At 52.5% G+C, this 144,179-nt stretch overlaps 1 protein-coding gene across 8 annotated transcripts; it reads left to right on the forward strand.

Moving 5' to 3' along the window:
* The first annotated feature begins 13,242 nt into the window (after positions 1–13,242).
* Positions 13,243–116,512, forward strand: LOC122924278 (microtubule-associated serine/threonine-protein kinase 2-like). Of its 8 annotated transcripts, none has more exons than XM_044275223.1 (30): positions 13,243–13,473; positions 22,679–22,826; positions 25,373–25,515; positions 51,144–51,175; positions 85,843–85,934; positions 88,244–88,319; positions 89,177–89,255; positions 89,780–89,934; positions 91,437–91,512; positions 91,641–91,850; positions 100,222–100,323; positions 105,962–106,094; positions 106,224–106,288; positions 106,356–106,444; positions 106,520–106,728; positions 106,839–106,977; positions 107,175–107,307; positions 107,385–107,550; positions 108,141–108,242; positions 108,317–108,439; positions 108,784–108,893; positions 109,079–109,230; positions 109,371–109,672; positions 109,766–109,963; positions 110,043–110,269; positions 110,348–110,470; positions 110,877–111,013; positions 111,108–111,295; positions 113,321–114,823; positions 114,857–116,512. In XM_044275223.1, exons 1-30 carry the CDS (start codon positions 13,354–13,356, stop codon positions 115,459–115,461), a joined length of 5,937 nt encoding a protein of 1,978 aa, XP_044131158.1. In that variant the 5' UTR covers positions 13,243–13,353; the 3' UTR covers positions 115,462–116,512. The 8 variants fall into 8 exon arrangements, with proteins under 8 accessions (XP_044131158.1, XP_044131159.1, XP_044131157.1 ...); XM_044275224.1 differs by having other exon boundaries at positions 114,956–116,512; XM_044275222.1 differs by having other exon boundaries at positions 113,321–116,512.
* The last annotated feature ends 27,667 nt before the right edge of the window (positions 116,513–144,179 follow it).

Genomic DNA, 144,179 nt, shown 5'->3' on the forward strand with positions numbered 1-144,179 from the left:
TTACTGCATAACGAGCCAGGAGCACTTCTTTAACCCTGGCGTAGCTATGGATCTCCTGCTCTGGCACGGTCCGGAAAGCATCAGAAGCTTTGCCTGACAGTTTGCCTGACAATATTGCGACCCACTCTCCTCTATCTATTCGGTGCAGGTTACATTGTCGCTCAAAATCTGCCAGGTAATTATCAATTTCACAGTCTTTTTCATCAAAAGCTTTAAAAGCGCTAAACGGAATCTTCCTTGTGTCTGCTGTGCTGTACTCACTGTTTGGAGAATGTGCGGCTGCTTGTTGGACTGCTGCCAGTTTTAACTGTAGCTCTGCGTCTCTTATTTGTTTAGCCTCCTCCGCTAACAGGTTCATCACTTTCAGCACCACATCCGCCGTTGGGTTCGGACCGAACCATGCTAGCTTCTCTCTCATTGCCTTGTTGGCTGGCGATTCCTCCTCCGGAATCACTGGTGTCCCCATCTCTTGTACTGCTGGCGTTGCTGCAACCAAGTTCTCCTGGTCTAGCTCCATTAATTCTGCTATAATGACCCGCTTGGTTTTGTTGCTAGCAATCCTTCCACGGACTTCCAGTAGTTCTTTCAGTGCATTTCTTTCAAGCAGGGTGTACCAGCCTTCCATTCACTGTTCCCAGTGTCTGCTTGGAATCCTGGTGTAAAGGAAAGTAGAAGGGAAAATCCCGCTGCTGCCAACCAGTTGTGACGGTAGTAGAAAATATCCCCGTCAAGCATTCCCTTCTTCCCATGAAAGAAAGTCACCCAATATTCCACGAGTAGGAATATCCCTGGAATCGCCGAGTAATCCACACATGAGTCAAAACTTATTGCTGGAAACACGAGACTAACTTTACTGGCGCCCAGAACTCACAATTTATGCAGCATAAAACTCCTCCTCTGGGCCCGGCTAGATAATTGAGTTTTAACAATACACACAGCTCAATTGTCTGCTGGCCAGAACATTTACAACTTTTAACACTTTCAGAATACACACAGCTCAATTGTCTGCTGGCCAGAACATTTACAACTTTTAACACTTTCAGAAAAGTACTTTCCATCCCACATACAAACATAATTTCAGCCTCCCTGTTCGGTACACGAATACATTCATTCTTGACATTTGGAACCGAACAATATAGACCTTAAAATAGCAGGGAGAGAATTAAACTGAAGCATATAGGCAATTGCATCAAAGTCCTTCACACCTGTACACTGATATACCTCCATGTGCCAGAGCCAATCTGTGATACCTGTACACTGATATACCTCCATGTGCCAGAGCTCATCTGTGATACCGGTACACTGATATACCTCCATGTGCCAGAGCTCATCTGTGATACCTGTACACTGATATACCTCCATGTGCCAGAGCCAATCTGTGATATCTGTACACTGATATACCTCCATGTGCCAGAGCTAATCTGTGATACCTGTACACTGATATACCTCCATGTGCCAGAGCCAATCTGTGATATCTGTACACTGATATACCTCCATGTGCCAGAGCTCATCTGTGATACCGGTACACTGATATACCTCCATGTGCCAGAGCTCATCTGTGATACCTGTACACTGATATACCTCCATGTGCCAGAGCTAATCTGTGATACCTGTACACTGATATACCTCCATGTGCCAGAGCTCATCTGTGATACCTGTACACTGATATACCTCCATGTGCCAGAGCCAATCTGTGATACCTGTACACTGATATACCTCCATGTGCCAAAGCTAATCTGTGATACCGGTACACTGATATACCTCCATGTGCCAGAGCCAATCTGTGATACCGGTACACTGATATACCTCCATGTGCCAAAGCTAATCTGTGATACCTGTACACTGATATACCTCCATGTGCCAGAGCTAATCTGTGATACCTGTACACTGATATACCTCCATGTGCCAGTGCTCATCTGTGATACCTGTACACTGATATACCTCCATGTGCCAGAGCCAATCTGTGATACCTGTACACTGATATACCTCCATGTGCCAGAGCTCATCTGTGATACCGGTACACTGATATACCTCCATGTGCCAGAGCCAATCTGTGATACCTGCACACTGATATACCTCCATGTGCCAGAGCTCATCTGTGATACCTGTACACTGATATACCTCCATGTGCCAGAGCCAATCTGTGATACCGGTACACTGATATACCTCCATGTGCCAGAGCCAATCTGTGATACCTGTACACTGATATACCTCCATGTGCCAGAGCCAATCTGTGATACCTGTACACTGATATACCTCCATGTGCCAGAGCTAATCTGTGATACCTGTACACTGATATACCTCCATGTGCCAGAGCCAATCTGTGATACCTGTACACTGATATACCTCCATGTGCCAAAGCTAATCTGTGATACCTGTACACTGATATACCTCCATGTGCCAGAGCCAATCTGTGATACCGGTACACTGATATACCTCCATGTGCCAGAGCTCATCTGTGATACCTGTACACTGATATACCTCCATGTGCCAGAGCCAATCTGTGATACCTGTACACTGATATACCTCCATGTGCCAGAGCCAATCTGTGATACCTGCACACTGATATACCTCCATGTGCCAGAGCTCATCTGTGATACCTGTACACTGATATACCTCCATGTGCCAGAGCTAATCTGTGATACCTGTACACTGATATACCTCCATGTGCCAGAGCCAATCTGTGATACCGGTACACTGATATACCTCCATGTGCCAGAGCCAATCTGTGATACCTGTACACTGATATACCTCCATGTGCCAGAGCCAATCTGTGATACCTGTACACTGATATACCTCCATGTGCCAGAGCCAATCTGTGATACCTGTACACTGATATACCTCCATGTGCCAGAGCCAATCTGTGATACCGGTACACTGATATACCTCCATGTGCCAGAGCTCATCTGTGATACCTGTACACTGATATACCTCCATGTGCCAGAGCTAATCTGTGATACCTGTACACTGATATACCTCCATGTGCCAGAGCTCATCTGTGATACCGGTACACTGATATACCTCCATGTGCCAGAGCCAATCTGTGATACCGGTACACTGATATACCTCCATGTGCCAGAGCCAATCTGTGATACCTGTACACTGATATACCTCCATGTGCCAGAGCCAATCTGTGATACCTGTACACTGATATACCTCCATGTGCCAGAGCCAATCTGTGATACCTGTACACTGATATACCTCCATGTGCCAGAGCCAATCTGTGATACCTGTACACTGATATACCTCCATGTGCCAGAGCTCATCTGTGATACCTGTACAGTGATATACCTCCATGTGCCAGAGCTCATCTGTGATACCGGTACACTGATATACCTCCATGTGCCAGAGCCAATCTGTGATACCTGTACACTGATATACCTCCATGTGCCAGAGCCAATCTGTGATACCTGTACACTGATATACCTCCATGTGCCAGAGCCAATCTGTGATACCGGTACACTGATATACCTCCATGTGCCAGAGCTAATCTGTAATACCTGTACACTGATATACCTCCATGTGCCAGAGCTCATCTGTGATACCGGTACACTGATATACCTCCATGTGCCAGAGCTCATCTGTGATACCTGTACACTGATATACCTCCATGTGCCAGAGCTAATCTGTGATACCTGTACACTGATATACCTCCATGTGCCAGAGCTCATCTGTGATACCGGTACACTGATATACCTCCATGTGCCAGAGGTAATCTGTGATACCTGTACACTGATATACCTCCATGTGCCAGAGCTCATCTGTGATACCGGTACACTGGTATACCTCCATGTGCCAGAGCTCATCTGTGATACCTGTACACTGATATACCTCCATGTGCCAGAGCTAATCTGTGATACCTGTACACTGATATACCTCCATGTGCCAGAGCTCATCTGTGATACCTGTACACTGATATACCTCCATGTGCCAGAGCTCATCTGTGATACCGGTACACTGATATACCTCCATGTGCCAGAGCTCATCTGTGATACCTGTACACTGATATACCTCCATGTGCCAGAGCCAATCTGTGATACCTGTACACTGATATACCTCCATGTGCCAGAGCCAATCTGTGATACCTGTACACTGATATACCTCCATGTGCCAGAGCCAATCTGTGATACCGGTACACTGATATACCTCCATGTGCCAGAGCTAATCTGTAATACCTGTACACTGATATACCTCCATGTGCCAGAGCTCATCTGTGATACCGGTACACTGATATACCTCCATGTGCCAGAGCTCATCTGTGATACCTGTACACTGATATACCTCCATGTGCCAGAGCCAATCTGTGATACCTGTACACTGGTATACCTCCATGTGCCAGAGCCAATCTGTGATACCTGTACACTGATATACCTCCATGTGCCAGAGCTCATCTGTGATACCGGTACACTGATATACCTCCATGTGCCAGAGCCAATCTGTGATACCTGTACACTGATATACCTCCATGTGCCAGATAGAGCTAATCTGTGATACCGGTACACTGATATACCTCCATGTGCCAGAGCTAATCTGTGATACCTGTACACTGATATACCTCCATGTGCCAGATAGAGCCAATCTGTGATACCGGTACACTGATATACCTCCATGTGCCAGAGCTCATCTGTGATACCTGTACACTGATATACCTCCATGTGCCAGAGCTCATCTGTGATACCGGTACACTGATATACCTCCATGTGCCAGAGCTCATCTGTGATACCGGTACACTGATATACCTCCATGTGCCAGAGCTAATCTGTGATACCTGTACACTGATATACCTCCATGTGCCAGAGCCAATCTGTGATACCTGTACACTGATATACCTCCATGTGCCAGATAGAGCTAATCTGTGATACCTGTACACTAACATTAATCGTAATATGTCCTAAAGCGCAGTATCATAGTATCTAAATACATTACATTGCCGCTCTTGTGGTTTGGCCGCGATACCGCTGCTGTTAGACATAGTACCCACTGAGCGCCTCTGTAGCAATCCCTCCTTTCTCTTCGGTTTTGTACCAGCGACTTGTCAGTCTGACGGCTATTGCTCACTCACATACAATATTGGCACAATGAGGTAAAGAGCACACAAGCCTGTCAGTGCTCGGGGAAGCAGGGCTCCCGGTGTGGACTTGTAATTGCTACAGGTGACTGAAGTGCTTCATATTGTACTGGGTGTTGCCCCTGGCAACCAGCATACACGGAGACACCCGCAGCCAGTACGCCAGAGCACAAACAACCCGTGACACAAACAGAAATGCATCCATAGTCAGACCCTTTTCACACACAAGGCTGCAGCCAGCACGCATCGCAGAACTAGCATATCTGGGAACACCTATAGCAAGTACACAAAGTGCATGCAGCCAGTATGCACAGCACCGGTGACAGGAACCACAGAGATATGGCCACAGGAGCCACAAACACAGGCCACAGTTCACACAAAACTGCAGCCAGCACGGAGTCACAAGCAACCAGCATACACAGGTGACAGCCTGCAGCCAGTACCCGAGGGAGCCCGCAGCCAGCCTGCACGGCCACAGCTGTCACAGTGAACCGCACCGCGACACAGTCTCCCATGGGGCATCAGGCCTGGTGGTTACAGTCTACCATTGAGCATCAGGCTTGGTGGTTACAGTCTACCATTAGGCATCAGGCTTGGTGGTTACAGTCTCCCATTGAGCATCAGGCTTGGTGGTTACAGTCTCCCATTGAGCATCAGGCTTGGTGGTTACAGTCTCCCATGGGCTATGAGGCTTGGTGGTTACAGTTTCTTATGAGGCATCTGTCACGAATGATGTTGCAGATAGCTTGAAGTTAAGAATAAACGTCTGGCTTGATCCCAAACTAAGGAGCATATAGGTGACCCCTATAAAATCCCTAGAGCTCTCCCTGACTGCTAAGCACATACAAGGGTCTCAAAGGTAGACGATTGTATGCCCACATACCTAAGACTGTGTGACACCTGAAAACCCTATAATAGTGAGGGGGCACGACCACCGGCTCCCTGCACTTAATACAGAGGGAGTCAGGGTCACCTAGAATCAAGCCAGCAAGGAAACACAATACATGAAAGGACTTATCTGAACAAACAGCAGCAGAAGCCTCCAGCAGTGAACACTTAAATCCAGGAAGTAATATAAACCGCAAAGTGAGGCAGTATGGGAGGGAATATAAAGGAAGAGGATTAGTCTAAATAGGTGACACCTGAGAGTAGGAAAAGAGATGAGAAAGTGAAACCAAAACAAAGAACATTATGCAAGAGGTAGAGAAGGATGTCTGCCAGACCTTCTGACCTCTACGGGTGGACCCACCTTCTCAGGATGAGGCCTATGGAAAGCCTTGATGAGACGAGTGGCCTTAATGTCCGCCACTGGGACCCACATCCTCTCCTCAGGACCATAACCCTCCCAATGAACAAGGTACTGGAGAGAACCGCGGATAATGCGAGAATCCACAATCCTAGAGACCTGGAATTCAAGATTACCATCAACAAAAATCAGAGGAGGAGGCAAAGAGGAGGGTACTGTGGGTTGGACATAAGGTTTTAATAGGGACCTGTGAAAAACATTATGGATCTTCCAAGTCTGAGGAAGATCAAGACAGAAGGCAACGGGATTGATGACGGACAAGATCTTGTAAGGCCCAATAAACCTAGGACCCAACTTCCAGGCGGGAAACTTCAGTTTGATATTCTTTGTAGACAACCACACCAGATCACCCACATTCAGGTCCGGACCAGGCACACGTCTCTTATCCACCACACGCTTATATATCTCACCCATCCTCTTCAGATTACCCTGAATCTTTTGCCAAATAAATGACAAAGACAAGGAAAAGCTCTTCTAAACCAGAAGACCCCTCTCCAGAGAATGTCCCAAACTGTGGATGAAACCCATATGCACCAAAAAATGGTGACTTATCAGAGGACTCCTGACGACGGTTATTTAAAGCAAACTCAGCAAGGGACAAAAAAGAACACCAATCCTCCTGATTCTCCGCCACAAAACAGCGCAGATATGTCTCCATATTCTGATTGACGCTTTCGGTCTGACCATTCTACTGCGGGTGAAAAGCAGAAGAAAATGACAACCGAATCCCCAAGCGAGAACAGAAGGCCTTCCAGAATCTGGAAACAAATTGCGTTCCCCTATCAGAAACGATGTCTGAAGGAATGCCATGCAATTTAACAATGTGATCAACAAACGCTTGTGTCAACGTCTTAGCATTGGGTAACCCAGGAAAGGAAATGAAATGCGCCAATTTGCTAAAACGGTCCACTACCACCAGAATTACAGTCTTCCCCGAGGAACGAGGCAGGTCCGTAATGAAGTCCATGGACAGATGCGTCCAAGGACGGGAAGGAATGGGTAACTGGAGGAGAGAACCCGATGGCCGTAAATGAGGGACCTTGGCACGAGCGCAGGCTGCCACAAAACCCTCAACCGTCTTACGAAGAGCTGGCCACCAGAATCTCCGAGCAATGAGATCTAATGTGGCTCTACTCCCCAGGTGCCCAGCAAGGACAGTATCGTGGTGCTCCTTAAAAACCTTGTGTCATAAAGCGAGAGGCACAAACAACCTCCCAGGAGCACAAAGATCAGGAGCCTCTGCCTGGGCTGCCTGAACCTCTGCCTCCAAATCAGGATAAAGAACAGAGATGGCCACCCCTTCAGCCAAAATGGGACCCGGGTCTTCAAAGTTCCCCCCTCCCGGAAAACAATGTGACAGGGCATCCGCCTTCACATTTTTTACCCCAGGGCGGAACGTGACAACAAAATTAAACCTAGAAAAGAACAAAGACCATCTGGCCTGTCTCGGGTTCAGACGCTTGGCTGATTCCAAGTAGGCCAGATTCTTATGGTCGGTAAACACGGTAATAGGGTTTCTGGCTCCCTCTAACCAATGACGCCATTCCTCAAAAAGCTAATTTGATGGCCAACAACTCCCTATCTCCCACATTGTAATTTCTCTCTGCAGAGGAGAGTTTTCTTGAGAAAAAGGCACACGGTCGCCATTTGGCAGGAGAGGGCCCCTGAGATAAGACCGCACCCACACCCACCTCAGAAGCATCCACCTCAACAATAAAAGGTAGAGAGACATCAGGTTGTACTAAAATGGGAGCAGAAGCAAAACTCTCTTTGATACTAGAGAAGGCCTTAAGCGCATCTACAGAAAAGGAGGAAAAATCTACCCCCTTTCTAGTCATATCAGTGAGTGGCTTAACAACAGAGGAATAATTCAAAATGAACTTTCTGTAATAATTGGCAAAACCTCAAAAATGCATCAGCGCCTTCTGATTCTGAGGAAGCTCCCAATCAAGCACAGCGCGGACCTTCTCGGGGTCCATGCGAAAACCAGAAGCGGAGAGAAGAAAACCAAGAAATTGAATCTCCGGAACCGCAAACACATTTTTCTAGTTTAGCGTATAATTTATTCTCCCGCAGAATGAGCAAGACCTGACGTAGGTGGTCCTTATACGTTTTGAAATCAGGAGAAAAAAATCAAAATGTCATCTAGATACACCAGTACAAATTTCCCCATTAAATGATAAAAAATGCTGTTCACAAAATGTTGGAAGACGGCTGGAGCATTCATCAAACCAAAAGGCATAACCAAATTCTCAAAATGACCCTGAGGGGTATTGAAGGCCGTCTTCCATTCGTCTCCTTCTCTGACCCTGACCAGGTTGTATGCCCCTCTTAAATCCAACTTATAAAAAACTTTAGCCCCCAACAATCTGGTTAAACAGGTCTGGGATCAGAGGAAGCGGATATGGGTCACGAATTGTGACACTGTTCAGCTCCCTGAAATCCAGACAAGGTCTTAAAGAAGCCTCTTTTTTCTTTAAAAAAAACAAAACTGCGACAACAGGTGACTTTGAGGGTCGGATGTGTCCCTTTCTCAGACTCTCAGAGATATAAGCACGCATAGCGACCCTTTCAGGTTGGGAGAGATTGTATAAATGAGATTTAGGCAGCTTGGCGCCTGGGGTGAGATTAATAGGGCAATCATACTCCCGGAGAGAGGGAAACTTCTGGACACCACTCTCGGAAAACACATCCGAAAATTCTGAGAGAAAAGATGGTACAGTCTTAGTAGAAACCTCTGAAAGAGACGTTGTGAGGCAATTCTCTCTGCAAAAGTCACTCCAACCATTTATTTGCCTTGCTTGCCAATCAATGGTGGGGTTATGTTTAGTGAGCCAGGGTAGCCCCAACACTAGAGGAGTAGGCAAACTGCTAAGGACGAAACATGACACATCCTGAACATAAGTATCACTCACAATGAAACTGATATTGTGAACTATGCCCTTTAATGGATTCTGAGAAAGTGGAACGGAATCAATAGCAAAAACAGGAATATCCTTTTCCAAAGTGCGCACCTGGAAACCATGAGTTATCGCAAATTGATTATCAATGAGATTGATAGCTGCTCCACTATCTACAAAAATCTCACAAAAAATGTTCTTGCTGTCTAGCGCCACCCTGGCAGGTAGGATAAAAACGGGAACTACAAGCAACGGAAAAGCTTCAATTTCCACATCAACCTTGCCAATAGTAGCAAATGGAAAGTTTTTAGAGGGTTTTTTTCTTTTTTTTATTACCCTCAGAAAACTCCATGAATCTCCTAGAAGGGCAAACATTTGCCAAATGATTTATACCTCCACAACAGAAACAAACCCTCCTCTGAGAGCTGAATCATCTACTATCAGAGGCAAGCAAACCCAGCTGCATGGCCTCCTGCTCAGAGGGGATTGAGAGACTGAGACCCCTGTGCACTGAATGAGACCGCCGCACTGTCCTTGGGCTGAATATGACAGGAAGGAGTGATCTCTCCTCTCTCTCTAAGACGCCTGTCAATACGAACGGCCCGAGACATGGCAGAGTCCAAGGAGGTAGGTCTCTCATGAAAAGCAAATGCATCTTTCAATCCCTCTGAAAGACCATGGCAAAATTGACTTCGGAGTGCAGCATCGTTCCATCCAGTATCAGCTGCCCATCTCCGAAATTCAGAACAATATATCTCTGCGGACTGTTTACCCTGGCATAAAATATGAAATTTAGATTCAGCCAGAGCAATACGATCCGGGTCATCATATATCTGCACCCGTGCTACAAAAAATGCATCCACCGATCGGAGGGGCCGTGCCCCCACCGGCAGCGAAAAGGCCCAAGACTGAGCGTTATCCCTGAGCAGCGAGATGATGATCCCCACCCTCTGCTCCTCATCACCAGAGGAAGGGGGAAGTAGGCGAAAATGGAGTTTGCAAGCCTCTCTAAAGCAGACAAACTTCTCAGGCTCGGAGCAAACTCCATGAACGCAAGCAGAACTGGTCACCTGAAACTGAGACACAGTTTTACAGAGATCTGCTACCTCCAGTGAAAGACCTTGCATGCGGTCAATCAAGGCTGAAACCGGATCCATGCTTAAGACGGTAAAGGCGGTTTATGTCACGGATGATGTTGCAGATAGCTTGAAGTTAAGAATAAACGTCCGACTGGCTTGATCCCAAACTAAGGAGCATATAGGTGAACCCTATAAAACCCCTAGAGCTCTCCCTGACTGCTAAGCACATACAAGGGTCTCAAAGGTAGACAATTGTATGCCCACGTACGTAAGATTGTGTGACACCAGAAAACCCTATAATAGTGAGGGGACACGACCACCAGCTCCCTGCACTTAATACGGAGGGAGTCAGGGTCACCTAGAATCAAATCAGCAAGGAAACACAATACATGAAAGGACTTGTCTTACTAACCCTAACAAACAGCAGAAGCAGCCTCCAGCAGTGAACACTAAATCCAGGAAGTAATATAAACCGCAAAGTGAGGCAGTATGGGAGGGAATATAAAGGAAGAGGATTAGTCTAAATAGTTGACACCTGGGAGAAGGAAAAGAGATGAGAAAGTGAAACCAAAACAAAGAACATTATGCAAGAGGTAGCGAAGGACGTCTGCCAGACCTTCTGACAGAACTGGCAGTGACAGCAGACTTGGTGGCTACAGTGCCATGTTTGGCATAAGGCTTTATGGTTACAGTGTTATGTAGGTCATAAAGTTTGGTGGTTACAGTCTCTCATTCGGCATGAGACTTGGTGTTTACAGTCTCCCATGTGGCATCAAGGGCTGTGGTTACAGTCTCCCTTGGGGAATCGGGCTTTGGGGTTACTGTGGCCCATAGGGTATTACGCTTGGTGGTTACGGTTTCCCAAGAGGCATCAGGCTTGGTGGTTACAGTCTTCCATGGGGCATCAAGCTTGGTGGTTACGGTCGCCTATTAAGTCATCAGATATGTTTGTTAAAGTCTCCCATTGGGCATCAGGCTTGCTTGTTACACTCTCCCATGGGCTATCAGGCTTGATGTTCACAGTCTCCCATTGGCATCAGGTTTGGTGGTTACAGTCTCCGATAGGGCATTTGTCTTTGTGGTTACAGTCTACAATTAGACATCAGGCTTGGTGGTTACAGTCTCCCATGGGGCATCAGGCTTCGTTGTTAAAGTCCACCATAGGCCATGAGGCTTGTGGTTACAGTCTTCAATAGGCCATCTGGCAAGGCTGGTTACACCCTCCCATTGGGCATTATGCTTGATGGTTACTATCTCCTTAGGTAGATCAGGCTTGTTGGTTACTTTCTCCCATTGGGATTTACGCTTAGTGGTTAGACACCAATGGGGCATGACTCGTGATGGTTACAGTCTCCTATAGGGCTTTATGCTTCATGTTTACAGTCTACCATTGGGCATCAGGCTTGGTGGTTCTAGTTTCCCATGGGGCGTTAGGCTTGGTGGTTCCAGTCTCCCATTGGGCATGAGGCTTGGCGGTTAGTCTCCCATGCGGCATTACGCTTAAAGTTTACAGTCTCCCATGGGGCAATAGGCTTGATGGTTCTAGTCCCCCTGGAGCATAAGGCGACTGGCACCAGTCTCCTATTGGGCATGTGGCCTGGTGGTGCCAGTCTCCTATTGGGCATGTGGCTTGGTGGTTCCAGTCTCCTATTGGGCATGTGGCTTGGTGGTGCCAGTCTCCTATTGGGCATGTGGCTTGGTGGTTCCAGTCTCCTATTGGGCATGTGGCTTGCTGGTGCCAGTCTCCTATTGGCATGTGGCTTGGTGGTGCCAGTCTCTTATTGGCATGTGACTTGGTGGTTCCAGTCTCCTATTGGGCATGTGGCTTGGTGGTTCCAGTCTCCTATTGGGCATGTGGCTTGGTGGCTCCAGTCTCCTATTGGGGATGTGGCTTGGTGGTGCCAGTCTCTTATTGGCATGTGGCTTGGTGGTTCCAGTCTCCTATTGGGCATGTGGCTTGGTGGTTCCAGTCTCCTATTGGGCATGTGGCTTGGTGGTTCCAGTCTCCTATTGGGGATGTGGCTTGGTGGTGCCAGTCTCTTATTGGCATGTGGCTTGGTGGTTCCAGTCTCCTATTGGGCATGTGGCTTGGTGGTTCCAGTCTCCTATTGGGCATGTGGCTTGGTGGTTCCAGTCTCCTATTGGGCATGTGGCTTGGTGGTTCCAGTCTCCTATTGGGGATGTGGCTTGGTGGTTCCAGTCTCCTATTGGGCATGTGGCTTGGTGGTTCCAGTCTCCTATTGGGCATGTGGCTTGGTGGTTCCAGTCTCCTATTGGGCATGTGGCTTGGTGGTTCCAGTCTCCTATTGGGCATGTGGCTTGGTGGTGCCAGTCTCTTATTGGCATGTGGCTTGGTGGTTCCAGTCTCCTATTGGGCATGTGGCTTGGTGGTTCCAGTCTCCTATTGGGCATGTGGCTTGGTGGTTCCAGTCTCCTATTGGGCATGTGGCTTGGTGGTTCCAGTCTCCTATTGGGCATGTGGCTTGGTGGTTCCAGTCTCCTATTGGGCATGTGGCTTGGTGGATCCAGTCTCCTATTGGGCATGTGGCTTGGTGGAGCAACAGGCACAGGACATGAGGTAAAGGCACACCTGCCATCTATACGGGTACATGAGCACCATAAGGGGGTCAACAGTAGCCCATGGCAACGGGGTCAACCATAGCCCATAGCAACAACGCTAACAGTGACAGACTTTCCAGGTCGGGCCCAGCAGCTGCCCACAGGGAAGCTTGAGGGAAGACGAGTCACGTGACACCGCTTTGCCCATTAATAATACGTGACATGGGCGGGGTCGACATCGATGTGATTGACAAGACAAACCAGCCAATACGTGCCAGTATCTGCCGACTTAGTCTTGTTGCTAGGCTGTGAGGCTCCGCCCCTGCAGCAGTCTGACAGGAGCTGTATGTAGTTCCGGCTGGCGGGCGGCGGATTGATTGCTCAGAATCCTGGCACAGAAATGGTGGCCCCCGGCTGAGAAGCGCGCACCCGTTACTAGCCATGAATAGAGCCCGGGGGAGCCAAGAGAAGCCCCGCGCCGGGCCTGGCACCGTGGAGGAGAACCGAACACTGCGGCGGAGGACCGTGGGATCGGAGGAAAGAGCGGGCGCCAGAGAGCAGGTAACTCCCAGCGTGTACCCCGAGTCTGACAGGAGTTGTCCTCCCCTCCCGCCTTTATCCTCCTCAGGGTCCTCATTGCCAGAGTGCAGTGACCCCAGGAGCTGACACTCACCTGTATTATTATACCCATAGACCCAGGAGCTGACACTCACCTGTATTATTATACCCAGGACCCCAGGAGCTGACACTCACCTGTATTATTATACCCAGGACCCCAGGAGCTGACACTCACCTGTATTATTATACCCGTAGACCCAGGAGCTGACACTCACCTGTATTATTATACCCATAGACCCAGGAGCTGACACTCACCTGTATTATTATACCCATAGACCCAGAAGCTGACACTCACCTGTATTATTATACCCATAGACCCAGGAGCTGACACTCACCTGTATTATTATACCCGTAGACCCAGGAGCTGACACTCACCTGTATTATTATACCCATAGACCCAGGAGCTGACACTCACCTGTATTATTATACCCATAGACCCAGGAGCTGACACTCACCTGTATTATTATACCCATAGACCCAGGAGCTGACACTCACCTGTATTATTATACCCATAGACCCAGGAGCTGACACTCACCTGTATTATTATACCCAGGACCCCAGGAGCTGACACTCACCTGTATTATTATACCCATAGACCCAGGAGCTGACACTCACCTGTATTATTATACCCATAGACCCAGGAGCTGACACTCACCTGTATTATTATACCCATAGACCCAGGAGCTGACACTCACCTGTATTATTATACCCGTAGACCCAGGAGCTGACACTCACCTGTATTATTATACCCATAGACCCAGGAGCTGACACTCACCTGTATTATTATACCCAGGACCCCAGGAGCTGACACTCACCTGTATTATTATACCCAGGACCCCAGGAGCTGACACTCACCTGTATTATTATACCCAGGACCCCAGGAGCTGACACTCACCTGTATTATTATACCTATAGACCCAGGAGCTGACACTCACCTGTATTATTATACCCATAGACCCAGGAGCTGACACTCACCTGTATTATTATACCCAGGACCCCAGGAGCTGACACTCACCTGTATTATTATACCCAGGACCCCAGGAGCTGACACTCACCTGTATTATTATACCTATAGACCCAGGAGCTGACACTCACCTGTATTATTATACCCATAGACCCAGGAGCTGACACTCACCTGTATTATTATACCCATAGACCCAGGAGCTGACACTCACCTGTATTATTATACCCATAGACCCAGGAGCTGACACTCACCTGTATTATTATACCCATAGACCCAGGAGCTGACACTCACCTGTATTATTATACCCATAGACCCAGGAGCTGACACTCACCTGTATTATTATACCCATAGACCCAGGAGCTGACACTCGCCTGTATTATTATACCCATAGACCCAGGAGCTGACACTCGCCTGTATTATTATACCCATAGACCCAGGAGCTGACACTCACCTGTATTATTATACCCATAGACCCAGGAGCTGACACTCACCTGTATTATTATACCCATAGACCCAGGAGCTGACACTCGCCTGTATTATTATACCCATAGACCCAGGAGCTGACACTCACCTGTATTATTATACCCAGGACCCCAGGAGCTGACACTCACCTGTATTATTATACCCAGGACCCAGGAGCTGACACTCACCTGTATTATTATACCTATAGACCCAGGAGCTGACACTCACCTGTATTATTATACCCATAGACCCAGGAGCTGACACTCACCTGTATTATTATACCCATAGACCCAGGAGCTGACACTCACCTGTATTATTATACCCATAGACCCAGGAGCTGACACTCACCTGTATTATTATACCCATAGACCCAGGAGCTGACACTCACCTGTATTATTATACCCATAGACCCAGGAGCTGACACTCACCTGTATTATTATACCCATAGACCCAGGAGCTGACACTCGCCTGTATTATTATACCCATAGACCCAGGAGCTGACACTCGCCTGTATTATTATACCCATAGACCCAGGAGCTGACACTCACCTGTATTATTATACCCATAGACCCAGGAGCTGACACTCACCTGTATTATTATACCCATAGACCCAGGAGCTGACACTCGCCTGTATTATTATACCCATAGACCCAGGAGCTGACACTCACCTGTATTATTATACCCATAGACCCAGGACCTGACACTCACCTGTATTATTATACCCAGGACCCCAGGAGCTGACACTCACCTGTATTATTATACCCAGGACCCCAGGAGCTGACACTCACCTGTATTATTATACCCAGGACCCCAGGAGCTGACACTCACCTGTATTATTATACCCAGGACCCCAGGAGCTGACACTCACCTGTATTATTATACCCATAGACCCAGGAGCTGACACTCGCCTGTATTATTATACCCAGGACCCCAGGAGCTGACACTCACCTGTATTATACCCATAGACCCAGGAGCTGACACTCACCTGTATTATTATACCCAGGACCCCAGGAGCTGACACTCACCTGTATTATTATACCCAGGACCCCAGGAGCTGACACTCACCTGTATTATTATACCCCTAGACCCAGGAGCTGACACTCGCCTGTATTATTATACCTATAGACCCAGGAGCTGACACTCACCTGTATTATTATACCCATAGACCCAGGAGCTGACACTCACCTGTATTATTATACCCATAGACCCAGGAGCTGACACTCACCTGTATTATTATACCCATAGACCCAGGAGCTGACACTCACCTGTATTATTATACCCGTAGACACAGGAGCTGACACTCACCTGTATTATTATACCCATAGACCCAGGAGCTGACACTCATCTGTATTATTATACCCATAGACCCAGGAGCTGACACTCACCTGTATTATTATACCCATAGACCCAGGAGCTGACACTCATCTGTATTATTATACCCATAGACACAGCCCCCCCCCCCCCCCCCCCCTCTCCCTCCAGTCACTGTGCAGGGTTGGTATTTCGTACTTTGTGCGGTTTATAAAATCTCGGAGAATCTTTGACGTTTTCTCTGGCGCTGCTAGTCATTGTTAAAGTGCTGGATTTGGATGAGAGCGGCCATATTGTTGCCCATGTGTTACTGGCAGCCACCATACTCTTCATCGTTATAGCGCCACCTCAGACAGAGCAATGAAATGCTTCTGTGTAACGACCAATAAAAAAAACAAGATTGCAGATTGGTCACGGCTGCGCCATTATGAGACGTGGCGTCTGTGGCCAACCTTCTGATCACTGCAGGTTTATTCACCATCGTAGTGGGGTGCGCGGGGGTCGCAGGGGGGAGTAGTGGGGGGTCGCTGAGGGGAGTAGTGGGGTGCGCGCGGATGTCCGGGCCCCCTGCTCCGGGTGGCAGGCTTCTCCATCACAGGACGGTCCGCGGCTGGTTGTAGTCTTCATCTGTGTATGACGGGAAGTGGTGCCGGCGGTATAGGTCACACTGTTCAGATTCGCGCCTGGTCGGTGATTCCGCCGCCTGTGTCCGGATCTTTTTAGTAGGCACGTTTTTCGATAATAATCCATTATTGCTGTTTGCGGGAGGCCGCTGTAGGCCGCCATGTTTGCCTGCGCCTCGTGGCCAGGACTCCGCCTGCATTTTTCTGATATAGGGCCGTGTCACATGTCCTTCAAGGGGCATGCGGCCTAGAACTGCATCTGTCAGTGAATGGTCATGCTCTGGGGTCGGTGCCGCTCTGTCCTGTGCGACCAGCTCCCTGTCGGAGGGGCTGTCAGTGCAGGGGGGCACCGGGTTTGGCACCTGGAGCACTTATTTACCAGACACGAAGGGGTTGTTTTATATGTTGCACAAGGCCACGTTTCCTTCAGGTGGGTCACTTGGGCTGTCTGCGGTCGCCCGGTGGGCCGCTGGCTTTGTTTGCTTTCACTTTTTGTCCTTTCAACACGTGGACTCTGGAACGTGTGTCATTGACCTCATCGCATCTGCCGGTAAACACCAGAACGGAAAATTCCACGGTACAGATGTGGGTCACCTTCATAGGAGGCTGCGGGAGGAGAGCAGTATGGCCGCCCTGTTATATGGCAGAAGCGTTAACAGCGACTTTACTGATCATCCGCCTATCGTCCTAAAAATTCTTCCTGCGGTCCGTAGCCTCGTGTCACGTTTATGGCACTAACCAGACGTGGTCTACCTGGGTCACTAGCGGCTTCCGTTACCGGTGTCCTCGGACCCCAGCTGAGTGGACGCAGCATTGTTAGCCCTTGTGCCTGTGTTCACCTTAGTTCTGGCATCTTAGTCATGAACCAGGAGGCACAGGATGAGCAGTTCTAGTTTACACTGATGGAGCAGGGAGTGGAAAGGAAAATACCCAGCACGTCCGCTCCTTATAGCGCAGCTGCTCAGGGCAGGAAATGGTTAAGGGTTTATACTGGGGTCAGAGGAGTGCAGTCTCCTGGGCTCATATGAGCTGCAGGGGGTGGGAAGATTCTGCTGCCGCTTTTCTCCACTACTTCCTCTTTCTAGCCGCTTATCCTTCTGGTTTCCTTGAGGTCGATGTGACCTCTGTGTCATGGGTGAAGTCACACATCCGTGGAACGCGGTCCGTGAGATACCGGACTGGCATCCTGAGCTCACGGCGTCGTTGGTTGCTCTGATGCCGTGCGTTTTGTGCCGCAGTACAGTAATACACTCGCATAGATCATAAGTGTGTGTGTTGCTGTTCTGCGGCGGCACATAGCGCATGGCGTCATAGCAACCAATGACGACGCCGTGCCCTCAGGATGCCAGTCCGGTATCTCGCGGACAGTGTTCCACGGACGTGTGAATTCAGCCTAACTTAGTACTGTGCAATGGGTGGGGTGCTCCAGCTATACTGTAGATGTGGCCTTGTCTGGGGTGCTCGCTATTGTAGACGTGGCCACGGTGTCATGGGTGGGGTGCTCCCCACTACTAAGTTGGCGCTGTGTAATGGGGGGGTGCTCTCTGGTACTGATGTGGCCTCTGTGTCATGGGTGGGGTGCTCCACGCTATACTGTAGATGTGGCCTTGTCTGGGGTGCTCGCTATTGTAGACGTGGCCACGGTGTCATGGGTGGGGTGCTCCCCACTACTAAGTTGGCGCTGTGTAATGGGGGGTGCTCTCTGGTACTGATGTGGCCTCTGTGTCATGGGTGGGGTGCTCCACGCTATACTGTAGATGTGGCCTTGTCTGGGGTGCTCGCTATTGTAGACGTGGCCACGGTGTCATGGGTGGGGTGCTCCCCACTACTAAGTTGGCGCTGTGTAATGGGGGGTGCTCTCTGGTACTGATGTGGCCTCTGTGTCATGGGTGGGGTGCTCCACGCTATACTGTAGATGTGGCCTCGTTGTGTGGGGTGCTCGCTAGTGTAGACGTGGCCACGGTGTCATGGGTGGGGTGCTCCCCACTACTAAGTTGGCGCTGTGTAATGGGGGGTGCTCTCTGGTACTGATGTGGCCTCTGTGTCATGGGTGGGGTGCTCCACGCTATACTGTAGATGTGGCCTCGTTGTGTGGGGTGCTCGCTAGTGTAGACGTGGCCACGGTGTCATGGGTGGGGTGCTCCCCACTACTAAGTTGGCGCTGTGTAATGGGGGGTGCTCTCTGGTACTGATGTGGCCTCTGTGTCATGGGTGGGGTGCTCCACGCTATACTGTAGATGTGGCCTCGTTGTGTGGGGTGCTCGCTAGTGTAGACGTGGCCACTGTCATGGGTGGGGTGCTCCCTGGTCCTGATGTCACCACCATGTCATGGGTGACGTGGCCTCTGTGTTAGGTTGTGCCCCCCCAACGACGCTCAGATGTTTGCTCTGCTTCAGCTTTTACCTGCTGTGATATTTCGGTGACACTTTAGTTACTGGGATTTTTTTCCCTGCGGAGGGTGGAGAAGTATATTACCATGCTCCACGCCCTGCAGCCACGTGTGGCTTGTTTTAGTGATGGGTGTCTGGCGGTTGTGGGGTATTAAGAGATTACAACATGAAAGGCGCCAAATTATACTATAAGCCGACATTTAGACCTCGTTATTTCCATGTTGGCAGACGGCGCCTCCGAGAACCTATTTAGGGAGCTGTTGATGGGGGTATTTCCCAGGTCCTGCCCCCTGTTTATGGTTCTGCTCCCTACAGGTGAGCGGTCCGGGAGCACGGCACCTAATGCACCACGACCCCATCTCTCCGGAAGATTGAAAGTGCAAGAGACCAGGCAGTTCTGGGCAGGAGGGGCAGTTAGGGTTAATTTATTGGGCATTGGCAGGTGTAGTTGGTGCAGCTGTCTGGCATTGGGTGGTGTAAGGGTTGGACAGACCTCGCGGGGGGGGGGGGGGGGGGGGGTAGTCCGGTGCCTGTCATGTCTGTGGCCGGGGTGATGGCACCTCCCGGGGGGTCAGCCGTTCTCTCCCTGTATACAGATGATATGCTGGTGAGCGGAGGATAGTCCGGGGGCCGGGGTGATAGCACCTCCCGGGGGGTCAGCCGTTCTCTCCCTGTATACAGATGATATGCTGGTGAGCGGAGGATAGTCCGCTGGCCGGGGTGATGGCACCTCCCGGGGGGTCAGCCATTCTCTCCCTGTATACAGATGATATGCTGGTGAGCGGAGGATAGTCCGGGGGCCGGGGTGATAGCACCTCCCGGGGGGTCAGCCGTTCTCTCCCTGTATACAGATGATATGCTGGTGAGCGGAGGATAGTCCGCTGGCCGGGGTGATGGCACCTCCCGGGGGGTCAGCCGTTCTCTCCCTGTATACAGATGATATGCTGGTGAGCAGAGGATAGTCCGGGGGTCGGGGTGATGGCACCTCCCGGGGGGTCAGCCGTTCTCTCCCTGTATACAGATGATATGCTGGTGAGCGGAGGATAGTCCGGGGGCCGGGGTGATGGCACCTCCCGGGGGGTCAGCCGTTCTCTCCCTGTATACAGATGATATGCTGGTGAGCAGAGGTTAGTCCGGGGGTCGGGGTGATGGCACCTCCCGGGGGGTCAGCTGTTCTCTCCCTGTATACAGATGATATGCTGGTGAGCAGAGGATAGTCCGCTGGCCGGGGTGATGGCACCTCCCGGGGGGGTCAGCCGTTCTCTCCCTGTATACAGATGATATGCTGGTGAGCGGAGGATAGTCCGGGGGCCGGGGTGATAGCACCTCCCGGGGGGTCAGCTGTTCTCTCCCTGTATACAGATGATATGCTGGTGAGCAGAGGATAGTCCGCTGGCCGGGGTGATGGCACCTCCCGGGGGGTCAGCCGTTCTCTCCCTGTATACAGATGATATGCTGGTGAGCGGAGGATAGTCCACTGGCCGGGGTGATGGCACCTCCCGGGGGGTCAGCCGTTCTCTCCCTGTATACAGATGATATGCTGGTGAGCAGAGGATAGTCCGCTGGCCGGGGTGATGGCACCTCCCGGGGGGTCAGCCGTTCTCTCCCTGTATACAGATGATATGCTGGTGAGCAGAGGATAGTCCGGGGGCCGGGGTGATGGCACCTCCCGGGGGGTCAGCCGTTCTCTCCCTGTATACAGATGATATGCTGGTGAGCAGAGGTTAGTCTGGGGGCCGGGGTGATGGCACCTCCCGGGGGGTCAGCTGTTCTCTCCCTGTATACAGATGATATGCTGGTGAGCAGAGGATAGTCCGGGGGCCGGGGTGATGGCACCTCCCGGGGGGTCAGCCGTTCTCTCCCTGTATACAGATGATATGCTGGTGAGCAGAGGATAGTCCGGGGGTCGGGGTGATGGCACCTCCCGGGGGGTCAGCTGTTCTCTCCCTGTATACAGATGATATGCTGGTGAGCAGAGGATAGTCCGCTGGCCGGGGTGATGGCACCTCCCGGGGGGTCAGCCGTTCTCTCCCTGTATACAGATGATATGCTGGTGAGCGGAGGATAGTCCGCTGGCCGGGGTGATGGCACCTCCCGGGGGGTCAGCCGTTCTCTCCCTGTATACAGATGATATGCTGGTGAGCAGAGGATAGTCCGGGGGCCGGGGTGATGGCATCTCCCGGGGGGTCAGACGTTCTCTCCCTGTATACAGATGATATGCTGGTGAGCAGAGGATAGTCCGGGGGCCGGGGTGATGGCACCTCCTGGGGGGTCAGCCGTTCTCTCCCTGTATACAGATGATATGCTGGTGAGCAGAGGATAGTCCCGGGGCCGGGGTGATGGCACCTCCAGGGGGGTCAGCCGTTCTCTCCCTGTATACAGATGATATGCTGGTGAGCAGAGGTTAGTCCGGGGGTCGGGGTGATGGCACCTCCCGGGGGGTCAGCCGTTCTCTCCCTGTATACAGATGATATGCTGGTGAGCGGAGGATAGTCCGGGGGCCGGGGTGATGGCACCTCCGGGGGGGTCAGCCGTTCTCTCCCTGTATACAGATGATATGCTGGTGAGCAGAGGTTAGTCCGGGGGCCGGGGTGATGGCATCTCCCGGGGGGGGGTCAGCCGTTCTCTCCCTGTATACAGATGATATGCTGGTGAGCAGAGGATAGTCCGGGGGCCGGGGTGATGGCATCTCCCGGGCGGTCAGCCGTTCTCTCCCTGTATACAGATGATATGCTGGTGAGCAGAGGATAGTCCGGGGGCCGGGGTGATGGCATCTCCCGGGGGGTCAGCCGTTCTCTCCCTGTATACAGATGATATGCTGGTGAGCAGAGGATAGTCCGGGGGCCGGGGTGATGCCACGTCCAGCACTGCATTGCCACGTGTCCACACAGGTCGTCAGAGTTCATTCACGGTCCGCAGAACGGGTCTGCATCCATTCCACAATTTTGCAGAATGGGAGTTGACCCATTAATTTTCAATGGGGCCGGAATGTTCTGTCCGGATCTGCACTTCTGGATCCGCCATTCCGTTCCCGAAAAGAATGGAACATGTCCTATTCCTGTCGGCAATTGCGGACAAGAAAAGGCATTTTCTATGAGTGCTGTCTGCAAAATGCGGAACGCACATTGCCGGTGTCCGTGTTTTGCGGATTCGTAAAACGCACACGGACGTGTGAATGGACCCTAAGGGAGCACAGATTTACTCAAATCCTTTGTGTTTGAGAACACAACCCCTGCCACCTCCTGGCGTCCGTACCCCGGAATTTGCTGGCGAATGGCGTCAGTTCTCAGTTTTGGTTGTTTTACGACCCTTTTGTGTTCCCGGTGTAGAACGTGTCTGGCACACGCGGTGAATTTTGCGCCTGTTGTGTAATAAGCCCCCGTGTGCTTGTTTTTCAGGATGTGGCCCCTCCGCCGGCTTCTCTGCTCTTCAGAAAACTGAGTAACCCCGATCTCTTCTCCTCCACGGGCAAAGTGAAGCTGCACCGCCAGCTGAGCCAGGACGACTGCAAGCTGCGGCGCGGAAGCCTGACCTCTGCACTAGCAGGTGAGTGATGGGGATGATGAGAGTCCATGTCCCTGCGGGTCACTCCAGGGCCCTCTCCTTCCTCCTGCAGCGTCCTCTCGTCGCTTTTATTTCTTCCTCCTTCATCGAGAGGTTGGAAACTTGTCCGGACCTTGTTCTGCTGAAACAGCTGAGGGTTTGTCACAGTTGTATCCAGCCTAGGCAATCCTCCGTGGACGCCAGGCACCAACCACCTGCGCTGATACACTGTAACAAACCCTCAGCTGTGAGAAGTGTTTGGCCAGGGCAGATTTTCCATTCATTGACAAGAGGCAGAGGTCAGTTGGTGTACGTGTTAGGCCTCATGCACACGACCGTTGTTTTATTCCGTGTCCGTTGTGCCGTTTTTCTGCATTTTCTGCGGGCCCTTTGATTTTCAATGGGTCCGTTGAAAACTCGGCTAATGCACCGTTGGACATCAGCATCCGTGGTTCCAGTCCATCAAAAAAATAGAACCTGTCCTATTATTTTCACGGAAAACGGTTCGCGGACCCATTCAAGTCAATGGGACCGCTAAAAAATGCGGAGGCACACAAGATTGTCATCCGCGTCCGTTTTATTCCTATCATGTGCATGGCAATCCTGTCTTAGACTCTTATTTTTATACTTAACTTTATGTCTGGTGATCCTCCAAAAATAAAGGAAGACGCACGGAAACGGATCATGGAACAACGGAACCGTCGTGTGCATGAGGCCTTATACAGTGATAAAAGTCTGGAGATCCTCTTAAAGGGTGTGTAGACATTTGCAGCCATGTTTTTCATCCAGTGCTGCCTTGTGTCGGGCTTCTCCGGCTGCAGTGTCGCCATGGTTACCCCCAGCAGTCTCGCCTCTCCTTTGCTGCACCCTCTGCCCGTCTGTCGGGGGCAGAGGCCAGAAAACTGTTACCACCGCTGCTTCCGTTTTATTCCGCATTCTTAGGATCGTACGGTGTTTGCACCTTAAGGGCTCATGCACACTGACATTTTTTGCGTTCCGTACACGGAACATATTTTGATCGGAGCCATTCATTTCAATGGGTCCGCAAAAGATGCAGACAGCGTTTGGTGTGCTTTTCGCATCCGTTGCTCCGTTCTGTGACCCCGTAAAAATTATGAGACCTGTCCTAGGCATATCTATAATGGACCTCCTGTTCCGTTCCGCAAATTGCGGAAGGCACGCGGACGGCATCCGTTTTTTTGCAGATTTGCAATTTGTGGACCCCGAAAAACGGCATGGTAAAGTGCATGAGCCCTAACTGTGTTACTGCAAACCTGGTGCGCTGCATTATTTCAGTGTGTGCTCGTTACCTTCTGCACCCTCCCTGCTACCAGTTATTAGTGCCTCCTGGTCGCCTCAGTACCTCCACACCCTCCCCACTGTCCAGTTATTAGTGCCTCCTGGTCGCCTCGTTACCTCCACACCCTCCCCACTGTCCAGTTATTAGTGCCTCCTGGTCGCCTCGTTACCTCAGCACCCTCCCCACTGTCCAGTTATTAGTGCCTCCTGGTCGCCTCGTTACCTCCACACCCTCCCCACTGTCCAGTTATTAGTGCCTCCTGGTCGCCTCGTTACCTCAGCACCCTCCCCACTGTCCAGTTATTAGTGCCTCCTGGTCGCCTCGTTACCTCAGCACCCTCCCCACTGTCCAGTTATTAGTGCCTCCTGGTTGCCTCGTTACCTCTGCACCTTCCACACTGTCCAGTTATTAGTGCCTCCTGGTCGCCTTGTTACCTCTGCACCTTCCCCAGTGTCCAGTTATTAGTGCCTCCTGGGTGCCTCGTTACCTCTGCCCCCTCCCTGCTACCAGTTATTAGTGCCTCCTGGTCGCCTCGTTACCTCTGCACCCTCCCTGCTACCAGTTATTAGTGCCTCCTGGTCGCCTCGTTACCTCTGCACCATCCCTGCTACCAGTTATTAGTGCCTCCTGGTTGCCTCGTTACCTCTGCACCCTCTCTGCTACCAGTTATTAGTGCCTCCTGGTCGCCTCGTTACCTCTGCCCCCTCCCTGCTACCAGTTATTAGTGCCTCCTGGTTGCCTCGTTACCTCTGCACCCTCCCTGCTACCAGTTATTAGTGCCTCCTGGTCGCCTCGTTACCTCTGCCCCCTCCCTGCTACCAGTTATTAGTGCCTCCTGGTTGCCTCGTTACCTCTGCACCCTCCCTGCTACCAGTTAGTGCCTCCTGGTTGCCTCGTTACCTCTGCACCCTCTCTGCTACCAGTTATTAGTGCCTCCTGGGCGCCTCGTTACCTCTGCACCCTCCCTGCTACCAGTTATTAGTGCCTCCTGGGCGCCTCGTTACCTCTGCACCCTCCCTGCTACCAGTTATTAGTGCCTCCTGGGCGCCTCGTTACCTCTGCACCCTCCCTGCTATTAGTTATTAGTGCCTCCTGGGCGCTTCGTTACCTCTGCACCCTCCCTGCTACCAGTTATTAGTGCCTCCTGGGCGCCTCGTTACCTCTGCACCCTCCCTGCTACCAGTTATTAGTGCCTCCTGGGCGCCTCGTTACACCCTCTGGGTTTCAGTGCTTTCTTCTTCTCCACTAGGTAAACAGCTGCTCCCGCTGTCCAGCAGTGTGCAGGGTGGCGTGGGTCAGCTAACATGGCAGCCACCAGGAGAGTCGTCCAACCTGGTCCGGATGAGGAATCAGTCGCTGGGCCAGTCTGCGCCATCTCTGACTGCCGGCCTGGTAAGTGCCCGCTCACTGCCCGCGCTTGCAGTAGATGGGGAGCTCTGACGATGGCATCGTGGCTGCGGGGGGAGTGTAGTGTAGCGTCCATGCAGCTGTTTGACTGTTTTACATGCTGCGGTTGTCAGGTCTTCACATGATCCCATAGTGTGGCGGTAGGTTGTCAGAGGCTCGCAGCTCTCCTCCACATGGCTTGTGTTGTCAGTGGTGAGGTACTGGGCCTCCTGGAGCCCCTCGTACATGAGGATACAGATATGATGGCGTGTTCCAGATGTTTGGCTCTGACACGGCTCGTACGAGGCTGGGAGTGTGGGGCTGACGTGATGTGAGCAGCAGCTGTGGGCCGGGTGTCGGGAAAACGAGTCCTGCGCAGCGTCTCCTCCGAACCGAGGGAGGGACTCGGGGTCTTTCCAGAGCCTTCTGCTGCATTAACTCCAAGCTTTCCTGGTGTCCGGCTATTAAAGGCAGCGTGTTATAGAGCAGGAGGAGCTGAGCAGATTATATATACAGAGAACCTGTCACCATGTAATCTGCAGGCAGCGTGTTATAGAGCAGGAGGAGCTGAGCAGATTATATATACAGAGAACCTGTCACCATGTAATCTGCAGGCAGCGTGTTATAGAGCAGGAGGAGCTGAGCAGATTATATATACAGAGAACCTGTCACCGTGTAATCTGCAGGCAGCGTGTTATAGAGCAGGAGGAGCTGAGCAGATTATATATACAGAGAACCTGTCACCATGTAATCTGCAGGCAGTGTGTTATAGAGCAGGAGGAGCTGAGCAGATTATATATACAGAGAACCTGTCACCGTGTAATCTGCAGGCAGCGTGTTATAGAGCAGGAGGAGCTGAGCAGATTATATATACAGAGAACCTGTCACCATGTAATCTGCAGACAGCGTGTTATAGAGCAGGAGGAGCTGAGCAGATTATATACAGAGAACCTGTCACCATGTAATCTGCAGGCAGCGTGTTATAGAGCAGGAGGAGCTGAGCAGATTATATATACAGAGAACCTGTCACCGTGTAATCTGTAGGCAGTGTGTTATAGAGCAGGAGGAGCTGAGCAGATTATATATACAGAGAACCTGTCACCGTGTAATCTGCAGGCAGCGTGTTATAGAGCAGGAGGAGCTGAGCAGATTATATATACAGAGAACCTGTCACCGTGTAATCTGCAGGCAGCGTGTTATAGTGCAGGAGGAGCTGAGCAGATTATATATACAGAGAACCTGTCACCGTGTAATCTGCAGGCAGCGTGTTATAGAGCAGGAGGAGCTGAGCAGATTATATATACAGAGAACCTGTCACCGTGTAATCTGCAGGCAGCGTGTTATAGAGCAGGAGGAGCTGAGCAGATTATATATACAGAGAACCTGTCACCGTGTAATCTGCAGGCAGTGTGTTATAGAGCAGGAGGAGCTGAGCAGATTATATATACAGAGAACCTGTCACCGTGTAATCTGCAGACAGCGTGTTATAGAGCAGGAGGAGCTGAGCAGATTATATACAGAGAACCTGTCACCGTGTAATCTGCAGGCAGTGTGTTATAGAGCAGGAGGAGCTGAGCAGATTATATATACAGAGAACCTGTCACCGTGTAATCTGCAGACAGCGTGTTATAGAGCAGGAGGAGCTGAGCAGATTATATATACAGAGAACCTGTCACCATGTAATCTGCAGACAGCGTGTTATAGAGCAGGAGGAGCTGAGCAGATTATATACAGAGAACCTGTCACCATGTAATCTGCAGGCAGCGTGTTATAGAGCAGGAGGAGCTGAGCAGATTATATATACAGAGAACCTGTCACCGTGTAATCTGTAGGCAGTGTGTTATAGAGCAGGAGGAGCTGAGCAGATTATATATACAGAGAACCTGTCACCGTGTAATCTGCAGGCAGCGTGTTATAGAGCAGGAGGAGCTGAGCAGATTATATATACAGAGAACCTGTCACCGTGTAATCTGCAGGCAGCGTGTTATAGTGCAGGAGGAGCTGAGCAGATTATATATACAGAGAACCTGTCACCGTGTAATCTGCAGGCAGCGTGTTATAGAGCAGGAGGAGCTGAGCAGATTATATATACAGAGAACCTGTCACCGTGTAATCTGCAGGCAGCGTGTTATAGAGCAGGAGGAGCTGAGCAGATTATATATACAGAGAACCTGTCACCGTGTAATCTGCAGGCAGCGTGTTATAGAGCAGGAGGAGCTGAGCAGATTATATATACAGAGAACCTGTCACCGTGTAATCTGCAGGCAGTGTGTTATAGAGCAGGAGGAGCTGAGCAGATTATATATACAGAGAACCTGTCACCGTGTAATCTGCAGGCAGTGTGTTATAGAGCAGGGGGAGCTGAGCAGAATCTAATATATTTTCTATATATTTCTAATATATCTCTAATCTATCACAGACCAAAAGTTTGGACGCACTTTCTTCTCATTCAAAGAGTTTTCTTTATTTTCATGACTATGACAATTGTAGATTCACACTGAAGGCATCAAAACTATGAATTATCACATGTGGAATTATATACATAACAAAAAAGTGTGAAACAACTGAAAATATGTCATATTCCAGGTTCTTCACAGTAGCCACCTTTTGTTTTGATTACTGCTTTGCACACTCTTGGCATTCTCTTGATGAGCTTCCAGAGGTGGTCACCTGAAATGGTCTTCCAACAGTCTTGAAGGAGTTCCCAGAGATGCTTAGCACTTGTTGGCCCTTTTGCCTTCACTCTGCGTCCAGCTCACCCCAAACCATCTCGATTGGGTTCAGGTCCGGTGACTGTGGAGGCCAGGTCATCTGGTGCAGCACCCCATCACTCTCCTTCATGGTCAGATAGCCCTTACACAGCCTGGAGGTGTTTGGGGTCATTGTCCTGTTGAAAAATAAATGATGGTCCAACTAAACGCAAACCGGATGGAATAGCATGCCGCTGCAAGATGCTGTGGTAGCCATGCTGGTTCAGTATGCCTTCAATTCTGAATAAATCCCCAACAGTGTCACCAGCAAAGCCCCCCACACCATCACACCTCCTCCTCCATGCTTCACGGTGGGAACCAGGCATGTAGAGTCCATCCGCTCACCTTTTCTGCGTCGCACAAAGACACGGTGGTTGGAACCAAAGATCTCAAATTTGGACTCATCAGACAAAGCACAGATTTCCACTGGTCTAATGTCCATTCCTTGTGTTCTTTAGCCCAAACAAGTCTCTTCTGCTTATTGCCTGTCCTTAGCAGTGGTTTCCTAGCAGATCTTCTACCATGAAGGCCTGAGTCACACAGTCTCCTCTTACCACTTGTTCTAGAGATGTGTCTGCTGCTAGGACTCTGGGTGGCATTGACCTGGTCTCTAATCTGAGCTGCTGTTAACCTGCGATTTCTGAGGCTGGTGACTCGGATGAACTTCTCCTCCGCAGCAGAGGTGACTCTTGGTCTTCCTTTCCTGGGGCGGTCCGCATGTGAGCCAGTTTCTTTGTAGCGCTTGATGGTTTTTGTGACTGCACTTGGAGACACTTTCAAAGTTTTCCCAATTTTTCGGACGGACTGACCTTCATGTCTTAAAGTAATGATGGCCACTCGTTTTTCTTTACTTGGCTGCTTTTTTCTTGCCATAATACAAATTCTAACAGTCTATTCAGTAGGAGTATCAGCTGTGTGTCCACCGGACTTCTCCACAACGCAACTGATGGTCCCAACCCCATTTATAAGGCAAGAAATCCCACTTATTACACCTGACAGGGCACACCTGTGAAGTGAAGACCATCTCAGGTGACTACCTCTGGAAGCTCATCAAGAGAATGCCAAGAGTGTGCAAAGCAGTAATCAAAGCAAAAGGCGGCTACTGTGAAGAACCTAGAATATGACATATTTTCAGTTGTTTCACTTTTTTGTTATGTATATAATTCCACATGTGATAATTCATAGTTTTGATGCCTTCAGTGTGAATCTACATCTGTCATAGTCATGAGAATAAGGAAAACTCTGAATGAGAAGGTGCGTCCAAACTTTTGGTCTGTACTGTGTGTGTATATAAATTTTATTTGTGTTTTTTTTACATTCGATTACCAGCCTTCAGCCCGTTCTATGGTTAAACAGTCACTTGTGATGTGCCCCTATGCCCCACACATTCCAGATTTTTTGGGGACATCCTCTGTTTTTGAAGACAATATTTTCATAAAGATTAGGGTCCATTCACACGTCCGTACTGTATTGCGGATCCGCAATATACCCGGCCAACACCCCCATTGAAATGCCTATTCTTGTCCGCAATTGTGGACAAGAATGACATGTTCTATATTTATTTTTTTCGGGAGCCGCGGACTGGAAGATCGGTGGTGCGCTCTGGAAATGCGGATGCAGAGAGCACATAGTGTGCCCTACGCATCCATTCCATCCCCAGAAATAATGGATGAGTCCACACGGATGCGGACCCCTTTATTACAGACGGAGCCTTAATCTGTGAAACGAGCGGAGTGCGATCCCACATCCAGCGCCTCGGGTTTCCTGAGGCGCTTCTTAGTTGTGTTCTGATGCGGCCTCCGCTCTTCAGGCAGAAGAAAGCCCAATCCCACATGATAAAGGCCCCAGCGGTCGTGCTCCTCCAGCACTCGTTTTGTTTAGACTGGTACATCGGTTACTCGCTGAGGGGGAAATGCCCGTCCTCGCCGTCGCAGGGTACAGGGCCTCGGTAGATGAACTGGACCCTGCGGCCCCTCTCAGCGAGTACACAGACATGCTGTGCTGATCTCCGGTGAACTGTGTGGTCACGGGAACTGCTGAATCGGTCCTGAAGCAATACTCCGTACACAAAAACATCAGGAGAACAAACCCTCTCCAGAACTCTGAACCCTCCAAAGTCAACAAGTGCAGGAACATCGGTCTGACCCGCGACCCCTCATCAACAGGAAGCGAATCTGTAAAACTTCTGCATCATCAAAATGGTTGCTCTAATAATGTGGAGTCCTGGGGGCGGTCCTACCAGTGATTGACAGCCAGGCCTGTATCACCGAATACACCAAGTAGAACCGCCCCCAGGACTCCTGAGCATAGGAAGAGAAGGATAGCAATGGATAGCTTTACAGGTTTACTGAATCTTTTCCCATAAAACTATCATTCTGCTCAGCTCCTCCTGCTCTATAACACTCTGCCTGCAGATTACATGGTGACAGGTTCTCTGTATATATAATCTGCTCAGCTCCTCCTGCTCTATAACACGCTGCCTGCAGATTACACGGTGACAGGTTCTCTGTATATATAATCTGCTCAGCTCCTCCTGCTCTATAACACACTGCCTGCAGATTACACGGTGACAGGTTCTCTGTATATATAATCTGCTCAGCTCCACCTGCTCTATAACACGCTGCCTGCAGATTACATGGTGACAGGTTCTCTGTATATATAATCTGCTCAGCTCCTCCTGCTCTATAACACACTGCCTGCAGATTACACGGTGACAGGTTCTCTGTATATATAATCTGCTCAGCTCCTCCTGCTCTATAACACGCTGCCTGCAGATTACACGGTGACAGGTTCTCTGTATATATATAATCTGCTCAGCACCTCCTGCTCTATAACACGCTGCCTGCAGATTACACGGTGACAGGTTCTCTGTATATATAATCTGCTCAGCTCCTCCTGCTCTATAACACGCTGCCTGCAGATTACACGGTGACAGGTTCTCTGTATATATAATCTGCTCAGCTCCTCCTGCTCTATAACACGCTGCCTGCAGATTACATGGTGACAGGTTCTCTGTATATATAATCTGCTCAGCTCCTCCTGCTCTATAACACTCTGCCTGCAGATTACACGGTGACAGGATCTCTTTATATATAATCTGCTCAGCTCCTCCTGCTCTATAACACGCTGCCTGCAGATTACACGGTAACAGGTTCTCTGTATATATAATCTGCTCAGCTCCTCCTGCTCTATAACACACTGCCTGCAGATTACATGGTGACAGGTTCTCTTTATATATAATCTGCTCAGCTCCTCCTGCTCTATAACACGCTGCCTGCAGATTACACGGTAACAGGTTCTCTGTATATATAATCTGCTCAGCTCCTCCTGCTCTATAACACGCTGCCTGCAGATTACACGGTGACAGGTTCTCTGTATATATAATCTGCTCAGCTCCTCCTGCTCTATAACACGCTGCCTGCAGATTACACGGTGACAGGTTCTCTGTATATATAATCTGCTCAGCTCCTCCTGCTCTATAACACGCTGCCTGCAGATTACACGGTGACAGGTTCTCTGTATATATAATCTGCTCAGCTCCTCCTGCTCTATAACACGCTGCCTGCAGATTACACGGTGACAGGTTCTCTGTATATATAATCTGCTCAGCTCCTCCTGCTCTATAACACGCTGCCTGCAGATTACACGGTGACAGGTTCTCTGTATATATAATCTGCTCAGCTCCTCCTGCTCTATAACACGCTGCCTGCAGATTACACGGTGACAGGTTCTCTGTATATATAATCTGCTCAGCTCCTCCTGCTCTATAACACGCTGCCTGCAGATTACACGGTGACAGGTTCTCTGTATATATAATCTGCTCAGCTCCTCCTGCTCTATAACACGCTGCCTGCAGATTACACGGTGACAGGTTCTCTGTATATATAATCTGCTCAGCTCCTCCTGCTCTATAACACGCTGCCTGCAGATTACACGGTGACAGGTTCTCTGTATATATAATCTGCTCAGCTCCTCCTGCTCTATAACACGCTGCCTGCAGATTACATGGTGACAGGTTCTCTGTATATATAATCTGCTCAGCTCCTCCTGCTCTATAACACGCTGCCTGCAGATTACATGGTGACAGGTTCTCTGTATATATAATCTGCTCAGCTCCTCCTGCTCTATAACACACTGCCTGCAGATTACATGGTGACAGGTTCTCTGTATATATAATCTGCTCAGCTCCTCCCGCTCTATAACACGCTGCCTGCAGATTACATGGTGACAGGTTCTCTGTATATATAATCTGCTCAGCTCCTCCTGCTCTATAACACGCTGCCTGCAGATTACACGGTGACAGGTTCTCTGTATATATATAATCTGCTCAGCTCCTCCTGCTCTATAACACGCTGCCTGCAGATTACATGGTGACAGGTTCTCTGTATATATAATCTGCTCAGCTCCTCCTGCTCTATAACACGCTGCCTGCAGATTACACGGTGACAGGTTCTCTTTATATATAATCTGCTCAGCTCCTCCTGCTCTATAACACGCTGCCTGCAGATTACACGGTGACAGGTTCTCTGTATATATAATCTGCTCAGCTCCTCCTGCTCTATAACACGCTGCCTGCAGATTACATGGTGACAGGCTCTCTGTATATATAATCTGCTCAGCTCCTCCTGCTCTATAACACGCTGCCTGCAGATTACATGGTGACAGGTTCTCTGTATATATAATCTGCTCAGCTCCTCCTGCTCTATAACACGCTGCCTGCAGATTACATGGTGACAGGTTCTCTGTATATATAATCTGCTCAGCTCCTCCTGCTCTATAACACGCTGCCTGCAATTACACGGTAATGGGTTTCCTCTGATCTCCCTGAACCCCTGGGTGCTGTAGTCGTCCTGTGTCCCGCTGCGGGGTCCAGCTCTGTTACCCGCCTGACTAGTAGCGTCTCTCGTGCTGTGCCCAGTGCAGAACATCGCGCCCTGGGAAGGTTCAGGAGGATGTGATGGTCAGTGGGAGATGGCTGCCCTCTAGTGTTCATTTAGTGGAAATGTGTGGTGCTCATTAGTCAGTATCACAGCCGACTTATGACTGGGTGATGGCCGACCATGCGCCGACGGCCGAGCGATCCCCTCACATGGATGTCTGCACCCCCACTCTGATCTGGCCGCACACTGGAAGGTTACCAGACAGTGCTGACGCTGAGCGGGACCAGGTCCCTGGAGGTCACCGATAGAAGTATAGTCCACCCTCCTCACCGTGTACCGGGCGCCTCCAGTCTTCTCATTGCTGATGATTTTTGGTGTTGTCGTCCTCCTTCAGTGAGTTGCAGTCTCCCCCCTCCGCACACAGGTGCCCCTGGGGATCGTACAGGGCAGTGCGCAGGGTCTTGCAGGGACTAAAGGGAACCTGTCATCGCCTTTATGCTGCCCATAGTAACTGCAGTATAAAGTAGAGAGGTGAGTGGATTAGAGTCCCGGCCTCCTGCCCTCCGCCCGCTGATGACGGACCGGCTTCTACCTAGTTTTCTCTGAGAGATTATAATGACCAGGACTCTTCTCAGGCAGATGTGACTCTTCCAGGTCCGGGCTGCAGTGATTGATGCCGCTTCTCGGCCACCACTTACTATTAGCTGACGAGTGACGCACCGATGACATCAGCATGTCTGTCACTAATGTATACCGCCCTCAGTGAGGTCAGCGTGTCTGTCAGTAATGTATACCGCCCTCAGTGAGGTCAGCATGTCCGTCACTATTGTATACCGCCCTCAGTGAGGTCAGCATGTCTGTCACTATTGTATACCGCCCTCAGTGAGGTCAGCATGTCTGTCACTAATGTATACCGCCCTCAGTGAGGTCAGCACGTCTGTCACTAATGTATACCGCCCTCAGTGAGGTCAGCATGTCCGTCACTATTGTATACCGCCCTCAGTGAGGTCAGCATGTCTGTCAGTAATGTATACCGCCCTCAGTGAGGTCAGCGTGTCTGTCACTAATGTATACCGCCCTCAGTGAGGTCAGCATGTCTGTCACTAATGTATACCGCCCTCAGTGAGGTCAGCACGTCTGTCACTAATGTATACCGCCCTCAGTGAGGTCAGCGTGTCCGTCACTAATGTATACCGCCCTCAGTGAGGTCAGCGTGTCCGTCACTATTGTATACCGCCCTCAGTGAGGTCAGCGTGTCCGTCACTAATGTATACCGCCCTCAGTGAGGTCAGCACGTCCGTCACTATTGTATACCGCCCTCAGTGAGGTCAGCATGTCTGTCACTAATGTATACCGCCCTCAGTGAGGTCAGCATGTCTGTCACTAATGTATACCGCCCTCAGTGAGGTCAGCATGTCCGTCACTATTGTATACCGCCCTCAGTGAGGTCAGCATGTCTGTCAGTAATGTATACCGCCCTCAGTGAGGTCAGCGTGTCCGTCACTAATGTATACCGCCCTCAGTGAGGTCAGCGTGTCCGTCACTATTGTATACCGCCCTCAGTGAGGTCAGCACGTCTGTCACTAATGTATACCGCCCTCAGTGAGGTCAGCGTGTCCGTCACTAATGTATACCGCCCTCAGTGAGGTCAGCGTGTCCGTCACTATTGTATACCGCCCTCAGTGAGGTCAGCATGTCTGTCACTATTGTATACCGCCCTCAGTGAGGTCAGCGTGTCTGTCACTAATGTATACCGCCCTCAGTGAGGTCAGCATGTCTGTCACTAATGTATACCGCCCTCAGTGAGGTCAGCACGTCTGTCACTAATGTATACCGCCCTCAGTGAGGTCAGCGTGTCCGTCACTAATGTATACCGCCCTCAGTGAGGTCAGCGTGTCCGTCACTATTGTATACCGCCCTCAGTGAGGTCAGCACGTCTGTCACTAATGTATACCGCCCTCAGTGAGGTCAGCACGTCTGTCACTAATGTATACCGCCCTCAGTGAGGTCAGCGTGTCCGTCACTATTGTATACCGCCCTCAGTGAGGTCAGCACGTCTGTCACTAATGTATACCGCCCTCAGTGAGGTCAGCACGTCTGTCACTAATGTATACCGCCCTCAGTGAGGTCAGTATAAAGCTGAGGACAGGTTCCCTTTAAGGCGGTGTTCTGCTATGGATATGTTGTTACTGACCTCGCCATGGAGGGATAGGTGGAGAGGCCGAGGATGCAGGTCACAGGTGGGGTGAAGGGCGGCTCTCGTCTCACATCTCATACCAATCACTCGCAGCGATTGTCCGGTCTAAGTTACCGCTGATGTTGGCGTGACGACGGATGTTACTGGCGCTTTCATTTCTAAGCTGGAACTGTATGTGCCCGGGTCTCGTGTGTGAGAGAGTGTGAGCCTTGGGGTCCGTTCACACCGCGCTGCAGCCAAAGATCTGATGAGGAATCCCCAAAGGGCTTTCAGAAGCCTCTCTACATTAGCGGGGGGGTCCACTACTCCCGGCGTCCATTAGCGGGGGGGTCCACTACTCCCGGCGTCCATTAGCGGGCAGAGGTCCACTACTCCCGGCGTCTATTAGCGGGCAGGGGTCCACTACTCCCGGCGTCTATTAGCGGGCAGGGGTCCACTACTCCCGGCGTCCATTAGCGGGCAGAGGTCCACTACTCCCGGCGTCCATTAGCGGGCAGGGGTCCGCTACTCCCGGCGTCCATTAGCGGGCAGAGGTCCACTACTCCCGGCGTCCATTAGCGGGCAGAGGTCCACTACTCCCGGCGTCCATTAGCGGGCAGGGGTCCGGAAGATCAAAAATACTCCTTATACCATTTTCAAAGAGTATTTTTAGCCGAGGAGGAGTACGAAATTTGCAGTAATTCATATATATAATACGTGGCCTAAATAATTTTAATCTGTTGCTATTTCTGCCAGGAAACCATCACCAGTCTCCTGTATAATGTCTTTCATGCAGGAATAGCAAATTTGGACCATTTTAAATTTCTCTCTCAGAAGACTGAATCCTACCTTTCTTGAAGCAGCAAATCTGTCAGGTAGAGATCGGAGCGGTAGACTGTGCAAAACTCAGTGCGATAAGAATTCAACAGGGACGTCTGGGGGTTGTGGCAGGGAGCGGCAGCGGTCTGGGGGTTGTGGCAGGGAGCGGCAGCGGTCTGGCGGTTGTGGCAGGGAGCGGCAGCGGTCTGGCGGTTGTGGCAGGGAGCGGCAGCGGTCTGGGGGTTGTGGCAGGGAGCGGCAGCGGTCTGGCGGTTGTGGCAGGGAGCGGCAGCGGTCTGGCGGTTGTGGCAGGGAGCGGCAGCGGTCTGGCGGTTGTGGCAGGGAGCGGCAGCGGTCTGGCGGTTGTGGCAGGGAGCGGCAGCGGTCTGGCGGTTGTGGCAGGGAGCGGCAGCGGTCTGGCGGTTGTGGCAGGGAGCGGCAGCGGTCTGGCGGTTGTGGCAGGGAGCGGCAGCGGTCTGGCGGTTGTGGCAGGGAGCGGCAGCGGTCTGGCGGTTGTGGCAGGGAGCGGCAGCGGTCTGGCGGTTGTGGCAGGGAGCGGCAGCGGTCTGGCGGTTGTGGCAGGGAGCGGCAGCGGTCTGGCGGTTGTGGCAGGGAGCGGCAGCGGTCTGGCGGTTGTGGCAGGGAGCGGCAGCGGTCTGGCGGTTGTGGCAGGGAGCGGCAGCGGTCTGGCGGTTGTGGCAGGGAGCGGCAGCGGTCTGGCGGTTGTGGCAGGGAGCGGCAGCGGTCTGGCGGTTGTGGCAGGGAGCGGCAGCGGTCTGGCGGTTGTGGCAGGGAGCGGCAGCGGTCTGGCGGTTGTGGCAGGGAGCGGCAGCGGTCTGGCGGTTGTGGCAGGGAGCGGCAGCGGTCTGGCGGTTGTGGCAGGGAGCGGCAGCGGTCTGGCGGTTGTGGCAGGGAGCGGCAGCGGTCTGGCGGTTGTGGCAGGGAGCGGCAGCGGTCTGGCGGTTGTGGCAGGGAGCGGCAGCGGTCTGGCGGTTGTGGCAGGGAGCGGCAGCGGTCTGGCGGTTGTGGCAGGGAGCGGCAGCGGTCTGGCGGTTGTGGCAGGGAGCGGCAGCGGTCTGGCGGTTGTGGCAGGGAGCGGCAGCGGTCTGGCGGTTGTGGCAGGGAGCGGCAGCGGTCTGGCGGTTGTGGCAGGGAGCGGCAGCGGTCTGGCGGTTGTGGCAGGGAGCGGCAGCGGTCTGGCGGTTGTGGCAGGGAGCGGCAGCGGTTGTGGCAGGGAGCGGCAGCGGTTGTGGCAGGGAGCGGCAGCGGTTGTGGCAGGGAGCGGCAGCGGTCTGGCGGTTGTGGCAGGGAGCGGCAGCGGTCTGGCGGTTGTGGCAGGAGGCAGTTATAGGACAGTCTCTGCACTGTGGCTTGCACTATAAGGTCTCCAGCACACGACTGGATCCATTTTGCAGTTCGCAAATCACAGATGCGTCCGTGTGTAATCCGCATTTTCTTGCGGACCCGTTGCCTTCAGTGGGTCCGCCAGAACAGGACATGCTCTATCTTTTGCAGCATGGAGATGTGGATAGCACATGGATGTCCGATTTGCAGACCTCCCAATGGATGCAGCCGTGTAGATGAGACGTAATGGAGGTCCCTATATCTGGGACAATCTATTGCCGATTTGCCAGCCCTCCTTGCTTTTCCTGGAGTCGCCCTCCAGCAGGACGCATATAACATTGCACCAATCACATATTGTGCCGTCTAATGCTCCCCAATCCTCACCTTCACTCCATGTTCTGGGCGGTCGGGCTGTGGGTCACTTTCTCCATGTGCTCACAGTGTCCTCTCCAGTGCAGAACCTGCGCCCAAACTCATAGCCCACCCCAATGACGCTTATACAGACGTTATTGCAACCTCTGTTAGCGGGGAGTCCACTACTCCCGGCGTCTGTTAGCGGGGGGGGGATCCACTACCTGGTACACAGGGGCACCCCGCAGACAGGCATCTGTCCAGGCCTGTATGTGATGGAGGAATCCTCCGAGCTGCAGTGAACAGAACCTCAGAACTTGAACGGATGATCAGGACCCTCTGCTGCCACCAGGGGGCGCTCTGCACCATGCCGCTGCTCCGACCCTGCAATCCCTTTAGAGTATTTCCTTTCTTCTAGTGAAATCTTACGTAACTGCTCTCCCGGCAAAGTGGATTTAAGCGGTGAAGGTCCAGAGGGCGGTAATCCGGCAGGAATGAGGCGCAGCGCCTGATCCTCCTGTGTAGATGGAGAGCAGCTCCTCTAGAGTAGACCCCGGCGGTCATGGCGCCATACGCTGACCCTGGTAACTTGAGGTGAAGCTGTGTGATTGCCCCACCCCGCCCGGCAGGGCAGACACAGCCGTCAGAACCCCCCCCCCCACTCGTCCGGTGCAGCAATGGATGCTCAGAATATATCTCCTTAAACCCACAACTACCACCCCCATCATCCCTGATACTTGAGCTTGCTACACCAGGAAAGATTAGTGGCGCCCGGGTGTCCAGTGACGAGCGTCCCCTTCATTCATAACTCATGCCTTCTGTTTTACTGACCTGTCGCAGGAGCCGCGCACTTTACCCGATTAGGCTCCGGAAAGCGATCCGCCAGGAAAGACGAGGCGGACGAGACGCCCCGACATCCCCAGAAATGAGTGTTGGGCGCACAAACGAGCGCAGTATCTGATTGGCTTTCTCTGGCGTGTGATTTCTGGGTCATCATAAAACAAGTGACTAAAGTGTCGGGGCAGCTGCTGTAGAGTGCCGCCATAGTGCGCCGCATGTGGTGATCGCCTGCAGAACTGCGCAAGGAGGCCGCGCAGCGTCTCCTCTGTAACCTCTGATATGTACACAGTGACTGCACCAGCAGAATAGTGAGTGCAGCTCTGGAGTATGATACAGGATGTAACTCAGGATCAGTACAGGATAAGTAATGTATGTACACAGTGACTGCACCAGCAGAATAGTGAGTGCAGCTCTGGAGTATAATACAGGATGTAACCCAGGAGCAGTACAGGATAAGTAATGTATTTGCACAGTGACTCCATCAGCAGAATAGTGAGTGCAGCTCTGGAGTATGATACAGGATGTAACTCAGGATCAGTACTGGATAAGTAATGTATGTACACAGTGACTGCACCAGCAGAATAGTGAGTGCAGCTCTGGAGTATAATACAGGATGTAACTCAGGATCAGTACAGGATACGTAATGTATGTACACAGTGACTGCACCAGCAGAATAGTGAGTGCAGCTCTGGAGTATAATACAGGATGTAACTCAGGATCAGTACAGGATAAGTAATGTATGTACACAGTGACTGCACCAGCAGAATAGTGAGTGCAGCTCTGGAGTATAATACAGGATGTAACCCAGGAGCAGTACAGGATAAGTAATGTATGTGCACAGTGACTGCACCAGCAGAATAGTGAGTGCAGCTCTGGAGTATAATACAGGATGTAACTCAGGATCAGTACTGGATAAGTAATGTATGTACACAGTGACTGCACCAGCAGAATAGTGAGTGCAGCTCTGGAGTATAATACAGGATGTAACTCAGGATCAGTACAGGATAAGTAATGTATGTACACAGTGACTGCACCAGCAGAATAGTGAGTGCAGCTCTGGAGTATAATACAGGATGTAACTCGGGGTCAGTACAGGATAAGTAATGTATGAACACAGTAACAGCACCAGCAGAATAGTGAGTGCAGCTCTGGAGTATAATACAGGATGTAACTCAGGTTCAGTACAGGATAAGTAATGTATGTACACAGTGACTGCACCAGCAGAATAGTGAGTGCAGCTCTGGAGTATAATACAGGATGTAACTCAGGATCAGTACAGGATAAGTAATGTATATACACAGTGACTGCACCAGCAGAATAGTGAGTGCAGCTCTGGAGTACAATACTGGATATGTATGAGGGTGAAATCAGTGAGATGCAGCGTAGTTATTACTTAACACAGATGTTATGGCCCCTGTAGCGCTCTCCTGTAGGTAAATTCTGTTTATGAATAGAATTCCAGTGAAGACTGACACTTGCACACGCTGATGGGCTGTCCTGTGCCTTCCTCCCTAGTAGTTATATTTGGCAGGAAAGTAATACTTGGTGAGTTGTAGTCTCATGGCGGCTTGTGGTGCCCCAGGGCCTGATGGTCCTCCCGGTCAGTGGCGGCCGTCGGACGTGGCTTCTTGCCGGATTCTCTTGTTTTCGGTGGTTAATGCCTAATCTCTGTTCATCTGCAGAGGAGGTCAGCAGACTTCACTGCAGCGTCCGGTGTCTTCAGGGCCGCACGGTGGGGATTCTCTGCAGGTCGCGTCATGTCTTATGTCCTGGGCTGTAAGGTAACGACGTTGTCCGTTTCCCTGCGAGCGGCGGCGGTAAAGCTGGAAGGGACGCCAGCTCCCATTCCTCCTTGGATTTAGTTTTCTGATTTACGCCATTGACGGTTTTCTTGTATCCCCCTTGCTTGAACCCCACTTCCTGGTTTGTCATGTGACTGCGGTCCCAGCATGCCGTAGGGCAGTGGGATGAGTCCTGCGTGACACTATCCACGTCGTGTTCTCCCGGTCACTGAGTTTATAACAGACTCAATTGGTGCAAACCTCCAATATGTGTTAGAGCGAAATGTCTGCCCGTCCGTATCCGGCGCTGCACACAGAGGGGCGGGAGAAGCGGCGCAGTGAGCATGTGCGACCTGTACTCCAAGGCCGCACTGCAGGTCGCAACCAACAGCATCTGGACCCCAGCTGTGGGGGCAGTAACCATGGAATAAGCCAGGTTTAGTACATGGTGGTGTTTAGGGGCAGTGATGGGTGTTGGGCGGGAGACCTTTCTATTGGTGGCACAACCCCTTTAAGTGGCGTCTGTCAGCAGTTCTGTCCCTTTGACACCGGCTGACCTGTTACATGTGCGCTCGGCAGTGGAAGGCGTCTGAGTTGGTCTCTGTTCATATCTGAAAATGAAGTTTTAATTTATTCAAATTAGCATTTAGGTGCAAAGAGGGAGTTACCTTTACACCTAGAACAGAGTCTGTGATGGCTGACCTCCGCCTCCTCAGCTGTGCTAAAACTACCACTCCCAGGATGTACATTCAAAATGTATGGAGCATGCTGGGAGTCGTAGTTTCACCACAACTGGAGTGCTGCCAGTCTCATTTGGATGTAGTAAAACCTAATTTTTCTCAGCAATGCGCCACATGTGAACAGGGACCAACACAGACGCCTTCCACTGCCGAGCGCACATGTAACAGGTCCTGTACAGACCGGTCTCGCTGTGTGCTGTAGTGGCGGGGGGCCCTGGCGGCTGTGTGCTGTAGTGGCGGGGGGCCCTGGCGACTGTGTGCTGTAGTGGCGGGGGGCCCTGGCGGCTGTGTGCTGTAGTGGCGGGGGGCCCTGGCGGCTGTGTGCTGTAGTGGCGGGGGGCCCTGGCGGCTGTGTGCTGTAGTGGCGGGGGGCCCTGGCGGCTGTGTGCTGTAGTGGCGGGGGGCCCTGGCGGCTGTGTGCTGTAGTGGCGGGGGGCCCTGGCGGCTGTGTGCTGTAGTGGCGGGGGGCCCTGGCGGCTGTGCGCTGTAGTGGCGGGGGGCCCTGGCGGCTGTGTGCTATAATGCTCCAGTCAGCCCCTCTTAACCCTCTGCCTCCGGTGCCTGCAGGGTTAACACAGTCATGCTGATGTGTGGGTTGTTGTACCTGGTCCCTGTCATTAATAATTCATTCCCTTTGGAGCAGCGCTCACTTTCTGCTATTGTCTGGTGTCGGCTGAGCGTTGAGCTCCCCCCTGGCACTGGGGTGCTGTGCCTTTAAGTTCAGCGCTATGTAAATCAGCGGCTCTCTTCCCTGATGTGATGTCACTTTTCTCCGCACAGATGGGAGCAGGCAGCGGGCGAGGTGACGCCTCGGGGGCTGCCAATCTATAGGATTCTTCTCCATTAGAGGCGTCTGTTGTTTTCTGTTGCCTGGAGGAGTAACAGGTAGCGTTGTATGATGTGCCGCATGAGCGCCGTGTGTCCCAAGGTCCCCTCCACCCTGGATCCGGCATCTGCCGTGTGACCAGACCCGGCAGCCTCTGACAACTCTGTGGTCGGTGAGTCAGGGAAGCGAAGCCGGCTGTGAGAGCAGGATGGAGGATGCAAGCATCTTACGCCGGAGGGGGCTGCAGGTAGGTGCTGTGCGGGAACCTCGGGTGCTCGGGGTCCCTGATCAGCACTCTTGTATCAGGACACTTTTTATAGCGAGTGGTGGTTATAACGGTGTGTATGGCGCCGGGTGGTTATAAGGGTGTAGACCCCGGTATGGTGTGTGTGGTCTTCCTCTGACTGGTCTGTAGACCCCCGGTCTCGCGTGTGGGGTCCTCCTCTCTGACTGGTCTGTAGACCCCCGGTCTCACGTGTGTGTGTGTGTGTGTGTGTGTGTGTGTGTGTGTGTGTGGGGTCCTTCTCTGACTGGTCTGTAGACCCTTGGTCTCACGTGTGTGGGGTCCTCCTCTGTGACTGGTCTGTAGACCCCCGGTGCCACCTGTGGGGTCCTCCTGTGACTGGTCTGTAGACCCTCGGTGCCACCTGTATGGGGTCCTCCTCTGTGACTGGTCTGTAGACCCTCGGTGCCACCTGTGTGGGGTCCTCCTCTGTGACTGGTCTGTAGACCCTCGGTGCCACCTGTGTGGGGTCCTCCTCTGTGACTGGTCTGTAGACCCTCGGTGCCACCTGTGTGTGGGGTCCTCCTCTGACTGGTCTGTAGACCCTCGGTGCCATGTGTGTGGGGTCCTCCTCTGACTGGTCTGTAGACCCTCGGTGCCACCTGTGTGGGGTCCTCCTCTGTGACTGGTCTGTAGACCCTCGGTGCCACCTGTGTGGAGTCCTCCTCTGTGACTGGTCTGTAGACCCTCGGTGCCATGTGTGTGGGGTCCTCCTCTGTGACTGGTCTGTAGACCCTCGGTGCCACCTGTGTGGGGTCCTCCTCTGTGACTGGTCTGTAGACCCTCGGTGCCACGTGTGTGGGGTCCTCCTCTGACTGGTCTGTAGACCCTCGGTGCCATGTGTGTGGGGTCCTCCTCTGACTGGTCTGTAGACCCTCGGTGCCACGTGTGTGGGGTCCTCCTCTGACTGGTCTGTAGACCCTCGGTGCCACGTGTGTGGGGTCCTCCTCTGACTGGTCTGTAGACCCTCGGTGCCACGTGTGTGGGGTCCTCCTCTGACTGGTCTGTAGACCCTCGGTGCCATGTGTGTGGGGTCCTCCTCTGTGACTGGTCTGTAGACCCTCGGTGCCACCTGTGTGTGGGGTCCTCCTCTGACTGGTCTGTAGACCCTCGGTGCCACCTGTGTGTGGGGTCCTCCTCTGACTGGTCTGTAGACCCTCGGTGCCACCTGTGTGGGGTCCTCCTCTGTGACTGGTCTGTAGACCCTCGGTGCCACCTGTGTGGGGTCCTCCTCTGTGACTGGTCTGTAGACCCTCGGTGCCATGTGTGTGGGGTCCTCCTCTGTGACTGGTCTGTAGACCCTCGGTGCCACCTGTGTGGGGTCCTCCTCTGTGACTGGTCTGTAGACCCTCGGTGCCACGTGTGTGGGGTCCTCCTCTGACTGGTCTGTAGACCCTCGGTGCCACGTGTGTGGGGTCCTCCTCTGACTGGTCTGTAGACCCTTGGTCTCACGTTGGTGGGGTCCTCCTCTGTGACTGGTCTGTAGACCCTCGGTGCCATGTGTGTGGGGTCCTCCTCTGTGACTGGTCTGTAGACCCTTGGTCTCACGTTGGTGGGGTCCTCCTCTGTGACTGGTCTGTAGACCCCCGGTGCCACCTGTGTGGGGTCCTCCTCTGACTCTGTGGACCCAGCTGTTTATTTTGGGTGGTCTCTCACATCACCTGTGGTTTAGCTGTTTGGGCCCTATGTTCCGGGGCCCCACAGTACCCTCTGGTGAGACGCTGGCGCTGCTCCATCACATCTGGCGTCAGTGAGAGCGTTGTGCCTACCGGACAATGGTTTATTCTGCGGACACAAAGGCGGCTCATTGAGGCCTGAAGCCCCGTGATCTGTGCCGAGGCCACAGCGGGGACGTTTCCAGGGGTCATTTGGGGGGGGATCATTCTGTTTTTAGTTTCCAGAACATTTCCTCCCGTCATCTGATTGAGTCCCCCCTGTATGAGTCGGCCGTAGCCCGGGGTCTACATGAGGGTGACTGCTTCATCACAAGTCAATCTTCTCGTCATTGGTTGGTAGGGGATCTGTGTACCCCGGAAGTAGGAGGTCCTGGGGGTCCCTGCCCCCCTCGTTAGTAGGTTCTCTGTGTCTTGTTTACCATAAACTCGTTATCTGCGTTCACTCGTCTCTGACTAAACCGAAGGCGTTGTGTGAAAAATCACGGGGGAGAGAAGCAGCAAGAGCGCCGCTGCACCTGCATGTGTCATGGGGGGTTTATAACACTGTTCACGTGCCCCCGAGGCAGCCTCCTCATGGAGGTTTATAATGAGCACAGTGTGGCGGCATACCGCCGGCCTGCTGCGGAGAGGATTCCTCCTGATGGGCTCCGGTTCTGCCGTCTCTTATTCCCGAGTGCCGGTGCAGGACATGGTGTCCGTGAGGCTGAAGGCCGGTATCTTTATACTTTCTGGAAGCAATTAGGAGAACAGACATGGCCGCCGGCTCCGAGCGCACATAGAGGGCAGTACCACGAGGCTTCTGGAGATCCACGGACTACTCCACCACCAGGCAGCACAGGAGCCTCGTAGATCCCGGACAGAAAGATGGGGGAGGTTCTGTTAACACGCAGGTTTTACCATGGCAGAACAACCCTAACCAGCCCTGCACCTGTGTCACATGCACAAATTCTAAACCAAGTCAGGAGGTTTCCATTCACTTACAGCTAGAAGAGATCTTAAAAATGGTGAAAATTTTAAAACCCTTGAATTCTAAATTGAGAATATTTGGTGGTGTGGACACCGGCCCTTTTCAAATATCAACGTAATGCTGCCTTCACTGACCCCTTAAATATCAGCACAATGCTGGTTGCGATATCCCATTAAATCTGAGCGTAATGCTGACTGTGCCGGCCCTTTAAATCTGAGCGTAATGCTGACTGCGCCGGCCCTTTAAATCTGAGCGTAATGCTGACTGCGCCGGCCCTTTAAATCTGAGCGTAATGCTGACTGCGCCGGCCCTTTAAATCTGAGCGTAATGCTGACTGCGCCGGCCCTTTAAATCTGAGCGTAATGCTGACTGCGCCGGCCCTTTAAATCTGAGCGTAATGCTGACTGCGCCGGCCCTTTAAATCTGAGCGTAATGCTGACTGCGCCGGCCCTTTAAATCTGAGCGTAATGCTGACTGCGCCGGCCCTTTAAATCTGAGCGTAATGCTGACTGCGCCGGCCCTTTAAATCTGAGCGTAATGCTGACTGCGCCGGCCCTTTAAATCTGAGCGTAATGCTGACTGCGCCGGCCCTTTAAATCTGAGCGTAATGCTGACTGCGCCGGCCCTTTAAATCTGAGCGTAATGCTGACTGCGCCGGCCCTTTAAACCCTGTAGACCGCTGCTGCCCGGCTCGGCCTTCGGTTACAGCGATCAGTGGGTATGACGAGCACATGATTGATTCTGACTCATAGGTCTGGAATCCTACTCTCTCCTCACACACAGAAACAAAGCTGCAGCTCAGGATGACACCTGTTACTGGGGCGGTGTCCTGTGGGGGGCGCTGTACGCCCAGGAATGGGGTTGTGCCAGTGCACCCGCTAATGACAGACAGGAGGCGGCTGTACCCCCCGACATTAACCTGTTATCTGCCAAAGTGTTTCCTTTAGGCCACATTCACACAACGTCTGTTAAAAATTGATAAATTGTACATTTTTCAGGTGGGCACATTTATTAATCGTATCCAATGCTGATTCTAAATAGTCTACCTTGCCGTCCCGTCCACGCCACGTCCACTTTTTTAGACCTGGCGCAAGCAGAGAAGTCGTCACAGATTCTGCCGCACCATGGCGTCTGACAGAATCTGCGGCAGATGTATCTGGTCATAAATGACCCCCTTATTTTTCATTGATACCTTTTTGACATTATACGGGGTTGTCGGTCAGGAAAACCGGACAGCGTACAACATGTGCTATTACTTGACGTCCATTATTCACTGATCATCATAAAAACTGCCCTGTGACTAACCCCATAACATAATTGTTCACAAAACCAATGTGCGAAGGACGTCAAATAAAACATCCATCAGGCATCGGACGTGTCAATGTAGTCTTAGACGGGATGTCAGATTGCTTAAAGGGCCAGTCACCCTCAGTCTAGAGCAGTGATGGTGAACCTCTTAGAGACCGAGTGCCCAAACTGCAACCCAAAACCCACTTATTTATCGCAAAGTGCCAACACTGCAATTTAACCTGAACACCAATATCTTATATCTTCCATGTACTTTATCATTTAGCTATAATAACCCGCCTACATTCAATGTGCTGCCTGCGCTGTTCATAGCATGTCCTGCACTATTGAATGGCAGGCAAAGTCTAAGGCATATTGGTACACCATAGATTTTCTCCAGGGTGCGGGTGCCCACAGAGAGGGCTCGGAGTGCCGCCTCTGGCACCCGTGCCATAGGTTCGCCATCACTGGTCTAGAGTATACCAGAGCCGGATCGGCTGATCCCAGTCATGTAGAAAATTCCCAGCGCCGGAGACGTCACGTGGGCCTGGGGTGTCCGCCATACTGTCACACTCCACGTTGCAAAAACGCTGCAGTCCTCCTCTCCCCTGAAATGGCTGATTACAGGGGGCAATAGACTGTATTCTACTGTCCTACAGTCATCCTCTCCTCTGAAATGGCTGATAACAGGGGGCAATAGACTGTATTCTCCTGTCCTACAGTCATCCTCTCCCCTGAAATGGCTGATAACGGGGAGCAATAGACTGTATTCTCCTGTCCTACAGTCATCCTCTCCCCTGAAATGGCTGATAACAGGAGGCAATAGACTGTATTCTCCTGTTCTACAGTCATCCTCTCCCCTGAAATGGCTGATAACAGGGAGCAATAGACTGTATTCTCCTGTTCTACAGTCATCCTCTCCTCTGAAATGGCTGATAACAGGGGGCAATAGACTGTATTCTCCTGTCCTACAGTCATCCTCTCCCCTGAAATGGCTGATAACAGGGAGCAATAGACTGTATTCTCCTGTCCTACAGTCATCCTCTCCCCTGAAATGGCTGATAACAGGGGGCAATAGACTGTATTCTCCTGTCCTACAGTCATCCTCTCCCCTGAAATGGCTGATAACAGGGGGCAATAGACTGTATTCTCCTGTCCTACAGTCATCCTCTCCTCCTGAAATGGCTGATAACAGGGGGCAATAGACTGTATTCTCCTGTCCTACAGTCATCCTCTCCCCCTGAAATGGCTGATAACAGGGGGCAATAGACTGTATTCTCCTGTCCTACAGTCATCCTCTCCCCCTGAAATGGCTGATAACAGGGAGCAATAGACTGTATTCTCCTGTTCTACAGTCATCCTCTCCTCTGAAATGGCTGATAACAGGGGGCAATAGACTGTATTCTCCTGTCCTACAGTCATCCTCTCCCCTGAAATGGCTGATAACAGGGAGCAATAGACTGTATTCTCCTGTCCTACAGTCATCCTCTCCCCTGAAATGGCTGATAACAGAGGGCAATAGACTGTATTCTCCTGTCCTACAGTCATCCTCTCCTCTGAAATGGCTGATAACAGGGGGCAATAGACTGTATTCTCCTGTCCTACAGTCATCCTCTCCTCTGAAATGGCTGATAACAGGGAGCAATAGACTGTATTCTCCTGTCCTACAGTCATCCTCTCCCCTGAAATGGCTGATAACAGGAGGCAATAGACTGTATTCTCCTGTCCTACAGTCATCCTCTCCCCTGAAATGGCTGATAACAGGGGGCAATAGACTGTATTCTCCTGTCCTACAGTCATCCTCTCCTCCTGAAATGGCTGATAACAGGGGGCAATAGACTGTATTCTCCTGTCCTACAGTCATCCTCTCCCCTGAAATGGCTGATAACAGGGGGCAATAGACTGTATTCTCCTGTCCTACAGTCATCCTCTCCCCCTGAAATGGCTGATAACAGGGAGCAATAGACTGTATTCTCCTGTTCTACAGTCATCCTCTCCTCTGAAATGGCTGATAACAGGGGGCAATAGACTGTATTCTCCTGTCCTACAGTCATCCTCTCCTCTGAAATGGCTGATAACAGGGGGCAATAGACTGTATTCTCCTGTCCTACAGTCATCCTCTCCCCTGAAATGGCTGATAACAGGGGGCAATAGACTGTATTCTCCTGTCCTACAGTCATCCTCTCCCCTGAAATGGCTGATAACAGGGGGCAATAGACTGTATTCTCCTGTCCTACAGTCATCCTCTCCTCCTGAAATGGCTGATAACAGGGGGCAATAGACTGTATTCTCCTGTCCTACAGTCATCCTCTCCCCTGAAATGGCTGATAACAGGGGCAATAGACTGTATTCTCCTGTCCTACAGTCATCCTCTCCCCTGAAATGGCTGATAACAGGAGGCAATAGACTGTATTCTCCTGTCCTACAGTCATCCTCTCCCCCTGAAATGGCTGATAACAGGGGGCAATAGACTGTATTCTCCTGTCCTACAGTCATCCTCTCCTCCTGAAATGGCTGATAACAGGGGGCAATAGACTGTATTCTCCTGTCCTACAGTCATCCTCTCCCCTGAAATGGCTGATAACAGGGGCAATAGACTGTATTCTCCTGTCCTACAGTCATCCTCTCCCCTGAAATGGCTGATAACAGGGAGCAATAGACTGTATTCTCCTGTCCTACAGTCATCCTCTCCCCTGAAATGGCTGATAACAGGGGCAATAGACTGTATTCTCCTGTCCTACAGTCATCCTCTCCCCTGAAATGGCTGATAACAGGGGGCAATAGACTGTATTCTCCTGTCCTACAGTCATCCTCTCCCCTGAAATGGCTGATAACAGAGGGCAATAGACTGTATTCTCCTGTCCTACAGTCATCCTCTCCCCTGAAATGGCTGATAACAGAGGGCAATAGACTGTATTCTCCTGTCCTACAGTCATCCTCTCCCCTGAAATGGCTGATAACAGGGGGCAATAGACTGTATTCTCCTGTCCTACAGTCATCCTCTCCCCTGAAATGGCTGATAACAGGGGGCAATAGACTGTATTCTCCTGTCCTACAGTCATCCTCTCCCCTGAAATGGCTGATAACAGGGGGCAATAGACTGTATTCTCCTGTCCTACAGTCATCCTCTCCCCTGAAATGGCTGATAACAGGGGGCAATAGACTGTATTCTCCTGTCCTACAGTCATCCTCTCCCCTGAAATGGCTGATAACAGGGGGCAATAGACTGTATTCTCCTGTCCTACAGTCATCCTTCCCCTGAAATGGCTGATAACAGGGGGCAATAGACTGTATTCTCCTGTCCTACAGTCATCCTCTCCCCTGAAATGGCTGATAACAGGGGGCAATAGACTGTATTCTCCTGTCCTACAGTCATCCTCTCCCCTGAAATGGCTGATAACAGGGGGCAATAGACTGTATTCTCCTGTCCTACAGTCATCCTCTCCCCTGAAATGGCTGATAACAGGGGGCAATAGACTGTATTCTCCTGTCCTACAGTCGTCCTCCCCCCTGAAATGGCTTTTAACAGGGGGCAATAGACTGTATTCTCCTGTCCTACAGTCGTCCTCTCCCCTGAAATGGCTGATAACAGGGGGCAATAGACTGTATTCTCCTGTCCTACAGTCATCCTCTCCTCTGAAATGGCTGATAACAGGGGGCAATAGACTGTATTCTCTTGTCTGAGATTCGGCCATTTTCTAGTCTGTGCCTCGCATCTTGGGATTTCACCCCACTGCTAATGAATGAGTTAAAAAAAAAAAAAAGTGCAACTTTCTCAGTTGCATTATTTCAGTATCTCTGCTTGCTGTCAGTGAGTGTTTACATCCAGAGGCTGAAAAGCAGTTTTGGTTTGTCCTGTTCACACAGCTGCGGGTTTGTTGCAGTTGCATGTGTCCACAGACTGGTGCACCCCACTTTTGACCTGTAGGGTGGGCCGCCTCCTGCGCCCTCTGGTTTTGTCCTTGCACCATCTGCTGTGATGGGAATTAATCGCTCTGCTCCCGGTGCCTCGAGGCGAGCAGTGCGGCAGATGGCGCCATGTCTGTGCTAGCCTATGTCACCCAGGGCGGCTGGTACCTGTGGTGCCTCCGTGCACCTCACTTCTAGCTGGAAAGCAGAGAAGGAGTTAAATAAAGTTCAACTCTACTTCAAGGAAACGATCTGCAGCACATCGCAGCCGTCAGCATGTCACGGGTGTGTGTACTGCCATAGATCAGGTACTACAAGCCCCCCTAACTGCCTGTAGGGGGCGACCCTGTTATAAGCCAAAACCAAAGTCCAGATACTGAACACCTCGTTCCCCAAGGTGACCGTATGGACATACATTACAGCAGCTTCAGAGCTGAAATCTCCCTGCATGTTCAGGGTCTGCACACAGCGTGCGCTGGTGATTTGCATTCTGGAAGTGCCCCTTTACCCCGGGGTCTGTACATGTGATGTCCGCTGGGTTACAGGAGCTCATTCACAATGTATAGGGTAGCTGTCCATAAGCTCGTTGACTCTGCAGTATGGTGATTGCTGCTCTGGAGTTTGATACAGGAGGGTTAGGGCTGTTTCACACGAGCGGATACCATGCGTGTCATCCGCTGCATGGAATAATGCCAGAATCGCAGTGGGATAAAGCTGTCACAGAGAGGCACGGAGCCTCATCAGTCATGTGACTGCTCCGTGTCTCTGCTGTCCGGAGCCGGGCTTGGCGGTCATTCACGCTGCGGATTACCCGCATGGCATCCGCTCGTGTGAAACAGCCCTTGTGTATAACAGGTGGCAGGGGCGGACATTGTGGTTGATGGTGCGTCATGGTGGCTGCAGAGGCCGGAGGGTGGTCTCAGGGTCGTGTCTGTGCTCAGGAGGATCCTCTTCTGCCTCTTGTTTTCATTTTGCTGATCTGACGCTTCTTTCTTTCTCTTCCAGAAGGAACTGAGCCTCCCCCGAAGAGGAAGCTTGTAAGTACTCGTCCTGACCACCTCCTCCTGCATGTTCTGTCACGTGTAGGGTTCAGGTCACACGGTGCAGCTTCACCCATCACACAGTGACTGCACCAGCAGAATAGTGAGTGCAGCTCTGGAGTGTAATACAGGATGTAACTCAGGATCAGTAATGTATGTACACAGTGACTGCACCAGCAGAATAGTGAGTGCAGCTCTGGAGTATAATACAGGATGTAACTCAGGATCAGTACAGGATAAGTAATGTATGTACACAGTGACTGCACCAGCAGAATAGTGAGTGCAGCTCTGGAGTATAATACAGGATGTAACTCAGGATCAGTACAGGATAAGTAATGTATGTCCACAGTGACTGCACCAGCAGAATAGTGAGTGCAGCTCTGGAGTATAATACAGGATGTAACTCAGGATCAGTACAGGATAAGTAATGTATGTACACAGTGACTGCACCAGCAGAATAGTGAGTGCAGCTCTGGAATATAATACAGGATGTAACTCAGGATCAGTACAGGATAAGTAATGTATGTACACAGTGATGCACCAGCAGAATAGTGAGTGCAGCTCTGGAGTATAATACAGGATGTAACTCAGGATCAGTACAGGATAAGTAATGTATGTACACAGTGACTGCACCAGCAGAATAGTGAGTGCAGCTCTGGAGTATAATACAGGATGTAACTCAGGATCAGTACAGGATAAGTAATGTATGTACACAGTGACTGCACCAGCAGAATAGTGAGTGCAGCTCTGGAGTATAATACAGGATGTAACTCGGGATCAGTACAGGATAAGTAATGTATGTACACAGTGATGCACCAGCAGAATAGTGAGTGCAGCTCTGGAGTATAATACAGGATGTAACTCAGGATCAGTACAGGATAAGTAATGTATGTACACAGTGACTGCACCAGCAGAATAGTGAGTGCAGCTCTGGAGTATAATACAGGATATAACTAAATGATTTTCCTATTTCATGACGTAAAGTCATAGTTTTATTAAAGACACGGAGGCTCCTATTGCTTTCTCCTTCTTTACTTTCCACCAATAGCAGCAAAGAAGAAATTTACATAATCATAACAACAAAGGACCCTCCCCCTGATAGATCCTATAATAAGCAGTGTCCTCTTCATCAACTTCCTCTTTCTTTACATCCGCGACACCAACTGTAACTGGAACCGGAACTGGAACCGGAACTGGACCCGAGAACTGCAACCAACGGGACCAACGAACAGCAGAGTTAAGCCAACCTGGCTAACACCTCAGGAAACCTGGAACCATGGAACAGACCAAACACCGTGGAGAATTCAGCCTGAAACAGAGCAAACAATATAGCCAGTGTAAGAATCGGATCAGGTAATGAACGAAAAACGACCCTGGAAACAGTAGCACACAGCCAGGTCGGTGAAAAACATAGGACAACAAATAATACATGATATACATCAAATATATAAATATCAACTAAAGACAATGTAACAGTCCAACAATAACACCCCACAAAAAAAGGGCGGGCAGGAGAAACCTCCAGGGCGGGCAATACTCGCCTCCGTGTCTTTAATAAAACTATGACTTTACGTCATGAAATAGGAAAATCATTTAGTTTTACATCAAGACACGGAGGCTCATATTGCAAGTTCAAAGCTGACCAATAATGGAGGAGAACACATGAGGAGGCGGTCGGAAATAAAATTCCCGAAATGTGGAGGCCCTAGACCAATCCGCCAGACGCAAGATGTCCTCCAAACGAGCCCCCGAAGCCGCCAGGGCAGTGGCAGCCGCGCCCCTGGCCGAATGAGCGGTAAAGACCGTCGCATCAATCCCAGCAAGGGACATGACCCACTTCATCCAGCGCACCAAAGTGGGGCTAGACACAGGGCCAAAAGGATGGCGAATAGAGAGGAACAACTGTGGAACGGCCACAGAGCGGTGAGCCCGAGTGCGCAACTCATATTCACGCAAGCAAGCCACCGGACACAGCGCCGGGGAAGACGGGAAACAGGGAAAAGAGACAGACCGAATATTGGTCTTGGTGCACCGCGTAATGTTAAAGGTGACGCCCTCCGGAGAAAAGGACCGAGCATCATGGTCCAGAGCCCTGACGTCAGAAACCCACTTACAGGAAATAAGGCAAAAGAGGGTCAACAACTTGGCCGAAAGCTGACGGAGGGAAAGAGCCGCGTTCTCAGGCCACGCAGTGAGGAAAGAGAGGACCAGAGAAACGTCCCAAGTGGTAGTGAAGCGCGGCCGAGGAGGCCGAGCCAAGCGAGACCCACGCAGCAAGCGCGACACCAAAGGGTGCTGACCCGCCGGAACACCATCAAAACCCCGGTGGGTTGAAGAAATCGCCGACCGGAACAAATTGATGGTCCGATACGCCTCTCCCGCCTCAAAGAGAGACGTAAGGAACTGCAATAAATGGGTCACAGGCGCCGAAACGGGATCAAGGTTCCGTTCCACGCACCAGCTAACCCAAGATCTCCAAGCTGCCCGGTAAGATTTTCGGGTGCCGGGAGTCCAAGCGTTATCCAGGAGGCGTCTAGTTGCCTCCGAAACTCCCTCGACCTCTCCGGGAGTCCCGAGATCCGGCACGCCAGAAGCTGAAGAACCTGGAAAGGTGAGTATTGAGCCGCGACGCAAGAGGTCTATGGCGCAAGGGCCCCAGATGGCCGAAATCGAGCAGAACGTCTCCGGAGCGAGCCTCCAAACGCTGCCGTCCGTGAAGTACCGGGAGTTCCAATCCGCTCGGTAGGTGTGAAGACCCGGGAGGTATTCCGCCTGCACCATGAGGTCCCTGGAAAGACAGTAGGACCAGAATTCTTTCGCGAGGCGAGCCAGAGTAGCCGACTGAGTGCCGCCCAAGTGATTGACATAGCGGACCGCCGACACATTGTCCATGCGCAAACGGATACACGCATGGGCCATGCCATTGGAGAAACTCCGGATTGCGAACGAACCCGCCAGAAGTTCCAACGCGTTGATGTGAAGACGGCTCTCTTCCTCCGACCATCGACCACCCGTGGAAATGCCTTGGCAGTGGGCACCCCAGCCCTTGAGACTCGCGTCCGATTCCACCACGAAATCCGGTTGGAAACCGAAGATCGCTCTGCCGTTCCACGCCTCCAAGTTGTCTATCCACCAACGGAGCTCCTCCCGAGCCTCCTGATCCATAACCACCAGATCCGCAAAGGTGGCACAGGCTCGAAGATGGGCGATCTTCAGACGTTGTAGAGCCCGATAGTAGAGAGGCGCCGGGAAAACCGCTTGAATCGAAGATGCCAACAGACCAATGATGCGGGCCAGATGGCGCAGCGACAGGGAGGTAGCCGCGAGAGCGTGTCTCAACTCCTTGCGGATCGCCCGCAATTTCTCCATCGGGAGGCTGAGGGACTCCGAAACCGAGTCCACTGTAAAGCCTAGGAACTCCATCTGACGAGATGGCGTGAGGATCGACTTCTCGGGGTTCAGCAGGAAACCGAGGTCCGACAAGAGTTGTGAGGTCCACTGAAGGTGTTGCAGCAGCGACGACTGACATTGATGCATAACGAGGATGTCGTCCAGATAGACGATTAGACGCACACCCCGACACCGCAGCCAGGCCATGACCGGACGTAACAGTTTGGTAAAGCACCAAGGTGCTGACGACAGGCCGAACGGGAGGCACGTGAAACGCCACACTTCGTCCCCCCAACGGAAACGCAGAAGATCTCTGGATGCCGCGGCAATCAGGACCGTCAGGTACGCATCCTTGAGGTCCAATTTTACCATCCAGTCCCCTGGAACTGATAAGTCCCGAAGGAGGTGGATCCCCTCCATTTTGAAATGGCGATATCGCACCACAGAGTTCAGGGCGCGGAGATTTATCACTGGACGCATCTGGCCGCCCTTTTTCTGGACTAGAAAAATGCTGCTGAGGACACCCCCGGAGGTAGGGGGAGCCCTCTCTATTGCCCTCTTTTGGAAAAGGGACCGGAGCTCGATGTCTACGAGTTCTCTGTGTGGTTGGGCCAGACCCAGTGGCGGGGGAGGAAGGATGAGCCCTGGAGATTCCGTGAGCTCTATGTGAAACCCCCTCACCGTAGTCAGCACCCATGGGTCTGACGTAACCGTGGACCAAACATGGGAATAATGACGGAGTCTGCCCCCGACACAAGGATCCAAAGAAGTCCCCACTGGGGATGGACTTACCAAAGGATTTGCGAGGGTTCTGGTTTCCTCGAAACAACCTTGATCGCCATTGGCCGCCTCTGGCCGGGAAACACGGAGGAGGAGGGCTTCTCTGCTCCTGGAAGGGTCGTCCTTGTGAATAGGAGCCTCTGCCCGAACTGCGGGCTTGAAATGCGGAACGGCCGGACAGACGGCCCCTACCACTGCCGGCCCTGGTGGAGACCCGACCCCGGAACACCCTACGCATGGAGGATTGGGCCTTGTCTAGCGCCGTAAATGCCCCCACATATCTACCGAGGTCCTTGATAAAGGAGTCCCCAAAAAGTAGACCATTAGCGTCCTTTCCTGCCTCGGTAAGAGCCAGATTAGCCAGTTTCGGGTCAATCTTAAAAAGTATGGCTTTACGCCGTTCAATGGCCAGGGATGAGTTAGAGCTGCCCGCGATACAGATGGCTCTCTGTATCCACCCAGAAAGCTCCTCCGGGTCTATTGGAGAGCCGTCAATTCTGGCCGATTCGGCCATCTCAAAAATTTTGGCCAGCGGACCAAAGATGTCTAGGAGCTTGTCCTGGCAACTCCTCAGTGCCGAATCTAACCCCCTTACGGGGATTCCAGCCAGTTTTGGCCAGGAACTGGGTCATCTTCGGATCCACCGAAGGCGTCTCACAGACCTTGCTTGGCACTAACGGTCTGGGACATTCGGACCTAAGCTTACTGCGCGCCTCTTTACTGAGAGGACGGCGCACCCAGTGCTCCAGATAGGTGCTCACGTGAGCCGTTGGCAGCCATTCTGATGACCTAGGGTGGTGAAGGGCATCAGGGTCAAATAAGGGGTTGCCAGAGGGATCCACCAGGGAAGGTGCCGCACTAGGGGCGGTGGTGGCAGGACCCACAGACCCAGAGGTGGAAGGCACAGGGTCAGCAGTGCCAGGGATGTCATAATCCATTTCCTCCTCAGAACGGCCGCTCAACTCCGCGTTAGCCTCCGCATCAGAATCCAACTCTGATTCTATATCACTGAGTAGTGCTCTAGCACTTTTCCATGTACGCGCCCTTTCTGCCTGGCGCGGCAAGGCTCTTTTGCGCGATCTATGCGCGCTATCAATGGTGGCTGAGATCACACCGGTCCGTTTCTCCTGTACAGTAGGAGTATCACCAGCGGCAGGCTGCGGATGGGTTATAGGCGACAGACTAGAGGGGCCAGGAGCATGGGCAGATAAGGCCTGGGATATTGTTTGGGATATCATGGATGACATGGATCCCATGGCCTCAATGATTGCGCTGGAAACAGAGCGCTGCAATTCAATGGCCTGTAGGTTCACATCAGCCCTACCGGGGTCCCCAGATGGGGGTGGGGTAGGCCCGGATGGGGATCGGTCAGAAGACATATTTTGATATAAATGCCGATCACACTAAGCACACTATGATCCTAGGGGGAGCCTAATAAGGGCAAAGGAGAGCTTCCCTGAACCTAAAACTACCTAAAGAGGGGTTAATCACCCCAGAAGCCGCAGGGAGAGAAACGCCGCCGTCCGGTGTAGATGCCGATCCGAAATACCGCGAGCGCATGCGCGGGAGGAAACCCAAAATGGCCGCCGAGATCTCGCGGCCGCGGGAAGCAAGCAGAGACCAGCGCCGGAGCGACGCGATACTGTGGAACGCAGGGAGAGAGGTAAGAGGGGGAGGGAGCACCACCGGACGCAGGACCAGGCCGCAGCAAGCCGGCCAGTGACGAGGGCGAGTCGCCAGACGTCACCCGCAACCGGAGGAAAAACCGGCACGAACGCAGGGCGAACTAAAAGAGGGGAAGAAAAAGGGGGGGGGGAGACCCCCCAAAGCAGGGAAAAAACGGGGGTTCAGCGGAGCATAAATAATCCACAGGCCCCAATGACAAAAAACCCAATCAACAAAAGCCACAAACATGGTGTCCTGGGCAAAAGAAAGCCCAGAGATTAACCCCTCAATCACAGCAACAGACAAAGCATAGATGTTACTTATCTTTGGTGGAGCAGCAAAGAAAGAGGAAGTTGAGGAAGAGGACACTGCTTATTATAGGATCTGTCAGGGGAGGATCCTTTATTGTTATGATTATGTAAATTTCTTCTTTGCTGCTATTGGTGGAAAGTAAAGAAGGAGAAAGCAATAGGAGCCTCCGTGTCTGGCTGTAAAACTCAGGATCAGTACAGGATAAGTAATGTATGTGCACAGTGACTGCACCAGCAGAATAGTGAGTGCAGCTCTGGAGTATAATATAGGATGTAACACAGGATCAGTATAGGATAAGTAATGTATGTACACAGTGACTGCACCAGCAGAATAGTGAGTGCAGCTCTGGGGTATAATACAGGATGTGACTCAGGATCAGTACAGGATAAGTAATGTATGTACACAGTGACTGCACCAGCAGAATAGTGAGTGCAGCTCCGGAGTATAATACAGGATGTAACTCAGGATCAGTACAGGATAAGTAATGTATGTGCACAGTGACTGCACCAGCAGAATAGTGAGTGCAGCTCTGGAATATAATGCAGGATGTAACTCAGGATCAGTACAGGATAAGTAATGTATGTCCACAGTGACTGCACCAGCAGAATAGTGAGTGCAGCTCTGGAGTATAATACAGGATGTAACTCAGGATCAGTACAGGATAAGTAATGTATGTACACAGTGACTGCCCCAGCAGAATCGTGAGTGCAGCTCTGGAGTATAATACAGGATGTAACTCAGGATCAGTACAGGATAAGTAGTGTATGTACACAGTGACCGCACCAGCAGAATAGTGAGTGCAGCTCTGGAGTATAATACAGGATGTAACTCAGGATCAGTACAGGATAAGTAATGTATGTACACAGTGACTGCACCAGCAGAATAGTGAGTGCAGCTCTGGAGTATAATACAGGATATAACTCAGGATCAGTACAGGATAAGTAATGTATGTACACAGTGACTGCACCAGCAGAATAGTGAGTGCAGCTCTGGAGTATAATACAGGATGTAACTCAGGATCAGTACAGGATAAGTAATGTATGTACACAGTGACTGCACCAGCAGAATAGTGAGTGCAGCTCTTGTTGGCTGCATTATCATGCCCCTGTGATTGAAGGCTGCTGGGTTTTGCAGTCCGTTCTCGCGGCCGGTGTACGGTGGGTAATAAGCCTCTGACTGTAATCGCACGGTGCAGTAATCATTACGGTTCAGTGATTGGAGGGGATTTCTATAATCGTCTTGTTCTCTGCCGTCTTCGGGGGCGTCCGGGGCGCTCTCGGCTGAGGCAGGAGGATTATCTTCTCTTGTCACATTCCTTCCCCTTGTCACTTTGTCACCTCCATTAGACATCGGCGGCCACCCTGAAGACTTTTTTCCCCGAGGTCGGTGATGAGGCCTACGCTGCGCCGATTACCAGACTACAGTGCGGTAATAACTGTGAGGAGGACGCCTGCAGGTCACACGAGGCCGAGGAGGAAATTAGCCGGGATTAATGAGGACAAATGTCCTGCTTGTGGCCGGTGAGCGCTGAGCCGCTAAGGCGCTTACAATGTGGGGGCAGAGGCCGTCGCGCTGGTATCTCGCAGGACGCCCACATTCTGGAGCAGCCGGGATGTGACCTGCCTCGCATGGAGCTGTGCAACCTCTTAAGGTGTCAGAGTTGTCAGACTGCAGCCCCTGAGGACTTTGTAAGTTGTCACCTTGTGTAGTGCTGGACGGATAGTGAATCTGCGTCTTCCTCATTCGCACTGTGCAGACATGGCGATCCAGAGGAGAGCGGCAGGCGTCAGCCCAACCTCCTTCCTGTGGTGCAAAGTATGAACAAGGCCTTAGTAGAGCGTGTGTGGGGTCTGCCCAGCCAGCCTGTGCCCTGCGGTGTGCCCCCCCTGTATCTTGTGTGCAGCGAGATAAATGCAGGGTCTATTATGGGTTAAATTATTATAGTATAGTATAGACTGGGGGGGGGGGGCTCCCCGGCGGTGTGGTGGAGCCTGGGGGGGCTCCCCGGCGGTGTGGTGGAGCCTGGGGGGGGGGGGCCCCCCGGGCGGTGTGGTGGAGCCTGTGGGGGCGCCCCGGCGGTGCAGCGGAGCTCCCTCTTCTGTCGTTTCTCGTAGCCGTACGTGGGGGCCCGGCTGATGGGCGTCCTGCTGCTTCTAATGAGATGGTAATTATCAGCCAGTGAAGGCAGAAATGCTGTTCATTTACATGCAGTTAATTGCCCTCTGAAGCCTGGGTAACTTAACCCTTTAGATGATGCATTGCTTCCCCTGTGTCACATCCCTGGTATCCTGCTTGTGGGGGGTCCGGATGTGAATGACAGACCCTGATCCAGAGGGGGCCGCACCGGGCCAGACTGCTGAACCATCAGCGTGTGGCGCCCTCCGGTGGCCATATTGTGTGTTCTGGATGCAGGATCTCGTGGTGAGATCCCGTCCTTGTATCTTCCCACGTCGGAGACGCGGCCTTGTGCACACAGCGCGGTATCTCCCAGTATGGCGGCCTGAGCTCACCGCCCGTTACAGGCTTGGTCCTGGCACTGGACTGTATCTGGACTCGTGGCCAACGAGGGCTAATGTGTGTGGCACCTCTCCTCCACATGTGTCCTAGGAGCCTCCACATTCTGTGTCACTGGTCACCTGCCACGTCCGTCACCATAAGCCCCATCCCCGAGTTGGTCACACCTCTGCGTTCCCTGTGTGCTGCCATGATGGGCATGCAGCGCGGGCAGGACTCTCTCGCATATCTGCGCCATGTGCCCAGCAACTTTAATAATGCAGACGGTGCGTTCGTAAATGGCGGCGATTTCAGAGGATCACTGGGGGTCTCAAGGCCTCGCCTCCTGCTGAGGATATTCTGGCGGCTCCATTGTGAGCGCAGGCATTAAAGGGTGCCCATCTCAGTACTTCACCATTTTCAAGATCTCTGCTTGCTTGAGGATTGTCTACAACCAAGTCCAATTGTAACAAACCCTCAGTTCTTCTATGAGCAGGGCTTATTCTAGCCTAAAGGTGACTGGGTTGTTCTGTTCTTTGATTGCAAGCAGAGTTATTGAACATGGTGAGGGACTACACAAAGTGGAGGAGGAGCTCTTTACAGCTGAGGGTTTAATGTATGCAAATGAGCTGCGATCAAACTCCGCCTCTTGTGCCACCTGACATAAGACTGCTCTCCTGTAGACTGCTCAGGCCTCGAGACACCATGCTAGGTAAGCCAGCGTCCCATCTGCAGACATGAGTATGGGTGGAGTAGAGAGAAGAGGCCTAGGTCAGGATTTGGGGAGTGCTGGATCTCCTTATGGAGCGACCAGGCTTATAGTCGGGCAGTGCTCCTCAAACACCGACCTATAGGTGGTGGCATCGGCGCTTGCTAAGAGCTCATTTGCATGTCCTCTTCCCGAAATTCCAGGGGAGCAGCGCACAGCCTATAGGACTCTTCATGCCGAGGGGCTCTCCATAAGGAGGTGTCAACTTGAAAATGCAGAGTAATAAAAAAATGAGAAGGCCTTGCGGCAGATTTACTGAAATAATTTATTTGAAAGCCCCATTAATTCCCTGTATATCAGGAGGGGTTCACATACTTAATGTAAAATACAAGTATGAGAAATATCATACTGTGATTGTACTGCTACAGAGGGGAGCGGACCCTGGCCACCAGAGCTTACGATCTACAAGGTGCACGGTCTGCCACAAGATACGCCAATTTTATTACGAGGGCTGCTCTGAGGCCCCCACAGGTCAGACATTGAGGCCTGGGCTCTCATGGCTGCAGTACTGCGCTTCACCTGCAGGTGCCACTGGAGTCTCTTCACATTTCCTATGGCTGCCCCCTGTATCGTTGCGGGTGTTACCCCCATGCCACGTAGATTGCGCTGTCTGCCGCCCCCTAGTTATCGTGACAGAGGACAGATGTTCCCTACGTTTGCAGCGGTTCTAGACAAGTTTTCAGACAGTTTAGACAAGGACGGCAAATATCTGTAGCACCATTGCTGGGCGCTGACGTAGCAGTGGGCGCCATTGCTGGGCGCTGACGTAGCAGTGGGCGCTGACGTAGCAGTGGGCGCTGACGTAGCAGTGGGCGCTGACGTAGCAGTGGGCGCTGACGTAGCAGTGGGCGCCGTTGCTGGGCGCTGACGTAGCAGTGGGCGCCGTTGCTGGGCGCTGACGTAGCAGTGGGCGCCGTTGCTGGGCGCTGACGTAGCAGTGGGCGCCGTTGCTGGGCGCTGACGTAGCAGTGGGCGCCGTTGCTGGGCGCTGACGTAGCAGTGGGCGCCGTTGCTGGGCGCTGACGTAGCAGTGGGCGCCGTTGCTGGGCGCTGACGTAGCAGTGGGCGCCGTTGCTGGGCGCCGACGTAGCAGTGGGCGCCGTTGCTGGGCGCCGACGTAGCAGTGGGCGCCGTTGCTGGGCGCCGACGTAGCAGTGGGCGCCGACGTAGCAGTGGGCGCCGACGTAGCAGTGGGCGCCGACGTAGCAGTGGGCGCCGACGTAGCAGTGGGCGCCGACGTAGCAGTGGGCGCCGACGTAGCAGTGGGCGCCGTTGCTGGGCGCCGACGTAGCAGTGGGCGCCGTTGCTGGGCGCCGACGTAGCAGTGGGCGCCGTTGCTGGGCGCCGACGTAGCAGTGGGCGCCGTTGCTGGGCGCCGACGTAGCAGTGGGCGCCGTTGCTGGGCGCCGACGTAGCAGTGGGCGCCGTTGCTGGGCGCCGACCTCGCTGTACAGCCACAGTTTGGGGACTGTTCATTGGCTCTGCAGTCCAGCTAAAAAGGACATGTGGGCGGGGTCTTGTCGTAGTCCTACTTACCTGATGCCCGGTATCTGGTAGTCTAGTCCAGATCTCGCGACCATAGAGGCGTCTCCCTGGAGCTGTCTGGTGTCTCCGAGGTTACGGAGTATGGATCCGGCTGGGCAGGGTGCAGATTGGAGCGTGCACTTACCTCAGGACTGACCTAGCTCAGACGTGGAGAGGAACGCTCGCTGTGTGAGAGGAACAGCTGCACCCTCCAGCGTCCTGGCCTCCTGCATGGTGCCCGCGCCCCTCCTCCACCCTCTGAGGCCGAGGTGAAGATTTGGCTGGGTGTCGGTGACTTGCTGTCACCCATATCATGCGTGCACTGCTATTTATATGTCTGCTAAGTCCCAGGTGGACCGTGCTGGGGGCGGCCAGCCTCGCAGACATCCACACAAGGAGCAGACGCGGCTCCCAGAGGATCGCTGCTCCGGAGCATGACTGCAGCTCTGACCACTTACTTCCACTGACATTGGATTCTTGGGCGTTTGCTGCATTGTTGTCTGTGTAGACGCCACCATGATGAAGCGCAGGAGAGAGCAGCTTGGAGCCCCCAACCTCCGACTCCAGTAAGTGCCGCTGCGGCTCCTGTTAGGTCCTGGTTTAGTTATTTTCTGGGTGGTCGTGCATCGTGGCGCTGTGATTGGTGGATGAGGCGGCGTCTGACGTGTTCCTGGCTGCAGACATGGCGCTCTCTAGTTGTCTGTAAGTTCATCATACCGTACTACGGCGCCGCCTTTAACCGCATCTTGTGGGTTTAGTGAAGCATTAACTACAAATGTCGCCCTTACTTGGGTGATATGTGGGGGCCCCCAGGATCCAGTCCTGCAGCGGGCCCCATGTGCTGTTCCCCATCTCCTCATCCCTGTCTAATTCTGCCTTTCTGTGGTGTTCTGTCAGAATCTTCTGCCCACTGCATCTCCATGGCCGAGGAGGTGACGGGCAGCACCGCCTTCTATCCCCATCATCCGCACCTAACCTCCAGCATCTCACGGTGCCGTACAGCGCAGATTGTGCGCTCAATGCTGCTCCCTTTTTCACCTCTTCTCAGATGCAGAGTAACCCCGGCAGCCCGCTACAATGGAGGTAAGGGGGCGAGTGACAGTGTTGTGGGGTCACCATGTATAACACCCGCATGTTCTGACGTTTGCCTTACAGCATGTGTGCATGAAAGTGTGTGGGGAATTCCGAGCCCGGACCATAGGGGGAGTCGGTGTCCGCTCCTGTGTGGGGCATTCCGAGCCCGGACCATAGGGGGCGTCTGTGTCCGCTCCTGTGTGGGGCATTCCGAGCCCGGACCATAGGGGGCGTCTGTGTCCGCTCCTGTGTGAGGCATTCCGAGCCCGGACCATAGGGGGCGTCTGTTTCCGCTCCTGTGTGAGGCATTCCGAGCCCGGACCATAGGGGGCGTCTGTGTCTGCTCCTGTGTGAGGCATTCCGAGCCCAGACCATAGAGGGCGTCTGTGTCTGCTCCTATGTGGGGCATTCCGAGGAGCCCGGACCATAGGGGGCGTCTGTGTCTGCTCCTGTGTGGGGCATTCCGAGCCCGGACCATAGGGGGAGTCGGTGTCCGCTCCTGTGTGGGGCATTCCGAGCCCGGACCATAGGGGGCGTTTGTGTCCGCTCCTGTGTGAGGCATTCCGAGCCCGGACCATAGAGGGCGTCTGTGTCTGCTCCTATGTGGGGCATTCCGAGGAGCCCGGACCATAGGGGGCGTCTGTGTCTGCTCCTGTGTGGGGCATTCCGAGCCCGGACCATAGGGGGAGTCGGTGTCCGCTCCTGTGTGGGGCATTCCGAGGAGCCCGGACCATAGGGGGCGTCTGTGTCTGCTCCTGTGTGGGGCATTCTGAGCCCGGACCATAGGGGGCGTCTGTGTCCGCTCCTGTGTGAGGCATTCCGAGCCCGGACCATAGGGGGAGTCGGTGTCCGCTCCTGTGTGAGGCATTCCGAGCCCGGACCATAGGGGGCGTCTGTGTCCGCTCCTGTGTGAGGCATTCCGAGCCCGGACCATAGGGGGCGTCTGTGTCTGCTCCTGTGTGGGGCATTCCGAGCCCGGACCATAGGGGGAGTCGGTGTCCGCTCCTGTGTGAGGCATTCCGAGCCCGGACCATAGGGGGCGTCTGTGTCCGCTCCTGTGTGAGGCATTCCGAGCCCGGACCATAGGGGGCGTCTGTGTCTGCTCCTGTGTGGGGCATTCCGAGCCCGGACCATAGGGGGCATCTGTGTCTGCTCCTGTGTGGGGCATTCTGAGCCCGGACCATAGAGGGTGTCGGTGTCTGCCCCTGTGTGGGGCATTCTGAGGAGCCCGGACCATAGGGGGCGTCTGTGTCTGCCCCTGTGTGAGGCATTCTGAGCCCGGACCATAGGGGGCGTTTGTGTCTGCTCCTGTGTGAGGCATTCCGAGCCCGGACCATAGGGGGCGTCTGTGTCTGCTCCTGTGTGAGGCATTCCGAGCCCGGACCATAGGGGGCGTCTGTGTCCGCTCCTGTGTGAGGCATTCCGAGCCCGGACCATAGGGGGAGTCGGTGTCCGCTCCTGTGTGGGGCATTCCGAGCCCGGACCATAGAGGGTGTCGGTGTCTCCCCCTGTGTGGGGCATTCCGAGCCCGGACCATAGGGGGAGTCGGTGTCCGCTCCTGTGTGGGGCATTCTGAGGAGCCCGGACCATAGGGGGCGTCGGTGTCCGCTCCTGTGTGAGGCATTCCGAGCCCGGACCATAGGGGGCGTCTGTGTCTGCTCCTGTGTGGGGCATTCTGAGGAGCCCGGACCATAGGGGGCGTCGGTGTCCGCTCCTGTGTGGGGCATTCCGAGCCCGGACCATAGGGGGCGTTTGTGTCTGCTCCTGTGTGAGGCATTCTGAGGAGCCCGGACCATAGGGGGCGTCTGTGTCTGCTCCTGTGTGAGGCATTCCGAGCCCGGACCATAGGGGGCGTCGGTGTCCGCTCCTGTGTGAGGCATTCTGAGCCCGGACCATAGGGGGCGTTTGTGTCTGCTCCTGTGTGAGGCATTCCGAGCCCGGACCATAGGGGGCGTCTGTGTCTGCTCCTGTGTGAGGCATTCCGAGCCCGGACCATAGGGGGCGTCTGTGTCCGCTCCTGTGTGGGGCATTCTGAGCCCGGACCATAGGGGGCGTCTGTGTCTGCTCCTGTGTGGGGCATTCTGAGCCCGGACCATAGGGGGCGTTTGTGTCTGCTCCTGTGTGAGGCATTCCGAGCCCGGACCATAGGGGGCGTCTGTGTCTGCTCCTGTGTGAGGCATTCCGAGCCCGGACCATAGGGGGCGTCTGTGTCCGCTCCTGTGTGAGGCATTCCGAGCCCGGACCATAGGGGGCGTCTGTGTCCGCTCCTGTGTGAGGCATTCCGAGCCCGGACCATAGGGGGAGTCGGTGTCCGCTCCTGTGTGAGGCATTCCGAGCCCGGACCATAGGGGGAGTCGGTGTCCGCTCCTGTGTGGGGCATTCTGAGGAGCCCGGACCATAGGGGGCGTCTGTGTCCGCTCCTGTGTGGGGCATTCTGAGGAGCCCGGACCATAGGGGGCGTTTGTGTCTGCTCCTGTGTGAGGCATTCCGAGCCCGGACCATAGGGGGAGTCGGTGTCCGCTCCTGTGTGGGGCATTCCGAGCCCGGACCATAGAGGGTGTCGGTGTCTGCCCCTGTGTGGGGCAATCTGAGGAGCCCGGACCATAGGGGGCGTCTGTGTCCGCTCCTGTGTGAGGCATTCTGAGCCCGGACCATAGGGGGCGTTTGTGTCTGCTCCTGTGTGAGGCATTCCGAGCCCGGACCATAGGGGGCGTCTGTGTCCGCTCCTGTGTGGGGCATTCCGAGCCCGGACCATAGAGGGTGTCGGTGTCTGCCCCTGTGTGGGGCAATCTGAGGAGCCCGGACCATAGGGGGCGTCTGTGTCCGCTCCTGTGTGAGGCATTCCGAGCACGGACCATAGGGGGAGTCGGTGTCCGCTCCTGTGTGAGGCATTCCGAGCCCGGACCATAGGGGGCGTCTGTGTCCGCTCCTGTGTGAGGCATTCTGAGCCCGGACCATAGGGGGAGTCGGTGTCCGCTCCTGTGTGAGGCATTCCGAGCCCGGACCATAGGGGGCGTCTGTGTCCGCTCCTGTGTGGGGCATTCTGAGGAGCCCGGACCATAGGGGGCGTCTGTGTCCGCTCCTGTGTGGGGCATTCTGAGGAGCCCGGACCATAGGGGGCGTCTGTGTCTGCTCCTGTGTGAGGCATTCCGAGCCCGGACCATAGGGGGAGTCGGTGTCCGCTCCTGTGTGGGGCATTCCGAGGAGCCCGGACCATAGGGGGCGTCTGTGTCCGCTCCTGTGTGGGGCATTCCGAGCCCGGACCATAGGGGGAGTCGGTGTCCGCTCCTGTGTGAGGCATTCCGAGCCCGGACCATAGGGGGCGTCTGTGTCTGCTCCTGTGTGAGGCATTCCGAGCCCGGACCATAGGGGGCGTCGGTGTCCGCTCCTGTGTGGGGCATTCCGAGCCCGGACCATAGGGGGGGTCTGCGTCCGCTCCTGTGTGAGGCATTCCGAGCACGGACCATAGGGGGAGTCGGTGTCCGCTCCTGTGTGGGGCATTCCGAGCCCGGACCATAGGGGGCGTCTGTGTCCGCTCCTGTGTGAGGCATTCCGAGCCCGGACCATAGGGGGCGTCTGTGTCTGCTCCTGTGTGGGGCATTCCGAGCCCGGACCATAGGGGGCATCTGTGTCTGCTCCTGTGTGGGGCATTCTGAGCCCGGACCATAGGGGGCGTCTGTGTCTGCTCCTGTGTGGGGCATTCCGAGCCCGGACCATAGGGGGCGTCTGTGTCCGCTCCTGTGTGGGGCATTCTGAGCCCGGACCATAGGGGGCGTCTGTGTCTGCTCCTGTGTGGGGCATTCCGAGCCCGGACCATAGGGGGCGTCTGTGTCCGCTCCTGTGTGGGGCATTCCGAGCCCGGACCATAGGGGGCGTCTGTGTCTGCTCCTGTGTGGGGCATTCCGACCCCGGACCATAGGGGGCATCTGTGTCTGCTCCTGTGTGAGGCATTCTGAGCCCGGACCATAGGGGGCGTCTGTGTCTGCTCCTGTGTGGGGCATTCCGAGCCCGGACCATAGGGGGCGTCTGTGTCCGCTCCTGTGTGGGGCATTCTGAGCCCGGACCATAGGGGGCGTCTGTGTCTGCTCCTGTGTGGGGCATTCCGAGCCCGGACCATAGGGGGCGTCTGTGTCCGCTCCTGTGTGGGGCATTCCGAGCCCGGACCATAGGGGGCGTCTGTGTCTGCTCCTGTGTGGGGCATTCCGAGCCCGGACCATAGGGGGCGTCTGTGTCCGCTCCTGTGTGGGGCATTCTGAGCCCGGACCATAGGGGGCGTCTGTGTCTGCTCCTGTGTGGGGCATTCCGAGCCCGGACCATAGGGGGCGTCTGTGTCCGCTCCTGTGTGGGGCATTCCGAGCCCGGACCATAGGGGGCGTCTGTGTCTGCTCCTGTGTGGGGCATTCCGAGCCCGGACCATAGGGGGCGTCTGTGTCTGCTCCTGTGTGAGGCATTCCGAGCCCGGACCATAGGGGGCGTCTGTGTCCGCTCCTGTGTGGGGCATTCTGAGGAGCCCGGACCATAGGGGGCGTCTGTGTCCGCTCCTGTGTGGGGCATAAACGTCAGTAAACTCGCCTTACACCCTGCGGCTGCTGATATGAGGGCCCGCAGGTCGGAGAACACACAAACTGTTAAAGACCCCCTCCGTCTCTCAGAACCATTGTAGATCCCAGACCCTCCTCCCATTGCACCCCCATAGATCCTGTCATATTCTCACTTCAGGACCCCCATAGTTCCTGGTCCCTCCTTTCCTCAGAGCCCCCATGGACCCTGTTCCCTCAGACCCCCCCCCCCCCCCCCCCTTTAGATCCTGGCCCCGCTTCTGCCAAGGGCTCTCTTATAGCTCAGCCCCTTCTTTTCCAGGACCCCCATAGATCCCAGCCTGAGATGTGGTATTATTTTCACAGCTTTAGTATATATCATGTACTCATCCTCTGCTCTGCATCACTTCCCTGATGTTCATCCTGATCTCCCTTCTTCTTGAGTAGAATCCTAAAACAGTAAAATCTCCCCGGTTTTCTGTCCTTCCTGAGTGTACACGTTGGCTGCAGGATCCAGCTGGGGATAGGCCACAAATCCCTGTCGGAGTCACAGTACTAAATATTACTGGGTCTCTGCAAGGTGAATCCCGCATCCCGGTCTGATCCTCCTTCCAAGGTTGTTCTGTCCCTCCATCAATGGTGCGCCATCAACGGCGGAAAATCCTGAATAAGAAAAATAGAGTGAAGGTCGGGCACATCAGAGGTGACGAGGACACAGACTCGGTCACCAAACATCCAGATAAGACCGACGAGGGTTAATATTGCCCCTGAAGAAGCTGTAGCGAAGCCGTCGTCGGTCATATCTGGACGTTTGGTGACTGAGTCGGTGTCCTCGTCACCTCTGATGTGCCCGACCTTCACTCTATATTTTTCTTATTCAGGATTTTCCGCCGTTGATGGCGCGCCATTGATGGAGGATCAGACCGTGTCGCGGGATTCACGGAGAAGGGAGTACACCTTGTAGAGGCCGCTGCAGAGAGAATCGGCGCGGATCCGGAAATATTTTGCATTAAAATAATAAGACTGGCACCCACACAGGAAGAGCGGTGGCTGTCACTCAGGCTGGGTGACGGCCTCTATGGGCAGCCATGGTGGGGACAATAAAAAAAGTATACAATTATTTTTACACTCAATAATAAAATAAACACTGATAGGATAAATGTTAAAAATCAGCGGCTCCTCTTGCAGGGGGTGACCCATGTGTTCGGTGTGTCCATCTCTGTGCCGGCAGAGGATTATGATCTGGACCCAGCATTGGGCACCTCATGTGGTCGGTGTGTCAGTCTCTGGGTCTGGAGCGTCCTCTGCCGGCAGAGGATTATGATCTGGACCCAGCATTGGGCACCTCATGTGGTCGGTGTGTCAGTCTCTGGGTCTGGAGCGTCCTCTGCCGGCAGAGGATTATCATCAGGACCTGGCTCCAGGCAGACTCATGTGCTCGGTGTGTCAGTCTCTGGGTCTGGAGCGTCCTCTGCCGGCAGAGGATTATCAGGACCTGGCTCCAGGCAGACTCATGTGGTCGGTGTGTCAGTCTCTGGGTCTGGAGCGTCCTCTGCCGGCAGAGGATTATGCTCTGGACCCAGCATTGGGCACCTCATGTGGTCGGTGTGTCAGTCTCTGGGTCTGGAGCGTCCTCTGCCGGCAGAGGATTATCATCAGGACCTGGCTCCAGGCAGACTCATGTGGTCGGTATGTCAGTCTCTGGGTCTGGAGCGTCCTCTGCCGGCAGAGGATTATCATCAGGACCTGGCTCCAGGCAGACTTGTGTGGTCGGTGTGTCAGTCTCTGGGTCTGTAGCGTCCTCTGCCGGCAGAGGATTATCATCAGGACCTGGCTCCAGGCAGACTTGTGTGGTCGGTGTGTCAGTCTCTGGGTCTGTAGCGTCCTCTGCCGGCAGAGGATTATCATCAGGACCTGGCTCCAGGCAGACTCATGTGGTCGGTGTGTCAGTCTCTGGGTCTGTAGCGTACTGTGCCGGCAGAGGATTATGCTCTGGACCCGGCTCCAGGCAGACTCATGTGGTCGGTGTGTCCATCTCTGGGTCTGGAGCGTCCTCTGCCTGCAGAGGATTATGCTCTGGACCCAGCATTGGGCACCTCATGTGGTCGGTGTGTCAGTCTCTGGGTCTGGAGCGTTCTCTGCCGGCAGAGGATTATGCTCTGGACCCAGCATTGGGCACCTCATGTGGTCGGTGTGTCCATCTCTGGGTCTAGAGCGTCCTCTGCCGGCAGAGGATTATCATCAGGACCTGGCTCCAGGCAGACTCGTGTGGTCGGTGTGTCAGTCTCTGGGTCTGGAGCGTCCTCTGCCGGCAGAGGATTATCTTCAGGACCTGGCTCCAGGCAGACTCGTGTGGTCGGTGTGTCAGTGTCTGGGTCTGGAGCGTCCTCTGCCGGCAGAGGATTATGCTCTGGACCCGGCTCCAGGCAGACTCATGTGGTCAGTGTGTCCATCTCTGGATCTGGAGCGTCCTCTGCCTGCAGAGGATTATGCTCTGGACCCAGCATTGGGCACCTCATGTGGTCGGTGTGTCAGTCTCTGGGTCTGGAGCGTCCTCTGCCGGCAGAGGATTATCATCAGGACCTGGCTCCAGGCAGACTCGTGTGGTCGGTGTGTCAGTCTCTGGGTCTGGAGCGTCCTCTGCCGGCAGTGGATTATCATCAGGACCTGGCTCCAGGCAGACTCGTGTGGTCGGTGTGTCAGTCTCTGGGTCTGGAGTGTCCTCTGCCGGCAGAGGATTATGATCTGGACCCAGCATTGGGCACCTCATGTGGTCGGTGTGTCAGTCTCTCTCTGGGTCTGGAGCGTCCTCTGCCGGCAGAGGATTATCATCAGGACCTGGCTCCAGGCAGACTCATGTGGTCGGTGTGTCAGTCTCTGGGTCTGGAGCGTCCTCTGCCGGCAGAGGATTATCATCAGGACCTGGCTCCAGGCAGACTCGTGTGGTCGGTGTGTCAGTCTCTGGGTCTGGAGCGTCCTCTGCCTGCAGAGGATTATCATCAGGACCTGGCTCCAGGCAGACTCGTGTGGTCGGTGTGTCAGTCTCTGGGTCTGGAGCGTCCTCTGCCGGCAGAGGATTATCATCAGGACCTGGCTCCAGGCAGACTCGTGTGGTCGGTGTGTCAGTCTCTGCGTCTGGAGCGTCCTCTGCCGGCAGAGGATTATCATCAGGACCTGGCTCCAGGCAGACTCGTGTGGTCGGTGTGTCAGTCTCTGGGTCTGGAGCGTCCTCTGCCGGCAGAGGATTATCATCAGGACCTGGCTCCAGGCAGACTTGTGTGGTCGGTGTGTCAGTCTCTGGGTCTGTAGCGTACTGTGCCGGCAGAGGATTATGCTCTGGACCCGGCTCCAGGCAGACTCATGTGGTCGGTGTGTCCATCTCTGGGTCTGGAGCGTCCTCTGCCTGCAGAGGATTATGCTCTGGACCCAGCATTGGGCACCTCATGTGGTCGGTGTGTCCATCTCTGGGTCTAGAGCGTCCTCTGCCGGCAGAGGATTATCATCAGGACCTGGCTCCAGGCAGACTCATGTGGTCGGTGTGTCAGTCTATGGGTCTGGAGCGTCCTCTGCCGGCAGAGGATTATCATCAGGACCTGGCTCCAGGCAGACTCATGTGCTCGGTGTGTCAGTGTCTGGGTCTGGAGCGTCCTCTGCCGGCAGAGGATTATGCTCTGGACCCGGCTCCAGGCAGACTCATGTGGTCAGTGTGTCCATCTCTGCGTCTGGAGCGTCCTCTGCCGGCAGAAGATTATCATCAGGACCTGGCTCCAGGCAGACTCGTGTGGTCGGTGTGTCAGTGTCTGGGTCTGGAGCGTCCTCTGCCGGCAGAGGATTATCATCAGGACCTGGCTCCAGGCAGACTCATATGGTCAGTGTGTCCATCTCTGGATCTGGAGCGTCCTCTGCCGGCAGAGGATTATGCTCTGGACCCAGCATTGGGCACCTCATGTGGTCGGTGTGTCAGTCTCTGGGTCTGGAGCGTCCTCTGCCGGCAGAGGATTAGCATCAGGACCTGGCTCCAGGCAGACTCATGTGGTCGGTGTGTCAGTCTCTGGGTCTGGAGCGTCCTCTGCCAGCAGAGGATTATCATCAGGACCTGGTTCCAGGCAGACTCGTGTGGTCGGTGTGTCAGTCTCTGGGTCTGGAGCGTCCTCTGCCGGCAGAGGATTATGCTCTGGACCCGGCTCCAGGCAGACTCGTGTGGTCAGTGTGTCCATCTCTGGATCTGGAGCGTCCTCTGCCGGCAGAGGATTATGATCTGGACCCAGCATTGGGCACCTCATGTGGTCGGTGTGTCAGTCTCTGGGTCTGGAGTGTCCTCTGCCGGCAGAGGATTATCATCAGGACCTGGCTCCAGGCAGACTCATGTGGTCAGTGTGTCCATGCCTGGATCTGGAGCGTCCTCTGCCGGCAGAGGATTATGATCTGGACCCAGCATTGGGCACCTCATGTGGTCGGTGTGTCAGTCTCTGGGTCTGGAGTGTCCTCTGCCGGCAGAGGATTATCATCAGGACCTGGCTCCAGGCAGACTCATGTGGTCAGTGTGTCCATCTCTGGATCTGGAGCGTCCTCTGCCGGCAGAGGATTATCATCAGGACCTGGCTCCAGGCAGACTCATGTGGTCAGTGTGTCCATCTCTGGATCTGGAGCGTCCTCTGCCGGCAGAGGATTATCATCAGGACCTGGCTCCAGGCAGACTCATGTGGTCAGTGTGTCCATCTCTGGATCTGGAGCGTCCTCTGCCGGCAGAGGATTATCATCAGGACCTGGTTCCAGGCAGACTCATGTGGTCGGTGTGTCAGTCTCTGGGTCTGGAGCGTCCTCTGCCGGCAGAGGATTATCATCAGGACCTGGTTCCAGGCAGACTCGTGTGGTCGGTGTGTCAGTCTCTGGGTCTGGAGCGTCCTCTGCCGGCAGAGGATTATCATCAGGACCTGGCTCCAGGCAGACTCGTGTGGTCGGTGTGTCAGTCTCTGGGTCTGGAGCGTCCTCTGCCGGCAGAGGATTATCATCAGGACCTGGCTCCAGGCAGACTCGTGTGGTCGGTGTGTCAGTCTCTGGGTCTGGAGCGTCCTCTGCCGGCAGAGGATTATCATCAGGACCTGGCTCCAGGCAGACTCGTGTGGTCGGTGTGTCAGTCTCTGGGTCTGGAGCGTCCTCTGCCGGCAGAGGATTATCATCAGGACCTGGCTCCAGGCAGACTCATGTGGTCGGTGTATAGAAAAGGTAGGAAGCCACAGCAGCATATCCACGAAATCCTCTTTATTCAAACGAGCGCCTCACGACAAGGCATAAAATTAACAGCTGTTAATTTTATGCCTTGTCGTGAGGCGCTCGTTTGAATAAAGAGGATTTCGTGGATATGCTGCTGTGGCTTCCTACCTTTTCTATATACCTTTGGATCACGTTGGATCTGTGACCCCTTGCCCAGCTATTGCAAGACCACTAGATCGCCCTTCACAAGCCGTCTGCTGTGCTGCTCCTGACCCAATTTTCTTCATGTGGTCGGTGTGTCAGTCTCTGGGTCTGGAGCGTCCTCTGCCGGCAGAGGATTGACCTAGGTTTTGAGCCTGTGGTCATTGTGGATCTCTTGGGCTGTGGTCCCAGGTGATTTGTACTGTGTATTAGGTTTTCCTGGCTGTGGAGGAGGCCGCCATTGTGTGCTCAGGGGACCTTCCTAGTCTCTTTTCAGCTTCTGTGACCCCTCTGTGCCCAGCCGTCCCCGGCTCCTCACTCTCCAGCACTCGGCTCTTATCCTTCATCTATAATGAATAACACAGCTGGTCACCTCCTCCCCAGGATGCTCTGGGCCCTGGGTCCTTCTGGGGTCCCCAGTGACTGCCACTTCTGGAATTGTCTTTTCCAGTAACTTGATCTGGTAGCCAACCAGTTTGGCCGCCAGTAAAGTTTCGATAGGGTTGTCACCCGATTTCCTCTAATGCTGCATGGTAGATAATCCTGTGCATCAGTATGTGACTGCTGAACTGGGAAGGCTGGGGCTGTATGATAACAGCCATAGTGGTCATCACCCAGCTTTCCCAGGCACAGGTATAGGCTGAATATAAGGTGTGGAGACAGACGAGGACACCTGCTGGACTGCACAACAGATGGAGAAGTGTTTGCTGGGGTTCCTCCTGCACTCCAGAGACCTACTGATGGGGAATATAGATTGTGAGCCCCATTGGGGACAGCGTGATGAGAATGTCTGTACAGCGCTGTGGAATATGTCAGCGATATATAAGGGATGAGAATGACTGTACAGCACTGTGGAATATGTCAGCGATATGTAAGGGATGAGAATGTCTGGACAGCGCTGTGGAATATGTCAGTGATATATAAGTGATGAGAATGTCTGTACAGCGCTGTGGAATATGTCAGTGATATATAAGGGATGAGAATGTCTGGACAGCGCTGTGGAATATGTCAGTGATATATAAGTGATGAGAATGTCTGTACAGCGCTGTGGAATATGTCAGCGATATGTAAGGGATGAGAATGTCTGGACAGCGCTGTGGAATATGTCAGTGATATGTAAGGGATGAGAATGTCTGGACAGCGCTGTGGAATATGTCAGTGATATATAAGGGATGAGAATGTCTGTACAGCGCTGTGGAATATGTCAGTGATATATAAGGGATGAGAATGTCTGTACAGCGCTGTGGAATATGTCAGCGATATGTAAGGGATGAGAATGTCTGGACAGCGCTGTGGAATATGTCAGTGATATATAAGTGATGAGAATGTCTGTACAGCGCTGTGGAATATGTTAGTGATATATCAGTGATAAGAATGTCTGTACAGTGCTGTGGAATATGTCAGTGATATATAAGTGATGAGAATGTCTGTACAGCGCTGTGGAATATGTCAGTGATATATAAGGGATGAGAATGTCTGTACAGCGCTGTGGAATATGTCAGCGATATGTAAGGGATGAGAATGTCTGGACAGCGCTGTGGAATATGTCAGCGATATGTAAGGGATGAGAATGTCTGGACAGCGCTGTGGAATATGTCAGTGATATATAAGGGATGAGAATGTCTGTCTGTACAGCGCTGTGGAATATGTCAGTGATATGTAAGGGATGAGAATGTCTGGACAGCGCTGTGGAATATGTCAGTGATATATAAGGGATGAGAATGTCTGTACAGCGCTGTGGAATATGTCAGCGATATGTAAGGGATGAGAATGTCTGTACAGCGCTGTGGAATATGTCAGTGATATATAAGTGATGAGAATGTCTGTACAGCGCTGTGGAATATGTCAGTGATATATAAGAGATGAGAATGTCTGTGCAGCGCTGTGGAATATGTCAGTGATATATAAGGGATGAGAATGTCTGTACAGCGCTGTGGAATATGTCAGTGATATGTAAGGGATGAGAATGTCTGGACAGCGCTGTGGAATATGTCAGCGATATATAAGGGATGAGAATGTCTGGACAGCGCTGTGGAATATGTCAGTGATATGTAAGGGATGAGAATGTCTGGACAGCGCTCCAGATACAGGTGTCCAGCTCGGCTGTCTCTCCGTTCTGCCAATGGGGGGCACTTTTTGATTTGGATTAGTGGGCGCTTTGATGAAGGCTCGTGCCTCGGCTTAGGGTACTTTCACACTTGCGTTGCTTGATTCCGGCAGGCAGTTCCATTGCCTGAACTGACTGCCTGATCAGGCAAATTGTATGCAAACGGATGTCATTTTTTCTGACTGATCAGGCATTTTTCAGACTGATCAGGATCCTGATCAGTCAGAAAAATGCCTGATCAGTCAGAAAAATGCATTGCAATACCGGATCCGTTTTTCCGGTGTCATCAGGCAAAACGGATCCGTTTTTTTTTTTTTTTCATTTTTAAAGGTCTGCGCATGCGCAGACCGGAAAAACGGATCCGGCATTCCGGTATTTTGAATGCCGGATCCGGCACTAATACATTCCTATGGAAAAAAATGCCGGATCCGGCATTCAGGCAAGTCTTCAGTTTTTTTCGCCGGAGATAAAACCGTAGCATGCTACGGTTTTCTCTTTTGCCTGATCAGTCAAAACGACTGAACTGAAGACATCCTGATGCAAACTGAATGGATTACTCTCCACTCAGAATGCATGGGGATAAAACTGATCAGTTATTTTCCGGTATAGAGCCCCTGTGACGGAACTCTATGCCGGAAAAGAAAAACGCAAGTGTGAAAGTGCCCTTAGAGCGGCTGTGATGGGTGAATATAATCTTAGATGAAAGTCGCCAGTAGAGCATCTCCTCTCTTTGCGGGGGAGGGGATTTTCAAGTAAATATCCTTTTCATACATGTGGATGATTTGTGCTGTAAATGTGTCGAGTGTGAACCTAACTTTACAAGGATGATGAGAGTAGATCTGCGTCTGTCCTGCAGAACATCTCTCCTGACAATCTGCATCACAGTCAGTGCAGGAACGTTAATTTCCCTTGCTGTCACTTCTTCGGATTCCCTGGTATAATCTCCATTGTTAGGGAATTAGTTAACTTGGGCGCATTATATGTAAATGATGTGGCCCCCCGTCCCACGCCCGCCACGCTCCCCAGAGTATTAGTCTGATTAGCACTGGTCGTCCATCTTCATCACTTTTCTTGGTAATTTCACTTTTTATTCAGTTTCCTTTAACTTTGATTCTACCTGGAAACGGTCCACAAGCTGCTGTTGACGGATCTGTTATGTGGTTTATAAAAAATAAAATCCTTCAAATGGGTCAGTCAGGGGGTCTTATCGATGGCAGCTTCATCCGTTCTACATGCTATGTGCTATTTGGGGAGTGCGTTCAGTGGGTATTTTGCGGTCTTCGAGGGGCAGTCACTGTGTACAGTCGTGGCCAAAAGTTTTGAGAATGACACAAATATTAGTCTTCACACAGTTTGCTGCTAAACTGCTGTTAGATCTTTGTCTCAGTTGTTTCTGTGATGCAGTGAAATATAATTACTCGCACTTCATACGTTTCAGAGGCTTTTATCGACAATTACATGACATTTATGCAGAGTCAGTATTTGCAGTGTTGGCCCTTCTTTTTCAGGACCTCTGCAATCCGACTGCGCATGCTCTCCATCCACTTCTGGGCCAATCCCTGACTGACAACCCATTCTTTCATCATCACTTCTTGGAGTTTGTCAGAATTAGTGGGTTTTTGTTTGTCCACCCGCCTCTGGAGGATTGACCACAAGTTCTCAATGGGATTAAGATCTGGGGAGTTTCCAGGCCATGGACCCAAAATGTCACCGTTTTGGTCCCCGAGCCACTTAGTTGTCACTTTTGCCTTATGGCGCGGTGCTCCATCGTGCTGGAAAATGCATTGTTCTTCACCAAACTGTTGTTGGATTGTTGGAAGAAGTTGCTGGTGGAGGGTGTTTTGGTGCCATTCTTTATTCATGGCTGTGTTTTTGGGCAGAATTGTGAGTGAGCCCACTCCCTTGGATGAGAAGCAACCCCACACATGAATGGACTCAGGATGCTTTACTGGTGGCATGACACAGGACTGATGGTAGCGCTTACCTTTTCTTCTCCGGACAAGCCTTTTTCCTGATGCCCCAAACAATCGGAAAGAGGCTTCATCGGAGAGTATGACTTTGCCCCAGTCCTCAGCCGTCCATTCACCATATTTTCTGCAGAAGATCAATCTGTCCCTGATGGTTTTTGGAGAGAAGTGGCTTCTTTGCTGCCCTTCTTGACACCAGGCCATCTTCCACTTCGCCTCACTGTGCGTGCAGATGCGCTCACACCTGCCTGCTGCCATTCCTGCGCAAGCGCTGCACTGGTGGCACTCCGATCCCGCAGCTGAATCCTCTTTAGGAGACGATCCTGGCGCTTGCTGGACTTTCTTGGACTTGGAGAAGGACGATGCAATTCATCTGATCGCTCTTCATAACATTCTGGAGTAGATGCAAATTGCCATTATAAAAACTTTCCTATATTTATGTAATTCTCAAGACTTTTGGCCACGACTGTATTTTTGCGGTGTTTGGGGTGCGTTTATCTCTCCGTGGGTCCAGTGGCGTTTGTTGTGAATAGTAACGTGTCGGAGCCGTTGTTATCATTACTTCGTCCTGGGCTCTCGAGCAGCAGTGGGAGACGCCTCCACGTACAGCCTCAGGGATTAACCCTTTGATGGCACGAGGGGATTAAAGGAGCCGTCACTTCAGCCTCACAGGATGCTGCTCCTCATGAAATGGATCTGGAGCAGTGGAGGCGGCACAATGAGTCCTGCCCCTCGTCTGTGCGGTCCCAGGGGCCACATCGGGGAGGCTGAGAGCTTGGCGTGGGCTGTGCCGGCCATGAGGACTCTGCGGGGTCATGTCTGACTCTTCCTGGACTGTTCTGTCCAATTTCTCCCTCCTGGAGACTGAGACTCTGAGGAGATCCAGGAGGTAAAGGCGTCTCACGCTATTATTACTCTTGTATCTGAGGATCCGCTCTGATGTTTCTCTGGTACTGGTATTACTGCTGTATTTATGGATCCTCTCTGTACTTCTCTGGTACTGTTATTACTCGTGTATTCACAGATCTGGTACGGTTATTACTTGTGTGTTTCTTGCTCTAGTACTGTTATTACTCCTTTATATGCTTATCTGTTAAAATTCCCCCCTTCCCCTCTGGTACTGTTATTACTTGTGTATTTGTGTATGTTCAGTTTTTTTTCCCTCTGGTACTATTCCTGTATTTGTGGATCTGCTGTTATTTCGCTGGTACTGTTATTACTCGTCCATTTATGGATCTGCTACTGTTATTACTGGTGTATTTGCAGATCAGCTCTGTTTTAGTTTTTTTTACTGATCCTATAATTACTCCTGTAGATCAGCTTTGTGTTTTTTTTTTTTTTTTTTTTCGCTAGTACGGTTATTACTTGTGTATTTGCAGATTTACCCCTTTTTTTTATTTTATGGTACTGTCATTACCCCTGTTTTTTGGGCTCTAGTACTTTTATTACTCCTGTGTTTGTGGATATACAGTTTATCGCTGGTACTCTTATTATTCATGTATTTTTTGATATGTTAATGTTAATACTCGTGTGTTTGTGGATCTTCTTCCCATTTTTGCCAGTTATTTGAGCTGGTACTGTTAGTACTCCTGTATTTGTGGCTCTAGTACTCTTAGGACTCCTGTATTTGTCGCTCTAGTACTCTTAGTACTCCTGTATTTGTGGCTCTAGTACTCTTAGTACTCCTGTATTTGTGGCTCTAGTACTCTTAGTACTCCTGTATTTGTGGCTCTAGTACTCTTGTATTTGTGGATCCCCTCTGTTTTTTGCTGGTACGGTTAGTGCTCCTGTATTTGTGGCTCTGGTACGGTTAGTGCTCCTGTATTTGTGGCTCTGGTACGGTTAGTGCTCCTGTATTTGTGGCTCTGGTACGGTTAGTGCTCCTGTATTTGTGGCTCTGGTACGGTTAGTGCTCCTGTATTTGTGGCTCTGGTACGGTTAGTGCTCCTGTATTTGTGGCTCTGGTACGGTTAGTGCTCCTGTGTTTGTGGCTCTGGTACGGTTAGTGCTCCTGTGTTTGTGGCTCTGGTACGGTTAGTGCTCCTGTGTTTGTGGCTCTGGTACGGTTAGTGCTCCTGTATTGTGGCTCTGGTACGGTCAGTGCTCCTGTGTTTGTGGCTCTGGTACGGTTAGTGCTCCTGTGTTTGTGGCTCTGGTACGGTTAGTGCTCCTGTGTTTGTGGCTCTGGTACGGTTAGTGCTCCTGTATTTGTGGCTCTGGTACGGTTAGTGCTCCTGTGTTTGTGGCTCTGGTACGGTTAGTGCTCCTGTGTTGTGGCTCTGGTACGGTTAGTGCTCCTGTGTTTGTGGCTCTGGTACGGTTAGTGCTCCTGTGTTTGTGGCTCTGGTACGGTTAGTGCTCCTGTGTTTGTGGCTCTGGTACGGTTAGTGCTCCTGTGTTTGTGGCTCTGGTACGGTTAGTGCTCCTGTGTTTGTGGCTCTGGTACGGTTAGTGCTCCTGTATTTGTGGTTCTAGTACGGTTAGTACTCCTGTGTTTGAGGACCACCTCTGTTTTTGCTGGTGACGGTTAGTGCTCCTGTATTTGTGGCTCTGGTACGGTTAGTGCTCCTGTGTTTGTGGCTCTGGTACGGTTAGTGCTCCTGTGTTTGTGGCTCTGGTACGGTTAGTGCTCCTGTGTTTGTGGCTCTGGTACGGTTAGTGCTCCTGTGTTTGTGGCTCTGGTACGGTTAGTGCTCCTGTGGTTTGTGGCTCTGGTACGGTTAGTGCTCCTGTGTTTGTGGCTCTGGTACGGTTAGTACTCCTGTATTTGTGGTTCTAGTACTCTTAGTACTCCTGTGTTTGAGGACCACCTCTGTTTTTGCTGGTACGGTCAGTGCTCCTGTATTTGTGGCTCTGGTACGGTTAGTACTCCTGTATTTGAGGACCACCTCTGTTTTTGCTGGTACGGTCAGTGCTCCTGTATTTGTGGCTCTGGTACGGTTAGTGCTCCTGTGTTTGTGGCTCTGGTACGGTTAGTGCTCCTGTGTTTGTGGCTCTGGTACGGTTAGTGCTCCTGTGTTTGTGGCTCTGGTACGGTTAGTGCTCCTGTGTTTGTGGCTCTGGTACGGTTAGTGCTCCTGTGTTTGTGGCTCTGGTACGGTTAGTGCTCCTGTGTTTGTGGCTCTGGTACGGTTAGTGCTCCTGTGTTTGTGGCTCTGGTACGGTTAGTGCTCCTGTGTTTGTGGCTCTGGTACGGTTAGTGCTCCTGTGTTTGTGCTCTGGTACGGTTAGTGCTCCTGTATTTGTGGCTCTGGTACGGTTAGTGCTCCTGTATTTGTGGCTCTGGTACGGTTAGTGCTCCTGTGTTTGTGGCTCTGGTACGGTTAGTGCTCCTGTTTGTGGCTCTGGTACGGTTAGTGCTCCTGTGTTTGTGGCTCTGGTACGGTTAGTGCTCCTGTGTTTGTGGCTCTGGTACGGTTAGTGCTCCTGTGTTTGTGGCTCTGGTACGGTTAGTGCTCCTGTATTTGTGGTTCTAGTACTCTTAGTACTCCTGTGTTTGAGGACCACCTCTGTTTTTGCTGGTACGGTCAGTGCTCCTGTATTTGTGGCTCTGGTACGGTTAGTACTCCTGTATTTGAGGACCACCTCTGTTTTTGCTGGTACGGTTAGTGCTCCTGTATTTGTGGCTCTGGTACGGTTAGTGCTCCTGTATTTGTGGCTCTGGTACGGTTAGTGCTCCTGTGTTTGTGGCTCTGGTACGGTTAGTACTCCTGTATTTGTGGTTCTAGTACTCTTAGTACTCCTGTGTTTGAGGACCACCTCTGTTTTTGCTGGTACGGTTAGTACTCCTGTATTTGTGGCTCTGGTACGGTCAGTGCTCCTGTATTTGTGGCTCTGGTACGGTTAGTGCTCCTGTATTTGTGGCTCTGGTACGGTTAGTGCTCCTGTATTTGTGGCTCTGGTACGGTTAGTGCTCCTGTGTTTGTGGCTCTGGTACGGTTAGTGCTTCTGTGTTTGTGGCTCTGGTACGGTCAGTGCTCCTGTGTTTGTGGCTCTGGTACGGTCAGTGCTCCTGTATTTGTGGCTCTGGTACGGTCAGTGCTCCTGTGTTTGTGGCTCTGGTACGGTTAGTGCTCCTGTGTTTGTGGCTCTGGTACGGTTAGTACTCCTGTATTTGTGGTTCTAGTACTCTTAGTACTCCTGTGTTTGAGGACCACCTCTGTTTTTGCTGGTACGGTTAGTACTCCTGTATTTGTGGCTCTGGTACGGTCAGTGCTCCTGTATTTGTGGCTCTGGTACGGTTAGTACTCCTGTATTTGTGGCTCTGGTACGGTTAGTGCTCCTGTGTTTGTGGCTCTGGTACGGTCAGTGCTCCTGTGTTTGTGGCTCTGGTACGGTCAGTGCTCCTGTGTTTGTGGCTCTGGTACGGTCAGTGCTCCTGTGTTTGTGGCTCTGGTACGGTCAGTGCTCCTGTGTTTGTGGCTCTGGTACGGTCAGTGCTCCTGTGTTTGTGGCTCTGGTACGGTCAGTGCTCCTGTGTTTGTGGCTCTGGTACGGTCAGTGCTCCTGTGTTTGTGGCTCTGGTACGGTCAGTGCTCCTGTGTTTGTGGCTCTGGTACGGTCAGTGCTCCTGTGTTTGTGGCTCTGGTACGGTCAGTGCTCCTGTGTTTGTGGCTCTGGTACGGTTAGTGCTCCTGTGTTTGTGGCTCTGGTACGGTTAGTGCTCCTGTGTTTGTGGCTCTGGTACGGTTAGTGCTCCTGTGTTTGTGGCTCTGGTACGGTTAGTGCTCCTGTATTTGTGGCTCTGGTACGGTTAGTGCTCCTGTATTTGTGGTTCTAGTACTCTTAGTACTCCTGTGTTTGAGGACCACCTCTGTTTTTGCTGGTACGGTCAGTGCTCCTGTATTTGTGGCTCTGGTACGGTTAGTACTCCTGTATTTGAGGACCACCTCTGTTTTTGCTGGTACGGTTAGTACTCCTGTATTTGTGGCTCTGGTACGGTCAGTGCTCCTGTGTTTGAGGATCCCCTCTGTTTTTGCTGGTACCTGCTCCATGTGGCTGTCGTTTTTGGGTCCTGATGGCGGCGCGCCCAGCCAGGTGTGCTGCGGGCATGAGACGTCCAGTTTGTGGTCTTGTAGGGCGGGTGCTTTCTGCCTCGGGAGCGGCAGTGTCTGCACACAGCGCTACACACTGACCCCGCCAGCACTGCTGCATCGTGTGCCATACTGAGCCCGAGATGGTGGAGGGCTGTGTGCTGTGGGCCGCCCCCGGTGGAGAGGGTGACGTGACTGAGGCTCGGCTGATGTGCTGAGCGTGGCCGGGGTCTCAGGTATTTCTCAAGTCAGAATGTATCCGGGGACGGACGCTCAACATCACACCCATCATCCGCTCCTTTGACACGTCGTCGGGCCGGGGCTACGCTTTACACGCCATTGGCAGGAGCTGACAATCTAATCTCCTCTCTCACACCGTGTATCACTCCCATCATCTCGGCATGCTGTGCCTGGTGCGGTTATCTGGCAGAGAACATGAGCTTGGAGATTCTGGGTGCGCGACTTCTGACTCTTCCTGTATTAATAATTGAGGGACCCTCAGCTGCCTCTGTCCTGTGAAAGCTTTAATTACATCGCATGCAAGTGTAGATCATGTGACCGGAGAAGGAAGAAAGGATCGGCACGTGGACCCCGGGGGGTGGCCTCTGCAGCCCCTGCCGGTCCCAGCAGTACACCACCGCTTCCTGCTGAGCGCGGGGCCCCGATAAACTGCTGCTTCTCTGCTCCGCAGTCATGTGACACGGTCTCCGCTCCTCAGGGCTGATAATGGCGCAGCAGATGCTTGTTGGCGCTCGTCTCTTTCAGGAGTTAATTGTCGCCTCGTTTTGTTTTCCGCCTTTCACATCATCTCCTAATGACTGTAATTATAGCGCCAGCTCTCCTGTGCCGCTGTCCGCGCAGCTGCCGCCATTGTGAGCGCAGCGATTGTCAGACGAGCGTCTCCCGAATGTTTGTTTCTTCCTCATTGAGTCTCGTTTCAATGAAAATAACTTTTCATGAAATTATGGAAATGGGGGAAACCTCAAAAAAGCGCCATGCGGCAGCCGTCTGCTCCTGGGGGAGTGTTCCCGCGTGTCGGTGCAGCCGCCTGCTCCTGCTGGAGTGTTCCCGCGTGTCGGTGCAGCCGCCTGCTCCTGGGGGAGTGTTCCCGCGTGTCGGTGCAGCCGCCTGCTCCTGGGGGAGTGTTCCCGCGTGTCTGTGCAGCCGCCTGCTCCTGGGGGAGTGTTCCCGCGGGTCGGTGCAGCCGCCTGCTCCTGGGGGAGTGTTCCCGCGGGTCGGTGCAGCCGCCTGCTCCTGGGGGAGTGTTCCCGCGGGTCGGTGCAGTCGCCTGCTCCTGGGGGAGTGTTTCCCGCGGGTCGGTGCAGCCGCCTGCTCCTGGGGGAGTGTTCCCGCGGGTCGGTGCAAGCCGCCTGCTCCCTGGGGGAGTGTTCCCGCGGGTCGGTGCAGCCGCCTGCTCCTGGGGGAGTGTTCCCGCGGGTCGGTGCAGTCGCCTGCTCCTGGGGGAGTGTTCCCGCGGGTCGGTGCAGCCGCCTGCTCCTGGGAGTGTTCCCGCGGGTCGGTGCAGCCGCCTGCTCCTGGGGGAGTGTTCCCGCGGGTCGGTGCAGCCGCCTGCTCCTGGGGGAGTGTTCCCGCGGTCGGTGCAGCCGCCTGCTCCTGGGGGAGTGTTCCCGCGTGTCGGTGCAGCCGCCTGCTCCTGGGGGAGTGTTCCCGCGTGTCGGTGCAGCCGCCTGCTCCTGGGGGAGTGTTCCCGCGGGTCGGTGCAGCCGCCTGCTCCTGGGGGAGTGTTCCCGCGGGTCGGTGCAGCCGCCTGCTCCTGGGGGAGTGTTCCCGCGGGTCGGTGCAGCCGCCTGCTCCTGGGGAGTGTTCCCGCGGGTCGGTGCAGCCGCCTGCTCCTGGGGGAGTGTTCCCGCGGGTCGGTGCAGCCGCCTGCTCCTGGGGGAGTGTTCCCGCGGGTCGGTGCAGCCGCCTGCTCCTGGGGGAGTGTTCCCGCGTGTCGGTGCAGCCGCCTGCTCCTGGGGGAGTGTTCCCGCGTGTCGGTGCAGCCGCCTGCTCCTGGGGGAGTGTTCCCGCGCTGGTTCGGTTGCAGCCGCCTGCTCCTGGGGGAGTGTTCCCGCGGGTCGGTGCAGCCGCCTGCTCCTGGGGGAGTGTTCCCCCGGGTCGGTGCAGCCGCCTGCTCCTGGGGGAGTGTTCCCCGGGTCGGTGCAGCCGCCTGCTCCTGGGGGAGTGTTCCCCCGGGTCGGTGCAGCCGCCTGCTCCTGGGGGAGTGTTCCCGCGGGTCGGTGCAGCCGCCTGCTCCTGGGGGAGTGTTCCCCCGGGTCGGTGCAGCCGCCTGCTCCTGGGGGAGTGTTTCCCGCGGGTCGGTGCAGCCGCCTGCTCCTGGGGGAGTGTTCCCGCGGGTCGGTGCAGCCGCCTGCTCCTGGGGGAGTGTTCCCGCGGGTCGGTGCAGCCGCCTGCTCCTGCTGGAGTGTTCCCGCGTGTCGGTGCAGCCGCCTGCTCCTGGGGGAGTATTTTACAATCCATATGGCAGCTGCAGTCACTGTGCACCCACCAGAGCAGCCGCCCGCTTATTTGTTGGCATCGCCCCCTCCTCTGCGGCCCCTCTCCCATGTGGTCTCCTGCTGTTGCACACATTAGATGCAGTGCAGCGTGTACTGTATCTGTGTCCTCCTGTGCAGCCTGAGCCTTCTGCTTCATGAATGCAACATCAGAACTACAGTAAAGACTGACACCCAAGCCGATTTACATGGGTAGGAGATGTACTGTCATTTAGCAGTGCAGGTTCACCCACCATTCAGGGTGTGTGGAAACCTGGATGACGACCCCATTGTCTGCCTCCAGATCAGAAATGGTTAAACAGAGATTTGCATCTGTGACTCTATAAGGAAGCTCTGAGCGAGGGTGACACCTGCTGGTGGCTGACGGGCACTGCCGCAGTGAAAGAGCCCAGTGTGCAGAGTCTAGCTCCCCTTGTGCCGGGGGCCTCAGGTGTGGCTCCTGCGGTATCGCGTCTCATCTATCCTGTGGTGTCCACTTGTCCGGAACGCTGGTGGTGTCGGGAGATGGCCAGTGCGATTCGGTCAGGGATAATTGTGAGAACCCCACTGCCTATTGCACCAGACACTAGACTACAAATCCCACCAGTGCCACATGCCAGAATCTAGGCCACCCGCCGTCTGTATTGGAGGCTTTGTTCACCTTTTGGGCGCAGTGATTTTTATTACCAATCTGGAGCCTTTTCTCTGTCCAGAGCTGAGGTTCTGTAGAAGCTGCCTGTGGATCCTCCTTTCCGTCAGTTGGGGAGCTGACGGGCTCCTTATCTCTGCTCTCCGACATTCTACACAATCCTTACAGGTCAATCCTTATCTTACTGGTAGGAATGTGGCTCAGATAAGGGTTTGACTCTCAGTAGTTTAGAGGTCAGGGGTATAAAGTGGAAGGTCACACGGCTAGAAAAACTGTTAACCCTTTGTGGTAAAAGGCCAATTGAAAATATGGTGAAGCTGTACAGTGCAGACCGGGGGGGGGGGATTAGAATGGGTCCTGTTGTGACCCCCGCTGACCCCACCTTGCATGCTGGGCACTGTGGTGCCCCTATAACACACATCATCCCTCTAATTATTCTAATTTCTTCTGCAGCTGCCGCACCAGCAACCGCAAGAGTCTGATCGTAGCGTCCAGCACGTCTCCCACCCTGCCTCGGCCACACTCCCCGCTCCATGGACACACAGGTACGGGGACTACGGGCCCCCAGAGCTCATGGTATGGTCCAGTATTCTCCAGCACAGTTCAACTCATGGTATGGTCCAGTAATCATCAGTATAGCATGCCCCCAGTACAGAGCCCTAGTGGTGTGGACATTGCTCCCCAGCAGCCACTTCTCTCCTGAGACCTGTCATGCCCCCGGTGCAGAGCCCCAAGGGTGTGGACATTGCTCCCCAGCAGCCGCTTCTCTCCTGAGACCTGTCATGCCCCCAGTACAGAGCCCTAGTGGTGTGGACATTGCTCCCCAGCAGCCGCTTCTCTCCTGAGACCTGTCATGCCCCAGTGGTGTGGACATTGCTCCCCAGCAGCCGCTTCTTTCCTGAGACCTGTCATGCCCCAGTGGTGTGGACATTGCTCCCCAGCAGCCGCTTCTCTCCTGAGACCTGTCATGCCCCAGTGGTGTGGACATTGCTCCCCAGCAGCCGCTTCTCTCCTGAGACCTGTCATGCCCCCGGTGCAGAGCCCCAAGGGTGTGGACATTGCTCCCCAGCAGCCGCTTCTCTCCTGAGACCTGTCATGCCCCAGTGGTGTGGACATTGCTCCCCAGCAGCCGCTTCTTTCCTGAGACCTGTCATGCCCCAGTGGTGTGGACATTGCTCCCCAGCAGCCGCTTCTCTCCTGAGACCTGTCATGCCCCAGTGGTGTGGACATTGCTCCCCAGCAGCCGCTTCTCTCCTGAGACCTGTCATGCCCCCGGTGCAGAGCCCCTGGGGTGTGGACTTTGCTCCCCAGCAGCCGCTTCTCTCCTGAGACCTGTCATGCCCCCGGTGCAGAGCCCCAGTGGTGTGGACATTGCTCCCCAGCAGCCGCCTCTCTCCTGAGACCTGTCATGCCCCCGGTGCAGAGCCCCAGTGGTGTGGACATTGCTCCCCAGCAGCCGCCTCTCTCCTGAGACCTGTCATGCCCCCGGTGCAGAGCCCCTGGGGTGTGGACATTGCTCCCCAGCAGCTGATGCAGAGCCTCCTGCCCGTGATCCTTTGTGGGTAGAGCGGTCACTGTGAGGCTCATGTGGCGCCATGCTGCTCTGGCAGGTCTTTAGATTAATAATGGGGGGGGGGTGCTGACCCTTGTATCATTTGGCTGGGCCTTGATATTGGTGCTCAGTACCATATACTGGATCTTCACCAGGATCTAAGCACCGAAATATCATGCAGGGTCCAGAGTGGCGCCAGCTCATGGAACGCTGTAATGAAAGTCACCCCATTAACCCTTCTAATGCTGGAACCCCTTGGATTAGAGCAGGGAGCCGTGGCCCCGCCGCCTGTTTCCGGTGAGATACGGCTGAGCTGCGGCTCCTGCCCTAATTCTTCTAAGTCTTAATATGAAAATCCCATCAGTATGTAAATCTTTGCTTGCTGCCTGCAGACCCCCGACCCTCAGCGTCTGCCTTACTCCAGAGGCGCCGCTTCTCTTTACGCCCCATTTCTGGGTTATTCGGGCAACACCCAGTGTGGAGGCTGCTGCAGGTCCCCTAGAGGTGGCCGCTCTGCAGAGCATCTCCTCTTGTGAGAGCCACAGGTAACGATCTGCTGCAGTCTCATATGACATCCCACACAATGCACTGCTCTCTAGTAACTGAGGCTGCAGCTCTGGGTGTGACTAGAGTATGATGTATTATGTCTCCGTACACATGGAACCGCCGCCGGTTATCTGACAACCATCACCCGACAATCCATCGAATGCAGTGTAAGGCGACTTTCACACTAGTGTTTACGTTTTCCACTTCCGTTTTGTCCCCAGTCATTGTCAATAGGGACAGAACGGAGCGCTCCAAAATGCATTCCACTCCGTTTAGTTGCGTTCCCAGACCGGAGAGCAAACCGCAGCATGTTGTATTTTGCTTTCCGTCCTGGGATGTGGATGCAAAACGGATCCGGCATTACCGTCAATGGGGACGGATCGGTTTTCTCTGACACAATAGAAAAGGGATCCGTCCCCATTGACTTGCATTGGGGTAATGCCGGATCCGTCTTGGCGATGTTACAGATAACACAACCGGATCGTTCATGACGGATGCAGACGGTCGTATTATCGGTAGCGGAGGCGGTTCTGCTGAACCCTACCGGATCCAGTAAGGACGCTAGTGTGACAGTAGCCTTACCTGCACTGCTACTAACCAGGGGCTGCAGCTCTGGATGTGACTAGAGTATGGTGGAGCTTTATCTCTAGGATCCTGAGGCGCAGAATCCTCCAAAAAGTGACAGTGTCTGCACAGGAGGATGGTGGGGGTTATCCTCTAACATCTCTCATCTTACTTCTTGTTTTACCTCCACAGGAAGCAGCCCCCTGGACTCGCCCCGCAACTTCTCCCCTAATGCTGCCGCCCACTTCTCCTTTGTCCCTGTGCGAAGGTGAGTGCGCTGACGTAGCAGAGCCGAGTGTGTCACTTATATAGTTATCACTGGTATCTGTGGTGTTACATAGGACTGCAGGTGACATACACTACATTATCTGTACTCGGTTATCACTGTGATCTCTGTGGTGTTACATAGGACTGCAGGTGACATCTACTACATTATCTGTACTCAGAGAGTTATCACTGTGTTCTCTGTGGTGTTACATAGGACTGCAGGTGACATCTACTACATTATCTGTACTCAGAGAGCTATCACTGTGATCTCTGTGGTGTTACATAGGACTGCAGGTGACTTCTATTACATTATCTGTGGTGTTACATAGGACTGCAGGTGACATCTACTACATTATCTGTACTCTGTTATCACTGTGTCATCTGTGGTGTTACATAGGACTGCAGGTGACTTCTATTACATTATCTGTGGTGTTACATAGGACTGCAGGTGACATCTACTACATTATCTGTACTCAGTTATCACTGTGTTATCTGTGGTGTTACATAGGACTGCAGGTGACATCTACTACATTATCTGTACTCAGAGTTATCACTGTGTCATCTGTGGTGTTACATAGGACTGCAGGTGACATCTACTACATTATCTGTACTCAGTTATCACTGTGTCATCTGTGGTGTTACATAGGACTGCAGGTGACATCTACTACATTATCTGTACTCAGTTATCACTGTGTTATCTGTGGTGTTACATAGGACTGCAGGTGACATCTACTACATTATCTGTACTCAGTTATCACTGTGTTCTCTGTGGTGTTACATAGGACTGCACTCATTAACCTCAGGCGTCCTCTTCTCTCCTGGGTATGGGGTTTGTAATGTTTCTTTCCTTTGTTTCAGGACGGATGGGCGCCGCTGGTCGTTGGCATCGCTGCCATCTTCCGGATATGGAACCAACACTCCCAGCTCAACCGTCTCAGTAAGTGTGAGTGGCAGTCTCCCCAGAAGTGTGGCTTTTGTCTCCGTGTCCCCCATGACATGGCCCCGAGATGTCTGTATGTTCAGTGACCACCCCGCCCTGGTGAGACAGCGGAGAAGGGGGGCGCTTCTCTTCCCTGCGGGTTTGTGCGTTCCGTGAGGCGGGAATGTCAGGGCTACGTGTAACCCACCATCCAGTTCTGAGGGGCGAGGTCCTGGTGTTCAGACGAGTCAATGGTGCAGAGCGAGAGCCTCCGATCACGGCCGTCTCCTAATGTCGGACAGGTATGGCGCAGCAGCTGCTCGCACCCCATGTGTTCTGAGGTAATGGCCGCACGTTGGTTCTGGTGTCGTGATGTCACTTCCTGAGATGGTTGACGCCGTGGTTTGCAGTGTATGGCTCTGCAGTACGAGTGCGGGGTCAGTGGCCCCCGTTGCCCCCTCGCCCCTGTGTCTCCCCCGTGTCGCTCGGTCTCGTATGCATGCCTTTCAGTGTTTCCTTTCTTCTGTGTTTTCTGTACTCAGTCATCCTGCTCATCTCAGGAGAAGCTGCACCAGCTGCCATTTCAGCCGACAGCCGACGAGCTGCACTTCCTGACCAAGCACTTCAGCACCGAGAACATCACCGACGAGGAAGGCCGTCACTCTCCAGCCATGCGCCCCCGGTCCCGAAGCCTCAGGTGAGTCACCTGCACGTGCCGCCTGTTATACCCGATCACACAGAGCGCGCCCCTTGAGCCGGCACCTTCCACCACGAGACCTTATGATGCCCCCTGTGTTACCATAGGAAACCCCCTATGTTGTGGAAATGAAGAAAACTGCAGATATAAAGGAGTCACGGCCCGCTGGTGCGGTACCACACAAGTACCCTGTGGTCCCCTCTGATGATCCCAATTCATGAGCCGGCCATAACGGAAATGATACAGGATCTGTAGAGGTCTCCGCCCGAGCTCCGCTGAGCCCCTATCTTTCATGTCAGAGGCGGTACCCCTAGTGATTGTGGGGTGCAGGATCCGGGCGTCTTACCCACAGAGGATGTCGGGCTACGGCGATGCTAACAGATCCTCCTCGCCTGCTGCGCCCGGTGTCATTGCCTGTAACGCCCTAATAAGCGCAGGCGCCCCCGCTCTCCATGTTTATGGGTAGCCGATTATCCGTGTAATTTCTTGGGCTGCAGCATCGGCCGTGGTGACATGCGTTACCTCTGCTGCGCAGTCAGAAGTCATTCGAGGTATTGTTTACTCTCATGCTCATTCATGTGAATCTAAGCCCCCCCTCGGGACCCCGCACATGCCCCGCTGCCTGCAGACATTGCCTCCCCTCAGGAGGTACACACTTTCACACAGGCTTTTCTCGTGTGCGGCCGTCACCGCTATCTACGCTCGTTTGTATTAAAGTATTATATGCCTAATAATCCACAGGACTGAAGAGCTGGGGGTGGGGGTCATCTGCTGGACACATCCACGTACTATGTGAAACGTGTCATGCCGCTCTTTCCACAAATTGCCCAGTGTAGAGTCGGGGCGTACAATAACTGGCAGCAGAGGTTCGTCTTTGGGGTCTTCTTTCCCCACTGGAGACCATCATCGTTATCAGCAGAAATGACTCGGATCCTTCACGGCACCGTTTCTGGTGATGGGCGGGTTATTAGTGGGGTCGCCCCAGAGTCTCTGGGAGTGAAGCACTCGCACCTCTAACCCTTTACACATAAATCTTTTTCAGGGGTAGGATCTGCTCGGCGGTGTAATGGTCTGGATGACATCATGGTTCTGGGAGTGGGGGATGAGTCATTGCATTACATGGCCACCTCTGCTTAGCATGCAGCACCCGTTCCAGCAGTCAGCCCCATGTGTTACCCTTAGATTGCATCAGAGCGATGGTTAATCTGCAGCACATGAAGAGCGTGCCCTCAGCGATGAGCTCATTCTGCCACCGGCGAGCGGTGCAGCACACGTGTAATAAGTGCAGTGCTGCGCGCACCGTCCAGCCAGAGTATACCTGCAAATACATGCCCCCCAGTCTTCAGGCAGTAGAATGTCTGCCGGCCGCCTGATGTGTAAATAGATGACATGATGTAGATCTGTCCGCTTCTGTGTGCCCCCGTACCCCTGCACATGCACGCCCCCTGTACCCCTCCTCGGGGGGCTTCCTCTGATGCAGCTTTCTGGTTTCTTCCCTGCAGTCCTGGTCGATCGCCAGTCTTATATGATGGAGAGATTGTAATGATGAACCATGTGTACAAGGAGCGGTTCCCTAAGGTGAGGCGCCCTCCTGCATCTCGCCCCTCATGAGATTGCGGGTCTGTAACCGCCAGCTTGGGCGGCTGCTTTTCATCCATGTTTGGCGGTACCTTCTGTCTGTATTACTTCTCGTCTGTTTCCTGAAGGCCACCGCTCAGATGGAGGAGAGGCTGGCAGATTTCATCACCGGCAATGCCCCTGACAGTGTGCTGCCCCTGGGCGATGGGGTCCTGAGCTTCATCCATCACCAGGTGATCGAGCTGGCTCGTGACTGCCTGGCCAAATCCCGAGATGGGCTGATCACCTCCCGCTACTTCTATGAGCTGCAGGAAAACCTGGAGAAGCTGATGCAGGATGTGAGTATCTCGCTGCCGCTCCGGGTACAGCACCATTGCCCCAATAATGGACGACTCGCAGGGCACTGTCCAGACTGGACATAACTGTATCAGAGCCTACAGCCTCTGGGTATGAATACTCAATGTCACAGGAAGCAGAGGTATTGAATTGGTGAGGACACGGAGTCTGTTAGTGTAGAGGATCAGACTGTTCTCATTGCTGCCACACCTCAGTCGTCACCATCTCATCCAGTTTCTTTCCACATCTGTATGTTTATAACGTAAGTTGTAGTGTGTGCTGGACATGGCAATCAGAGACTTGTGTGACGGGGTGAGGAGGGGCGGGACTGTGGACCCGTGGGACTGAGGAGGGGCGGGACTGTGGACCCGTGGGACTGAGGAGGTGGCGGGACAGTGGGACTGAGGAGGTGGCGGGGACTGTGGACCCGTGGGACTGAGGAGGTGGCGGGGACTGTGGACCCGTGGGGACTGAGGAGGTGGCCGGGGGACTGTGCGACCCTGGGACTGAGGAGGTGGCGGGACTGTGGACCCGGGGGACTGAGAGGTGGCGGGACTGTGGACCCGTGGGACTGAGGAGGTGGCGGAACTGTGGCCCCGTGGGACTGAGGAGGTGGCGGGACTGTGGGAACCCCGTGGGATGAGGAGGTTGCGGGACTGTGGACCCCGTGGGACTGGAGGAGGTGGCGGGACCTGTGGACCCGTGGGGACTGAGGAGGTGGCGGACTGTGAGGAACCCGTGGGACTGAGGAGGTGGCGGGACCTGGTGGACCCGTGGACGGGAGGATGGCGGGACTGTGGACCCGTGGGACTGAGGAGGTGGCGGGACGGTGTGGACCCGTGGGACTGAGAGGTGTGCGGGACTGTGGACACCGTGGGACTGAGGAGGTGGCGGGACTGTTGGACCCCGTGGGACTGAGAGGTGGCGGGACTTGTGGACCCGTCGGGACTGAGGAGGTGGCGGGACTGTGGACCCGTGGGACCTGAGGAGGTGTCCGGGACTGTGGACCCTTGGGACTGGAGATGTGGACTGAGGACTGGTGTTGCGGGGACTGTGGACCGTGGGACTGAGGAGATGGTGGCGGGACTGTGGACCGTGGGGGAACTTGACCGGACGGTGGCGGGGGACTGTGGACCGTGGGACTGAGGAGGGTGGCGGGACTGTGGACCCGGGGACTGAGGAGGTGGCGGGACTGTGGACCCGTGGACTGAGGAGGTGGCGGGACTGTGTTGACCCGTGGGACTGAGGAGGTGGCGGGACTGGTGGACCCGTGGGACTGAGGACGGTGGCGGGACTGTGGACCCCGTGTGGACCTGAGGAGGTGGCGGGACTGTGGACCCGTGGGACTGAGGAGGTGGCGGGACTGTGGACCCGTGGGACTGAGGAGGTGGCGGGACTGTGGACCCGTGGGACTGAGGAGGTGGCGGGACTGTGGACCCGTGGGACTGAGGAGGTGGCGGGACCTGTGGACCGTGGGACTGAGGAGGTGGCGGGACTGTGGACCCGTGGGACTGAGGAGGGGCGGGATCTGTGGACCCGTGGGACTGAGGAGGGGCGGGACTGTGGACCCGTGGGACTGAGGAGGTGGCGGGACTGTGGACCCGTGGGACTGAGGAGGTGGCGGGACTGTGGACCCGTGGCTGAGGAGGGGCGGGACTGTGGGACTGAGGAGGGGCGGACTGTGGACCCGTGGGACTGAGGAGGGGCGGACTGGTGGACCCGTGACTGAGGAGGTGGCGGGACTGTGGGACTGAGGAGGGGGGGACTGGTGGGACTGAGGAGGGGCGGGACTGTGGGACTGAGGAGGGGCGGGACGTGGGACTGAGGAGGGGCGGGACTGTGGGACTGAGGAGGGGCGGGACTGTGGGACTGAGGAGGGGCGGGACTGTGGGACTGAGGAGGGGCGGGACTGTGGGACTAGGAGGGCGGACTGTGGACTGAGGAGGGGCGGGACTGTTGGGACTGAGGTGGGCGGGACTGTGGGACTGAGGAGGGGCGGACTGTGGGACTGAGGAGGGGCGGGACTGTGGGACTGAGGAGGGCGGGACTGTGGGACTGGGAGGGGCGTGCTGGTGGACCCGTGGGACTGAGGAGGGGCGGGACTGTGGACCCGTGGGACTGAGGAGGGGCGGGACTGTGGACCCGTGGGACTGAGGAGGGGCGGGACTGTGGACCCGTGGGACCTGAGAGGGGCGGGACTGTGACCCTGGGACTGAGAGGGGCGGGACGTGGGGCGGGACTGTGACCCGTGGGACTGAGGAGGGGCGGGACTGTGGACCCGTGGGACTGAGGAGGGGCGGGACTGTGGACCCGTGGGACTGAGGAGGGGCGGGACTGTGGACCCGTAGGGACTGAGGAGGGGCGGGACTGTGGACCCGTGGGACTGAGGAGGTGGCGGGACTGTGGACCCGTGGGACTGAGGAGGTGCGGGACTGTGGACCCGTGGGACTGAGGGGGCGGGACTGTGGACCCGTGGGACTGAGGAGGGGCGGGACTGTGGACCCGTGGGACTGAGGATGGCGGACTGTGGGACTGAGGAGGGGCGGGACTGTGGGACTGAGGAGGGGCGGGACTGTGGGACTGAGGAGGGGCGGGACTGTGGGACTGAGGAGGGGCGGGACTGTGGGACTGAGGAGGGGGGGCTGTGGGACGAGGAGGGGCCGGGACTGTGGGACTGAGGAGGGGCGGGACTGTGGGACTGAGGAGGGGCGGGACTTGTGGGACGGCGGACTGTGGGACTGAGGAGGGGCGGGACTGTGGGGACTGAGGAGGGGGGGACTGTTGGGACTGAGGAGGGGCGGGACTGTGGACTGAGGAGGGGCGGGACTGTGGGACTGAGGAGGGGCGGGACTGTGACCCGGTGGGACTGGAGGAGGGGCGGGACTGTGGACCCGTGGGACTGAGGAGGGGCGGGACTGTGGGACTGAGGAGGGGCGGGACTGTGGGACTGAGGAGGGGCGGGACTGTGGGACTGAGGAGGGGCGGGACTGTGGGACTGAGGAGGGCGGGACTGTGGGACTGGGAGGGGCGGGACTGTGGGACTGAGGAGGGGCGGGACTGTGGAGGGGCGGGACTGTGGGACTGAGGGAGGGCGGGGACTGTGGGACTGAGGAGGGGCGGGACTGTGGGACTGAGGAGGCGGGACTGTGGGACTGAGGAGGGCGGGACTGTGGGACTGAGGAGGGGCGGGACTGTGGGCTGAGGAGGGCGGACTGTGGGACTGAGGAGGGGCGGGACTGTGGGACTGAGGAGGGGCGGGACTGTGGGACTGAGGAGGGGCGGGACTGTGGGACTGAGGAGGGCGGGACTGTGGGACTGAGGAGGGGCGGCTGTGGACTGAGGAGGGGCGGACTGTGGGACTGGAGGGCGGGACTGTGGGACTGAGGAGGGGGGACTGTGGACCCGTGGACTGTGGAGGGCGGGACTGTGGACCCGTGGGACTGTGGAGGGGCGGGACGTGGAGGGGCGGGACTGTGGACCGGGACTGTGGAGGGGCGGACTGTGGACCCGTGGACTGTGGAGCGGGACTGTGACCCGTGGGACTGAGGGGGGGGGGGCGGGACTGTGGACCCGTGGGACGTGGACCCGTGGGCTGAGGGGGTGGGGGCGGGACTGTGGACCCGTGGGACTGAGGGGGGGGGCGGGACTGTGGACCCGTGGGACTGAGGGGGGGCGGGGCTGCGGGACTGTGGACCCGTGGGACTGAGGGGGGGCGGGGCTGCGGAGCCGTCGGTGATCTCCCGGTTTGTTTCCCAGTGTAGACAATGGTGGCCGATGTGACCTCACTCCCATGAGTCCTTCAAACACTCTTCTGACTCTTCATTCTTTGTAGCAGTGACAGTCGGCACAGTGGGGTCTCTGGGAGGGTCACCGTAGTACAGTGCACGTGACATCCATAAGTTCGGGTCTGGGGGTCCGGGGAAGGTGCCGCGTGTATGCGGAGCGGCTGGGTCCGGGGAAGGTGCCGCGTGTATGCGGAGCGGCTGGGTCCGGGAAGGTAAGCGGTGTATGCGGAGCGGCTGGGTCAGGGGAAGGTGCCGCGTGTATGCGGAGCGCTGGGTCCGGGGAAGGTGCCGCGTGTATGCGGAGCGGCTGGGTCCCGGGGAAGGTGCCGCGTGTATGCGGAGCGGCTGGGTCCGGGGAAGGTGCCGCGTGTATGCGGAGCGGCTGGGTCCGGGGAAGGTGCCGCGTGTATGCGGAGCGGCTGGGTCCGGGGAAGGTGCCGCGTGTATGCGGAGCGGCTGGGTCCGGGGAAGGTGCCGCGTGTATGCGGAGCGGCTGGGTCCTGCGAGGTCTGACACACAACACGCCGTCTGTTTATGCCCAAACTGGACCGAGCAAAGGAGCGTGAGGAAAAGGTGCAGCATGTCCGCTCCGCAGAGACGGCAGCCCCTGCTACCTGCAGGCACGGCGGAGATGAATACTTATGCAATAAATGTAGTTACTTTACAGACATTTTGACATTTTGTATATAGATTTCTTCTTTTGGAGACGTCGGTGTCATAAGCCCTGACCGCTGCTCTGTACTGCACCGGGGTGTGAACACTTCTGCTCCGTGTGTCTGGCTGTATTCGCTCGCTGACGGTGTGTTATTGGCTGCACCGATCCCTGGAGGGCGGACGCTGACATTAATTTCATGGCCCAGTGGCTGCTGTTGGTGAGTGATGGGGCTCTCCGATGTGCAGGAATGGCAGGTGCTCTGCAGCCCCCTCCGCGCGGCGTGCCGTCACCAGGAATGGGTAATTAGATGACATGTACCAGGTCGTCACGTGTGGCGGCTGCTCGCTATATAAGGCTGAATTTGTGGAACCATCATAAACTAGTCGTTGTTGGAGGGTTGGCGCCAGCGGCTGGTCCTCTCCTGGAGCTGTGTCCTGAGGATGTTGGATCCACAGCGCTGCGCTCAGATCATGGCTGAGTGGCTTCTACAAGTTAGTCGTCTGGTGAGGGGGCAGGTGAGTGGCGGCATTATTAACTGCACGCTGCAGCGCTCTCCTGCTCCGTCCAGCTGCCGCACATTAAGGCTTCATTCTCATTTAGTATTTGGCTGTGGAACATGTGGTGCTCCAGGGTTCTGCTCCGCCATAGAAAGCCAGAATGCCTTACATTGTAGGGGGCACATGATTAACCAGGTGTGCCAGCCTGTGACTCCTTACATTGTCTATATGTACCTGTGTAGGGGGCACATGATTAACCAGGTGTGCCAGCCTGTGACTCCTTACATTGTCTATATATACCTGTGTGGGGGGCACATGATTAACCAGGTGTGCCAGCCTGTAACTCTTTACATTGTCTATATGTACCTGTGTAGGGGGCACATGATTAACCAGGTGTGCCAGCCTGTGACTCCTTAGGTTGTCTATATGTACCTGTGTAGGGGGCACATGATTAACCAGGTGTGCCAGCCTGTGACTCCTTACATTGTCTATATGTACCTGTGTAGGGGGCACATGATTAACCAGGTGTGCCAGCCTGTGACTCCTTAGGTTGTCTATATATACCTGTGTAGGGGGCACGTGATTAACCAGGTGTGCCAGCCTGTGACTCTTTACATGGTCTATCTGTACCTGTGTAGGGGGCACATGATTAACCAGGTGTGCCAGCCTGTAACTCTTTACATGGTCTATCTGTACCTGTGTAGGGGGCACATGATTAACCAGGTGTGCCAGCCTGTGACTCCTTAGGTTGTCTATATGTACCTGTGTAGGGGGCACATGATTAACCAGGTGTGCCAGCCTGTAACTCTTTACGTTGTCTATATGTACCTGTGTAGGGGGCACGTGATTAACCAGGTGTGCCAGCCTGTGACTCTTTACGTTGTCTATATATACCTGTGTAGGGGGCACATGATTAACCAGGTGTGCCAGCCTGTGACTCCTTAGGTTGTCTATATGTACCTGTGTAGGGGGCACGTGATTAACCAGGTGTGCCAGCCTGTGACTCTTTACGTTGTCTATATATACCTGTGTAGGGGGCACATGATTAACCAGGTGTGCCAGCCTGTAACTCTTTACATGGTCTATCTGTACCTGTGTAGGGGCACATGATTAACCAGGTGTGCCAGCCTGTAACTCTTTACATGGTCTATCTGTACCTGTGTAGGGGGCACATGATTAACCAGGTGTGCCAGCCTGTGACTCCTTAGGTTGTCTATATGTACCTGTGTAGGGGGCACGTGATTAACCAGGTGTGCCAGCCTGTGACTCTTTACGTTGTCTATATATACCTGTGTAGGGGGCACATGATTAACCAGGTGTGCCAGCCTGTGACTCCTTAGGTTGTCTATATGTACCTGTGTAGGGGGCACGTGATTAACCAGGTGTGCCAGCCTGTGACTCTTTACATTGTCTATCTGTACCTGTGTAGGGGGCACATGATTAACCAGGTGTGCCAGCCTGTAACTCCTTAGGTTGTCTATATGTACCTGTGTAGGGGGCACATGATTAAGCAGGTGTGCCAGCCTGTGACTCCTTACATTGTCTATATGTACCTGTGTAGGGGGCACATGATTAACCAGGTGTGCCAGCCTGTGACTCCTTAGGTTGTCTATATGTACCTGTGTAGGGGGCACATGATTAACCAGGTGTGCCAGCCTGTGACTCCTTACATTGTCTATATGTACCTGTGTAGGGGGCACATGATTAACCAGGTGTGCCAGCCTGTGACTCTTTACATTGTCTATATGTACCTGTGTAGGGGGCACATGATTAAGCAGGTGTGCCAGCCTGTGACTCTACATTGTCTATATGTACCTGTGTAGGGGGCACATGATTAACCAGGTGTGCCAGCCTGTGACTCTTTACATTGTCTATATGTACCCATGTAGGGGGCACATGATTAAGCAGGTGTGCCAGCCTGTGACTCCTTACATTGTCTATATGTACCCATGTAGGGGGCACGTGATTAAGCAGGTGTGCCAGCCTGTGACTCCTTAGGTTGTCTATATGTACCTGTGTAGGGGGCACGTGATTAAGCAGGTGTGCCAGCCTGTGACTCCTTAGGTTGTCTATATATACCTGTGTAGGGGGCACATGATTAACCAGGTGTGCCAGCCTGTGACTCCTTAGGTTGTCTATATGTACCTGTGTAGGGGGCACATGATTAACCAGGTGTGCCAGCCTGTGACTCCTTACATTGTCTATATGTACCTGTGTAGGGGGCACGTGATTAAGCAGGTGTGCCAGCCTGTGACTCCTTAGGTTGTCTATATGTACCTGTGTAGGGGGCACATGATTAACCAGGTGTGCCAGCCTGTGACTCCTTACATTGTCTCTGCGTCCTCCTGGGTTGGGGATAGGCGAATCGACTTTGGATGTTTCATATGAAGTTGATTGGCTCAGCCCTACTCATAATGTAAGTCGTTGAGTCCGTAAGCGCTCTATACGGACTCCCGGACGTCGTCTCATTATCGCTGCACTTCGGTTTCTCATGGATTCGCAGTTCGGCCGGAGACGCAGCTGCTAAATCCCAAGTGGCTCAGGAGCAAGTAATTATGCTGAAAAGGGAAATCTCAGCTGATGCGCTCCTGAAGCCGCCGCGCCTTCTGCACGTTAAATAAAGCTGTGCGGGATTAATGAGCCCTCTGATGGAATAGTGTGCCCGAGGCTGCACACGGGTCTCCCCGACTGCCTCCCCTGATGCCCTAATCATGGCGGCATTCACACTGTCCTGGAGAAAGCCTGTGAGGATTTTCATCCTCCTTTGTGTACAAAGTCCGCGGGGAGGGCTGGGACCAGGTTAGGACAGATGCAGAGTCCGCGGGGAGGGCTGGGACCAGGTTAGGACAGATGCAGAGTCCGCCGGGAGGACTGGGACCAGGTTAGGACAGATGCAGAGTCCGCGGGGAGGGCTGGGACCAGGTTAGGACAGATGCAGAGTCCGTGGGGAGGGCTGGGACCAGGTTAGGACAGATGCAGAGTCCGCCGGGAGGACTGGGACCAGGTTAGGACAGATGCAGAGTCCGCGGGGAGGGCTGGGACCAGGTTAGGACAGATGCAGAGTCCGTGGGGAGGGCTGGGACCAGGTTAGGACAGATGCAGAGTCCGCCGGGAGGGACTGGGACCAGGTTAGGACAGATGCAGAGTCCGCGGGGAGGGCTGGGACCAGGTTAGGACAGATGCAGAGTCCGCGGGGAGGGCTGGGACCAGGTTAGGACAGATGCAGAGTCCGCGGGGAGGACTGGGACCAGGTTAGGACAGATGCAGAGTCCGCGGGGAGGGCTGGGACCAGGTTTGGATGGGTATTAGGCCTGTAGAGAGGGCTGGGTCAGAGTGGGTACAGGGTCCGGAGGGAGGGCCCGGACTGAGTCAGGATGGGTAGGAGTCTGCAGGGCACCCGCTGCACAGACTTGTATTTCATGTTTGTATTTTACAGGCCCACGAGCGCTCGGAGAGTTCTGAGGTGGCATTTGTCACGCAGCTGGTGAAGAAGCTGATGATCATTATCGCCCGGCCGGCCCGGCTCCTCGAGTGTTTGGTAAGAGTGCGTGCACAGATCACAATGTCTGTAACATGGATCTTTCAGGCTAAATTTTTCCACAGAATTACCAAGGAAAGCAATGTATTCTGTCATTGCCCCCGCAGCCTCTGGTTTATACCTGACTCCTCTACAGACCACTGTGCCTCTGCCGCTCCTTCCAGCCCTTCACCACCAGACTCTGACCCCAACACTGCCGCTCCGTCCAGCCCTTCACCACCAGACTCTGACCCCAACACTGCCGCTCCTTCCAGCCCTTCACCACCAGACTCTGACCCCAACACTGCCGCTCCGTCCAGCCCTTCACCACCAGACTCTGACCCCAACACTGCCGCTCCGTCCAGCCCTTCACCACCAGACTCTGACCCCAACACTGCCGCTCCGTCCAGCCCTCCACCACCAGACTCTGACCCCAACACTGCTGCTCCTTCCAGTCCTCTGCAGACTGCCACATCTGACCCCAACACTGCCGCTCCGTCCAGCCCTCCACCACCAGACTCTGACCCCAACACTGCCACTCCGTCCAGCCCTCTGCAGACTGCTGCACCTCTGACCCAAACACTGCCGCTCCGTCCAGCCCTTCACCACCAGACTCTGACCCCCAACACTGCCGCTCCGTCCAGCCCTCCACCACCAGACTCTGACCCCAACACTGCCGCTCCGTCCAGCCCTTCACCACCAGACTCTGACCCCAACACTGCTGCTCCTTCCAGTCCTCTGCAGACTGCCACATCTGACCCCAACACTGCCGCTCCGTCCAGCCCTCCACCACCAGACTCTGACCCCAACACTGCCACTCCGTCCAGCCCTCTGCAGACTGCTGCACCTCTGACCCAAACACTGCCGCTCCGTCCAGCCCTCCACCACCAGACTCTGACCCCCAACACTGCCGCTCCGTCCAGCCCTCCACCACCAGACTCTGACCCCAACACTGCCGCTCCGTCCAGCCCTTCACCACCAGACTCTGACCCCAACACTGCCGCTCCGTCCAGCCCTTCACCACCAGACTCTGACCCCCAACACTGCCGCTCCGTCCAGCCCTCCACCACCAGACTCTGACCCCAACACTGCCGCTCCGTCCAGCCCTCCACCACCAGACTCTGACCCCAACACTGCCGCTCCGTCCAGCCCTTCACCACCAGACTCTGACCCCCAACACTGCCGCTCCGTCCAGCCCTCCACCACCAGACTCTGACCCCAACACTGCCGCTCCGTCCAGTCCTTCTTTACAGACCACTGCTCCTCTGACCATAAGGCCCCTTGCGCATGAACGTTGTGCATCCGTTCTGTGCCTTGCAGACCACAATTTGTGGTCCGGGACGGATCGAGACCTGTGTAACGGATCTCCTGGCACCCCGACTTGGTACCTCTGATGGATGCTCCTAGTGCTTTCTGAGAGCTCCAAGCACTCCACTTGACACCGTAATCACTGCAGACCCCACGAACCGCTGCAGCTTGGTTGGGGTCTCGCCACCTCCTTCCCACCCTGGACCTACTACAAGGCTCCAGTGGGTGACCCTCTCTTCCTTAAGAGAGCGATGTAGGAACAAGCTCTTAAAAGAGCTCAGGGATTATAGCCGGGGAGTATACAGCGTATACAGTTCTTCCAGCAAAGGACACTTCACCTGGGGACCTTGTGGAAGACTGAGACAGTTTTTACATTAGCCAATCACATACATTTATAGCCCCCCCCCCGCAAACACAATGGGCTAACTTAATCACTCACAAGCAGAAAACACACATTTTCCCCCAAAACGCCCCACATATCCCCATAAATTATACATCCCTGGATAACTCTGATCTGGGTGAACAATATATCCAAAAATCACCCGATCCGAGCAGGGGTTCCCGAATTCCATGGAAGTCACATTTGACCGACCGCAAGCATGGCTTTCCTGCCCAAAACAGTTCCACGGATTTAAGCTGTGCGGCCGGTCTGTCTTCTCCTTCATAGTCAGTATATGGGCCATAATCCTGAGGCAAGAGGCTGGCAAACGGCCCCTCCAAAACCCAGTGGCGAGGTTATTTCCACCACAGTCCGTGATCCGTCCGCAACGCAAAAAAAATAGAACAAGTTCTACTTTTTTGCGGTGCGGGGGCACTGACAAACACCACGGAAGCACTCCATAGTGATTCCGTGGGGGTTCGCATCCATGATGCGGAGTGCACATGGGCCGGTGCCCATTTATTGCGTACGCGCAGTACGGCCACGGGCACACAACGTTCGTGTGCAAGAGGCCTAACACTGCTGCTCCGTCCAGTCCTTCTATACAGACCGCTGCACCTCTGACCCTATCGCTGCCGCATCTATCTAGTCCTTCTGCAGTCTCTGACCTGAACACTGCCACTCTGTCCCGTACAGCGCACTTTTTTCCGTAATCTCGTTCCTCCCCCCAAACGATTGGGTCATTTTGTCATTGTTCCGCTCACTACAGAATCTCTGGCCTTGAGAGAAAAGGGAGTGGAGTCGGTGGAGCGTCCTCGCACCTGTCACTGTCGGCACCTGAGTAATGAACTGCGCAGCTGATTGTGACAGCTCAGAAAATGAGCCTGCTCATACAATAACATGGCTATGAACTGTGAAGAGCACATACAGCAAGTGTACACAGCCTACCTAACCCGTACTGTACCTGCTGTACCGCATAGAATTCCAGTGTACACGGCCTATATCGCCCTACCTGTACTACATAGATCTACAGTGTACACAGCCTATATCGCCCTACCTGTACTACATAATCTACAGGGTACACAGCCTATATCACCCTACCTGTACTACATATATCTACAGTGTACACAGCCTATATCGCCCTACCTGTGCTACATATATCTACAGTGTACACAGCCTATATCACCCTACCTGTACTACATAGATCTACAGGGTACACAGCCTACCTAACCCGTACTGTACCTGCTGTACCGCATAGAATTCCAGTGTACACGGCCTATATCGCCGTACCTGTACTACATATATCTACAGTGTACACAGCCTATATCGCCCTACCTGTACTACATAGATCTACAGTGTACACAGCCTATATCGCCCTACCTGTACTACATATATCTACAGTGTACACAGCCTATATCACCGTACCTGTACTACATAGATCTACAGTGTACACAGCCTACCTAACCCGTACTGTACCTGCTGTACCGCATAGAATTCCAGTGTACACGGCCTATATCGCCGTACCTGTACTACATATATCTACAGTGTACACAGCCTATATCGCCCTACCTGTACTACATAGATCTACAGTGTACACAGCCTATATCGCCCTACCTGTACTACATATATCTACAGTGTACACAGCCTATATCACCCTACCTGTACTACATAGATCTACAGTGTACACGGCCTATATCGCCCTACCTGTACTACATATATCTACAGTGTACACAGCCTATATCACCCTACCTGTACTACATAGATCTACAGTGTACACAGCCTATATCACCCTACCTGTACTACATAGATCTACAGTGTAGACAGCCTACCTAACCCGTACTGTACCTGCTGTACCGCATAGAATTCCAGTGTACACGGCCTATATCGCCGTACCTGTACTACATATATCTACAGTGTACACAGCCTACCTAACCCGTACTGTACCTGCTGTACCGCATAGAATTCCAGTGTACACGGCCTATATCGCCGTACCTGTACTACATATATCTACAGTGTACACAGCCTATATCACCATACCTGTACTACATATATCTACAGTGTACACAGCCTATATCACCATACCTGTACTACATATATCTACAGTGTACACAGCCTATATCACCCTACCTGTACTACATATATCTACAGTGTACACAGCCTATATCACCCTACCTGTACTACATATATCTACAGTGTACACAGCCTATATCACCATACCTGTACTACATATATCTACAGTGTACACAGCCTATATCACCCTACCTGTACTACATATATCTACAGTGTACACAGCCTATATCACCATACCTGTACTACATATATCTACAGTGTACACAGCCTATATCACCATACCTGTACTACATATATCTACAGTGTACACAGCCTATATCACCCTACCTGTACTACATATATCTACAGTGTACACAGCCTATATCACCCTACCTGTACTACATACATCTACAGTGTACACAGCCTATATCGCCCTACCTGTACTACATATATCTACAGTGTACACAGCCTATATCGCCCTACCTGTACTACATATATCTACAGTGTACACAGCCTATATCACCCTACCTGTACTACATAGATCTACAGTGTACACAGCCTATATCGCCGTACCTGTACTACATATATCTACAGTGTACACAGCCTATATCACCCTACCTGTACTACATATATCTACAGTGTACACAGCCTATATCACCCTACCTGTACTACATAGATCTACAGTGTACACAGCCTATATCGCCGTACCTGTACTACATATATCTACAGTGTACACAGCCTATATCACCCTACCTGTACTACATATATCTACAGTGTACACAGCCTATATCGCCCTACCTGTACTACATATATCTACAGTGTACACAGCCTATATCACCCTACCTGTACTACATATATCTACAGGGTACACAGCCTATATCACCCTACCTGTACTACATATATCCACAGTGTACACGGCCTATATCGCCCTACCTGTACTACATATATCTACAGTGTACACAGCCTATATCACCCTACCTGTACTACATATATCTACAGGGTACACAGCCTATATCACCCTACCTGTACTACATATATCTACAGGGTACACGGCCTATATCGCCCTACCTGTACTACATATATCCACAGTGTACACAGCCTATATCGCCCTACCTGTACTACATAATCTACAGGGTACACAGCCTATATCGCCCTACCTGTACTACATATATCTACAGTGTACACAGCCTATATCACCCTACCTGTACTACATAGATCTACAGTGTACACAGCCTATATCGCCGTACCTGTACTACATATATCTACAGTGTACACAGCCTATATCGCCCTACCTGTACTACATATATCTACAGTGTACACAGCCTATATCACCCTACCTGCTGTACTACATATATCTACAGTGTACACAGCCTATATCACCCTACCTGCTGTACTATATGGTAGTCACTTTGCTGTATAGGGGAAAGTGCAGAATTTGGACTGTGGCGCTCGGAGGGTTAAATGGAAGTGATGCTCATAGAATGAGAAGATTCTATCTGAAAGCTGCTTCTGTCCTCCACTCACAGCTGATCACTTCGTCACAGTGTAGTGGTGTAAGAAAGGTGATCAGGAGATTTAGGAAGTTCTGTGCTTATCTCGCAAGGTATGGTCTACATTGAAAGATTGTAACAAACCCTCAGCTGTTATATATATTTTTTTCTACTTGGTGGGTTTTAGCAATAGATGCTTTTGTTCAGTGAGAGAAAGCGGAGATCTTGAAAATGAGCGGGAGTCGGCCGACAAAGGGCACTTATTAATGAAGGCTGCACCTCTAAAGCGAGGGTTTTTTGCGCTTTTGTCGCTGGAGTCGGCAGTGAGAAGTGTTGAAGTTGTGGTCTTGCCAGAACCTGACTGGCACGACGGGGGCAGCCTGGTAGAGCTCTCGGTAGATGTCGGGTTCCATCATGTGTCTTCTGTCCCCAGGAATTTGACCCCGAGGAGTTCTACCATCTCCTGGAGGCTGCAGAAGGCCATGCTAAGGAAGGAGAAGGCATTAAGTCCGACATCCCCCGCTACATCATCAGCCAGTTGGGGCTCAATAGGGATCCCCTGGAGGGTGAGTGACTCCCTGGGGGCTGCACCTCCCACCCTGTGCCGTATGTCATGATCTGTGGGGTCGGTAATGTTCCCCTAATGGTTCTAGTTGTCGACAACATTGTGACGCCCTCTGATACTTCATTTTTAGAAATGGCCCAGCTGAACAGCTATGACAGCAGCGCGGACACCCCCGAGACGGACGACTCTGTGGAGGTAATCGCTCCCCATCCTTGTTTACCAGTGTTTAGGGGGCAGCCGATAAACCCCTCTGTATTTGTAGGGACGCAGCGCCGCTGTCATGCCAGCTAAGAAGGCGCCCTCAGAAGAAGAGTTTGAGAACATCAAGCTGATCAGCAATGGAGCCTACGGGTGAGTGTAGAGGCCAGAAGATGGATCGTGCCCACAGACGCTTAGAGCTGTAAATCCTTGCCATGTCTTCTCCAGGGCGGTTTATTTAGTCCGGCACAAGGAAACGCGGCAAAGGTTCGCAATTAAGAAGATCAATAAGCAGAACTTAATCTTGAGGAACCAGATCCAGCAGGCGTTTGTGGAGAGGGACATCCTCACCTTCGCTGAGAACCCTTTTGTGGTCAGCATGTTCTGCTCATTTGAGACCAAGCGCCACTTGTGCATGGTCATGGAGTATGTGGAAGGTGGGTGTTGTAGTCTCTGCTGTCATCCAGGGTGGTGTGTGGCTGCCCATACACTACACGGGGTATCGCCCTTAGCCGATCTCCACCTAATGACAAGCTCTCTCCCTCAGGCGGGGACTGTGCCACGCTCCTGAAGAATATTGGCGCTCTGCCTGTGGACATGGCACGCATGTACTTTGCAGAAACTGTCCTGGCGTTGGAATATCTCCACAATTATGGGATTGTCCATCGGGACCTGAAGCCAGACAAGTAGGTTCTTAAGGTTGTCGTAGTTTGTAGGGTGCCCCTGCGGGGTCCACAGAGGTGGGCTGCTCCTGCCTGACGTCAGTCCGGATCTTGGTCTCGCTCCTGCACCCCCGCTTATCTCCCGCCATCATGTGTGACTGAGCTGGGGGCATGGCGCTGTTGGGAGGACATTTTTTTTATAATTGCTTTCTTCTCTGCAGCCTCCTCATCACCTCGATGGGTCACATCAAGCTAACAGATTTTGGTCTCTCGAAGATTGGGCTGATGAGTCTGACCACTAATCTGTACGAGGGGCACATTGAGAAGGACACCCGCGAGTTTCTGGACAAGCAGGTGGGTAGAGCGGCGACCACGATTCTGACGTCCCTTCTTATGACTCGTGATGTGTGTTAAGCTTGTCTTCCTGGCAGGTGTGTGGTACCCCGGAGTACATCGCCCCCGAGGTCATCCTGAGACAAGGCTATGGGAAACCTGTGGACTGGTGGGCAATGGGCATCATTCTCTATGAGTTCTTGGTTGGCTGTGCCCCCTTCTTTGGAGATACCCCAGAAGAGCTGTTTGGTCAGGTGATCAGCGGTAAGTTGGGACGTAGCGGTCAGCCATAAAGTGACAAACTGTAAGGGACACTGCGGGAAAACTATTGTGTGAAGTAAACCCACAGCAACCAGTGCTCCTGCCATCCCGTGGAAGTGAACGGAGCGATGCAATGACAGCCCCTAGTCCTCAGGATGGGGGGGGTCACATGTCCTGTGGATATGAGGTACATAGATTTTGGGAGATGACCCCCTTAGTCATTGTACTTTGACAAGCTCTGCAACCACTTCAACATCTCCTCTTGCTGTCACAGAATGGAAAAATTTGTTTACATCTTGACTGGTGTGTTACAAGTGAGTGATCTGAAACGCTAGCGCAGGGGTCGGCCTCCTCTGGCACTCCAGCTGTTGTATAACCAGAACTCCCACCTGCACTCCCATAGAAGTGAATGGAGCATGCTGGGAATTGTAGTTTAACTACAACTGGCGTGCCAGATGTTACTGACCCGTGCACTAGTGAATCTGTGTCCGCTTCACATGATCCAGACGTCCCGGGCGTCCCTTACAGCAGACCGGTCATTTCCCCAGACCCATCCTGACTGACATGACTTTTCCCTTTTCTTCTGGCACCAGATGAGATTGCCTGGCCAGGCGGGGAGGAGGCTCTGCCAGCGGACACCCAGGATCTCATCTACAAGCTTCTCCGCCAGAACCCCCTGGAACGGATGGGAACGGGTGCGCATGCGTCTGCTCGTGTCTTATAAGAACTGCACGCATGGACCTGCTCTCTGACCGCTCACCTTTTACAGGAGGAGCGTACGAGGTCAAGCAGCATCTCTTCTTCAAGGATCTGGACTGGAATGGGCTGCTCCGGCAGAAGGCGGAATTCATTCCTCAGCTGGAATCTGAAGACGACACCAGTTACTTTGACAGTAAGACGAATGGTTGAGTTATAATAGTTCTGCATATTAACTGGAACTGACAAAGAGCATGGGAGTAATACCCCCATCAGGTGGAATGCCTGCCAAGCATGGGGACTGGGAAAGCACTGGTTCTGTGGGATCACATGATGCCTCTCAGCCAGTCCTGTGTCTGTCACATGATCTGGCTGAGAGGGGGTCATGTGATCTAACCATGTGACTCCATAGGAAGAGGACCTGCTTTCTTCATGTTCATAGTCTCTGGAGTCTGACCTGAGGTCCGTGTCCTCCACTGTGCTCCGCCATATTGTTGATCACATGTTATGAGGAAATCTGATTGGTGTTTCTTCCTGCAGCTCGCTCTGAGCGCTATCATCATGTGGACTCTGAGGAGGAGGATGATACCAATGATGAAGATTGTGTGGAGATCAGACAGTTCTCCTCCTGCTCCCCAAGATACAGCAAGGTACGTAAAGTGTCAAGATGAATAGTCTCCAAAGTCTAGCTAGCAGAACACGTTGGGAGTTGTTGTTCTCGACAGCTGTAGAGCCACAGGTTAGAGCTTGCTTGTGTATCTGAGGACATCTACATCCGTCCGTTTCGCTTCCCTCAGATCTGTTTTTACGTGACATGAGTTTCCTTCTCTGCCAGGTCTACAGCAGCATGGAGCGGCTGTCTATTCACGAGGAGAAGACCCCACCGCCCGCAAAGCGCAGTCTCAGTGACGAAAAGGATGACAAACTGGATGCCTTGGGAGGCCTGAAGAACCGGGACCGGAGCTGGGTGCTCGGATCTCCTGAAATGTAAGTGTCTGGTGGGGCGGATTATTCCGTTCAGCCCAGCTGTGAGCGTGTGGCTTCATGACGTGGACACCGCTCTCCTGATCACTTCTGAATATGGATGATTGCATTCTTCCAGCCATGACCGTAATTTCTTCATTCAGACTCCGCAAGCGCCTCTCTGCCTCGGAGTCCTCCCATACAGAGAGTGATTCCAGCCCCCCCCTCACGGTACGCAGGCGCTGCTCAGGTCTGGTGGACATGCCACGCTTTGCCATCTCCACAGAAGAGGAGCCACTGGCACAGAAGAAACTACTTCATCAGGAAAATTCATCCACGCCAACGTTATTTCGGGAAGGATCCGTTTTGCAGCCGGTGGAGAGGGAGCTGAAACTGGATGAAGAGTTAATGCCGACTACACCGTCATCCACCATCAGCAACACCAGCAGCTCCACCACATTGACTGGTAATTCTCGCAGCCCCGCTGCGCCCTCGCATGTATCTCCAGTAAGCTGTCTGTTCACACCTCTGGTACAGTGCCGTCTGCTTTGATCCACAGCTGGCAGCACAGTGTCCGATCATAGCGGCCACATCGCCTCCGACTTCAGCACTCCAAAAGCCATCAGTGATTTGGCGGTGAGGCGAGCCCGGCACCGGCTGCTTTCAGGGGACTCCATTGAAAAGCGCACTTCTCGACCGGTCAATAAAGTCATCAAGTCTGCCTCGGCCACGGCCCTGTCGCTGATGATCCCCTCTGGTATGGCGCAGATGTCTGTGTGCTTGCTTTACGTCTGGGGGCCATGCTGTGTTATTACCAGTGCGTTCACTCTCCACAGATCACCATGTGTGTTCCCCTCTGGTCAGCCCCATGTCTCCACACTCCATGTCCTCCAACCCATCATCCCGAGACTCCTCTCCGAGCAGAGACTTCTCCCCTGCCGTCTCCCACGTGAAGCCGCCAATCCTCATTCTCCGGGCAGGAAAGAAGTATGGGTTCACTCTGAGAGCCATTCGTGTGTACATGGGGGAGAGCGATGTCTACACGGTCCACCACATGGTCTGGGTAAGTCCTCGGCCTGACCTCTTGTATTCTCTATGGTCTGCAGAATGTTCACTCATAAACCTTGTCCCTGCTGCACAGCATGTAGAAGAGGATGGTCCTGCGCACGAGGCTGGCCTGCAGGAAGGCGACCTGATCACTCATGTCAATGGAGAGGCTGTCCATGGGCTGGTCCATACCGAGGTGGTGGAGCTGATCCTGAAGGTACCTGTTGAGGCGCACCTCCTTCTGATCGTTAACGCGCTCTCGCGGACTGGGCTTTGTAAAAATCCTTTGTCGTAAAAGTGTTTCCTGAGGGTGGTCTCCAGGACCCTCCCCCTTGTTCAGCCTCCTCCTGATTATTGAGGCCCCTCCCCCATGTCTTTCTCCCCTCAGTAGTAAATGATCAGTCAGCTTGTAACGTGTGCAGCTCTCCATGTACTCCCTCTCAAGAAGCAGAGCTGCAGTGTAAAGAATAGGGCAGTGGAAGAGCAATAGTCCTGGTGCGACAGAAGGTTGCAGTACATAGTGCTGCTCCGGACATCCCCTCTCTGTTTCTCTCTCGCCCTCCGGCAGTGCTCTGTGCGGTTTTCTTTTCTTCGTGGTGGGATGATGCATGTTTTCTTTACAGAGCGGGAATAAGGTCTCCATATCCACCACTCCTTTTGAAAACACTTCAATCAAAGTTGGGCCGGCGCGAAAAGCGAGTCACAAGTCGAAGATGGCGCGGCGCAACAAAAAGACCAAGACCAAAGACGGGCAGGAGAGGTAAGTAAAGGCATAAATCTGCCGTCCGTCCGTCACATCGCAGGAGCCAGTGATGGCCGTACGGGGGGTCCTGAAGTTTCTACTTGTCTCGCAGTAAGAAGAAGAGTTCATTGTTCCGGAAGATCACCAAACAAGCATCGCTCCTCCACACCAGCCGCAGCCTGTCCTCCCTCAACCGCTCCCTGTCGTCTGGTGAGAGTGTCCCGGGGTCTCCCCCCCACGTCTTGTCTCCCCGCTCTCCAACCCAGAGCTACAGGTCCACCCCAGAATCCGCACACTCAGGTGAGCTCCTCCGCATGTGCAGCCATCTTTACAAATGAGTGGTGTGCGAGTCTGAGGTGACTGCCTCCGACCTCACTGGTTACTGCCCCATAACGTCCCATGCACATTCTGAAAGTCCCCAATGCACAAGCAACATCCGTGTGACGGCCGCAGACGGATCCAGACCCTTTCATCTTGAATTGGTTAGTGATCCGTCCGCACTGCAAAAAAGGCACAGAGAACCCACAGGAAAGCGCTGCGTTGACACAGTGTGCACACAGCCAGTGCTCGTCTATTGCGGCCGCGTGGGCCGGGCAACTGCCGTGTGCATGAGGCCCAAAGGGGTATTGGTGCTGCAGCCATATTAGTGCCAAACCTCCACGCTTTATTTTAGAGGCTAGGGCCGGAGTCAGCAACCTTCAGCGCTCCAGCTGTAGTGAAACTACAATTCCCAGCATGCTCCATTTAATTGGGATGGGAGTTGTAGTTTCACAACTGTTGGATTGCTGAAGGTTGCCTACCCTGTTCTAGAGTTTAGGGGGATTTTTGCTGGAGGTGGGGGATCCATTGGGCTGGAGGTGAGGGAGGCTTCCACATCATAGACTAAATAAAGTCTTCTTCCTTCTCCCTTGCTGTAGCACTGTCCAGGGGTCTCCTTCTCCCTTGCTGTAGCGCTGTCCAGGGGTCTCCTTCTCCCTTGCTGTAGCACTGTCCAGGGGTCTCCTTCTCCCTTGCTGTAGCGCTGTCCAGGGGTCTCCTTCTCCCTTGCTGTAGCGCTGTCCAGGGGTCTCCTTCTCCCTTGCTGTAGCACTGTCCAGGGGTCTCCTTCTCCCTTGCTGTAGCGCTGTCCAGGGGTCTCCTTCTCCCTTGCTGTAGCGCTGTCCAGGGGTCTCCTTCTCCCTTGCTGTAGCGCTGTCCAGGGGTCTCCTTCTCCCTTGCTGTAGCGCTGTCCAGGGGTCTCCTTCTCCCTTGCTGTAGCGCTGTCCAGGGGTCTCCTTCTCCCTTGCTGTAGCGCTGTCCAGGGGTCTCCTTCTCCCTTGCTGTAGCGCTGTCCAGGGGTCTCCTTCTCCCTTGCTGTAGCGCTGTCCAGGGGTCTCCTTCTCCCTTGCTGTAGCGCTGTCCAGGGGTCTCCTTCTCCCTTGCTGTAGCGCTGTCCAGGGGTCTCCTTCTCCCTTGCTGTAGCGCTGTCCAGGGGTCTCCTTCTCCCTTGCTGTAGCGCTGTCCAGAGGTCTCCTTCTCCCTTGCTGTAGCGCTGTCCAGGGGTCTCCTTCTCCCTTGCTGTAGCGCTGTCCAGGGGTCTCCTTCTCCCTTGCTGTAGCGCTGTCCAGGGGTCTCCTTCTCCCTTGCTGTAGCGCTGTCCAGGGGTCTCCTTCTCCCTTGCTGTAGCGCTGTCCAGAGGTCTCCTTCTCCCTTGCTGTAGCGCTGTCCAGGGGTCTCCTTCTCCCTTGCTGTAGCGCTGTCCAATCACAGTGCAGAGCGTCAAAGCCAGGGAGAAAGAACCTCTTGATGGGTCCCATCACAGTGCCCCACCACCCCCTTGCTGGTGTCGGAGTGGACGGGGAGCTCTGCCAGCTATGTCTCTCTCGCCTCATGGTCGGGTCTTGGGCTTCCTTATCTTGGCCATGGGCCTGTGCACTGAACACCTGGTACTTCTGGGGAGGCTGCAGTGGAATGACAGCTCTGGAGGAGAATGCCTTCCTGGTCACTTCATTCTTCTCTTTCCCTCGTTTCTATTGACCCTGTAATATTTGATGGTTCTGTGGTCACTCCCCAATATCTTAGCATTTGCAAGAGCACTGTTCCCTCTGACTTTTTTTGGCCCGTTTTGCCGGTGGAAAGCAAGCTGCCTAGTAATTCTGCACGCCTTGATTTAGGGTCCTGGTCACCTTAGGCCGCAGCCCTCATTACACATCACCTCATGTTTATACTGCTTGGAGTTAGAAAATATGAAGAGATGTTAAAAATACTCGCCTGCCTAACAGTTGTACACAGTGTAGTGTTCCTCTCCCAGTATAACACTCACTTTTTTTTTTTCTTTTTTTCCAGTTGGTGGAAATTCTTCCCAGAGCAGCTCTCCGAGCTCCAGTGTGCCCAACTCCCCCGCCAGCTCGGCTCATATCCGGCCCAGCTCTCTGCATGGGCTGGCACCAAAGCTTCAGCGGCAGTACCGCTCTCCGAGGAGGAAGTCTGCCGGTAATATACCACTCTCCCCTCTGGCACATGCACCTTCACCTACGTCCCAGTCCACGTCACCTCAGCGCTCGCCCTCCCCATTACCCGGACACGGCCTCGGCAGCTGTAACATCCTTCAGTCCTTTCCAGTTAAACTGCATTCATCACCACCACTTTCACGACAGATCTCCCGACCAAAGAGCACAGAACCTCCCCGGTCTCCGCTGCTGAAGAGGGTCCAGTCTGCAGAGAAGCTGTCCAGCTCTTTGTCATCGGAGAAGAAGCTGCCTTCCTCTCGTAAGCACAGCCTGGACATCTCCCACTCAGACTTCAAGAAGGAGCTGATCCAGAGAGACCTGCAGTGTTTACCGGAGTCCCTGAGCGAGAGTGTCGGGGGGAAGGTCGGACTTGCAGAAAAGGGAACTTTGCAGAAACCTTCTCGGAAACTTGGTGCCATCCGGCATGACAGGGTGGAGAGGCGCGAGTCTCTGCAGAAACAGGAGGCCATCCGAGAAGTGGATTCTTCTGAGGATGAAACCGATGATGGCTCCGAGGACAGTCAGGAAGGAAGGAGACCGGACAGGTCTAAGTTCAGAAGGGACCAGGATTCTGGTTCTGGTTTTAGTGACGAGAAAGACTCTTTCCAGGCACGACCCAAGAGCAGGAGTGATGATGATTATTCCTTCCTGCCCCTCATCTCCAGGAGTCGAAGTGAACCCAAAGCACCCTGTGTGCCCATCCCTGACTCCGCCTCCAGTAAATTTACATCCCGTGCACTTGTCCCAGACCCCGCCTCCAGTCAGTTATCATGTGTGCCCACCCCTGACTCCGCCTCCAGTAAGTTTACATCCTGTGCACTTGTCCCAGACCCCGCCTCCAGTAATTTTACATCCTGTACACTTGTTCCAGACCCCGCCTCCAGTGAATTATCCTCCTGTATGCCTGCCTCTGACTCCGCCTCCAGTAAATTTACATCCTGTGCACTCTCTCCTGACTCTGCCTCCTGTAGGTCTAGAACACTCTCTCACACTTACTTTGAATCTGCTGCCCACCTCCAAACACTAAAGCACAATCCCAACGTGAAAAGTGAAGGAGCCGAGCCTCCCACTAAACCTGCCCTGGCACTGAGCCAAGAGAAAAGCCAGGAAAGCACCAGTGAACAGCCTGGTGATGCCAAGCCTGGGACCAGCTGCCACCTATCCAGTGCAGAAAGTTTAGAGGTGCTGCGATCTACTCGCCACTCCCCACCACAGCCAGCACTTTGTCCTGTAGCTGCTCCAGATGCCGACGTGCACAATAACTCTGCGGTCAGCGACCACGCACCATGCACTTTAGCTGCTCGTCCTAATGGCAGCGCACCTGCCGGCTCCTCCAAAGGGCTCAGTGAAGAAGCTGCCGGCTCCTCCAAAGGGCTCAGTGAAGAAGCTGCCGGCTCCTCCAAAGGGCTCAGTGAAGAAGCTGCCGGCTCCTCCAAAGGGCTCAGTGAAGAAGCTGCCGGCTCCTCCAAAGGGCTCAGTGAAGAAGCTGCCACCTCCCCCAAAGGGCTCAGTGAAGAAGCTGCCACCTCCCCCAAAGGGCTCAGTGAAGAAGCTGCCACCTCCCCCAAAGGGCTCAGTGAAGAAGCTGCCGGCTCCTCTCACCCCAGCAGAGTCGCCAAAAGTGTCTTGGGGCCAGTAAAGCTACACATACCTGGAACAAAGGAAAGTGGAGATGTTCGTGCAAGGCAGAAGAGGCCTGAGATTTTCCGCTCTGAGTCCATGCAGGAGAACATGAGGTCGGTTTGTGCAGAGGGAACGTTCCGGACATGCTCATCCCTGAATGAGTGTACCATGGCTGCCGTGTCCCAGAACAAAGACTGTCCTCCCCCTGCCAGAAGCCCGTTCCAGGGCCACAGTCAGCCAGCAGCCTGCTCTCAGTCTGTCAGCAGCGGGCTGAGCAAAGAGGGGAGTGAGGCCCAGAGAAGAAGCCCCCCGAACTGTCCACCCTTGCATACAGACTCTCTGAGGAGAACATAGCATGAGGACTCCCGGACTCTCTCGACTTCCGGTCAGACTTCTCTTGGGACCTTTCTTTTCCTGTTTCCAGGATCATTTGCCTCAATTCTCCCTGTTTACAGCTCTGACCTGCTGCTTGTAGAGATGCAGGGTACGGAGCAGCGGCCCCTGTGTCCGGGCCACCTGTAGCAGAACATTTCACAACTTCTTGCAATTTTTTTTTTTCTTTTCCAAAGAAGGCATAACTCGGTGTTTACTGCCACAGGGCGATCAGGGTCCGAGTCCCCTGAGGTTTGGTGTAGATTTAGGGCGATGTACGTACCCCAGCTCCCTGTGAGGACCACAGCGGGTTTGGGTTCAGCATTTCTAGGTAGAACATGTTCATAGATTTATTGTCCGGAGAACCCCGATTTGTTGTGAATGCAAGGACTGGCGACACGTTCCAGGGCTCAGCTCTAGGGTGCCCTCTTATGGTTCAGTGTGGTCACCAGAGCCTGGCCTCATTTTTAAGGTTTTAATATATAAGGTACTCTCCAATTTAATAGTGACGATCGCTGCTCCTTGTGTGAGGTCTCATTACCCCGGGAGCTTGCTGATAAAGGTCTTAGAATCTATTCATGTGCATAGTACCTAACCTGTTTGCTGTGTTTGTGTTCAGACCCTTCACCGGAGAGCGGGACGCTGCACTGTTCCATCTCTGTCCTCCGCCATTTAATGTTTACAGCATGTGGATGAGACTGGTCTGGAGCTGAGGCACCGAAAACCACTCAGGCTATGCTAAGGCAATAAAGGTCCACCGCTTCATGGGCCTCCTCCGGGTGTCGCATCGTTTTCTCCCTCATCTATCTGGACGTTTGTTAGTTCTCATTCACTTATCTGTTAATGGCCAAGACCAGGGAGATGGTGGAATGAGGTCCTAGCACCCCCAGTTACAGCCCCCACAAGAGATGTGGAACCTGAGAAAGACCCAAGATGAACTTATTTTGAGGGGGATTCTGTGGAGGAAGCGTCATGTCCGGCCTCTGGTGGTCGCCTCTATTTACAGCAGCCAATAAACTGATTTTTGCCTCTGCTCTCTGTCTGACCTTATTACATTGGCATCGGCCATATCTGTAGTCCTGGCAGATATGATGAATCCCCACAATTGCACCTTCTGACTGAGGATAGAATATGAAGGATATTTATCGCCAATCCTCTTCTGTCCCTCCCCTCAGTCAGAAATACCGAAAGCCAATAATCATCCCTCCTGCAACTCTGATAAAGCCTCCCCTTTACTCATGACTGCAGGGATGGGTATGTGTGCAGACAGCCTATCACACTCCTTATATACCCACCGAGGGATATGTGTGCAGACAGCCTATCACACCCCGTATATACCACCGAGGGATATGTGTGCAGACAGCCTATCACACCCCGTATATACCACCGAGGGATATGTGTGCAGACAGCCTATCACACCCCGTATATACCACCGAGGGATATGTGTGCAGACAGCCTATCACACCCCGTATATACCACCGAGGGATATGTGTGCAGACAGCCTATCACACCCCGTATATACCACCGAGGGATATGTGTGCAGACAGCCTATCACACCTTATATACCACCGAGGGATATGTGTGCAGACAGCCTATCACACCCCTTATATACCACCGAGGGATATGTGTGCAGACAGCCTATCACACCCCGTATATACCCACCGAGGGATATGTGTGCAGACAGCCTATCACACCCCGTATATACCACCGAGGGATATGTGTGCAGACAGCCTATCACACCTTATATACCACCGAGGGATATGTGTGCAGACAGCCTATCACACCCCGTATATACCCACCGAGGGATATGTGTGCAGACAGCCTATCACACCCCGTATATACCACCGAGGGATATGTGTGCAGACAGCCTATCACACCTTATATACCACCGAGGGATATGTGTGCAGACAGCCTATCACACCTTATATACCACCGAGGGATATGTGTACAGACAGCCTATCACACCTTATATACCACCGAGGGATATGTGTACAGACAGCCTATCACACCCCGTATATACCACCGAGGGATATGTGTGCAGACAGCCTATCACACCCCGTATATACCACCGAGGGATATGTGTGCAGACAGCCTATCACACCTTATATACCACCGAGGGATATGTGTACAGACAGCCTATCACACCCCGTATATACCACCGAGGGATATGTGTACAGACAGCCTATCACACCCCATATATACAGGTCCTTCTAAAAAAATTAGCATATTGTGATAAAGTTCATTATTTTCTGTAATGTGCTGATAAACATTAGACTTTCATATATTTTAGATTCATTACACACAACTGAAGGAGTTCAAGCCTTTTATTGTTTTAATATTGATGATTTTGGCCACAGCTCATGAAAACCCAAAATTCCTATCTAAAAAATTAGCATATTTCATCCGACCAATAAAAGAAAAGTGTTTTTAATACAAAAAAAAGTCAACCTTCAAATAATTATGTTCAGTTCTGCACTCAATACTTGGTCGGGAATCCTTTTGCAGAAATGACTGCTTCAATGTGGCGTGGCATGGAGGCAATCAGCCTGTGGCACTGCTGAGGTGTTATGGAGGCCCAGGAGGCTTCAATGCGGCGTGGCATGGAGGCAATCAGCCTGTGGCACTGCGGAGGTGTTATGGAGGCCCAGGATGCTTCAATGCGGCGTGGCATGGAGGCAATCAGCCCGTGGCACTGCTGAGGTGTTATGGAGGCCCAGGATGCTTCAATGCGGCGTGGCATGGAGGCAATCAGCCTGTGGCACTGCTGAGGTGTTATGGAGGCCCAGGAGGCTTCAATGCGGCGTGGCATGAAGGCAATCAGCCTGTGGCACTGCTGAGGTGTTATGGAGGCCCAGGATGCTTCAATGCGGCGTGGCATGGAGGCAATCAGCCTGTGGCACTGCTGAGGTGTTATGGAGGCCCAGGAGGCTTCAATGCGGCGTGGCATGAAGGCAATCAGCCTGTGGCACTGCTGAGGTGTTATGGAGGCCCAGGATGCTTCAATGCGGCGTGGCATGGAGGCAATCAGCCTGTGGCACTGCTGAGGTGTTATGGAGGCCCAGGAGGCTTCAATGCGGCGTGGCATGGAGGCAATCAGCCTGTGGCGCTGCTGAGGTGTTATGGAGGCCCAGGATGCTTCAATGCAGCGTGGCATGGAGGCAATCAGCCTGTGGCACTGCTGAGGTGTTATGGAGGCCCAGGAGGCTTCAATGCGGCGTGGCATGGAGGCAATCAGCCTGTGGCACTGCTGAGGTGTTATGGAGGCCCAGGAGGCTTCACTGCAGCGTGGCATGGAGGCAATCAGCCTGTGGCACTGCTGAGGTGTTATGGAGGCCCAGGAGGCTTCAATGCGGCGTGGCATGGAGGCAATCAGCCTGTGGCACTGCGGAGGTGTTATGGAGGCCCAGGAGGCTTCAATGCGGCGTGGCATGGAGGCAATCAGCCTGTGGCACTGCTGAGGTGTTATGGAGGCCCAGGATGCTTCGATAGCGGCCTTAAGCTCATCCAGAGTGTTGGGTCTTGCGTCTCTCACTTTCTCTTCCCAATATCCCACAGATTCTCTATGGGGTTCAGGTCAGGAGAGTTGGCAGCCAGTTGAGCCCAGTAATACCATGGTCAGTAAACCAGTTACCAGTGGTTTTGGCGCTGTGAGCAGGTGCCAGGTCGTGCTGAAAAATGACATCTTCATCTCCATAAAGCTTTTCATCAGATGGAAGCATGAAGTGCTCCACAATCTCCTGATAGCGGCTGCATTGCCCCTGCCCTTGATAAAACACAGTGGACCAACACCAGCAGCTGACATGGCGCCCCAGACCATCACTGACTGTGGGGACTGGACACTGGACTTCAGGCATTTTGGCATTTCCCTCTCCCCAGTCTCCTCCAGACTCTGGCACCTTGATTTCCGAATGACATGCAACAGTCCAGTGCTGCTCCTCTGTAGCCCAGGTCAGGCGCTTCTGCCGCTGTCTCTGGGGAATGCGGCACCTGTAGCCCATTTCCTGCACACGCCTGTACACGGGGGCTCTGGATGTTTCTACTCCAGACTCAGTCCACTGCTTCCGCAGGTCCCCAAGGTCTGGAATCGCTCCTTCTCCACAATCTTCCTCAGGGTCCGGTCACCTCTTCTCGTTGTGCAGCGTTTTCTGCCACACTTTTTCCTTCCCACAGACTTCCCGCTGAGGGGCCTTGATACAGCGCTCTGGGAACAGCCTATTCCTTCAGACAGGTCTTTCTGTGTCTTACCCTCTTGCTTGAGGTGTCAATGATGGCCTTCTGGACAGCAGTCAGGTCGGCAGTCTGACCCATGATTGCCGTTTGGAGTAATGAACCCGGCTGGGAGTTTGTAAAAGCCTCAGGAATCTTTTGCAGGTGTTTAGAGTTAATTAGTTGATTCAGATGATTAGGTTAATGGCTCGTTTAGAGAACCTTTTCATGATATGCTCATTTTTTGAGATGGGAATTTTGGGTTTTCATGAGCTGTGGCCAAAATCACCAATATTACAACAATAAAAGGCTTGAACTACTTCAGTTGTGTGTAACGAATCTAAAATGTATGAAAGTCTAATGTTTATCAGCACATTACAGAAAATAATGAACTTTAACACAATATGCTAACTTTTTTGAGAAGGACCTGTATACCACCGAGGGATATGTGTGCAGACAGCCTATCACACCCCGTATATACCACCGAGGGATATGTGTGCAGACAGCCTATCACACCCCGTATATACCACCGAGGGATATGTGTGCAGACAGCCTATCACACCCCGTATATACCACCGAGGGATATGTGTGCAGACAGCCTATCACACCCCGTATATACCACCGAGGGATATGTGTGCAGACAGCCTATCACATCCCGTATATACCACGAGGGATATGTGTACAGACAACCCTCGGTGGTATATAAGGTGTGATAGGCTCTCTGTACACATATACCTCGTGGTATATACGGGATGTGATAGGCTGTCTGTACACATATCCCTCGTGGTATATACGGGATGTGATAGGCTGTCTGTACACATATCCCTCGTGGTATATACGGGATGTGATAGGCTGTCTGTACACATAACCCTCGGTGGTATATAAGGTGTGATAGGCTATGTGTACAGACAGCCTATCACATCCCGTATATACCACCGAGGGATATGTGTACAGACAGCCTATCACACCCTGTATATACCACCGAGGGATATATGTACAGACAGCCTATCACACCCCATATATACCACGAGGGTTATGTGTACAGACAGCCTATCACACCTTATACCACCGAGGGTTATGTGTACAGACAGCCTATCACACCCCGTATATACCACCGAGGGATGTGTGTACAGACAGCCTATCACATCCCGTATATACCACCGAGGGATGTGTGTACAGACAGCCTATCACACACCATATATACCACCGAGGGATATGTGTACAGACAGCCTATCACACCCTGTATATACCACCGAGGAATGTGTGCAGACAGCCTATCACACCCTGTATATACCACCGAGGAATATGTGTGCAGACAGCCTATCACACACCATATATACCACCGAGGGATATGTGTGCAGACGGCCTATCACACACCATATATACCACCGAGGGATATGTGTGCAGACGGCCTATCACACCCCATATATACCACCGAGGGATATGTGTGCAGACAGCCTATCACACCCCATATATACCACCGAGGGATATGTGTGCAGACGGCCTATCACACCCCTCGAGCCAGCCCAGCACATGTGACTTCCTTCATGAGGTACATGCTGATGACCTTGAAAGTAGAAAGTGTTTAGAATAATAGGACTGCACTGTGTATATTAAACCATAGCTCAATGTGACGGACTATAGGAATGTTCCTCTGTGGTGGCGGCTCCTTGTTCCTCTCTGTATTCTCCATCCAATTGTTTTGTGCAGCTACTGAGCATAAATTAGGAGTGTGTAGTTCCCTGGAGCAGGGGGTACTTTTGACGTTTGCACATTTGTGGACAAACTTCTTACTTTATTTCACTTGAAAAGGTTAACTTGCAATGTTTAATACTGTGTTACTGCATTTTGTATGTATGTTGCGATATATATACCCTGTTCATTATCACTGTATTTGCAAAGCTCTGTGGAAAGGGTTAATGAATACTGAGAGACTTTGAATGAGACCCTGGTAATTTTCCATAGTTCCCATGGAGTTTATAGAAGGGCCTGTTTTGGAGGGAAAAAGCCAGACGTTATTTACCACCAAAACCAGACAGACTGACCTTGTGAATGTCTGGTTTTAGCTCTTTTATTATGTCTGGAAACTTGTTTTTGTCTGGAAAAACTGCTGTCGTTGCCATTGAGTATCATTGAAGGTCTTATGTAAGTCTATGACAGACAGGAGCTGAAACATTGTATCTGTTTGTGCTGAGCATCTCCACTCCACCCATCCCACTAGAAGGGTCCAGTCTATCTAAAACTGGTATGTAAAGAGAGCAGTCCGAGCCCCTAGTGTGCTACACAGGGCTGCCATCAGAAATTTTGGGGCCCCTTACACAGATCAAGGCCTGGGCCCCCCTCCTACCCCGCCCCTTTAGAATCCGTCCTGACTCCACCTCCCCTCCACCCCCAAGGACCTACCCCCAATTTCATAATTTTTTTACAACTACAAAGACAGTAAAAAGTGATAATCAGTGATTTCAGTAAGGAATTCGTTTTTGACCAAATAATATGAAGCCGCTACCACGACAAGGTAGACTCTTTTAAGCAGGACCCTCCACTAACACTAACTACACTACCTGTTCTAATCTGCCCCAGCAATCTTCCCCTGGCACATTTAAAAAAAAAAAAAAGCACAAGGTTTACTGTTACAGTGTTATGGGGGGATCTGTGGATGACGTACTGTTATGGGGGATCTGTGGATGACACTGTTATGGGGGATCTGTGGATGACACTGTTATGGGGGATCTGTGGATGACGTACTGTTATGGGGGAATCTGTGGAGGACTTACTCTTATGGGGGGAATATGTGGATGACACTGTTATGGGGGGATCTGTGGATGACACTGTTATGGGGGATCTGTGGATGACACTGTTATGGGGGATCTGTGGATGACACTGTTATGGGGGATCTGTGGATGACACTGTTATGGGGGATCTGTGGATGACACTGTTATGGGGGATCTGTGGGTGACGCACTGTTATGGGGGGTCTGTGGGTGACGCACTGTTATGGGGGGATCTGTGGATGACGTACTGTTATGGGGGGAATCTGTGGAGGACTTACTCTTATGGGGGGAATATGTGGATGACACTGTTATGGGGGGATCTGTGGATGACACTGTTATGGGGGATCTGTGGATGACACTGTTATGGGGGATCTGTGGGTGACGCACTGTTATGGGGGGTCTGTGGGTGACGCACTGTTATGGGGGATCTGTGGGTGACGCACTGTTATGGGGGACCTGTGGGTGACACACTGTTATGGGGGACCTGTGGGTGACACACTGTTATGGGGGATCTGTGGGTGACACACTGTTATGGGGGACCTGTGGGTGACGCACTGTTATGGGGGGTCTGTGGGTGACGCACTGTTATGGGGGATCTGTGGGTGACACACTGTTATGGGGGATCTGTGGATGACACTCAACCACTCTCAAACCCAACTGGTCAAACTTGTTAAATGGATCCCAAACACAATATGCACAATAACACCCCCCACCCCCTCCAACACTTAATTAACCCCTTCATGGCCTAAACATTTTTTTCAAAGCTGAACACAAAGCTAAATAGGGCTGGGTGGGCTGGCAAGGGAGGGGTTAATAACAATGATGGAGGATCATGGCCCTGTGGGATAATCCAGAAAACAGCTTTGCAATTTACCCCTGAGCAAAGACCACACAACAAGTTGGACATGCAGTACTTTTAGTCCGGCGGCCTTTCGCCATGCACTGCCGTGCTGGGCCGGAGCTCCACCCCCGTCCCTATTATAGTCAATGGGGACGGAGCGGTGGTCCGGCGAAATAACGGCAGGACGGATCTGACAGGGTGAACAGCCTGTCGGATCCGTCCTGCCGCTAGTGTGAAAGTAGCCTTACAATCTCATGGCTTCTGAGCAACAGATTGCGTGGTCTTCACAGTCATCCGTCCCTTCTCTTATCTCTCTGCTCCTGTCCCTTAATCTTATCACTGCTGCAACAAAAGCCTCAGCCTCAGTGTAAACTGCTCTAGTGACTCACGGCTCTTTTAACTCAAAGAATCGAATGAGTCTCTAAGGGCTCTTTCACACCTGCGTTCTTGTCTTCCGGCGTAGAGTTCCGTCGTCGGGGCTCTATGCCGGAAGAATACTGATCAGGATTATCCTAATGCATTCTGAATGGACAGTCCGTCCTTCAGGATGCATTAGGACGTCTTCAGTTCCGGAACGGAACATTTTTTGGCCGGAGAAAATACCACAGCATGCTGCGCTTTTTGCTCCGGCCAAAAATCCTGAACACTTGCCGCAAGGCCGGATCCGGAATGAATGCCCATTGAAAGGCATTTATCCGGATCCGGCCTTAAGCTAAACGTCGTTTCGGCGCATTGCCGGATGCGCCGTTGAGAAAAAGCTAAATGGTTACCATGGCTGCCGGGACGCTAAAGTCCTGGCATCCATGGTAAAGTGTAGTGGGGAGCGGGGGAGCGGTATACTTACCGTCCGTGCGGCTCCCGGGGCGCTCCAGAGTGACGTCAGGGCGCCCCAAGCGCATGGATGACGTGTTCGCATGGATCACATGATCCATGCGCATGGGGCGCTCTGACGTCATTCTGGAGCGCCCCGGGAGCCGCGTGGACTGTAAGTATACCGCTCCCCACTACTACTATGGCAACCAGGACTTTAATAGCGTCCTGGCTGCCATAGTAACACTGAGCGCATTTTGAAGACGGATCTGTCTTCAAATGCTTTCAGTACACTTGCGTTTTTCCGGATCCGGCGTGTAATTCCGGCAAGTGGAGTACACGCCGGATCCGGACAACGCAAGTGTGAAAGAGGCCTAAGTCGGATCTTTAGATTCTTTTAACCTGAGACTCATTCGATTCTTTCTTAGACTCCCTGTACAGTGTGACTCAGACTCAGAGCTGCTAGTGCTTGCCTTGCCTCAGCTCTGATTGGTTGGTGGGCGGGGAGAGGAGGGGCTGGCAGAAGCAGCTTCCACTCTAGGATCAGATTACACTCCTCCCGAGCCCCTCCCCTCCCTGCTGCCAGCGGCTCTGCTATTGTGTGCTGTGACTCACTGACTCAGCTCTGATTGGTTGGTGGGCGGGGAGGGGAGGGGCTGGCAGAAGCAGCTTCCACTCTAGGATCAGATTACACTCCTCCCGAGTCCCTCCCTGCTGCCAGCGGCCATGCTATTGTGTGCTGTGACTCACTGACTCAGGTCTGATTGGTTGGTGGGCGGGGAGGGGAGGGGCTGGCAGAAGCAGCTTCCACTCTAGGATCAGATTACACTCCTCCCGAGCCCCTCCCCTCCCTGCTGCCAGCGGCTCTGCTATTGTGTGCTGTGACTCACTGACTCAGCTCTGATTGGTTGGTGGGCGGGGAGGGGAGGGGCTGGCAGAAGCAGCTTCCACTCTAGGATCAGATGACACTCCTCCCGAGTCCCTCCCTGCTGCCAGCGGCTCTGCTATTGTGTGCTGTGACTCACTGACTCAGACTGAGCGGCTTCACACGGATCGGCTCAGTCAGAGGAATCGACTCCTCCGGTTCAGTGAACTGAATCGATTCAAATGAATGATTCGTTCATGAACTGGACATCACTAGCAAGGAATGATCAATTGCCCCCCTCTAGCGATGCAATAAAGTTCAACTCAAGTCACTGACAAATGAGAGGGTCTGGGCCCCTTACTGGAGTATCGGCTGTACCCCCCTGATGGCAGCCCTGGTGCTACAGTTAGGGACCAGTGCTTGGAAGAGGGGACTCTGCCACTGAGTGACCAGAAGAAGACAGGGCTACTGTGCCACAGACCCTGGATCACCAGCCTTGGACCAGGGTACCAGCCCTCAGAGAGAGAGGGACAGCTAGCTCAGGCCTTTCCTCAGCATCAAACACTTATTCTGCCAGGGAGGAGACTGGAGAAGCCGGCCCTATGCCTCGTCTCAGGGGAGGAGACTGGAGAAGCCGGCCCTATGCCTCGTCTCAGGGGAGGAGACTGGAGAAGCCGGCCCTATGCCTCGTCTCAGGGGAGGAGACTGGAGAAGCCGGCCCTATGCCTCGTCTCAGGGGAGGAGACTGGAGAAGCCGGCCCTATGCCTCGTCTCAGGGGAGGAGACTGGAGAAGCCAGCCCTATGCCTCTCCTGTATTTTTTATTTTTTTATTACCTGAATCCCTCCATTAAAGAAGCCCCCTGGTTACCGCAGACCCTGACTCTCTGGACTTATTTCCTATTAGGGGGCACCAAGCCTTACCTTCCAGAGAGCAACAGCACATAGTGACTCCTTGACTGTGTCTGGGGGACCCAGCATAGCGTTGGGGCCACCCCAAACCTGGCTACTGCAAGTGAAATCGCTGTAAATGATGAAGCAATGGTCAGGATGATGACATCACAGGAGGAGTGAGATGGGTGAGACAGTGAGTAGAGTTTGGTATATTATGGGTGATTTCTTGTCATGCTTTCTGTTGGCTTTGTTTCCTCAGACATGTTCAGAGTTATGTATTTTCCGCACTCATATATCACTGACCTTCCACAGCGCTGTACAGACATTCTCATCACTTATACAGTTGTGTTCAAAATAATAGCAGTGTTTAAAGAAGTGAATAAAGCTCAAAATCCTTCTAGTAACTTATTTCCATCCACACAGATGCATTGGGAACACGACACCTTCTATTCCAAATCTAAACATGAAGGAAAATACATCACATTTGTGTTGTTCCCCTAAAAATAAATTGAAGAAAAGTGAATATTAGACTGTTGTAAAAAAAAATAGCAGTGTTTGTCTTCATCTTTACAAACTCAGACATTCACTCTATAAACTGAGAAATGTTTGAAGATTTTCTTTCCTCTAAATCCCTTCACTAATAGTCAGTTGTAGAATATAGACCTGCTGGACGTCTGTGCCGCTCGGCGTCACCACCTTCTGCCCCTGTGACCAGGTTCTCCGGCCCCGGAGGATCGGACCACATTCCACCGCTCTTCTCTATTTCTTGGTTTTGCCTCAGAAACTGCATGTTTGATGTCACCCAGAAGTTTCCTATTGGATTAGGATCCGGGGATCGGGCGGCCGCTCCATGACGTCAGTCTTGTTGGTCTGGAGCCGAGATGTTGCCCATTTACTGGTGTGTTTGGGGTCGTTGTCTTGTTGGAACACCCATTTCAAGGGCATTTCCTCTTCAGCATAAGGCAGCAGGACCTCTGCCAGTATTCTGATGGATTCAGACTGATCCCTGGTCTGCGATAAATAGGCCCCACACCGTAGTCTGAGACACATCCCCGTATCATGAGGCTTGTCCACCATGCTTTACTGTCTTCGCAGTGCACTGGGGCTGAATTCAGTGTTTGGGGGTCGTCTGACAATCTGTCTCCGGCCACTAGAACCATCTCACTTCCATCAGTCCACAGAATGTCTCTTCAGGCCGTCAATGTGCTCTTTGGTAGATTGTAAGCTCTTCAGCCCACGTCTTGTTTCCAGCAGTGGGACTTTGCTGAGGATTTTTGCAGATCGCTCGGCCTCACATCGGCGTCTTCTCATTGTAACAGGACTCACAGGGAACTTTACACCTTCTTTCATCTTCCTGGAGCTGATTGTTGGCCGAGTCCTCGCCATTTTGGCTATTCTTCTATCCATTCCAATGGTAGTTTTCCATTTCACCACCATGATGGCACACATGAGAGATTGACCTCTATAGGGGCAGGACCAGAGAGAGGTTAAATTGACCCCTCACACTGCCATACACCAGTGTGTTCCTGCCCCTACAGGGGCCAGGACAGAGAAAGTCCTCTGCCAGTCAGGGAGGTAAAGTGTATTATTTATATCTACCCCTTTTTTATTTTTCGGTACCTGGGAGCTACATTGGGAGTTCGCCGCTTCCCTTGCAGAGAACGTTTTCCGGGTACGTCGCCTGCTCTCCGGAGGTGCATGCCAAAGCTGACAGGGAGACAACAGGGTCACTCTCCCTTTTAATCAGGAGGCTGCCACGGGCCTCCTATCTCCCAGTGAGATCAGCTGGCCCAGAAGCAAGAGGCCACACGTGTTGCGAGTCTCTTGTGGGTCAAGAGTATACCCGGAAGTGCTTCTGTAACTCATGTCACGGACTTAAAACTTAGTGCCTCTCCGACACAGACACAAGACTGACGCTCCAGCGCTTCAGTGAGTGCCCACATTTGTGGTAGTGGCAGCAGACTCATGTTCCGTATTGGGGACTATAGGAGGTGTTAGAAGGAATACCTACTATGGCAGTGTTCTCCCCGCAGTCAGTTACCTCACATTTTAATGTATACTGCACCTATTTTGATGTACTCTACAAGAATCCTGCATTGATACAGCTGCTCTCTTATCATAGGTCTCTAAACAGACTTTGAAGAAGCCCAGGAAGAGTATGAAATGCCTCCAATGCTGTGCTAAACTTCCTGCTAAATATACAAAAAAACTCTGTAAAGATTCTATTATGAAAGTTGTGAGAGATGAACAGCCGTCTATCATGCAGGAATTCAAATCTATGATCCACGAGGAAGTTAACTCTTCGTTGGCATAATTTCGCAAAGAAGGCCTTACTGTACACCCACCAAAACGTCAAAAACTGAGACGTCTCTTCATCTAAAAGGATGAGGCCTCTTCATCTAAAAGGATGAGGCCTCTTCATCTAAAAGAGATGAAGACGAGCGTTCCTTATCTGAAGGGGAAATAACAGATGAATAAAAAAAAAACTTTTTGTTTCCTCTGAGGAAATTAATGATCTTTTAAAGGCGGTCAGAGACACTATGGGAGTAGAAGATGTCCAAAAATCTCACTCCGTAAAAGAGGAAATGTTTGGGGGATTGGAAACTAAATGCTCTAGAGTGTTTCCCATAAACAAAAACATTAAAGAAATGATTATGGATGAGTCGGCGTACCCCGAAAAGAAATTGGGTATTTCTAGAGAATTTAAGAGTAGGTTATTATTCGATCCCACCGAATCTAAAGTATTTGAGATACCTAGAATTGACATCCAGGTAACAAAGGTAAATCAAAATAAACTCGCTACCTTTTTGAAGACTCTTCTCAGTTCAAAGACACCATCGAAAGTAAAGCAGATAGCCTTTTGAGGAAGCCTTGGGAATCGGCAATGTATAGCCTTAAGACGAATATCACGGCAACCTTGTTGGCTAGGTCGATGTACCTCTGGTTGAATGAACTAGAGAAACCTCTAATTAATGAAACATCTCAGGAACAGATATTAGATTCTATTCCCTTGTTGAAATCAGCTGCAGGCTTCTTGGCAGACGCCTCAGCAGAGACTATCCGGTTTTCAGCTAAAGACGCTGCTTTTTCCAATGCTGCTAGAAGGGCCCTTTGGATGAAATTCTGGACGCAAGATATAGCATCCAAAATAAAATTTGTGTTCGATAGCCTTTTCTGGGGAGTATGTATTTGGGCCCGTCCTGGACACTATCCTAGAAAAGATATATGCTACAAACTTATATCGCCCGTATGGGTGATATGAGATACCGGCGCTGGGTGACTGACTTAATAGCGCTCCCAATATAGAGCTCTAAGGTTCTTCACTAGTTCTCCCTTTTACGTTGTAGGGCCTGTAGTCTGAAGGGTACACTAAAATTGCCCTGTCAGTGTCCAATATAAAAAATAGGAGTATTCTCAGATACTTATAGGAGTACTGTGATAAATGTAAAAGTGTATACTGATGTTGCTCTGTGCGGTCAATTACCTGCTTGAGGTCTTCTGTGGACTTTGGAGTTGTCATCCTTATCTCCTGCTACTTGGTATTCCTATCTGTTGGGATGCTGCAGAGAGCGTCCTCTTCGTTCACCTCCTGACACCAGCTCTGCTCCGGACGGCAGCCCGCGCCGTGCGGGGGAACCTGTGAGAAAGTTGCCCAGGAAACCACTATTGGTGACGTCACCGTGGAAGATACCGAACACTCCGTAGGTCGAAAAGCCTCCGGCGCGTTTCAGAGCCTGCCGGGCTCCTTCGCCAGGGATCATATCCTAGAAAAGGCTACTGATAAGAAAAAAGGTTTCCCTGAAGAAAAGCCAACAAAAAGGAAATTGCCCTTTCGTTCCCAGTTTAACCAAGGAAAATCCTTTTGGGGAAAAGGCAAAACTGGCCGCTGGAGCTATGCAAAAGTGGGACGGGGTAGAGGATATCTCCTCAATCCCAAAAACAGTGACCAACAATGACGTCAGGATAGGGGGAAGACTAAAGAACTTTTACCATCAGTGGGAATCTGTAACTTCAAATCCTTGGGCTTTTAAACACAATAAAGGATGGTTACAGGATAGAGTCCCCCCCCACCACCAGAAAGATTCTGAATCTCTCATCATCCGGTGCAATTGAATTTAACTTGGAAAGAGATTCGGGACCTCCAAAAACTGGGAGTAGTAATTCCGGTCTCCCTATCTCAACAAGGTCTGGGCTTCTACTCAAACCTGTTCCTAGTAAAAAAAAAAAAATAAAAAATTGGAGGTGCTTATTGGATGATAATACATTTAAAGGATCTAAACAAACAAACATGTTACCTACAGGAAATTCAAAATGGAATCCCTGAGCTCCACCATCCCTCTGATAAAAAGAAATGCCCTGATGTGTACAATTGACCTAAAGGATGCGTGCTACCACATCCCGATCTGAACCCAGTCTCAAAAATACCTAAGGTTCGCCATAAAAGATCCCCTGGGGAACCTAGCCCATTTTTTATTGGTCGCCCTCCCCTTCGGGATATCATCTTCCCCCAGGGTATTTACCAAATTAATAGTAGAAATGATTGCCTTTTTGAGAACTCGGGGCCTTACAATCGTCCCCTACTTAGACGACCTCCTAATTATATCAGACTCTCTCTGAACAGCAGATAAAATCAGATCGGGACAGGTTTTGCGATCTTTTAAAAAATCTGTGATGGGTAATAAACTTAAACAAGTCTTGTCTATTACCAAAAACCAGGGTGAAAGGTCTGGGAGTTCTTCTATATTCCACAAAACATCCTTCCTTCCAGTAGAGAGGCTAGGAACTATACAAAAAAACTATCAGAGTTCTTTTAAAAAGATTTCATTCTATCAGGGAGACAATGAGTCTATTAGGGCAGATGACATTGTTGCAGTTCCATGGTGTCAGGTCCACTACAGAACCCTCCAGGCTTGGCTTCTGAAGAAGTGGGACAAACGCCAAACATCACTAGACCAAAGGATTCCGATCCCAGGACACATAAAATCTCCAATCTGGTGGTTGGATTAAAAAAATCTAATGAAAGGTGTAGAATGGCAGAAAACACAATCGGTAATTATACACACCGACGCAAGCGGCACAGGATGGGGAGCAAAGGTCAACACAAACTTCTATCAGGGAATCTGGGCTACAGAAATAGCAAAGCGGTCCTCAAATTATCGAGAACTCAGCAGTCTGGGAGACCTTAAAGGCAGCCTCAGCAGAAATAGAGAACAATCGCATAAAAATTTTCTCAGACAACCTAATAACAGTATCCTACCTAAAACATCAGGGGGATACAATATCAGTAAAACTACAGAATCTATCCGGAAAAATATTCTCCTGGGCAGGACCACCTTAGATGATCAGGGAGAATGGTCCTTAAACATCGAGAAAGTCAACCTGTTGGTAGAAAGGTGGGGCCCTCCATCTATAGACCTATTCACATCCAAACTAAACGCAAAGGTCCCGTTATTTTGCTCCCTGAACCCAAGAGACAATCCATGGGCAATAAATGCGTTTTTCTAAAACCTCGCTTACGCCTTTCCCCCATTCCAGCTAATACCCAAAGTTCTACAGAAAGCCATGCAAGAGAGGGCAAGGCTAATCTTAATAACCCTGTTTTGGCCCAAGAGAAATTGGTTCTCTATACTAATGAATCTCCACAGGAACCATTGATTCCACTCGGGAAGGATACCTCGGTCCAGGGCCCGATCTCACATCCACAGCCGGAGCTCTTCAAGCTAACAGCATGGATCCTGAAGCCGACATCCTAAGACGCAAAGGCATTTCTGAGAAGGTTATATCTACACTCGCGCAAGTAGGAAAAAAGTAACCGCTTCTATTTACCTCAAAATATGGAGAAAGCCGGTAATTGCTCACTGGTAATGTTGCTTTCTCATGGTCGCGACAGCACCACCAGAGAGATGGACTCCTCCCCAGGGACAGGAAACCTAGAGCACAAAAGGAAGCATTTCCGTCCCCTACATCCGTGAATTACAGAGATCTAGGAAGCCTTCCGGTTAGTTAACATCTGAAATAATGCATACAACAAAAGAACAAGCTAAGGCTACTTTCACACTAGCGTTGTTTTAATCCGGCGTTCAATTCCGACACCGGAACTGCCCGCCGGATCCGGAAAAACGTGTGAAAACGGATTACATTTGAATCCTGATCAGGCTTTCGATCACAATGGAAAAATGCATTGGAAAAAACGGATCCGCCATTTATGGACTTTAACTTTTTTTTCACATTTTTCGGGTTTAACATGCAAAAGCCGGATCCGTTTTGACTGAACACACGGGGCCGGATCCGGCGTTAATGCAAGTCAATGGGAAAAAAGCCTGATCAGGCGTTCAGTCAAAGTGTTCAGGCTTTTTGGCCGGAGGTAAAAATACTGCATGCTACGTTTTTCTGAAAAGCCTGATCAGTCAAAAAGACTGAACAGAAGACGTCCTGATACATCCTGAAGGACTGACTCTCCATTCAGAATGCATTAGGATAAAACTGATCAGTTCTTTTCCGGATTTGAGCCTCTAGGACGGAACTCAGCGCCGGAAAAGAAAAACGCTAGTGTGAAAGTAGCCTAACATGGTGCTGTCGTGACCATGAGGAAACAGAATTACCGGTGAGTAATTACCGGCTTTCCCCCATGTCACAACAGCACCACCAGAGAGATTACCAGATAAGAAATTAGGGTGGGACCACAGCCTGAAGCACTTTACGGCCAAAAGCTAAGCAAGAAAAGGAACCCACGTCCAGTCTATAGTGACGGAAGAAAGTGTGTGGAGACGACCAGGTAGCCGCCCTACAAATCTGGTCAATGGAGGCACCTCTCCTTTCCGCCCAGGAAGAAGCCACCGCCCGAGTAGAATGGGCCTTCAGATTATCCGGAGGAGACAAACCTGCAGAAACATAAGCCGTAGAAATGCCCTGCCTGATCCATCTAGAGATGGTGTCTCTGCAGCATACGGGTAGGCTACCCGACACTGCTAGATTTGAGTGTGTAGTTCCCTTTAAGCCAGTCAGGCCGGTTACCGGCAATCCTTATAACAGCCAGCAGAGGGAGCCCCCAGTTCAGTATAAATAGGCTAGGGCCTAGCTCAGAAGGGGAGAAGTTTCCAGACTCAGTGCAGAGAGGATTCCCTCCTGAGTCCATGCATAGAAGTCAGAAGGGCATAGCTAAACAGCCTGAAGACACAGAATACCACAGAGGCCGATCAGATAAAGCAAGAGGTACTCAAGACAGCAGAGGAGGTACTATATAAAGACAGCTTCAAGGGTACGCCAGCTATAGGGCATTAGACCTTGGAGAGAAAGTCACATGTAGCAGGACCAGTCAGGAGTCGTGTGCAAGCCGCCTGTACTGCATCTCCTGTAATCAACACTCTGTATAATGCCTTGCTAAGACCGGCCATTCTGTACTCCCAAGAACCAGCTGTATCCACTGATATTCAGTAAAAGTTCCAGTTTTTGTTGGCTATCCTGTGCTTGCTTCATTCTTCTACAATACCATACACGGCGTGTCACCGTTTAATTGACACTGGCGTCACGAACTGTTAAATACCTGCCTGTTCCAGTATTTGCCCCAATTGAAGACGACAGTGGATCCCAGGTTAGTGGTCAATCTGCACTACAAAGCCCAGCATACACTACTGATCCCCTGGGACACTGCATCGCTCTTTTTGGCGTCACGAACAGGATCCGCATACTTCTACAGTGCAGAGAAGTGTGAACTGTGTGCTTTAACTATTCCACCACCGTATTACAAAGACTGTACCCTTTATTTCCAAGCCGGTGGATTGAAATTGTGCCTGGGAGGAATCAGAGACGCTGTACTGTGTTGCGCTACCCCCAGAGAGAAAATCGTACTTGTGGACTGTGATTTATTGGACTTTGCAACACCCTGCTTGCTGTCAGGGAATCGTGATCAAGATGGCCACCGGCCGCCTGGAGTAAAGTTTCCCGCACTGCTGAGGACCTCCGTGGGCGGATCCCTTCAAAGACACAGAGAATCCCGCCCTCTTCATCATCGCACCGCCGCGGCCCTGCTTTTCCTGCGTCAGCAACGTCACCGCGTACACAGGACGTCCGGAGTCTCACGAGATTTGGCCTGCGCGAACCCGACGATACCGGTAAGAACTTGTATCCGGAGGGAAGGGGATTGTTCCGGCCCCTTTAGTCACCAGCAGCCACCTCGTAATAAGTTAACATGTCAGATCCGGGAGTTGCCGAGCGGCCGGACCCGGGAGAGCTTGCGGCTCCTAATCATCCTATAGCCCCCAGCATGATGCCCTTTACCATGCCTTACTATTTTGGGGCCCCATGGTTTCCCCGCTATAACGGAGAGGCCCATACCCTAAGGGACTTTAAGGAAAAGTTGCTGGCCTTATTCAAACTATACCCCATAAATGCCGATCAGCAAATGGAAATCTTGCTAGCGCAACTGGAGGGGGCTGCCCGCAGAGAGGTATTATCCTGGCCTGCTGCGGAACGGAGTACTCTAGAGCAGATATTCACCCGCCTCAGGGCCACTTTTGAAACGAGGACTGCCTCAGAGATAAAGATGCACTTCTTTGGCAAGAAACAGAGGCCCGGTGAGTCCCTCCGTGACTATGCCCTATCACTTCAGGAGGCTTTGGGGGCTGTAATTCAGATAGATCCCAAGGAAGCTGATAACCAGGATCAGACCCTGAGGGAACAATGTATTACCGGAGTGGCTAGTGAGCAAATAAGGACCCAATTAAAGATGCTGTCCGCCCAACACCCTAACAGTACCTTTCTGGACTTTAAAGAACTGGCTATAAAAATTCTGGGGTCAGCAGTATCCACAGAGTTGAGCACCCCACCTGAGTTATCAGCCTGCAGGTCAAAACCGCTTATCATTAACCGAGCTGAGGCCGGTCAAGCTGTTCAGGCTACAGCTACCGATACTATCGCCATGCTGACAGAGCAAGTAAATCACCTCACTAAAAGCCTAGAGAGAGTGTGCAGAAAAATGGAGGAATGGGAAAAACCTATGATGTCAGAAGAGGAGTTCCTGTCACCCTCTAAGCCGTTCCCACCTCCATACCAAGAGACTCACCCCAGGGATCCTGGGAGGCGCACTAGGGGTCGCAAGCGGCCCGTGTGTGCATACTGCAAAAAGATGGGACACACAGAATCCACTTGCTGGCAGTTAAACGGGCAACCCCTGAGGCTGAGGACCACCCCTCGGGAGGTAGAACACTAGGTCCAAAAGATCCAAATTGGATGCCACGGTATGTAGGATCCCATCCTAAAATCAATGTGGAGATTAACGGGGTCCCCTTTGAAGCCCTATTAGATACTGGGTCTCAGGTCACTACTATTCAGCTGCCCGCCTTTGAAAGATTCTGGGACACCAACCAATTGACCCAGCCGCCTGAATCCTGGGTAGAGATTGTCGCCAGCAATGGCAAACCGGTAAAGATCCATGGATACTGGGAACCCACCCTGCAGGTGGGAGAAGTAACCTTGCCCCAACAGGGGGTGATAGTAGTACAGGCCGGCGACAGAGGAGGACATCCTGTCATTCTAGGCACCAATGTCTTCAAAAACTGTTATGCAGAAATACTTGCCGTATTACACCAGACTCTGCCCACCGCTTCCTCTGCATCCAAGAGGGTGATTCAAAAGACTATCACTGTGTTAAGTGCCCAGCAGAGGTTTGCTAACGGGAAAGGAGAAATTTGTACTGCCAGGATTCGTGATAATAAGCCTGTGACTTTGCCTCCTAATTCCCAAACTCTCTTATGGTGTCGTGCTGTCCTGGGAGTCCAAGGCCAAGATTATCCAGCCCTGGTGGAACCAATCCAGATGGAGAACTACCCTTACGTGAGAGCTGCCAAGTGCCTGGTGAACGTCTCCCAAGGTAAAGTACCTGTCCGTCTGATTAACCTGAGTGATCATCCTGTTGCGCTTACTAAGCATGACCCTGTTGCCCAGCTTTCTCAGGTGTTCTTCCAAGACATCATCCGTCTTCCAGTGACAGAAAAGCCGCCAGCTGTAGTCAGCGGATGTCCGCCGGTGCCCCAGTCACAAGTGCCCTGGTGGGAAGAGCTCCATGTCGGGGACGAGACTACCCCCCAACGTCAACAAGAGGGGATACTACAGCTTGTCAAAGAGCACCACCAGGCCTTCAGTAAACATGCTACTGATTATGGAGAGGTTAGTGCCATACAACACACCATACCTACTGGCTCTCATCCTCCTATCAAGGAGAGATACAGACCCTTACCGCCTACTTCCTATCAGACTGTAAAGGAAATGATCCAAGAGATGAAAGACTCTAATGTAATCCGGGACAGTCGTAGCCCGTGGGCGGCACCCCTGGTCCTTGTAAAGAAGAAGGATGGTGGTATCCGTTTCTGCGTGGACTATAGAAAAATTAATCAAATAACCCACAAAGACGCATACCCACTGCCCCGCATTGAGGAGTCACTAACTGCTCTGGGCTCCGCTGCCTATTTCTCCACATTGGACTAGACCAGTGGCTACTGGCAAGTACCCATGGCCCCAGCAGATAGGGAAAAGACGGCTTTCACCACTCCCATGGGCCTGTTCGAATTCAATTGTATGCCGTTCGGGTTATGTAATGCCCCAGGAACTTTCCAGAGACTAATGGAATGGTGCTTGGGTCACAAAAACTTTGAAACAGTGCTGCTGTATCTAGATGACGTCATTGTTTACTCAAAAACATATGAAGACCATCTGAAACATTTAGCAGAGGTCTTTGAAATCCTTATCAAATATGGCCTGAAGGTAAAGCCATCCAAGTGCCACTTGCTCAAACCTGCGGTAAAATACCTGGGGCATGTGGTAAGCGGAGAGGGCGTACAACCTGACCCTGATAAGTTAGCGGCTGTCCGTAACTGGCCGGTCCCCACTACCGTCAAAGAGGTGAGGGGTTTCCTTGGTTTTGCCGGCTACTATAGACGTTTTATCCCCCATTTTGCTCAAATAGCCGATCCTATCCAGGAACTCTTGAGGGGGCAGCCCAAGAAAAGTCCTAGAACTCCAGTGCCCATTGAGTGGAATGAAGAAAGAGAGATAGCGTTCCAGTTGTTAAAAAAGAAACTGACTGAGCCTCCCGTGTTAGGTTATCCAGACTACAACAAGCCCTTCCATCTGTATACTGATGCTAGCAAGCGAGGCCTGGGGGCTGTGTTAGCCCAGATCCAAGAGGGAAAAGAAAGAGTGATAGCTTATGCAAGCCGCTCCCTGAAAGGGGCTGAGAAAAATGACCAGAATTATAGTTCCTTCAAACTAGAGTTCCTGGCATTAGTGTGGGCAGTGACGGAGAAATTCAAAGATTATCTAGCCGCTACCCCCTTCATTGCATTCACTGATAATAACCCTCTGGCACATCTAAATACAGCTAAATTGGGGGCTTTGGAGCAAAGATGGGCCTCTCGCCTCGCCAACTATAACTTCTCTGTAAAATATCGTGCTGGACGTACTAATGACAATGCTGATGCTTTATCCAGGCTTCCCACAGAGACAGCTCCTGATGATGTGCGAGATGCTTGGGAAGATGTAGAAATGCCGGCCTTCTACCATAAATTTGCTCAACAGGATCAGGCGCGGGCTACCAGTAACAGAGCTGCAGATCCTTCACCCTCCAGTAGGCCTGAACTCAAAGAAGAAAGGTGGGTGAAACTACAGTCTGAAAGTAGAGTGATGGGTGAATTGTTGGACTTCATCACCAGTGGCAGAACCCCTGAGAGGATTCGGCGTAAGAGTACAGATCCTGAGCTCATCAAACTGTGGAGACAGCGCCATCAGCTCTTCATACAAAAGGGCCTGTTGCTGCGGAGAAGCCTAGACCCAGTGTCCAACGAGAGGGTGCATCAGATTCTCATACCCCGACGAGATGCAGGTATGGTGTTGGAGATGTACCACAATCAATCCGGTCACTTTGGGGTCCAAAAGACTGAGGCAAATATCCGCCAGCGGTTTTACTGGGTGGGCATGCGAGAAGACATGGAGAAGTGGTGTCGAGAGTGTGTAGCCTGTACCTTGAAACGAGGTGAACACCATGATCAGAGGGCACCACTGAGACCCATTGTAAGTACTCGTCCTCTTGAACTTGTCGCCATCGACCATGTGAAGCTGGAACCTAGTCGCTCAGGGTATGTGTACGCTATGACTATTATTGACCATTTCACTAAGTTTGTTGTAGCGGTGCCTGTGAGAGACCAGACGGCCAAGACTACAGCCGAACTGTTCTGGAAACACTTCCTCCTGCCCTACGGTTGTCCAGAAAAGATCCTCACCGATCAAGGTCCTGCTTTTGAGTCCCATCTGTTCCATGAACTGTGCCGCCTGCACAACTGTAAGAAGATCCGGACGACGGCCTACCATCCGCAAGGTAATGGATTGTGTGAAAAAATGAATCAGACCTTGATAGAGATGCTGAGGACCGTGCCTCCTGAAACCAGGGGAGATTGGCCTAATCTGTTGCCACAGCTCATGTTCACGTACAATCATACCATACACTGTTCCACCGGGTATACCCCCTTCTATTTGATGTTTGGGCGCCAAGGGTTATTGCCTGCTGACCACTCCTTGGACGTACTCGTACCTGATTGCATCAACCCATTACCTAATACCGACTGGGTTGCTGAACACCAAAGGCGATTGAATACGGCCCAAGCTATTGTTCAGGAACGTATGGACTATGCTAGAGACCGGCAGCAGAGAGACTATGACCAAGCAGCCCATGCAGAACCCTTGACAATAGGGGCTGTGGTATGGTTAAAAAATAACCGCCGCACCAGTAAACTGGACAGTAAATGGGAACAAAGTCCCTATGTTGTCACTGCAATCCCAAATGTTGGAACTCACACTTATGAGATCACCCGGGAAGGCAGGGGAGCCCAAATTGTACACCGAAACCGGTTAAAGCTCTGCCTGACACCAGAACCCAGTGCCGAGAGTTCTATCTCTGAACCCCCTGTGTCAGAGTCATCAATACGGCCCGAGGATCCTATGCAGGCTGTCCGTGATCTAAGGTATGACGCTGATCCCATGCATTGGCTTCTGACACCATGGTTGAACTTGTTGGTGCCCGCTCCGGCACCTACTGTACCTTCACTTCCAGAAGAGCCAGTTCAAGATGCCCCGGATCCAGCTCCCCCTCTAGTGGATCCTGTTGTTCCAGTTGTTCCAGTTGTTCCTGACCAAGGTCTCACGGATGGAGATCCTCCTGTTGCTCCTCTCTCTTCTACCTCGTTGCTAAGGGAAGAGGAGACCCCTGTGTTGAGAAGGTCCACCCGGATAACCAGGGGACGTCCGCCAGTCCATTTAGGAGACTTTGACTATGCTGGTGGTGTCTCCCCCCGAACAGTTGTTAATAGAAATAGCCTGCTTGACGTTTGTACGCAAGAATGGACTCCTCCACGTGAGCCCTTGCCTGTTCTATACCCACGGGGAAACCCTGTGTAGTTCCTTATTATACTTCAGTCAAGAAAAAAATAGACTAACCTGGTTCACCTTAAGTCCGCTGTGCCAGGTCAGCGGCCGTGTCTAAGAAGAAAGAAGACGCCCCTTTTTCTTGCGTCATTTATTGCAAATGTTATATTTTTGTGTGAAATAGTTGTTTATTATATTTATAATGCAATGTTTAAATTATGCAGCAGCTTATGTTGGTTCAGGCATGTGTGTGAGTACGAGGCCTTACTCACGTTAAAGTCTGGGGGTGTGCAGCATACGGGTAGGCTACCCGACACTGCTAGATTTGAGTGTGTAGTTCCCTTTAAGCCAGTCAGGCCGGTTGCCGGCAATCCTTATAACAGCCAGCAGAGGGAGCCCCCAGTTCAGTATAAATAGGCTAGGGCCTAGCTCAGAAGGGTAGAAGTTTCCAGACTCAGTGCAGAGAGGATTCCCTCCTGAGTCCATGCATAGAAGTCAGAAGGGCATAGCTAATCAGCCTGAAGACACAGAATACCACAGAGGCCGATCAGATAAAGCAAGAGGTACTCAAGACAGCAGAGGAGGTACTAGATAAGGACAGCTTCAAGGGTACGCCAGATAAAGGGCATTAGACCTTGGAGAGAAAGTCACATGTAGCAGGACCAGTCAGGAATAACGTGCAAGCCGCCTGTACTGCATCTCCTGTAATTAACACTCTGTATAATGCCTTGCTAAGACCGGCCATCCTGTACTCCCAAGAACCAGCTGTATTCACTGATATTCAGTAAAAGTTCCAGTTTTTGTTGGCTATCCTATGCTTGCTTCATTCTTCTACAATACCATACACGGCGTGTCACCGTTTAGGCTACTTTCACACTAGCGTTCGGGTTTCCGTTCGTGAGCTCCGTTTGAAGGAGCTCACGAGCGGACCCGAACGCAGCCGTCCAGCCCTGATGCAGTCTGAATGGAGGCGGATCCGCTCAGACTGCATCAGTCTGGCGGCGTTCAGCCTCCGCTCCGCTCGCCTCCGCACGGACAGGCGGACAGCTGAACGCTGCTTGCAGCGTTCGGGTGTCCGCCTGGCCGTTCGGAGGCGTGCGGATCCGTGCGGATCCGTCCAGACTTTCAATGTAAGTCAATGGGGACGGATCCGTTTGAAGATGCCACAATGTGGCTCAATCTTCAAGTGGATCCGTCCCCCATTGACTTTACATTGAAAGTCTGAACGGATCCGCGCAGGCTACTTTCGCACTTGCGCACTTGCGAATTTTTTTAAAGTTATTAATGCAGACGGATCCGTACTGAACGGAGCCTCCGTCTGCATTAATATGAGCGGATCCGTTCAGAACGGATCCGCCCGAACGCTAGTGTGAAAGTAGCCTTAATTGACACTGGCGTCACGAACTGTTAAATACCTGCCTGTTCCAGTATTTGCCCCAATTGAAGACGACAGTGGATCCCAGGTTAGTGGTCAATCTGCACTACAAAGCCCAGCATACACTACTGACCCCCTGGGACACTGCATCTCCTCTTACTTTGTCCCCTTTATTTGGCCCTGACACCTGAATAAAGAGACTATCGGACTTCCTGGAGTCCTTAGTCCTGTCTATGTATTCCAGAACACATCTAGGTACATCCAACATATGAAAACACCTTTCTCCCTCAGAAGAGGGATTAGCACAGAAGGAGAGCAGCACCACCTCCTGGGACATATGAAAAGCAGAGACCACTTTGGGCAGAAATGCTGGATCCGGTTTAAAGATTATTCTGTCTTCTAGGATCTGAGTATAGGGCTCTCTGACAGATAAGGCTGCTAATTCTCCTACCCTACGAGCCGATGTTACTACAACCTAGAGGGCGGTCTTCTGAGCTAGCAGAACATCAGATAAGGGCTCTAAAGGACCTACACATAAGGACGGAAGAACCACTGAAAGGTCCCAAGACGGTGATCGTATCGGTACGGATAACTGTAGTCTCTAGACTGACTTAGGGCTGTTTCACACGAACGGATGCTGTGCGTGAAATCCGCTGCGTGAATGACAGCCAAGACCCGATGCGGACAGCAGAAGCACGGAGCAGTAACATGACTGATAACGCTCCGTGCCTCTCTGTGATCTCTTTACTATGAAATCACGGTGACAACTTTATCTCGCTGTGATTTCGTAGTAAAGAGATCACAGAGAGGCACGGAGCGTTATCAGTCATGTTACTGCTCCGTGCTTCTGCTGTCCGCATCGGGTCTTGGCTGTCATTCACGGAGCGGATGTCACGCACGGCATCCGCTCGTGTGAAACAGACCTTGAGGAATCTGATGATCCGCAATCTTCTGGCCAAACAAAGCCCCTAAGGCAGAAACCTGAACTTTGAGAGTGGCTGCTCTCAAACCCTGGTCCAGACCTTTCTGCAGAAAATCCAAAATTTCCGCCAAGCTAGTTTTTCCCGGGTCAAAGAAAGCAAGGTTAATCGTGGACAGACATTTTCTCCAAATCCTGACAGAAATCAGAAATGGCTTTCAAAGTGGAGATGATGGCATCAGACAATCCCTTAGCTTTTAAAGTTAACCTCTCAAAAGCCAAGCTGTCAAATGGAGATTGAGCACCTCCAGATGACATACTGGGCCCTTTAAGAGTAGATTGGGATGCTCTGGAAGGACCCAGGGATTCCCCAGCGACATGGCTCTTAGATAGGAGAACCAAGCCCTCCGAGGCCAAAAAGGAGCCACCAGGATGACTTGCCCTTTCTTCTTTTATCTTCTTGATGACTCTGCGCCAGTGGGGTAAAAGCGTACGCTAGGTCCCAATCCCATTTTTGAGATAAAGCGTCCACTGCTAGAGGTCTGTCTGCCGGAGATAGGGAGTAGAATCTGCTGACCTGCCTGTTTACTCTCATGACAAAGAGATCTACCTGAGGCTTGCACCTTAAGGCCAAGATCTTCTGGAACACCTCTGGATTTAACTTCCACTCTCCTTGACGAATCCGGTGTCTGCTGAGGTAGTCTGCTCTCAGGTTCAGGTCTCCTCTTAAGTGAACCGCTGATATTGAATTTAGTTGAGATTCTGCCAGAGAGAGAAACTGAAAAGACAATGACATTAGACTTGCACATCTGTTAGTTCCTTGTCTGTTGATCAGGGAAACAGTAGTATTATTGGACAGTATTTTTACATCTTTACCCCTGCCATATTCTCATCACTTATATATCTGACATATTCCACAGCGCTGTACAGACATTCTCATCATTTATATATCACTGACATATTCCACAGCGCTGTACAGACATTCTCATCACTTATATATCACTGACATATTCCACAGCGCTGTCCAGACATTCTCATCACTTCTATATCACTGACATATTCCACAGCGCTGCACAGACATTCTCATCACTTATATATCACTGACATATTCCACAGCTCTGTACACACATTCTCATCACTTATATATCACTGACATATTCCACAGCGCTGAACAGACATTCTCATCACTTATATATCACTGACATATTCCACAGCTCTGTACACACATTCTCATCACTTATATATCACTGACATATTCCACAGCTCTGTACACACATTCTCATCACTTATATATCACTGACATATTCCACAGTGCTGTACAGACATTCTCATCCCTTATATATCACTGACATATTCCACAGCGCTGCACAGACATTCTCATCACTTATATATCACTGACATATTCCACAGTGCTGTACAGACATTCTCATCCCTTATATATCACTGACATATTCCACAGCGCTGTACAGACATTCTCATCACTTATATATCACTGACATATTCCACAGCTCTGTACACACATTCTCATCACTTATATATCACTGACATATTCCACAGCGCTGCACAGACATTCTCATCACTTATATATCGCTGACATATTCCACAGCGCTGTACAGACATTCTCATCACTTATATATCTGACATATTCCACAGCGCTGTCCAGACATTCTCATCACTTCTATATCACTGACATATTCCACAGCGCTGTACAGACATTCTCATCGCTTATATATCTGACATATTCCACAGCGCTGTACAGACATTCTCATCATTTATATATCACTGACATATTCCACAGCGCTGTACAGACATTCTCATCACTTATATATCACTGACATATTCCACGGCGCTGTACAGACATTCTCATCACTTATATATCACTGACATATTCCACAGCGCTGTACAGACATTCTCATCACTTATATATCTGACATATTCCACAGCGCTGTACAGACATTCTCATCACTTATATATCTGACATATTCCACAGTGCTGTACAGACAGTCTCATCCCTTACATATCCCTGACATATTCCACAGCGCTGTACAGACATTCTCATCCCTTACATATCCCTGACATATTCCACAGCGCTGTCCAGACATTCTCATCACTTATATATCACTGACATATTCCACAGCGCTGCACAGACATTCTCATCACTTATATATCTGACATATTCCACAGCGCTGTCCAGACATTCTCATCACCTTCTATATCACTGACATATTCCACAGCGCTGTACAGACATTCTCATCACTGATATATCACTGACATATTCCACAGCGCTGTACATTCTCATCACTTATATATCACTGACATATTCCACAGCGCTGCACAGACATTCTCATCACTTATATATCACTGACATATTCCACAGCGCTGTACAGACATTCTCATCACTTATATATCACTGACATATTCCACAGCGCTGTACAGACATTCTCATCACTTATATATCTGACATATTCCACAGCGCTGTCCAGACATTCTCATCATTTATATATCACTGACATATTCACAGCGCTGTACAGACATTCTCATCACTTATATATCACTGACATATTCCACAGCGCTGTACAGACATTCTCATCACTTATATATCTGACATATTC

Source organism: Bufo gargarizans, unplaced genomic scaffold (genome assembly GCF_014858855.1).
Source record: "Bufo gargarizans isolate SCDJY-AF-19 unplaced genomic scaffold, ASM1485885v1 original_scaffold_986_pilon, whole genome shotgun sequence".
Taxonomy (NCBI): Eukaryota; Metazoa; Chordata; class Amphibia; order Anura; family Bufonidae; genus Bufo; species Bufo gargarizans.

Coding starts and splice junctions, on each gene's coding strand:
- LOC122924278 (XM_044275222.1), top strand. CDS start 13,354: ATGAATAGAGCCCGGGGGAGCCAAGAGAAGCCCCGCGCCGGGCCTGGC. Junction 106,289..106,355: donor AGACGGACGACTCTGTGGAG/GTAATCGCTCCC, acceptor CTGTATTTGTAG/GGACGCAGCGCCGCTGTCAT. Junction 110,471..110,876: donor TGGTGGAGCTGATCCTGAAG/GTACCTGTTGAG, acceptor TTTTCTTTACAG/AGCGGGAATAAGGTCTCCAT.